Genomic DNA, 142,470 nt, shown 5'->3' with positions numbered 1-142,470 from the left:
TAAATTTCAATTTTTTCTTAGCTCGAGGGTCATGGTACGGCAAATACCTTCTAGTTTCATAGTCTTTTTGGTTTTTTTTATTTCATGCACTCTAAAGGTCTCTATCACTGCATCAGTGGGGGAAATTGTAAATAATTCGCTGAATTTTTAATTTTTCGGTCCAAAAATTCCATGTTGTATTTATTATATATTCTAAAATATATCCTAAAAACATTCAAACATTCCATGCAGTCATTTTCGTAAAAAAAATTCCCAAAAATCACCTTTCTTTCAGTCGGTCACACTAGTGGTCCCTCTTAATAATAATTGAATTCTATTTTATACGGAGATTCAGAAAAATTTAAAAATATTAAAATTTTCAAATACTTTCAAATTTTTTTTGACAGCTACATAATATTGAGATTTCGATTCATGGAGAGATTTAGATAAATTCTAAAATACTCAATTTTTTTTTAATACTTCCAAATAGTTTGCAATCACTAGAAAATTTTTGTAATTGCTTCAAATACTTTTTAATTTTGATTGAGAATTGAGAAAGATTAAACAACATTTTAATTTTTTTAAAATCTTTTCTAGTTACTTTTCTTAATCAGGGATGTGGTTAATGGTATTTTATTGCGAATTGACTATTTTCAGAAAAATGGCAAAATCATCCTGATATAGAAGCAATCAAATGGATTCAAGCGAATAATCAAGACGTCAAAAATAACCATGAAGAAATTGAATTCTCTTCTGAAGAAGATGCAAAATGCGGTGAAAAATCTCAATCGGAACAAAATGAAGATGATACGGATGACGATTCTGATGATGAGGACATGGAATTACCTACAGCAAAAAATAAATTCGATGTATTAGCTGCTTCTTAAATATTTCCTTATTTACAATTGAATATCTTAAATTCAGCTTCATCTATATTATGTTTTCTAAAATGCACTCTGCCAGAATTAGAGTAGAACTTTAATTCCTAATAGCTGAAATAAACGAGAGAATTGTGTTAATTTCTTTTGAAGATTTACAAGATTAATTGTACGAATTTATTTATTTCATTTCAATTCTCTAATAAAGCGGGCTTATCGACTCAGACTCAATGTCATTAAAATAATTGAGTATTCTTTATTTCAACTGAAACAAAAGAAGTAATTGTGTTCTCATAAACACTACTAGTTATTAAAACGATTGATCGTAGAAATTTACAAAAAAAATTATCTGAATAACGGTTAATTCTGGAAATCAGCCTCAATACTTTCTCTTTTCTTCAAGTTTAAAAATTTAGATTCACGGCAAGTGATTAGTTTGATTACAGCTGTGTCTCATCATTTTCGTACCCAAGTAACACTTACTTAAGGTAGTGCTCTTGTATAAGAGCTTTGTGCAAGGCCCATAGTTACTAGTGCATGATTTGCTCATGGTATTGTAGGCGAGAATATCGAAGATATTTCTCACATGGTGCAGCCAAAAGTTTCTGACGCATTTCTCATACTATTCTTTCCCTCACCAGTTTTAACTTGAGCAGATCTTGAGCAAGCCATGCGCAAGATAGATTCAACATGCTTCTGGCGCCGATTTTCCCCTGAAATTGAATAATAACTTCACCAAAATTATTGCGTAAGGCTAGCATAAGATTTACAATTCAAATCTGGACCAAGACCTATAGGTGAATGGTCACGCCAACAACTATTGAACTTGAGAGCAGGCTTGTGCAAATCTTGAAAAAAACTGCTGTATGAGTATAGTCGTCTAATCACTCCGCGGGAACAGTCGTTTTGTTAAGGGGGGGGGGGGGGGATAGGGTTTTAGAGGCGAAAAAAAGCACATTTTTGTAATTTTTTCCCGGCGAGATGAGTAATATAATTTCATTAAACTTAATCACATATTATTGTACAACTTTTAAAGAATATCAGAAAAAATTTTCAACGAAAAATATTGATTAATAAGCTGGTGACGTTGAATCTCCGGAGGCGCCTCGAAAAAAAGTCGTTTTGCGGTGAACATCATAACTCGTTACCGGATCATCGGAAAAAAAAAATTGATATGCATTTTAAAGTTGATGTTTTTCTCGAGGTAACCACGAAGAGTTTTTTTTTTTTTTTTTTCGATTTTTTGCAGCACTTGGAAGTGAAAAACGCGATTTTAGCTCAAAAAATCGCGGTTAATTTGTTATTAAAAAATAGAAAAAAATGAAAAACAAAAAAAAAACTCTTCGTAGTTACCTGTTGATTTATGTGAATAAGTTATGTTCAAATTTTCAAAAGGATCGGTTCAGTACATTTTGAGTTATGATGTTCACGGACTTTAAAAATAACGTTTTCGGGAAAATCCATTTAAAGTTTTTTATTCGTGAAAATTTGAAATTAACTATCAATAAAAGAATATGAATTTTTATACTTATATTGAGTCATCAGTTTACATCCTTTGAAAGACACATAGCCGGAGAAAGGGATTCGGAAGAACAAAGAAAATTGCAACTGATTTCCACTAGGGGTATGTAGGGGCAGGTCGGGCAGGTATAAAAATCAGGTATCACGGCCGGCCATTTGAAACGCTGTTACTCTGTTAGTTTTACTCGGATTGATTTAAAATTTGTACACAATATTCTCGACATATTGTTCATTCTGAAAAAAAATGAAAATAAAAATAAAAAAAAAAAAAAGGCCATTCGGCAGCCGAAATGGAAGGTAGATTTTCCAATTAATCTATCTAAAAAGTTACATACATACATATGTTGTGATACATGTTAGTGTATAGTCATAATATGAAATTAGGCTCGTTTTCTTAGAGTGAGGGTAAAAAAAGACAACGACTATTTTCGATAGAGCACTTCAGATAGTCGATTTGACAAAACATTACATAGATAATGTAGTAAACTAACCTTCACGTAAACAAAGTATAGAAAATTTAATTAGTATAAGATCATAATTGTAATCGCTATTACGATGACAAGACCAGTGATAATCATAGGGATTAGAGGTACATTTGATACATCATAATTAATAAAAGAAAAACTTCTAAAATATAAAATAGCTATGAAATTTACAGGTTATTTTGTTCACAATAAAATTCAACTGACAAAATTGTATTATAATGGGAAATGCATAAGTTATGTAGAGTAGGGTGGCCCAAAAAAACCGACTATTTTTTTTTTTTTGAGTCTCTTATGAAAATTTGTTGATTCAAGATGTTTTAAGAAGCCTCTCCCAAAAATCAGCTCGATAAAAAATTTTCAAAAGGTCGTTCACGAATTTTAAAAATATCAAAAATGATCGAAATTCGGATTTTTTTGTTCTAAATTTCTTCTTTCTCGTGGCAGCTATAGTTAATATTTATGAAATCATGACTACCCTGAAAATTTCAGCCCAAAATTAAAATATTTAAACGTCGCTCAAGAATTTTTAATGTTTCCGAGTACTGTCTCTTGAATGTTTTCGAGCGACCCTTGAATATTAATAATAAAGCTTCTCAATTTTTTCACCATCAATTTGTATCATAATGAATAAAAATACAACGCGAGAAATAGAAATAATAAGTTATTTACATACCTTTTTATTTTTCAATTCAATTTTTAGGTTTTTTTGCTTATTCAAAACGTACCCAATTTTATTGTTTAAGACTGTCCTGTATATTTTCGGTTATGCAAAAGTTATATTTAAGTGAAATGACAATAATTGAGTTATAAAAAAATACAAAAACTAATTCAAAGTATTAGTTACATATTATCAGTTAATATTCAAAATTCTTGAGCGCCGTTTAAATATTTGAATTTTGGGCTCAAATTTTCAGGGTAGTCTTGATTTCATAAATATAAACTATTGCTGCCACGAGAAAGAAAAAAATTTAGAAATAAAAATCCGAATTTCCATCTTTTTTGATATTTTCAAAATTCGTGAGCGACCTCTTGAAAATTTTTTATCGAGCTAATTTTTGGAGAGACTTCTTAAAACATCGTAAACCAACAAATTTCCATGCGAGATCAAAAAAAAAAAAAAAATAGTCGGTTTTTTTGGGCCACCCTAATGTAGAGTGAACACCATATTTGCAACATTTGTTGATTCCATTAGAATTTTCAAGGCCATCAAATTATTGGAAAAAATGGTCAAAACATAAAGTTTAAGGTCAAATATTAAAGCTTACTAAACAAGCTTTATGATACTTTTTACTGAAATTGTCTATCAGTTTTAGTTTTAATGTTACACGAACTTCAACAGTGATTAAAAACTGATTTTTTCGAAAAATCGTGAAAATTTCAAACAACCATTACTTCAAAACTAATTGACTGATTTAGCTCATCTTCGAATTTGATCAAGATAATCGCTCATAGAATAAGTGTGAAAAATTTCATTAGAATCCGATAAGAACTGTGGGTGCTATCGTAATGACAAGACCAGCGATAATCATAGAGATTAGAGGTACATTTGATACATAATAAATAATAAAAGAAATACTTTTAAAATACAAAATAGCAGTGAAATTTACAGGTTATTTTGTGCAAAATAAAATACAGCCGACGAAACTGGATTATAATGTGACAGGCATAACTTATGTGGAATGAAAACCATATTTTCAACATTTTTTGATTCCATTAAAATTTTCAAGGCTATCAAATTATTGGAAGAAATGATCAAAATGTAAAGTTTAAGGTCATAAATTAAAGCTTATTAGGCAAGCTTTAAAATACTTTTTACAGAAATTCTCTATGAATTATAGTTTTAAAGTTATATGGACTTTAAAAGTGATTAAAAACTGATTTTTTCGAAAAATCGTTAAAATTTCAATCAGCCATAACTTCTAAATTAATCGACCGATTCAGCCCATCTTCGAACTCAACCGTTGTAATTACACATAAAATAAGTGTGGATAATTTCATTAAGATCGGATAAGAATCGTAGACGCAATCGTGTCCTCAAAAGTCCGTTATATTACATAAATATATATATATATATATATATATATACATACATATATAAATTTTTTAACGAATGGTATTTTTGAACACTACTCAACTAATTATGATAGTTTATGACGAAATCCCTTGAAAAATCGACCATGAGGACAAATACAATAGTTAGATTTTTAAAAAAATCTACCTAAAAATTTTAAAACCCTACCCCCTTAAGGCTAGGTTGTATGTATCAAATTCTCGAATTTTAGAATTCTAATTACGTTTTAAATGTTTATGGGACTCGAATGATGGTTCTCTTCCGAGAAAGTTCGTCTTATACTTTTTGTCGAAAGCTAAATAAAATCGCTGTAATAATCAGTTAATGAATTAATAGAAATCTAAAATTCGAGAATTTGCAGGCAAGCTCAGTCTTAAGTTGAAGTCCCGCCTCTTTTACGCTCAGCGAAATGACCGGAACTACCCCTGTTGCATTCATGCATAAAATAAAAGTTGAAAAACAATTATTCTCGGAGATGGAAATAATTAATTAATGTTGCACACCTCAAGCGAGAAAGCACCGTGGGTGCTCTATTGTCGCTCGATTTTTTTAAAATACTAAGTTTTGAGGCCTCTGCGGAAATTCCATAAAACGCTGATGATTCTTCACTTGAAGCTTCAAATATTTATCAAGATAACTTAATTTTAACAATAATAATGCAAGTTTATTTAATTATAGGACAGGTGTCCTCTAATGATTATAAGACAAAAAATACAATAGGAAGTGTACAGTTATTTACATTGAGTTCAAACTAACAAATTATAGATTTTAAAATAAAAAGAAAAGACAAAATTTAAATGATGATAATAGATCTCTTAACGTAATTGCTCAGTAATTACAATGAAATGAACTATATTATTGGCATCAAGGAGCTTGAAAATAGCGGAAGGTTTTGGGGCTGACCCGCAGGGTCATCCGATAGACAGTTTTTTTTTTATAGTTATTTTTTGTAGTTTTAAGTATTAGAATAAAATTTTAGTTTGAAGAATAATGTTGATTATTAATTTTTTAAATAAGGTCCTTGAGTGTACCCATAGTCGCTCGCTAAAAGTTGTGGAGTACCATTATTCTATCAACACATGGCCCTATAGTCGCTCAAAGACAATATCAATTAAACTATGATGAGTTTATTGATTTGGACAAAAATGTATAAATTATACTCCTTTATTCATTCATGATATAGATTTTCGTGAATTTTTAAAATATATATATCAAGATATAGTTATCACAATTCTTAAAAAATTTGACGTAACCCAAATTGAACTAACGAATGAACGTCAAAGTAAAAAATACCCGGCTGAACGCGATTTTGAAAACAGCCACTTAATTTAAATTTATAATCTATTATAAAGTAATCTCATACACCATATTTTAATATATTTAGATTCACAAATAATTAATGATCAATAAGAATTTTTTTAGTTTGAACTTTGTTTCTTAAAATTATAAAAAACGCATTAAACAGTTAAAATGAGTGACACATGGTACTAAGCGGTATAGGAGCTTTAAACTTAATTTCTCAAAACGAAAAAAAATATTGGCAATATTTCTTAAAAAATCAATTTAAATTTATGCGGTAAATTATAGTGTACTCTGATTGGCTAATAAAGAATAAGCTGTGAGGTAATAGAATTATTTTGAAATTGAAAATGATTGGGAGACTTGTGAAAATGTTTCGCTACTTTTAATCATAGATGGGGCGACTCAGACAAAAATTTTCTGGCAGCCCTGGCGAATACTGTGAAATAGAGCTCATATACCCATAATAGCCACTTGAGCTTGAAATTGACAGTAATTTGATGTTGGAATTGCCTGAAATTTTCTGCCCGAATTTGCCGACAATTTGACAGCAAAAGTTCAAAATAAAAATTTGCGGTTAATTTTTCTTCAATTTAAAGGTGAACTTTTACGATAAAAAAAGTCAGTAATATTTTTTCTTACCATTTCAAAAGGCAAGCAAATTTATACATAAAAATGTCTACAAATTGACAGTTAAAAAAATACTTATTGTCATCCCAACAAGAGAATGCACCTCGGGCAGGGAAGGGCAAGTAAAATACTTGACGTATTATACATAGTTTCATACATGTATAATACTGGGTATAATACCTACTGAGTTTTCTACATGACGTATTTTACGTTTAGTGTTGTAGCGCCACCTGTTGACGTAAGACGAACTCGATAAACATAAATCCAGAGAGAAGACGCATTTTTGCAAAATTTAGCGTAAAAAATTTTTTCTTGTATAAATATAATCATCGTTTTTGAAATTTATTCAGCTACAATTTGCTTTTTTTTGTTTCTCTGTACGACAATTTGCTGCTGAGATATCAGCCTTCAAATGAAAAAGGATCCTTTTGTCTTTGACTATTGATATCTCAGCAAGTAATGGTCACACAGTAATTTAAAGGGCAGTTTAATAAACTTGAATAAATTCCCTACAAGCTCCATTTTTGATTTTTTCAAAAAAAAAATTTTTTTTCATCCTTGATATCCATTTGAAAAACCCATAAAAAATGGCCATTTTCTGGTTTTTTAGTCGACTCATCGCTACTCTGCAAATATTGATAAAAAAATAATGTTGCCAGGTGATTTTACAGCTTAATGTACCCCAAAAAACCCTGAAAATTTTCAGATTGATCCATTGAACCGTTTGTTCGGACCGATTGCTTAAAGTTTTACAAAACAATTAAAGGAACAAGTTTTGTTCCTTAATTTGTGTCATCATTACTAAAATGAAAAAATTAATTTTTTTTTGATTTTCTTTCATTTTTGCGTTAGTCATTTAGTGAATGTAAGGTAAAGAGGAAAAGCAAAAACCGTCGCTCAAAAAATATTTTGCGGGAAGATCTTTAAACTAGAGATTTCAAGCTTCAATTTGCTTTTTTAATTTTTTCGATACGATCATTTTTCACGAAAATACAGCCTTCCAAAAATCACTAAAAAATTTATAAAATTTTTTTGTTCCTTTAATTTTTTGGATAAGTGTATTAATTATTGTAAAATGAATACTTTCTTTAATTAAATAAAAGTATAAATAATTATTAATAAAATATTTACCGCTGACTCTGTAATCGAAGTTGTGCAGTATTTTTTAGCATATGATTACACTTTAAACATCGAGCAATATTTTTCTTATCCAATTTTTCAATTACAAAATCATTTTCCTCCAAGAATGATTGATACATTTTTTTTTTTAAATAAACTCATTTTGGGTAAAATTATATACTTCGACCCGTCACTTGTGAAGCAATTGAAAAACGGTTAAAATTCAAAAATTGTGGAGATTTTATTAATGACTGCTAGGGGGCACAAAAATCGACGTATAATACCGTAATTAAAGTATTTTACGTAGTTTACGTAAAATACGTAGGAAACTGCCCGTTACGCGTAACTACTCACCCCTGACCTCGGGTCTCGTCGGTTCTTACTCCCACTCTGGATATTTTATGTGTTAAATGTTCTCCCACTTTTCTGTGCGCATGCGCAGTTCATAAATGTTCGGTGGTGGGGGGAAATTTCCGGGGTGTATTCTCTTACTGGGACCACTTTAACAATTTTTCAAGTAAAATTAACAATAAATTGACATAAAATTTGCCTGAAAATTGACGACAACTTTTTTCTAGTCAACTTTTGAAGTGAATTTGCATTCTAATTCGGGTAGTAAACTTACGTCAAATTGTGTAGCAAGTTGTGTATAAATTGTTGTCAAAAACGGAAAAGTCCGAAGTTGACAGAAATTTTACGAAAAATTCAAGGAAACTTTTGTAAAGTAAACTTTTGCTAAAGGAAACTGTGCTATTAGGGTACCGTTTGAATTTGACAGAAAGTTTGCCGCAAAAATTGTTCTGTAACTTGGGCTGACAATTTAGTGTTCAATCCCGGTAAGATTTCAATTAAGTTGAATTTTCAAGTTGACGACAATTTGAAAGCAGTGGCTATCCGGGTGGCGGAATTTAGTCATTTGTGATATCACATGTTAATTTTTTATACACTTGTTATTTATGTCGGTTAGCCTGTCCAACGTCAAAATAATAATTGTATAGATAGTGTTTAGATCGGCGAATGAGTAACCTTAATTTAATGAGTAACTTCCAAACCTTTCATTTTAATCTAATCTAATAGTGTGTAGAAAATATAAAATTTGGTTTTTACTGCAAAATATTTTATAAAAATTTTATACTTCTATAATTAATAATAAAGCAATTACTCATCACAATGATTTTTCTGGAAATAAACAATCGAATTTTGGAAGAGACATTACAATCGAAAATTAAAAATTCGCTCTCAGGGTAAGTTTAATATATTTTTTTTTAACTTGCTCATATTATTATTCAAACTCGTATATTCATTTATGATGATTTTTTACTTACATATATAATTGATTTCATAACCCTGATTAAAAAAAGCGATTTAAAACGATTCGAAATAAAAAATTTTAAAAACTTTTTAATGCTTTTGAATACCTTGAATACTTTTGAATCCCTTTTCTTATGGGCATTGAACATTGCAAATCGTTTTAAATCAGTTTTTTTAATCAGGGAACTAAGCTAACAAGAAGTCACTTAAAAGTACAAACCTTTTGCAATAAATCAGGAGTAAAGAGAAATGAACAAATGAATATTGTCCCTGAGTTTCTATTATTCTTAAGTATATAAATTTTGTCTCAAGTGTTATTGTTTGTTTACAATAAAGTTTCATTTCCCGGAAAAAAAGTTTATAGATACATAAAAAGTTATGTAGATTTAATTTGTTCCATGTTTCATAGCAATAATAATCTAGATTAGGGTGTGTCATTATGCAGCATTGTTTTTTTTTTGCTTATCAGTAGCCACAATACTTATAGTGAAATATTTTTTAAGGGGGACCACTAGTGTGAAATTTTGAAAAAATCAATTTTCTTTTTTTGCATATTTGAATAGTCTATACCTTCAAAAATAACATACCAAAATTTAAAGTGCATATCTCAAATAGTTTTTTAACTTCCCGCTGAGAAAATCGATGATTTCCAAAAATTTCGGGAAGTTATTGTTATCACCCCGATTTTCGAAAATCAAGTTTTTATTAGATGTCGATGTTTTGAAGTCCTAGGAAGCTATTCTGGCTATTTTCAGAATGATGTCCGAGTGTCTGTATGTGTGTGTGGATGCATGTATGTAAACTCTTTATAACTTTTTAACTAATGAATCGATTTGAATGGTTCTTGTGGCAATCGAAAGAGCTTGTTGGCCATCAACTTTTCTGAAAATTTCAGATCATTTGATCAAGTAGACTCGAAAATATTAGCGAATTACGAAAAAAAAATTTTTTTTTTAGTTTTTTATTGATTTCTCAGAAATGAATTAAACGACCGACTCCGAAATCTAATCAGCTCCAGAACTTAATAAAAAGCGTCGATTGCCGCCTTACTCATCAAAATCGGTTAATTCATTCGCGAGATATTGTGGGAGAAAGAAATGCTAAAAAACGGTTTTTTGAAAACAATGGCATACAGAAGTATTTTCGAAGAGCTCAAAAATGTTTTCGAGCTCCTTAAGCTCGAAAACTAAGGGAAGTTTTGGGGCTGGCCCGCCGGGTCAACCGATAGACCGATTGTTTCTTTTTCGTATTTCTTCTATATCTTAGAGTCTAATCGATCGATCGATCTGAAATTTTCAGGAAAGTTGAATGCCAACAAGCTTTTTCGATTGCCGCAAGAACCGTTCTGATCGGTTGATTAGTTGGAAAGTTATAGCAAGTTTGCACACATACACACATACAGACACTCGGACATAATTCTGAAAATAGTCATAATAGCTTCCTAGGACCTTAAAACGTTGACATTTGATGAAAACTTGATTTTCATTGGAGTGAAACCAATAACTTCCCGAATTTTTGAAAATTAACAATTTTCTTAGCGGGAAGTGAAAAAAAAAAACAACTCGAAAATCCTTACTAACCTGTTTGTAGCTCTCATTACATATCATTTTTAAGTCAATCTTATCTGAATTCATGAATAATATTTTTTACAGCCATAAGCAGGAGTCAACAGATGTTACTATCGTTGATTTTGATGGAGTCATATTCCATGTTTCCAATCCAAATGGGGAGAAGACAAAACTTAAGGTAAGTTACAGAATTTAATTTGAACAAAAATGCCATCTGGCAGCCAGAATGAAAAGTAGATTTCCAAAAATGTATGCATTCAATCAAAAATTGATAATGTCAATAAATAATTAAGTCATTGAAACAATTTAGTTTAGAACAAAATTTAAAAAAATGTCTTTGTTTATAACTTCTAGAATTTCAAATAAACATCATAAAATTTGAAAAAATAGTTGTAGAAAATCGTTCAAGTAAGATAACACACCAGAATTGCCTTACGCTGCTAATAAAACAGTTTAGTAAAAAATTACATACAATCCTTCAACAAAGTTACAAAATTTAAGATATATTTTTGATAATATTACAACATTGTGTCATATGTTTATGATAAGAATGAGAATATTACCATTTTATACGCAGTCGTGATTTAAAAGCCAAGTTATGGATCCTACTTAAAAAAAAAAATGATTCAAAACCATTTAATTTTAATACTATATAAATATACATTCATCATTGAGTAAATCATTGTCTTTAATCAGGGAATATACAAACTATGTTTTCGTTATAAAACGTCAAAAATATACTAGAATTAAAATTTATTTATTTAGTTCTCATTTATTCAACGCTTTCCGCAATTGAAAAGTTTTTACAACTTACATTCGCGTTATCACAGTGCATATAATGACAAAAAAAGGAATAACAAAGAAATAGCAAATGATCTCGAGGAATGAACCACAAAAATAAACGTAAATAGTTATACAGTTTAATTATTATTAATTATCGGACTCAGTTTTTACTCTATTTTCCATCTCCACTTGAATTTACTTTTTGAATGAGTTAAGAGATCCACCAAAAAAATTTATCGATTTTGAGTATTCTTTGGCTAATTTAAAAATTCAATTCCTGGGACCGCTTAGATCTTTATTCGGGATGCTGAACTTGATATATGACAAAGTTTCTGGAGAATCAATCAAATTATTTACTGCCTTGAAAACGAAGGTTAAATCTGTTATTACCCGTCTTTTGGATAATTTCCTAATCCCCAAGCTGGCCTTTACATCCTCAGCATTCATCGCTACACCTTTTGACTTTCAATACTTGACTATACTCTTGATGAATAGATTCTGAACAGTCTCCAGTCTCTCAATGTGTACCGCATAATAAGGTGACCAGATAACCGTGCAATTTTCCAATATGGGTCTAAGTAGAGTCATGTACAGTTGTATCAAGGTTGATAACTGCATGAAATCTTTTCCCAGCCTCATTCTACAACCTAGTACACTTGTTGCTCTAGCTATCACATTATCCACTTGACTTATAGAATTCAATTTGTTGTCTACTAAGATACCTAGATCCTTCATCACTGCTAGTTCCTCCAGACGCGCATCACCCATAAAGTATGGAGTTTGAAATTTTATGCTTGCACCCCGTGAAAAGACCATAACACCGCATTTCTTGGCGTTCCGCACCAACCCTTTTTTTGCCCCACTTGGATAACTCGAAGATGTCATTCTGCAATATCCTCATATCTTGTTCGTTTTTGATGACTCTGATAATCTTCATATCGTCAGCAAATAACTCATGATTGGAGTCCAATACCTCTTTGATATCGTTAATGTCCAGGATAAAGAATTTTAGACCCAGGTGTGATCTCTGAGGCACTCCCAACTTTGCATCTTATGGTCTAGATTCAATATTCCCTGTTTTAACCTTAAGAGCACTTTATTGCACTATCTCTTGCTCCAGTGTCCTCCAGAATTCTTATTAGTTAATCTGGGTCTACAAGGTCAAACGCCTTGCTAAATTCTGTGCATATCGTGTGCATTTCATAACCCTTATTGATGACATCTAGAACTTGATTAATGTATGTGTAAAAGTTGATAACCGTTGATCTTCCACTTACAACGCCATGATGTCTGCTAGTGATTAAATTTTTTATAGTATAAGAAAACTCTGGAAGAATGAGCTTCTCCAATCCCTGGCAGTTTTGAATCACCCTGGAAACACGGTGGGTTTTTTCATTTTATCACCGTGATTCCACGGTGGTTACACGGTGTACCCACCGTGATTCCACGGTGGTTACACGGTGTACCCACCGTGATTCCACGTACACCGTGTAACCGTTGTGGAAACATCGTGTATACACGGTGATAAAATGAAAAAACCCACCGTGTAACCACCCTGGATCCACCGTGATAGCTTAGGTAAAGTTGACTAAATACACACCGGTCTATAATTCTCAACTTATGCACCATTTCCACACTTGTATATGGGTACTATGTAAGATACTTTCCAGCTTTCAGGAACCACTCCAGTCTTCAGCGACTGGTTAAATAAGAAAGTAACCGGTTCGGATAATCCTACTGCACACTCGCTTAGCACCAGATTCGGTATCTCATCTGGACCTGCTCCTTTGTTGATATCAACCCCAAGTAATCCATTCAACACATCGTCAAATTTTACTTCGAATCCACTTATATCTACCAGGTTTGCCTTGCTTGATTTAATTGGTACTCCATTTTTTTCTCTCCACCAACAGATGCAAATGGCGCATCATAAACACTTTCGAAGAAATCTGCAAACAGGTTACTAACCTCCTCTGTGCCCTCCGCAATATGAATCCCTCAGGTTATTATTGAGGGTATTCCAAGTACGTCGTTTTTCTTGCTTTTGACAAAATTCCAAAAACTCGCGGCATTTCGGTTGATATTTGACTCCACTTTTTTTATATATGATTCATAACAATTTTTGCTTAAAGCATTACAATCTTCTCTGAGTTTTTGAAATTATTGATAGTCTCTATTCCTGCCGAATGCTTTGAATTTATAATGCTCCAGTCTCTTTTGCTTGGCTTTCCTTTTTAATTTCTCTGAAACCCAGATCGGAAAGCTATAGTACCTCTTCACTCCAATGGGTACATGATGTTCAAAACCCTTCTCAATAACAGCATTAAAGTATTCGACCATTTCATCTATATTATCCTGTTGATAGATGGATATCCAGTTGATCCTAAGGAGATTATTCAAAGCTTCAACATTAGCTTTCTCAAAGCAGTAATACGTTTGTCTCTCTTCAGGTATGAGTGGTGCAGTCTTATTTACTGTACCCGATATATTTGCCCAACGCAAATCCAGCAGTCTTCCCTTAGCATTTAATACATTATTGTATAACACGCATCCTTGAAGAGAAAACTCCTCTAGTGTTAATGTTTTGATCCCAAGACAGTTTCTTTCTTTTGCTCCAAAATTAACCTCTTTGGTCATAACTGGAATGTTATAACTTACTACAATTATTATTTTATTATTACAATACCTAAGATTAATATTAGAAATTTCTTTTATATGCTTATCATAAATTTCCCACGGTGAGTTAGGGGGTATATACATACAGCCGATTATCAAAGTATTCTTACTACATTTTATCTTGTCGAAAACCTGCTCCAATTCTTCGCATGTTATTTGTATTGGTTCAGTTTTTATACTTCTTTTTGTTGCAATAAATACACCTCCTCCATACTTCTCATTACTGGTACGGGAATCTCTATCTTTCCTGAAAATGTTGAAAACTCTATCCACTACCAATCCATCACCAATAGATTTATTTAACCATGACTTACTGATGTATAAACTATCTGGTGTTGTACAAGATGAAGCAGTCAGGAAATCACTCAGCTTTGTTCTGAGCCCTCTCACAATCTGATAATACAATTCAATAGAATTTATTGAGTCCCTGTATTCGTCCACTCCTCCCAACAATTTTTGTTTTTACTTGTTATACCTGGGATTCTATTACCATACCTTATAGGTTGATAGTCATCAGGCTCCTAACTCATTTTATCTCTTAGACTGGCCAGCTGATTTCTCTGGTTTGGTTAGATCAGCTTTAAACCTTACGCCGCTCCTCTTCTTTGGTTTCACTTTTAGTATTTTCTTAGCCAACTTAGGTTTACCAATATCTATAATAAGGGGTCTTATCTTACCAACTGCTGGTTTGCCAATTGTAAATACTTTGTCTAACGTTTCTTAATCCTCCAACGCATCTCTTGCGATCTCAAACACTGCCATTTTGTCATCTTCTTGCCTGCTTTTTCCATCAGATTTTTTAGATTCTCAAACATTGAAGGCAATTACCCTGCAGCTACGTTTCTCTCTCTCGTTCATCTCTGATATAATGTCGTCTACCTTAGCTCGACCTCCAGATGCCAACTTCTCCACCTTATTTTCTAGCTCCAGGATCCTACTTTTCATTCTGGCATTTTCTTCAAGTACTTTTTTCATATCTGACTTGATGCGCTTCAGGCGCTTATCCATTTCTGATTTGAAAGACATAAGGTATTTTCTGAACATACTGTCCATATTCCTTGCTATGGAAGCCTCTAACCCGGGCTCAGAACTCTCTTCATTGTCTCGAAGAGTATAGCTAACCTCACTTTTGCACTCATTGCATTTCCATTTATACTTTTCCTTTCTAATTTTATTAACTATTACAGTAAACTGGTCCTTTCTGAACCCTGCACATTTACTATGATACCAATTTTCACAATAAGAACACTGAATACTTGATAAGTTTTCTTTTATTCGCAGTGAGCAAGTGTTGCGTGACACCTGCTTACCCGCCATAATTGCATTATGTTTGGCTTCTGACCGTCTCATTTTAGAATAAAGGGTTTTTTACGATCACTTTATTCTGTGCGAGTTTATTGCTCACGCTAAATCATTTCTACACTTTTTTAACCACACTAAGATGGATTTTAACCCAAATCATATAACAGTATAACGGCAGTTTATTAAGGAACAATAACGACCTAATATGCGGTCCACTTATGTTACTCCATTGAGTCAAAATGAAGTATTTACTTCAAAAAAATCGGTTCTGTCAATTGTCCCGTATAAAAGTTTATAAACACTATAAATCTCGATACACATGATTTATTAATGATTGTTTTTTATCGGCTTTCCATTTTTAATCTCAAAAACTTTTTTGAAACTGACTACTCTCTTAAAATGAACCAGTGAAATTTCACTGATTCTCCAGTGAAATCCACTGATTCACCAGTGAATCGAGCGATCACTGGTTCAACCAGTAAAATTCATTGATTCAACCAGTGGACTAAGATGATCGCTTGGCTCACTGGTTTAACCAGTGAAACTCACAGGTTTAACCAGTGAAATTCACTGGTTAAACCAGTGATACGCCGGTGTACTACATGAATATAAACAAAATAGGTTAGATTAATTTTATTTTATTATAAACGTTTATTTAAAAACAAAGTGAACTAAAAGAGTCTTAATAACAATTAAATTTCATTGAAAATTATTTAGTAATAAAATAAATAATTTTTACTAGGATTTATAGAAATTTAATTTGTTTCCATGTTCAATAGGCTTTTTATATTATTTAATTTTAAAATTGTCATTCATTTGTGAGGTTAGCTCCAAGCTATTGAAATTACTCCAAAGTTATTTATTTTTAAACTCTGTAAAAATTGTGTCATATAATTATTATTGTTATATAAAAGTTAGTTGAAATATTACATGAAGATAATCAATAAATATTACTTATTTATTGACACCCCGATGAAAAAAGATTTTGTCTAATCATATATGATCATGCATAATTGTCTATATATGATCAGATCCAAAAATTGGCCAGGTCTGATCATACATAACTTGATCTGATTTTATATGAATAGATATGTTCATATATGATCATGCATGAACGAATATAGTCATTTTTAGAATCTCATTTAGAATATCTGTAAATTATTAATTAAGTAAATTAATTAGGATTTATTGTCTTTATCAATTTAAATGCACTGTAAAAAATTCGCGGAGTGAATGCCGATTAAATCCGGAGTGAATAGGGAGTGAATGAATTTTTAATTATTCACTCCCCTCGGAGTGAAATTCACTCCACAGGGGAGTTTTCGCGGAGTAGATAATTTTTTATAATTATATAAAAATTTATATATAAATTTTAGGAACTTTTTTTTACAATGATAAATCATTGCAGATACAATAAAAAAAAAAATTTTTTTAAAAAAAAATTTTTTTCAAAATTTTTTTTTTTCAATTTTTTTCGATAATCGATCTTTTTGATCAAAGAAATTATGATTATCGGTAAAAAAAAAATTTTCAAATTGAAAAAATGAACAAAAACCGAGAAACTACCAATTATGGTGATTTATGACAAAATCGATAAATTTAAAGCTTTGGGGCACTAAGAAAGAAAAATCGCAGCGATTTGAAATTTTCAGGGTTTTTTCAGGACACTTTGAGGTTGAATAAAAGACGAAGATATCCTTTGTTCATCCGTTATATCTAAAGTTATAGCAAGATTTCCGAATATCCTTAAATTTGTGAATTTTGACCTGTTTTTTACTAAACAATATCGCTTTAAAAAAAATTTTTCTATCAAATGCCACTAATTTTGCCTTATAGAGAATGTTTTCCAGTTTTCAAAACCCTGCTTCCATTCTCTGTACGACCAATACATCCGGAGTTATTGATTATCAAAGCCAAAATGGACTTTTTTGCTTTGATCAATGATAACTCGGCGCCAAATCGTCGTAGAGACTTTTTCAGGGCGCCAAATTAAAGGGCATAAAATTTCCTAGAAAAGTCATACACGGAGAGAAATGAAGCTCAATATAAACGAAAAAATACTGTCTGATTTTCGATTTCTACTAGATCTGTTTAGAAAATCATAAATTATGATAATTTTTATGAAAAATTAGTAGAAAGTAATAGGTACGCAAAAAAAATTATAGAGTAGCATAATGATTTTTGAAGTCTTTGATTTTTAATAACCAACAAATATAAAATAAGTTATGCTATGAAAGTAATATCAAAATAAATCTTGAAATTTTATAAATTGAGAGTAAAGTTTTGATAAAAGTTTGCTATTAATTAAAATGTAAATAAAAATTATTATGTGTTATATATTATAGTTGTTAAATTATGGATTTGTAAATTTTTTATAATTTTGTATCAAAAATTATATTCAACATAAAAATAATTATTTTAAACAGTATTAAATTCGAAATAAATTCGTTACATTTTAAACTTCTGTGTAAAATTTTTTCTATGAAAAAATGGTTTTTTTGTTTTATATTATATAAATTTTATAATTCTTGATCACACAAGAATTAATAAGAACTAAAAATAACAATTGCCACAATAAAATAACAAAATTTACAGATTTTGTCATGATATTTATATTTACTTCAATTTTTGTTATTCTTTACTGGGTATAAATTCTCGAACATTGATTCAATTGAAAATTCTAAAGCTAGCATAATAAAAATTCTTAAAATTTTAAAACTTTTAGTTTTGTCAGTTGATAAGTTTCATTATATGATCAGTAGAAATTCTACTTAATCAGTAATGCAAAATTTCTCGTGCCAGCATAATAAAGTTTGTGAAATTTAAACTGATATTTACTCAGTTGAGGAACAACACTTATAGAAAATCATTAAAGTTTAAAAAATTAATAACAGTCTTTACACCCATTTAATAAAATTTCATTGAAATACAGCTATTTATAATTTTTTGACAATAATTTTTGTTTGTCTTTGAGTAATTTTTACAACGGTATTTAAACCAAATAATCTTTTGTTCTGAATGTTCGGATTTATTTGGTTATTTTTCTGATCAGTACTCCGCGGGAATTCATTCAAGAAACATCTATTTTATTTAGCAAGTGTCAATTATTCAGTTGAGTTTTATGGGGTTGTGTGATTGTGAAAATCTTTATTCTTATTGATTTTAATATTATTATGCTTATGAGATTTGTTTGCATAACTATTTTTACGTTTGATAATAAATTACACACTTACGAATAAGAATAAATTATATTTTTTTTGTTTTAATAAAATAAAAAACTATTTGATGTATCATTGTGTGTAATAAATGTAAACCGCATGGATTTTAATTTTATGGAAAATTAGATGTATTTTTATTTATTTTATATCATCCTTATAAATGTTCATTAAGTTAGATGAGTAGTTATAAAACTTTTTGTAAAATTTATAATATTAATATAATAATTTTAACGAGACTTTTCTCTGCTCTGTAAATTCAATATTGTACGAATCGTAAAATTAATTTTTGAAATATATTGTCAACTAACTACCAATACCAATGCTGCTAAAGAAATATAAAATTAATATAAAATAAAAAATACAGTGTTTTGTGTTTATATTCTCATATGTTTCTATCAATTTCATTTAATATTTATACTATACGTTTTTGTATATACATATAAGACTATTAAAGATAATTGATAGAAACATATGAGAATATCAACACAAAACACTGTATTTTTTATTTTATATTAATTTTATATTTTTTTAGCAGCATTGGTATTGGTAATTAGTTGACAATATATTACAAAAATTAATTTCACGATTCGTGCAGTATTGAATTTACAAAGTAAAGAAAAGTCTCGTTAAATTTATTGTTAGTATCATAAATTTGACAAAGAGTCTATATACATTTTTTAGATTCGTAATATAATTTTTATAAAAGTTAATTTAAAGAGTAAAAGAACAAAAATGAAATTATCATTTTTTTCAATAAATTTTTAAATAATTTTGATCGTATAAGTAAAACAATTAAAACAATTTTTATTATGCTAGTGGTACATTTTGTTATCATAAGACGGTGAATATTGCATCCTAGCGACACAATTTTTGTCGTGTCAGTTATTATAACTATAAAATACTTAATAATTTTTATTATGCTCAATACGAAATGTATTATGTTCAAGAAAGAAATTTTTGTCGGCCGAATCAAAATTTTATTATGCTTCAATACAATTAGTAACAACACGCATAACATAAAATATTGGAATATCATACGGTTTCAAGTTTAGTCCGCTAGCATAATAAAAATTTATGGATTTTCACATAAAATTTCTTGGAATTTTCACCTTCATTTTTCTCCGTGTACGGTCGGATTATTCAAAAAAATTTATTGACGCCCATAGAGGTATTGAAAGACCAGCAAACATTTTGAAAATTTTTTTTTCGTTGGTTTTCTTATGATTACTCCGGAACCGTACATGATGAAAAATTTTGAGGTCCAGATCTGAAAACTAGAAACTTGAGGCTACAATTTGCATTTTTTAATTTTCTTATACGACCATTTTTCACCGAGTTACAGCATGTTGAAAATCACCTAAAAATTTCGGATTGTTTTTCTTTCCCTTAATTTTTGTGACCAGTGTATATAAACTTATTCACGACTATACATGAATTTATATTAGCCATGTCCAATCAGATCTAATTATATATAGTCCTATATCTAATTATATATGGATTTTTATCAGTCATGTCTGATCAGATCTAATCATGTATAGACTTATATATGATTATATATGGGGTTATAACAGCCAGGTAGGATTATATCTAATTATATATAGACTCATATATGATCAGATCTGATCATATATAGACTTATGTATGATTATATATTAGGGTGGTCCGTTTGGAACGACTACTTTTTTTTTTCGCTCCCACTGAAAAATATTGTTGTAGACATTGAAAAAAAAATTCTCTGAAAGTTTTAGCTCTTAATTTTAATTTTAAGTACCTTACATTTGATTTTGAAATTTTCCCATTTAAAATACATGGGAAAGTTGGGATTTTTTTTTTAATTCTCTATAACTCAGCCGCATTTTAAGTTATTGGGTCGCCGTTTGCGGCATTTTTTAGGTAATTTGATACTCTTCAAAAGTCTCCTTAATAGTTTTACTCGGACTCTAATTGTTTTTTCTGTATTGGTAATGAAAATAATTTTTTTAATAATAATTTGGGTTTTTAGTTGATATTAACTAAATAACGAAATTTGCAGAAAAAGTGCAGATAACGATTTGTTAGGAAATTTTATTCGCTACAAAAAAGGTCCTCTTAGTTAAGTAGCTTAAGTTCTCCGTTCACGTGATATAGGGATTTTAGTAATTTTGTAAATAAAATATTTGTCAAAAATTTTTCCGAAGTTCATCAATTTGACCCCTTCTGATTTTAATGACTGGATTAAATTAATGAAAGGAAAATTATTTACTGATTTAAAATTGAAATGAAATAACATTTGGTGGAATTTTTTGACAAATATTTTATTTACAAAATTACTGAAATCTCTATATCACGTGAACGAAGAACTTGAGCCACTTAACTAAAAGCACTTTTTCTTCAAATTTCGTTATTTAGTTAATATCAACTAAAAACCCGAATTATTATTAAAAAAATTATTTTCAGAACCAATACAGAAAAAACAATTAGAGTCCGAGTAAAACTATTAAGGAGACTTTTGAAGAGTATCAAATTACCTAAAAAATGCCGCAAACGGCGACTCGATAACTTAAAATGCGGCTGAGTTATAGAGAATTAAAAAAAAAATCCCAACTTTCCTATGTATTTGAAATGGGAAAATTTCAAAATCAAATGTAAAGTACTTAGAATTAAATTTAAGAGCTAAAACTTTCAGAGAATTTTTTTTTCAATGTCTACAACAATATTTTTCAGTGGGAGCGAAAAAAAAAAAATAGTCGTTCCAAACGGACCACCCTATTATATATATGGAGTTATAACAGCCAGGTATGATCATATCTAATTATACATAGACTCATATATAATCAGATCTGATCAGATCTAATTATATATAGACTTATATATAATCAGATCTGATCATATATAGACTTATATATGGGCTTATAACAGCCAGGTATGATCAGATCTAATTATGTATGGGGTCATATATAATTATATATGACCTCATGTATAATCATGCATGATTATATATAACTTCATATATGATTATATATAATCATATATGATTAGACAAAATCTTTTTTCATCGGGACAATAAAACACTTAAATATAGTCATGTACAGAATGCTGCTGTACCCGCGCGCTTACATATTTTTAGTTCACTGGTTGAAACCAGTGAGCGCGGCGTTCACTGATTCAACAAGTGAAATTCACTGGTTCAACTAGTGAACTTTTAGTCACTGGTTAAACCAGTGAATTTCACTGGTTGAATCAGTGGAATTTCACTGGTTCACTTTAAGAGAGTACTTAAATTCTGTTCGTTTATTATCTTTACTATTGTTTTTATTTTTTCTCCGACTAACTACTAATAGCAGTACTAATATAACAGTAGGATTGAAGTAAATAGAATGACATTTAAGACAAAAAGATGGAAAATTTGAAAAAATTTCAATGAAAAAAAAATAGATTAAAATTATAAAATAATAATACAAATGTATTAGGGTGGTCGTTAAAAATTAAATTTTTTCAGGCGCCTCTTAAAAAGCTTCTTTTTAGTGAAAAAATACGTGGGGAATTAAGTTTTTTCGTTTTAAGTGAAAAGAACACGTGCCGACAGACGATCAAAATTCATTTTTCGACACAATCGCGGTTTTTTTTAAATATCTCATGAAATATGCAGATTAAAGGAAAAAACTATGGGACTAATTTTTTAGGAAATTAAATGCTTGACAAAAAAGGTCATATTCATTTTTTATATCGAATGTGTATTTATGAAGATATTTTCAAAAAACTTTTTTCGATCTTATCAATTAGGCATTTTAAAGATAACGAATGTTAAAAATAACGTTTTTTCTTAAATATAGACAACTTTGTAACTCGTAACATATCAATTATTAATGCTTGTTATAGTTTTTATATACTTAGAAAAATGTTATTTTCAAAATTTGTAATCCTTGAAACGCTCAATTCATCAGATCTAAAAAATGTTTTTTTAAAATTTAATTATGAATACACATTTTATAAAAAAACTGAACATGACCTTTTTTGTCAAAAATTGAATTTCCTACAAAATTTTTCCTATGGTTTTTTCCTCTAATCTGCATATTTCATGAGATATTTAAAAAAATCTGCGATTGTATCGAAAAATGAACTTTGATCGTCCTTCGGCACGTGTTCTTTTTATTTAAAACGAAAAAACTAAATTCTCCACGTATTTTTTCACTAAAACGAAGCTTTTTATGGAGCGCCTGAGAAAATTTAATTTTTAACGAATATGTAATATATTAGGGTGGCCTAAAAAAACCGACTACTCTTTTTTTTTGAGTCTCTTATGAAAATTTGTTGATTCAAGATGTTTAAAGAAGCCTATCCAAAAATCAGCTCGATAGAAAATTTTTAAAAGGTCACTCACGAATTTTGAAAATATCAAAAATGATCGAAATTCGGATTTTTTTGTTCTAAATTTCTTCTTTCTCGTGGCAGCTATAGTTTATATTTATGAAATCATGACTACGCTGAAAATTTCAGCCCAAAATTAAAATATTTAAACGTCGCTCAAGAATTTTTAATGTTTCCGAATACTGTCTCTTGGAGTTTTTCGAGCGACCCTTGGATATTAATAATCAAGCTTCTCAATTTTTTCACTATCAATTTGTATCATAATGAATAAAAATACAACCCGAGAAATAGAAATAATACGTTATTTACAAATTTTTTTATTTTTTAATTCAATTTTTAGGTTTTTTTGCTTATCCAAAACTTACCCAATTTTATTGTTTAAGACTGTCCTGTATATTTTCGGTTATGCAAAAGTTATATTTAAGTGAAATGACAATAATTGAGTTACAAAAAAATACAATAACTAATTCAAAGTATTAGTTACATATTACCAGTTACTATTCAAAATTCTTGAGCGCCGTTTAAATATTTAAATATTGGGCTGAAATTTTCAGCATAGTCAACATTATATAGATAAAAAATATTGCTGCCACGAGGAAGAAAAAATTTAGAAACAAAAAATCCGAATTCCAATCATTTTTGATGTATTCAAAATTCGTGAGCGACCTCTTGAAAATTTTTATTCGAGCTGATTTTTGGAGTGGCCTCTTAAAACGTCTTAAAACATCAAATTTTCATAAGAGACTTGAAAAAAAACAATAGTCGGTTTTTTTGGGCCACCCTAATGTATATATAAAAAATAAAATAAAAGTAATGATTGGAAATGAAATGAGCGATCAAAGTGTGCACTTTTGGATTTTCTATCATTTCTTAAATGAATTATTTTAACTGCGTGCTACGGTTGGTGACAATATCTTCAACTAGAGTCTCAAATCACTGAATTTGAATTAGTTTTCCGGTTCTAAGAGGATAGAGCTTATTTTGTGTTTGTTTTTTTCCGGTAGCGTTTAATATAATTAACAAGAGATTCGAATGATTAGATTGGAATATATTGGCATGAGGACGTATCAAGTACTAATATGATTATGTTTTACCATTATAACCGAATTTTGTGAAAATGATAGCATTTTCTTTGACATTCATCACCTGTTCTGTTATTCATTGCAATATATTTATTAATATTCAATGTTTGAATATACATAATTACTCCTATAGATAAGTATCCTACTCAAGTTTTATAAGCAATTACAAGAACATGGTGTGGATGATCTGCTCAAAAAAGAATATGGTTCTTACCTTGCTGACACAGAGACTGGTAAGTTACTTCAACTCCACTCCCTTGCGAATTCGGTTATACCGAAAAAATATCTAAAGCATACCTGGTATTTGACTATATGTTTTCAGTAAAATTCTAAAAGTATGCTCAAATTATACTCATCGATACAAATAATTTAGGTATGTTTTTGAACCATTTATTCTGAAGTTATACTGAAAAAATTCTCAGATATCGATAAAATTCAAGGTATTTGAGTATATTAGTTGAACAATTTATTTATGTATTTTTTTTCAATAAATAATAAAAAAAAAGTACTAATGGATTGTGGTTTCGAACTTGTGACCTATCATATGAGAGTCTCGTGAAGTACTCTTGACACTGTCACACAGGACCTATTGGTAGGGAGTCTAGTATATGGTGGGGACAACTGAATCGATCACAGCGCTTGCTGTGGGCACAATTTCGTTGAATCATGCTCTCGTTGAAAACAAACACGTGAAAATTAAGTTTAAAAATAATTCATAATAGTTATTGTGTCGTTTGCCTTTGTTCATCGTTTGAGGTTAAAACAATATTTTATAATTTATTGATTTAAATCCGGTTTGGATAATGATTTTTATCATTGCCTAAAAATTATTTTTTAACCCTTTGTTGCCCGCGCTATACGGCGATTCCCCGCATAACACTACTCAACCTAATAGAGTTGGCGTGAATACGAGTGAGACACTAGAGAAAGCGCGTGTAACGGAAGGTTAAAAAAACATGATAAGTTATAGTACTTTCTTAGTTACGATTCACAAGCAAATTATCATGAATTAAAATAAAATTATTTACTTCAATTTTGTTAAAAAACTCAATTTACTATTCTACTATTTTTTAAACTTTTATCATTGTAGTTGTCATGTATTATTTGTTTTGATTTTATCGGTTAACCTTATTCTATTCTAAAATAATAGTATTTATTATTTATCAAAATTTTGTAAACTTAATTTCTTTATCCGAATATATTTAATTTAATTTTCTCTATCAAAAATAGAATTGCACTTTTTTATTTATATCATTATAAATTTTTATATTTTGATTTCATAACGAATTTTTATTTTTTACACTGATTTTATACATCTTTTATAATTCTCGAGCATGATTTTTTGTAACCCTAGCGGTTTTGACGACACCGTAGAAACGTGGTGAAAACACGGAGATTCTATGGTGTTAACTCCCTTACAGTGTTTCCACAGTGTATCGACGGAGTTACGACGGTCTTTTGATGGTAGAAGGGTGGCGTTTCTTGTGCAGTGACGAGACAACGTTTCTCTCGTGTTTTCTTCGAGTTTGGTCGGTGCTCGCCCGGAGTTTTCACTGTGTTTTTTTGGACTTTCGTCAGTGTTTTGCCGGTGTTTTCTTGGAGTTTTGTCGGTGTTTCTCCGGAGTTTTGTTAGGGTTTTCGCGGAGTTTCGTCGGTGTATCATCGGAGTTTTAACGGCTTTGACACGGAGTTTTGTTGGAGTTTTTGCGGAGTTTTGAGGGTGTACTGTTGATATAATTTTGGAATTTTTTTGATAGATTCGCGGCTTTTCAACGGTATTAAGTATAAAGATAGTGTAGCGTATACAAGATTCAAGAATTTAATTATGAAAAACGTTGTTTCTATAAAACTATAAAACTTTTAAATTGTTAATGACATCTAAACAATGTAAAAAATTTGAAGTCCACGGTATAGTGTGAATGATTTGGTGTTAAAATTTTCAACACTGCCGGTGTAAAAGTCACATGACGCACAGTGTTAACTTTTAGACTGTGCGAATTAGAGCGTTCACACCACTGATGATATAAATATTCAAGTTTTTTATTTCAAAATGCCATCCCTCGCAGATTTGAATCACGGTGGAAACACGGTGTTTCCACGCACATATATTTACACATTTAATATATATTTTTATAGTTCAATTTCATTGTTTAAATTCGGTATATCACAAATAAGAAAACAATCATTTATTTGATGTTTTTAATTTACTTAAGTTAAATTTTATCTAAATAAATACAATTAACTTCATCTCTTAAGTGTGAGGTTTGGCACAGTGGGTAACAGATCAGACTTCAAATTCAAAGGTCTCGGGATCGAGCCTACGCGAGGAATAAGTATGCCACACAAGCTCCAAGTTACCACTACCAAAACGACGAAAAAACCCTCAACATACTCCGCAAAAACCATGAAAAACTAACATAGAAATTCCGAGTAAGTCCAAACACGACTCCGCGAAAACACCGATGAAACTCCAAAAGAACACCCACGAAACTCAGCGAGAACATCAAAAAAACTCCGTGTCGTAACTGTACACAAAAATACGGCGTGTCTACTATGAAAATGCCGTCAAAACTCCCTTGGTGCACCCAGTTTCAATCGAGTTTTTTCCGAATTTCTACGGTGGCGCCAAAAGCGCTAGAATCTGTGGAAACTCCGACTAAACTACAAGGAAACACCCAAAGAACTCCGATAAAACACTAAGAAAACTCCGCGATACACCGATGAAACTCCAAGAAAACACCAACAAAACTCCAAGAGAAAACTGGCAAAACTCTTCAAAAACACGGACAAAATTCCGTGTCGTAACTGCACACGAAACGCCACGTTTCTACCGCGAAAACACTGTCGAAACTCCCTCGAAACACCGAGTTTCTGTCGAGTTTTTTCCGAGTTCCCACGGTGGCACCAAAACCGCTAGGGAACCATCAGATGTCGTTTTCGTCGCGCTCCCTGCCAATACCTATTTTATATAGTAAAACAACGACTGCTGAAAGGAACCTGTATTATCTGGAAAGCGAATGGTGACTGTGAACACGATAACCAGTCATGTTTTCGACATGATGTGTAACATAGTTATGATTGCTATATTGGATCGTACTTAGTCGTATGTAAAAACGACCCATTCCTATCATAACGAGAACTAGTAATGAGATTAATTTTTACATATTTTACGATCATTCTTGTGTAGCACAGTAACCATTCCTATCTATTTTTTTCCGTGTAAATTTATTTACTTTAAACTTTAAAGAAACATTTTTCATTTCTCATAGGTAAATACTTATATAGAAAGATTGTCCTTATCCTCTCTGATTTCAGTATAATTTGAGTATAAATCGAGCTTGAAATAGATATTTATTCAGTATCATTTAAGTATAAAAAATTCAAAATATGTATACCCAAAACATAAGATGATTTGAGTATAATTTGGGTATGGATTGGGTATAATTCTTAAAACGTGCCGAAACGTTATTCAATTTCCGGTATAAACAAATTCGCTATAGGGTTGGAACATATGCTCTTTTTATTACGAAATTAATTTGGTTTTCAGGATACGATGTATCAGTGCAAATAGATTTAAAAAATTTACCTGAAAATTGGGAAATAGTTGTTAAAAAAATAGGATTGCTAAAAAGACATTGCTTTGCGAGTATCTTTGAAAAATATTTTGATTATCAAGCGCAGTACAATGACTTGGCAGATGGACATCTTCCAACAAGGGCTGTCATACATTACCGTGATCAGGAGACGATGTAAAATTTTAACCAGAATTCATTATTCTCTAAATAATCTAAAGGCATTTTCTATCAATTCGGTCGTTGTTAAATATACATTGTTTCGTTTAGATACATTGAAGCCAAAAGCGATCGAGTGACAGTAGTTTTTAGTACAATATTTAAAGACGAAGATGACATGGTAATTGGGAAAATGTTTTTACAAGAACTTAAAGAAGGCAGAAGGGCTAGTCATACAGCGCCTCAAGTACTTTTTAGTCATCGAGAACCACCTTTAGAACTTCAAGAATGTAACGCTGCTGTTGGTGACAGTATTGGCTATATAACATTTGGTACCTGATTACTCCTTATAAAAATACAAGTAAATATTTCTAATTGCATACCTCAAGCGCAAACATTGAGCTATTTCACTCCAGTTCAATCGTTTCTACACTTTTTTTAATACACTAACTGTAATTAGAAAATACGATTATTTATTATTTTATTTATTTTATTTATTTTATTTATTATATTTCAACACGTATATAGGCCTTGCCTGTCACATAGTATACATGTTTACTTAGCTCATTTTTTCCTATTACTCAGTTTTTGTGTGGCTGTGGGTCGACTTGTGCCTGCTGCACTGCATCATTACAGGATATCTTGCACTTCACCTTAAGTGAAAGGGTAGCGGCAAGAAAAGGCCACAGAAAAAACCCATGTCAGTATAGTCATTACGGGTGAAGCTCCAGTGATTATTAAAATTTCCATTTTACCAATCACTGGATCTTCACCACTTCAAAAATCTTCATTAATCTACCGTGTTTCGATGGTGACCGCCGAACTACCAGGGTAAAACATTTTTCTGTGGTTTTCGGAAAAAATTTATTTTTGTCAGTTCCTAGGTTTTAAAATTGGGCAGCCGATTGTTTAAGAGTCTTTGTCTGTTAATTGAGTTACAAATTATTAAGATTAGAAGCTAAAATCCTTTCAATTATAATTTAAAAATTTCAATAGATTATTTTATCTACAAAATGCGTGACTGAGGTGTGCACTTTTGGGTTTTACACTTTTTTAAATTTTATTATATTTATATTTTTTAAGTTCTATTCCCGCGACATACAAATGGAGAAGCCCGGGCTAATACAATTGATTTGATTCACATGTTCCGCAATTATTTGCATTATCACATAAAATGCAGTAAAGTTTATATTCATTCGAGAATGCGTACTAAAACTTCAGACTTTCTTAAAGTTTTAAATCGAGCACGGTCTCAATCAAAAAATACGGAGAAAAAAACAATCACGTAAGTATTTTATAATTATTTTATAAATAGTATGTTCAATAATATAACATATACACTATTACAGAGGTCGAACTTTCATCAGAAAAGAATAAATCTTTCAAGTATGAATTCAATGATTATGAAGAACAACTATTTCAAAATTAAGCAAATTATTCATTTTTTGCCAAAATTAACTTTTAGTACGTACAGTATCTTACTCAGAAATCATTAAGAAACGAATAAAATCTTGACGTTTTATAAGATGGAGTGCTGTAAAAATCTTAGTTGATATATCGCTAAATAAATAATTTGTAATTAAAATATTCTAATATTTTTTGTTGATTAATAAAGATAATACTGGAAACTATCATTTTAATTTAAAATACTACAGAAAGGGTTACATTTATTTTATTATAATTAACACAGTAAATTTCATTACTCGAATTCCATAAAAGAATGCCTTATAAAAAAGATATCTATAAAATAAAAATGTTTCAACATATTTTCTTCTTGAGTAACATTAATTGCCGATTTCTTCACTCGTAGTTATGCTACAGTTAAAGTTGTCATTAGTTAACGTAAGTTAACTGAAGATTTCTTTTTCTTCACTCTAGTTTAAGAAATAACCCCCGAATATTTTTATCTTAAAGATAAATATTGGGCTAACTTTATACCTGGCCGTTAACTTTTTTAACTTCCCGCTAAGAAAATTGAAAATTTTCAAAAATTCGGGAAGTTATTGGTTTCGGTCCGATTTGCAAAAACCGAATTTCTATCAGATTTTGACGTTTTGAGGTTCTAGGAAGCTATCCTGACTAATTTTACGATGATGTCCGAGTGTATGTATGTGTGTACGTACGTACGTATGTATGTAAATATTCATAACTCTCGAACGGATGAACCGATTTTGATCTTTGAGGTGTCATTCGACGCGGCTTGTTAATATCTTGAAGCCGTAAAAATTTGAACTTGATCGGTAGGGTGCGTTCAGAGATATTTCAAAAACAAATTTTTTTCGAAAATGTTTTATTTGGATAACTTTTAATTTTCTCGATGGATTGATTCCAAAATCTAATCAGCTCTAAAACTCTATAAGCCGCGTCGAATGCCACCTCAACCATCAAAATCGGTTAATTCGTTCGCGAAATATCGTGGGAGAAAGAAACGCTAAAAAATTGATGAGTAGATTGAACAGTAGAATTAAGAGCAACTCTGGCATCCATTGCTGCATCTCTGCGCCATTTACTTCTGCTAAATCACCAACTGCTCGGAGAATAGCCAGTACTACACCAGGATTTGGTTCTGGCTCTTTTAATTTCGGCACCAGGACTTTGAGAATCGGTTCCATGTACGGTCGTATCAGTCTTGGTGCGCTGATGACCAGATGATCTAGCATTCTGGCAGCCTGCTCTTTATTACGGCCCATTCCCGAGTGCTCCAACTCTGTAAGAAACTGAATAAGAGTTTTCCTAAGCGACGGCATGACATAGGCCGGGTTCATTGTGCTCAGCCGACCAATTGTCCTGATCGCTAGCTCACGAATTTCAAACATCTCGTCATTCATCGCGATAAATAAAGCTGAAAGACTCTCCGCTTGAGCTAAATGAATATCAAATGAATTATCAAGCGACGCGAGAACAGAAATCCTGACATCTGGGTCCGTATCAGTGATACCGACGACTAGAAGTTTTCCAAGTACCGACGACACTGTATTAGTGACTGTAGGTCCAGGTTGATTCAAAGCAAGTCTCAGAAGTCTTGAACAAGTTCTGACAGCTTCTAGTCTCACTTCCGGCTGCTCTGAAGTAAGAAAATGATCCGCACACCTGCGGACAAATTGCAGCAGCGGATTACCATCAAAGTTGAAAGTTCCAAGCGTACGCAGAGCTAAAACAGTCGAAAGAACGTCTGTCGGTTCATTGAGCGGCGTGACTATGGGACTGGTGGCTGTCCAAGGCGCTCCTGGATGCCGGAGTGGCTTGTGCATCAACGCTTAAGAGACGGAACGTTTTGTGCTAATTCACGCAATGACGTAGTGAGTATGGGGCTCAGTCCGGTGGCCAGCATTGAGTCCAAAAGGTATCTAATGTCCGCGCTGATTGCCGACTTGACAGCGTAGCCCAGTAACGTGATGCAGATAAATACTGCGGGTTCCAAAGGCGCGCTTCTTTTCTTACTAGGCGTTTCCTTCGCTGGCAAGCTGATTTTAATTACCTCCATTATTTTAGGTAAATAAGTTTTAATAGCATCTCCAATAGCGACTGCTATCAACCCAATAGTCATAAAAGCAGCGTGACGATCTTTCTCCCTTCCTCTCAATGTCATCAATAAATAATTCAAAGTTTCTCTTCGGTATTCTTTGTTGAATTTATCAGTATTAAAAGCGACAAGTCTGGGCAGAAGAGTCATCAATGCATGTTGAATATGAGGATTTTTCGAGTGCCGCTGATTCATAACGTCATTGTAAAAATCATCAAGCCGCTCTTGCATAAGTTGCCGACAAGCTGCTGACTCATGCAGCGGGTAAAGTGTATGCTGTGGATTAGAAGTATTTTCTCCAGACGGACAACCTGACCACTTTGACACAATAATTGTCTTTAGTCTAGGCATCAGTGCAAGAATGTCATTGTCACTCGGCTGACTCGAGCAGTTCAATCTTTCCATCAAAGCCTCGTAATCTCTCTCCCACTGGATATTACTGCAGCGTAATAATTCGTTGAGAACCAGCAGAGATCCATGAATGCGGTCATCGCGATTGTATCCTCTTTCTTTGCTGTAAACATCCTCGAAACCAGCGACTATTTCATCGTAACACTGCTTGTACCACTGGGACTTCAGCATTTGTTTTGTTGTTTCGCGTTGCGCTGTCACTACCAAAGCAGCACGCAGTGCCTCGACCATATTCACAATAATGGTTCGGGTTCGGGTTTTCCCGGGTTCGATTCCCAGTTCGGGCTATCTATATTTTTCTCAATTTATCTATAAATTGTCTTATTGAGAGGTTTGCATGTTTAGGTTTCCACTATATTTAAATGGTATTTCGGTATTTAAATACCGAACGGGAAAACAGTGGGAAGTTTTGGGGCTGGCCCGCAGAGTCAACTTATAGACCGATTTTTAACTTCCCGCTGAGAAAATCGACGATTTTCAAAAAATTCGGGAAGTTATTGGTTTCACCCCGATTTTCAAAAACCGGGTTTTTATCATATGTCGACATTTGAAGGTGCTAGGATGCTCTTCTGACATTTTCAGAGCGATGTCTGTATGTATGTATGTATGTATGTATGTATGTATGTATGTATGTATGTATGTATGTGTGTGTGTGTGTGTGTGTGTGTGTGTGTGTGTGTGTGTGTGTGTGTGTGTGTGTGTGTGTGTGTGTGTGTGTGTGTGTGTGTGTGCGTGTGTGTGTGTGTGGGTGTGTGTGTGTTAATAAAGATTATTGGACTTTTTTTGTAGACAATTTTATTCCCTAGAAGTTATTATGAATAAAGTTTTTTCGAATTCCGCATTGTTTTCTAGTTATTGCACGCCTCGGAAGCGAAGCGGAGAGGTTGTGTTTTATAACCGACCTGTCAAGGTCACACGATTTCCACTCATTAAAGTGCATATATTTTTTTTCTATTACTCTTACACATTATGAAAAGCACATCAATATAAAGCTGAAACACTAATAAATAATCCTGATATTTTTTTTAATTTGTCTAATATGTATTAATATAAAAAAAAGTTCATTAAAAAAAATTTATCGTGGACGTCCATTAGTCTGTGGTTCAAAAAAACGGCGTGGTACGGATATCTCGAGAACGACTTGACGAAACTACTTAATTTTTTTTTCAAAATTTTCAGAAATAAGCAAAGAAGGTTCCTTTCGAAAATCACTACTGTAGGCCTTCTCGTTTTTTTAAAAATAAATCATTACGGTTAAAACCGGCAATCTTACATGTAAACAAACACACACTGCCGCCATTTTTCATTAGGAATGTTCTCCTTATTTATTTTTTTTTTACTTTTATTACCGTATATTTACCATGGAAATTTCTATGGGAAAAGAGCGGGATATTCAATTTTATTCGAAATTTAACTTTTAAAAAAAAACATAACATGAGCGTTCGAGGCGTGCACTTTTGGATTTTCCAAATTTTTTTTTTATTTTAATGTTATGCTCTTAAAAAAAATAGTCTTCTGATCGATTTTAAGATATGATAAAGAAAAAAAAGAAAGAAAAAGATGTCTATATTTTGTCTATATTGTCTATAAATTGTAATAACCAATTCCATAACAAAAAATATTAATACAATCACGCGTACTTTGTGATTTTTCTAAGCATATTTTTAATTTTGATATTAAAAGAACGTATTAGTTAGAATACACCTCTTTGACTGCAGCATTTTTTTTTTTTTCCATTTTTAGACTTCGGTTAAGCTTTTTAATAAATTTATCAGAAAAAGAATTTATACGCCCTTTTAGCTTTTGTTCACAAAATTTTAAAATTCCTAAAGCTAAGAGGGCGCATAATTAAAGACATACGCCCTTTTAGCTTTGGGAAAACAACGTTTGATTTTTAAGCGTAGAAAATGTTTACTAATCAAGTGGTGATGAAATAAAAATTTATGCGCCCTTTTACTTTTTGGCACGCGATATCTCTCGAACGGATTATCTGATTGGGAAGTTCTTGGCAGCAATCGAAAGCTTTTATTGAGTTCTAGAGCTGATTGGATTTTTGGATTGATCGATTTGATAGTTTCCGAAATATTCACGAAAAACGAAAAAAAATCGATTTTTTTTCATTCTTTCGTCGACGATGTCTCTCAAACGAATTAGCAAATTAAGCGCGTTTTATTGACGTCTAGAGCTGACAAAATTTTGGGAATGATTGGTTTAGTCGTTTCGACTATATTTGCAAAAAACCGTTTTCTACTGTTTCTTTCGTCGACGATATCTTTTGAACGGATTATCTGATTGAGACGTTCTTGGTGGCAATCGAAAGCTTTTATAGAGTTTTACAGCTAATTAGATTTTGGAATTGATCGATCCAACAGTTTCCACAATATCCAAAAGAAATTTCTAAATCGGTTCATTCATCAAAAAGATATGAGAGGTTTACACACACACACACACACACACACACACACACACACACACACACACACACACACACACACACACACACACACACACACACACACACACACACACACACACATTGCTCTGAAAATTTCAGAATAGCATCCTAGCACCTTCAAATGCCGACATATAATGAAAACCCGGTTTTTGAAAATCGGGGTGAAACCAATAACTTCCCGAATTTTTTGAAAATCGTCGATTTTCTCAGCGGGAAGTTAAAAATTAGTATTCCGTTGATTCATATCTATTTTAATAATAATTGTGTATTAAAATCACAGTTACAAGGATATATTAGTTGTTATTAATTAATGTTTATTCTGATTATCATACAACATTTCGTTGGTTTCCCAACTTTTTCAAGTACTAAAAAACAACTTGACAGTTAATGTTTTATTGATTGAGGTAATTGATTTAAGTATATAAATTTATGCAGTTTGAACTAGTATTAATTTAATCTACAAATTAAATTTATATACTAGTATACACGGAAAGAAAATTCTAGCAAAATTTACGATGTTAACATTGTAATCGTGGACTAGACTTTTATTAGCGTCAATTTTATAATATCTTATTTCAAAATTTACTATGTGGGTTATATTTTTTACTATTTAACATCGTAATTTTAACAAAGACTTTTAGGATTAAAAATTACTTCAAAAATTACAATTTAACTTCGTAAAAAAAAGAAATAACAATTACAATTCAAAAACTATATTTATTCCTTTCTTTATCTTTCTATGTACTTTTGAGTAAAATAAATATTACAGTGCTGCCTCTGTTATAATACGATGTAAGCTATAAAAATTACGATGTTGTATCGTAATTTTTAAATATTAACAGCGTCCTCCGCAAGAGGCGCTCTCACGACTTATGAATGTTTATTCAAATCGTTTATTCAACTCATGCGCGCTATTCACGTTTTATCATGCCTAAAATGCGAATCCTAAATGGCCGTTTACCGACTGGTGAAAAATTATTTGTCAAAACGCAATAAAGATGTCTACTATCCCGGCCATTGTGACGTAATGAAAATAAACGTAACTATCTTTCAAGCTCTTACTGATTATGGGGTAATTACAATTCCCTGTTGTTACCCATTGAGTAGCCAAGGTTGTGATGCCGAATGTTTTTTTTTTCACCATGTCACTAAACAGCTATTGAGACTTCGCTTTTTAGGCGATTAATAAAACATGAATAGCGCATATGAGTTAAATAAAACTATGGGCGCAACATGTAGGGTAAGTCATAATCCGTCACCCGCGATGTGTTTAGCACTCGTCTCCGGTGCACAGTATGCACTCGCTTCGCTCGTGCCTGCGCACCTGCGACTCGTACTAAACGCATCGCGCTGACACATTATGAATCACTGACCCTACTAGTTACGCCAATAACTATTATATGGACCTTAAAAACCATCTATAGTGTACGCTCTTCGGTGGCCGAGTGGTCCAGGGCGTCGGACACTTCGCACTCGAAAAGACTTGGGTTCGAATCCAACGTCCGGATGATTATTGTTTTATTCTTTCATTTAAAATTTCTCTTCAAATTTTACGATATTCATTTCGTAATTTGAATTAAAGATTTATAATTATCTAAAGTATTATTTCTTAAATGAAATTTCCAACGCTGAATCGTAAAAATTATGATTTTGAAAGTCTAGTCCACCACTACAATAAGCAATAGGACAAATTACGATATTATTATCGTAAATTTAATTAGAATTTTTTTTCCGTGTAGTTGTAAAATAAAAAAATTTGTATAAGATGATAATTTTTAATTTAATATTCTTGTTTTTTAGAACTATAAAAAGTTGGGAAGCCAACGAAACGTTGTATGATGATCAGAATAAACATTAATTAATAACAACTAAATTAGTTGAACTAATATATCCTTGTAACTGTAATTTTAATTTATAAAACAAAAGATGTTAGTAATGCTTAGTTGATATTGCTACTTTCAAATAGGTGCGGGCCGTATTATATAGTACAAGAAACTATGAATGTTAGTTAAGATTACTATTTTTTCATACTCATCCCTTTCTAGTTACCACAACCGTGCACTTGTCTCTCAGTGTAGTACTATAAGTTTTCAATTATTTTTTGATAATTAATTAAGAAATAATTTCAACAGTGAATTTATGAAACTTTTAATTCGGACTATCCCACCTCAATTTCTTCACGTTAATGTTATGATGTGCAGTAGTCTATATTTTAAATCACTTTTATTGATTATTTCGGTAACTTTAACATAGAGCAGAAAATGAAAGTATAAGGTGTGTCATTTAAATGATGAATTGTCCACCACACCTTTTTTATAATTGAAATACTAATCTTTTTCATTTTTTCATCAGTTATATTCTAGCTGACGCAGAAGATAGACATTGATATTAGTTAAGAGAAAAAAACAGCATTCATTATGGAACTACCTGTAACTAAAGTTTCTCCGCCACTAGTTTCAATTATATCTTGTTCTCCAAAACGAAGATTATTAGATAATTCAACGGAAAATGAAAATAAATGGTTAGAACAAGAAATTTATTCCGGTCTCAAAGTTTGGCAATTAGTTGGTATCATTTTAACAATATTGATGACAATAATCATTGTTTTTTGTTGTTGTGTAAAATTTCGTGTCCCAAGAACCAAACAAAATATTGAAGCCGATTATGTTCGCAAAAGAATTACAAAAAATTTTAGAAAAGAATTAACAAAAATTAGCAATACTGATATTGACAAAATAGATCTAAAGAAAGGTAAGGTAAAATATTTTTTTTTCTTAGTGGATTAAAAAAAAAAAAAATACAACAATTTTTAACAGCATTGGCAAAAGTTCAAGCGGATATCGATACAGAAATCAACCAGATTCATAAGGAACAGACGGAGGATAATTGCAACAGTAAGAAAAAACTAGGAAATTTTCATGCTAGATTCCTTACATTTTCTGGATTTTACTGATTTCATATTGCTGCGGAATGGAAATATGGACATCATACTTATGCAGCTGTCACATGAGATTTGATTGACCTACGAAAAAAGAGCTATGAAATCACGCCTATCCCAAGTTATTTTCGTGGTTAATCGACCATCGTTGTATCGTGAAAAATTTGCACGTGCACACTATTTATCTATCATTCAATGACTGTTCAACCGTGAGTGTACGGTCTTTCATCGAAAAATAAATTCACCGCGAATTGACTTTAACAGTTATTCAAGGTTTTTGAAGTCGTTTGGACTTAACTTCAACCTTTAATAACTTTCGAAGGAGTGAATTTAGCAAAAATTGTTAAGAGACTTTTTTTGTAGAACATTTAATTTATTTTGAGAATATTTAATGGCTTTTTCTTTGGAAACTGATTTTTACATTAATTACAAAATTTCAAAGTTAAACAATCAAATTGTAAAATCATACTAATATCCAAGGCATGATTATAAGAAAACGGTTCATCGGACGAAAAATTTCAATCAGACCTTTTTTGTAGAGCATTCAATTTCCTACAGGAAATATTTCCAAGTCAATTTCATTTATCTTGATTGTTCAAGAGTTATGAGACAAAAACCCGCTTATTAAAAGAAAATAAGCAATTGCGATGATACACCTCTTAATATTAATGTTAAGGGTTCAAACTTGCACGATAATTTTTTTTTGGTCATCGTGATTAATATTTTCACAGTATCGTTAAAAAAAAAAAAATTTTTTTTTGGCCCAGTCTACACTACAACAAATTGTAGCCTTAAATTTAACAACAAATCAACAATTTTTTTTCTGCCGCTTGGGTACTGACAGAACTATGAGAAAAAATTAAAAAAAAAAAAAAATGTATTACATGACATGTTTTTGGATCTAGTTTTGATCGTTTTTGGGACTTTACGCTTTCAAAATGAATCAGTAAAAAGTACGGCAAATTAGTGAATATTCACTGCACAAATGGTCCCTATTATATCATAAATTCAATCAGTGATAGGGGAGAGGTGCTGCAATTGTAACAAAAAATCTTATTTTTTCTATTTCATTTGTTTTTTTTTTAAGATAGTAAACTTAAAAACTGTCAGAAAATTAGTTGATAGTATCTTTTATGTGACTGACTTAGTTAATTAGTAAAAAGTCAATGTTAACTTATTAAAAAATCAATTTATTTAACTAAAGTCAGGAACCAAGATGATGGCACGCATGTGTTGCAATTGTAACACAGTGCAAAGGCAATTGTAACACGGAACGAAATAGATATTTTCCATCAAATTGCTTTTATTATTCAGTCTTATGGACGTTCATCCATGAGACTTGATAGAAGATAAAAATTTTTATTTTTTAGTTTTGATAAGTTTAAGTATATACTAATTTTTCCTGAAAATTCGGAAGCTCGTTATAGATCATTTTAAAAAGTAATTAACGATTGAAAATTAAATTTTTAACATACAGTCTTATGGCAGATCAGATTATTTTTTTGTTTTAAATTTCATGCTTATATTATTTATGTAGATACCATAATAAATATTGTTTTAAAATATTCTTTGAAATATATAGTTAAGAGATTTGTTATAAAAAGATAGTGTTATCGAATGTTTTAATTAATTATTAATTTTTTAAACTGAGATACTGAAAATTATTTAGGTGAACTTTCGACCATATTGAAAACTGGCAACAGCCCACTGCACCGAAAGCTACACATACACATATACACATATTGAGAGTGTCAAAATATTACATAGGTTATAATCAGAGCTGTAAGAAACAAGTATACAATCTCCAAAAAATTATTTTAATATCGTTGAATGAAATATATAGTCAACTTAGATAGTTCCGTTACTGAAAAGTTGATAATGAGTTAATTCATAATCCAAAAGAATTCTTTAATTTGTCAACAAAATGACATTACTTAGACTTTACAGGGTATATGTGTGTTTGCCAGCTGAGAGAGGCGTTGTTGCCAAATTTATTTAGCTGTTAAAATTGAGTCAAATCAGTCATCAATTTAAATTTACTGATATCTGCAAATAAATACTTAAATATTTGATATACATTAATAAAATCGATAAATCATTGTAATATTTTTAATATATATTGAAAATTTTTTCAAGTGCTAAATAAATTTCATAAAAATTTAGTACTCATTTGACTCTAGCGTAGCGAATGAACATCCTTAATACATACTATTATACTTTATTAAATCTTAAAGTCAAGTATTTAAACTTTTAGTATCACATATATTTGGATCTTTAATATACCCCCATGGAAATAATATATATTTTAAATATAAAAAAAATATATGTATGAATATATTAAAAATATATTTAAAATAGATGAGAAATATATAAAAAATATGTATGTAAGATATATTTAGAATATATTAAACATACATTTTTGATTATATCACTTTTGGCCGTTTTTCTTACATTTAAAATACATTTAAAATATATGTGGAATGTATGCGTACATATATAAAAAATATATGAAAAATATATTCGAAATATATTTCTAAAAATACCTATAAAATACAAAAAAATACATTTTTAATATATTTTGGTTGTATGCGCTGACTTAAGTTCCAAAAGTAGGGCGTCATAGAGTACGAGCGGCGAATATCAGCTTCACGTTGCTTGTGGTTGTTCTAACAGCCTGAGAGCTCCATTATCTGCCAACCGAATAGTTCCACTAGGGCGAAAATCACTCTAGGTGTTAAAGTTGTCAAAGATGACCAGGACACACTGGGTTTTCTTTTGAAGGACTATCGGAGAGAGAAAAAAAATCATTATCAACCAACCAGGAAGTCCCTCTGAAGCACCAAGTGATCCAGGTGTTAGAGTGGTTCAAGGTGCCAGTACCCTCTGGATTTTCTTATGAAAAACTATCGAAGGGAGTGAAGAAAAACATTTTCAGCCAACCAGGAAGTCCCACTGGAGCACCAAGTGATCCAGGTGTTAGAGCGGTTCAAGGTGCCAGAACCCTCTGGATTTTCATCTGAAAGACTAGCAAAAGAAGTGAGAAACATCATTTTCAGCCAACCCGGCAATCCCACTGGATTTGGAGGGTTTAAAATGACCAGGACTCTCGGGATTTTTTTTGTACAAAAATGAATGGCGGAAAACTATTTATTTTCAGTAAAGAAGACTTTTCCACTGAAGCACCAAGCACTTGGTGCTTTAGTGGAAGTGTCAGGTTGGCTAAAACGATTTTTTTTCCATTGCCTTTGACATTTTATTAAATAAAATCCGAAAAATCCTGGTCATCTTAAAATAATTCAACTCCCGAGGCGCTTGGTGCTCCAGTAGGGGTGCCTGGTTGGCTGAAACTGATATTTTTCACTCCCTGTGTCATTTTCTTAACAGAAAATCCAGAGAGAGCCGTGTCAATTTGGGCCACTTCAACACCTGGAGTACTTGGCCCGCGCGAAAAATATAGATCTCGAGAAAATAGTATATACCCGGCTGATATATTTAGTATCGTCGTAAGCATGCTATTTTGCTGGGATGTAACCAAGATTATATGTTTTTGCCTATGAAGATCCTCCAGTAGAACTGTTGGGTTGGATGAGAATAATTTTTTTACTCCGTTTGATAGCTTTTTAAAAGAAAATCCAGATAATCCTGATTATATTGGACCACTCAAACACCAGGATCACTTCGTATTTCAGTGGGGCTTCCTGTGTGGCTAAAAATGATTTTTTCGTTCTCTCCGATAGTCTTTCATAAAAAAACCAGAGGGTTCTGGCAACTCGGACCTTTTAAACACCTGGATCGGTTGGTGCTTCAGTGGGGCTTCCTGGTTGGTTGAAAATGATTCCTTCACTTCCTTCGATAGTTTTTCATTAGAAAATCCAGAGGATTCTGGCGCCTTGGGCCACTTAAACACCTGGATCACTTGGTGCTCCAGTGGGACTTCCTGGTTGGCTGAAAATGTTTTTCTTCACTCCCTTCGATAGTTTTTCATAAGAAAATCCAGAGGGTACTGGCACCTTGAACCACCCTAACACTTGGATCACTTGGTGCTCCAGAGGGACTTCTTGGTTGGTTGATAATGATTTTTTTTCTCTCTCCGATAGTCCTTCAAAAGAAAACCCAGTGTGTCCTGGTCATCTTTGACAACTTTAACACCTGGAGTAATTTTCGCCCTAGTGGAACTATTCGGTTGGCAGATAATGGAGCTCTCAGGCTGTTAGGACAACCACTAGCAACGTGAAGCTGATATTCGCCGCTCGTACTCTATGACGCTCTACTTTTGGAACCTAAGTCAGCGCATACAACCAAAATATATTAAAAATGTATTTTTTTGTATTTTATAGGTATTTTTAGAAATATATTTCGAATATATTTTTCATATATTTTTTATATATGTACGCATACATTCCACATATATTTTGGATGTATTTTAAATGTAAGAAAAACGGCCAAAAGTGATATAATCAAAAATGTATGTTTAATATATTCTAAATATATCTTACATACATATTTTTTATATATTTCTCATCTATTTTAAATATATTTTTAATCTATTCATACATATATTTTTTTTATATTTAAAATATATATTATTTCCATGGGGGTATATTATCAAATATTTAAAAATATTGAAATAATCAAAAAATTAAACTATCCCAGAGTAGATTTGTGGTGCATCCAGTTAGCGCAGATCCCACACACGACTCTGGGTGTTACTGTTACATCCCAGCCTGTATGGTAGATGACGTAAGCCATGGAGACTAGAGTAGAAGCTTACTACTCTAGTCTCCATGACGTAAGCTTTTACTTCCTTAATTACTGACCTGAAATCTAACTAATTATATCGAATATCGATATTTGAACGTTAAGGATATGAGTAATAGTTGATAAAGTTATTTTTCTATATTTTATTAAATATAAATAAGCGCTGACGCCTCGAGTTAATCCTCGAGACGTGCAGCTGCACAAACATCCATTTTCTTCAAGATAGCTTTTGTTAATAGATAAGTGACTCATTTGTTAGTAACAAAAGTGGAGAGATCGTGAGAACTAAGATTTTCAATAAATATTAGAATGGATCATTCGAGAACATGCGTTATCTCGAATGACCCCTCCATATGAATCGATGCGCGGGTCTGATGCCTAAACGTATTGATAAGGGTTACTCTAGTTTTTCTCGATCAAGAGAAGTCAGTCTAAAATATATAATCATCGAGAGCAGTCAGGCTCAGAATAAATCATGTAACTTCGTTCTCACATTCTCGAAGCTATTGTTAAGAATAACTTAACAATATTATAATACCAGAATTGTACGTTTCACAAATTCTCCAACTATCTCTTTATTCATTGAATAAAACGGATCCAGATAATATATTTAATAACATATAAATATAACCAGTTTATTTCAACCACCAAATGGTAGCTGTTCAACCCATACTTAATTATTATTTATTATTATATGTAAGTTTTCATCACGTCCAATTTAAATCGACCGCTCAACTACGCCAGCGCCAAAACATCAACCAGGACGTAACATTACAATTGCTACTCATTCAAGTGTTACAATTGACGCTCACGCTGAATTGTTAATAAAAATCTAATTACAATAACAAAAATCAGTAAATTTATATAGAATTCGATTATACAATACTCTTGATATGTCTCTTAAAGTATTAATATAAGTCTCACATCATTACATTAGACAACAAATTTGTTATTATAAAAATTGCGAAGCGTACAAAAAAAAATTTTCACGCGTATTTTCAACAATTCTCAATATTTTGATATGGGAACAAAATTAATAACAAACTTTTATCTAATCAATAACTTACTAATTTGAATAAGTTAAAAAAAGAATAATAATAATTATTAGATTTTTTAATGGTTTTTTATTGAGTGTTACAATTGCCCCTTGTTACATTCGCAGCACCTCTCCCCTATACCCTAGTAGCAATGGAATTGGGCAAGATTCTTTGGCAAGATACTTGGAGAAGCACTTTGTAAAGAATTGTACAATTCTCGACCAAGACACTTGATCAAGAATCTTTATCCAGACTGGCTGCAGACTTGGGCCAGTCTGTGACCAGAATTTGACCAGATTCTTGACCCAGAGTTTTGACATAGACTTGCGCGAGAAACGCAAAAGACGACGAGCGCGCACCTATTTCCCTCCTTTCCACTTGAATGTAAAAAGTATAGTATTGCAGTGGTTCTCATTTATAGTTGAGTCAACAAGTTTAAAAATGTTATTTTTTTAAATTACGCATTGAGTTTGTAGTAATGCCTAGAAAAATTGATTTTCAGAATTTTCTAGCACTTAAAAAATTTCGGAAGTTTTTGAATAGATTAAGATGAATAATTAAAATTATAAAAAATGGGAATAGAATTCCGAAAGTTGTGACAAATAGAAAATTGCTTCTTCTTTAATAATCGTTTTTTAATTTTACGCTTCCTCTATTAATTTTTGAGTTATTGCTAATAATCAGAGTCTCTCGTTTTTTTTATTTGATTTTGACTTATAAAAATTGCTATTTTTATTTGTGAAAAAAAATGTCTTGTCAAATTTAACGACGAATTCGATAAGCTGTCGCTCGCATTTTTAAAAAAACTAGATTCATTTTCTACAGAGAACTCATTTCTCGACTACAGTATTATTATAAATGAAACTAATGTAGAATGAGAACCTCTATATAGGATAGTCCCAAAGTTTAGCAATAGACAGCTCCAGATTTCTGGTCAAATTCTTGACAAATTCTGACTACAGTCTGGCTCAAGTCTTGACCAATAATCTTGGTCAAGAATCTGGACCAATTCTTGTACAATTCTCGATCGAAACCCTTTTTAAAGTATCTTGATCCAGGCTGGTACAAGGCTTTGACAAAATTGCTACTAGGGTATACTTAAGACTGATTCGATAGATGCATACTTAGCGCACGATTTTACAGAAGAAATCGGTTTTTCGGTTGATAATTAAAACTACAATACTTTAACAAGAATTTTTTATTTAAGCATTATAATTATTTTTACATAATTGTAATAAGTTATAAATAATAATACTAATTTACTTTTTTTTACTTATTATGTTAACTAGTCATTTTTAAGAATGATCATAGTTAATATTGTTTGTACTTGAAGAAATTTACAAATTTAGATCACAGATCATAAACTTTACTTCAGGCGTAAAACTTTCTAATAAAATAATAATTTGATCATTATATTTAGTTATTTTGAACTTATTATTCGATACTTTGGTGTCTATTATTTTTCTTTTTAAACTCTTATCGAACTTTAAATATTTCAAATGCTGTAGATTTTTTAATTTAAAAATTATTAGTTTACCTGAAAATAAAACAAATATAAATAACTTTACAAATAATGTAACTATTATATAAAATAATAACATGACAATATAAGTAAAAAATAAAGAAGATAAAACTAAAAAAAAAAAGCAAACAACTGACTTGGAAAGTATTATTGTATATATAAAACTATTGTGGGTCTACTATTTCTCATACTTTAAATTAAGTATAGGCTAGTAAAAATTAATAATCAAATTATGTTATTATAATATTTTTCCGCCTATGTATTAATAAATAATTACCTTCTGTTGTAGCAACGAAAAGATGATTAAAATATAATGACATGCAAGTAATTTCAGAACCGCCCGGCATAATTCTTTCTGGTATTTCGTAGTGTTTTAGTGTTGTAATATGTTTATTACGTTTGTCGAAACTTGATACTTGAACGATGAATTTTCTTGCTGTAAAATGTAAATATAATTACAAAGTATATATTTATAAGAGTCGGTCTCTCGCGCGTTAGGATCGAATCCTCCGAAGGGTAGTGGCAAAAATCCAATTCTGAGAGAGAATAGCGAGCATGTAGATATGATATTAATATGATGATGGGCTGTATGAAAATAATTATCCCTTTACCTCACTAGGATTGTAAATAATAAAAAAAAAAAAAATAAATGTCTTGAATTTATTATTGTTGAAATAATTAAAAGCGCTAGGCAATAGAGCAGCTAAAACCATGAATTCATAATAGTGGTTACTATTGTGACGCTCCCGTCCAGTTTCTAATTTAAGAAAATTATAATTAATTTTTTTTCGGTAATATATAATAAAACTTTGGTCACTTAGATGAAGAAAAATTCTTCAGCAGAGTAACTAAAGCAGATAAACGATTTCCGCGAACACCGTCGTGGTCCGTAGTCTAAACTCATGACGAAGCATGAGACCCGGCCCTCGACGCCGTTCGCTAAGGTAACCTGAGATACGACGTTGGACGATTTATAATTTTGTAATTTTTTTTACTGGATCTGCGGATGCAGAGCAGTCTCGGGACCTCTGTCCGGTGACCGACTGACTTTAAAGATTCAAACAGTGCCATCACAGGAGGTCTATCGACTTTCCAATGATGTCCACCTGGGCAATATTTAATTCTTAATCAATTAACTAATAAATTAAACGAATTAACATTCACCCAAAGTGTTACACTATAGTTATATCGTGATGATGATTTTATCGAATTGGGTTTGCTGACTATAGAAGTATGATTGTCATAACAATTTTCTTCTGGACATGCTGAATGAGAAATAGTACGATTTATAACTGGATAGTCACCATTACTATACTTTTCTGTTACTATTTAGTAAGATCATATCAGTTAACGAAACTGTAGTCGATAGTAGAAGTCTGATTTAACTATTTTTTTATAGTTCAGAAAAACTTTTTTAACTATGTCGAGTTTTCATCAGATGTCGACGTTTTGAGGTCCTAGGAAGCTATTCTGACTATTTTCAGAATGATGTGTGTGTGTGTGTGTGTGTGTGTGTGTGTGTGTGTGTGTGTGTGTGTGACCGGTCTATAACTTGTTAACTAACGAATCGATTTGGATGGTTCAGGTGGCAATCGAAAAAGCTTGTTGGCCCTCAACTTTCCTGGAAATTTCAGATCATTTGATCGAGCAGACTCGAAAATATTGGCGAATGACGAAAAAAAAACAATTTATTTTTTTAGTTTTTTAGTGATTTCTCAGAAATGACTTGAACGATCGACTTCAAAATCTAATCAGCTCTAGAACTTTATAAGCCGCGTCGAATTCTACCTCAACCATCTCAATCGGTTAATTTGTTCGAGAGATATCGTTGGCGAAAGAAATGATAAAAAACGGTTTTTTTTCGATTATCTTTGAAGTGACTCATTCGATCAATTTCAAAATTTAATCAGCTCTAGAATTCAAGAGAACACGCCGATTTCCACCTCAAACGTCAAAATCGGTTGATTAGTTCAAAAGATATCGGCGCTGAAAAGTTAGAAAAATAACATTTATGTTATTTTTTCCAGATAAATCAAAATATAATGTGCTAAAATGTGTCTAAAATCATACCAACTCTTTCTCTTTATAGTCTCTTCCGATCATCAGATAATGTCATATAACTTGTTCCTTAGTTTTAAACATATTGTCAGCAAAAAATTGAAAAACCCAGTCTTTAATGTTTTTCTCGGATATTCCATATATTATTGCTCTGACCTAAGTCAAAACTCATTCAAATATTGATTTTGATCACTGACATTGATTTCTGCCTCAACACATTTATTTTAGAGAACATAATCGATAATAAAAATTTAAAAGCCGCTTCTTCATTAATGATTTTTGATTCTTCACTTTTCAAACTCTAGCATAAAACGTAACTTGTTAGAGCTTGAAAAGCTCATAAAAAAATGATTCCATGTAATAGTATTTTCGAGCTCGAAGAGCTCGAAAATATGTTCACAGTGATGTTTTCAAGCTCCTTGAAAACAGCGGGAAGTTTTGGGGCTGGCCCGCAGGGTCAACCGACGCCCAGATTCTTTAAAAAGTTATGCCTGTTTAAAAAACAATCGGTCTATCGGTTGACCCTGCGGGCCAGCCCCAAAACTTCTTACATTTTTCGCGCTCCTGAAGCTCGAAAAATCCTCGTGAATACATTTTCGAGTTCTTCGAGCTCGAAAATACTTTTGTATGCCGTTCTTTTCGAAAAAAAAAACGTTTTTTACCATTTTTTCTCTGGCGATATCTCGTAAACGAATTTACCAATTGAGACGGTTGAGGTAGCAATCGACGCGTTTTTTCTAAATCTAAAGCTGATCAAATTTTGAATTTGAATTATTGAGTCGTTTTTGAGAAATTTCAAAAAAACTAAAAAAACACAATTTTTTTTTATTCTTTCGTTAACGGTTTCTCTTGAACAAATGAACTGATTTTGATGGTTGAGGTGGCATTCGACGTGGCTTATAAAGTTTTCAAGTCAATCTCTTAGGTCTACGGGTAGCGGGTTAAACTTTCAACTGCGAGGTCTATGGTTCAAATCCTGCGCACGCCCGATTTTTTTTTTTTTATATAGATAGGTAGATAGATAGAAATTTTGTTTACTTGGCCATGTAGTCTAAGCTCCTTGCGGCCATCCTTTATACCTTCAATTACAATTTTTGTATAGTATAACATTCGAGTTTCATACATCATTGCGATTATTAAGCAATTTACATTTATAAATAATCAATTCTAATCTAAAATTAGAACAATTTCAATATCACTGTTATTAATTATTATTATTATTTTGTATTATTTTGTATACTGATAAAGTGTTTGTAGCAAGCATCTCTAAACTCGCAAAAAGATAGTAAATTAGTACAAGTAGGTGGCCGTAAATTCCAAACCCGTATAGCGGATATTATAAATGATTTTTCATATTTAATTAGACGGCTTGGAAGCAATTTTAAATAATCCTGTCTTATATCACCTCTTCGTAGCCTTGGCTTCAAAAAAACTTATATAGAAATACTTATATATAATTATATATAGTTATACATAATTATATATAATTATATAGGGCCATTTTTTATTTATAATTTTTTTACTCGGATGGGTATGAACAGACATGAACATACCTGCCCTGATTAAAAAAAGCGATTTAAAACGCTTCGAAATAAAAAATTTCAAATACTTTTTAATGCCCCTTGCGGTCCTGCAACCACCGTGGAACCACCGTGGTTTCGTGACATTTCACCACAGTTGATCCACAGTGGATCCACAGTTTTTTTACCATAATTGGTTAAAAAATTTTTAAAAACAAATGCGTTATTTATAAGATAGTAGAAAATTTTTTTCCGGAAATATAATTAATAATCAAAATAATGATTTTTAAGATAAAAATCATTTCTTAAAAAAATTTTTTTGTTCCTTAAAATCGCATTTGTTAGTTAACAATTTTTTTTTGCAAGTCAATATGAATATTAAGGAACCGTTTTTTTTTTTAAATCATAATTTTCATTGCCCTTTATAAATGTAAAGAGTAATTTTTTTATTTCAATTTTTTATTTGTTTTTTAAATAAACAATTTGTTATAAACAAATGGAATTTCGCCCTATATTTTTTTTTAAATACTATAAAAATATACAAAAACGGTCATGTGACGTTTTTTTAGAAAAAAAAATTTTTTATATTTTTTTTATAATTTATAAAATTCTCATGCTTCGAACTTGCAGTTTTCTTCCGTGTTTCTCATTCTAATAATTATTATAACTTATAAACTTTCGAAGATACGACCATGACCGTTCGAGTCTTTATTGTTTATCATAAAACAAAAAATAAATTAAGCTATAATTTTAAACTCTTGATCAATTATTAATTTCGTTTTAAGTAAATGTTTATAAAAAAATTTTGAGAAAATTTTTTTTTTGCTTCTAAATTGGAACTTCGTTGAAACTATGAAAGATAAGATTAAAGTACTCAAAGTCAATTTTGTTCTCCATTAAGCAATAAACAATTTCAGATTTGTTTCAATGCTTCAGCTCAATTTTTCTCTGAACAATGAGAGAAATCATTCGGAAAAAAGAGATATTCTTGTGTTTGAAGAGTTAGTATCTTAATAACTAAAAGTTATATTGACATTAAATTTATTTGTATGTTGTTGAAAAAATAATCATATAAAAGTCAATAAATAATTGAGCTGAAACATTAAAAAAATTTTTCTGAAAATCTTTTTATAAACATTCACTTAAAACTAAATAAATAAATGATCAAGAGTTTAAAATGATAGCTTTATTTATTGTTTCATGATAAACAATAAAGACTTGAAGGGTCATGGTCGTATCTTCGATAGTTTATAAGTTATAATAATTATTAGAATGAGAAACACGGAAGAAAACTGCAAGTTCGAAACATGAGAACTTTATAAATTATAGAAAAAATATAAAAAAAATTTTTTCTATAGTATTTAAAAAAAATATAATTTTTTTAAATTTAAAAATCATAAATAATCAACAGTTAAAAAAAAATAACATGAATATTTTTTTTACATTTTAATAAATATAAAAAACTCCAAATAACACTTTTCACAGCTGCACAAATTTTCTACAGGAAGTTTTAATACACGAAAAAAATTCCTCTGCGGCAATTAAATTGGTTTTGTTAAATTCTATTAAACTAAAATTGATTTGGGGCAACTAAATTTTATTACGTTAACATGATCTATTTTCTCAATTTTTAATAAATGATTTAATAGACTCTATTTGGTTGACATTAATAATTCTCTCTCTAAGATAATAAAATCATTTGGTTAAGTTAAGAAAATATTTATTTAATAGACAAATAAATTATTTTACAGTGCCAACAACCCCAAATATTAAAGCAATATATTATTATATCAACTCTAATAAATATTACTTAGACACAAAAAAATATATCTATTTAGAATAAATATATATATATATATATATATATATATATATATATATATATATATATATATATATATATATATATATATATATATATATATATATATATATATATATATATATATTAGGGTGGCGCAAAAAAACCGACTATTTTTTTTTTTCCATCTCGCATGAAAATTTGTTGGTATACGATGTTTTAAGAAGCCTCTCCACAAATCAGCTCGATAAAAAATTTTTAAGAGGTCGCTCACGAATTTTGAAAATATCAAAAATGATCAAAATTCGGATTTTTATTTAAAAATTTTTTTTTTTCTCGTGGCAGCAATAGTTTATATCTATGAAATCATGACTATGCTGAAAATTTCAGCCCGAAATTTAAATATTTAAACGGCGCTCAAGAATTTTGAATGTTTCCGAGCGCAGTCTCTTGGACGTTTTTGAGCGACCCTTAAATATTAATAATAAAGCTTCTCGATTTTTTCACCATCAATTTGCATGACAATGAATGAAAATATAACCCGAGAAATAAAAATAATAAGTTATTTACATACTTTTTTATTTTTTAATCCAATTTGTAGGTTTTTCCGCTTATTCAAAACTTACCAAATTTTATTGTTTAAGACTGTCCTGTATATTTTTGGTTATGCCAAAGTTATATTTAAGTAGAATGACAATAATTGAGTTATAAAAACTAATTCAAACTATTAGTTACATATTATCAGCTAATATTCGAAATTCTTGAGCGCCGTTTAAATATTTAAATTTTGGGCTGAAATTTTCAGCATAGTCATGATTTTACAAATCTAAACTATTGCTGCCACGAGAAAAAAAAAATTTTTTAAATAAAAATCCGAATTTCGATCATTTTTGATATTTTCAAAATTCGTGAGCGACCTCTTAAAAATTTTTAATTGAGCTGATTTGTGGAGAGGCTTCTTAAAACATCGTAAACCAACAAATTTTCATGCGAGATGGAAAAAAAAAAAATAGTCGGTTTTTTTGCGCCACCCTAATATATATATATTTGTTCGAGATTAATGAATATATATTTAATCCTAATGATTATTGATTTAAAAAGTTATGATGCTAGGCAGCAGCAGCGGAAGTAGTTCAGTGCTCACCACTAGATCGCGCCCACCTTTTGTAGTGTCCCTGGTAAGATACTTATTTCAGAAGTTATAAATTCTGATCTTGAAGCAATCATGGAATGCGTTACTCGCTGAATGTTAGCAGAGAGATGATAATCCATTTTTGATAGTAATACAGGGGTATCTTGTATTACACTATGACATTAATGTTTTCTTGAACTATTTTTGTCAAAGTACAAAAAATAAATTTTGAGGTGAGACCAAAATATACATACGCGCTTTCGCGCTAAGGCATGTGAAAATCGGTCTTCGGTCACTTACTATCAACCCAGCAAAGATGAATCTAGTTTATAGTAAATTTAATTTTTTAAGACTTATAGCTTTACATCGTAATTCAATTGTAGTTTCACTCTCGAATTTTTCATTTTTTTTATTTGATAGTTGGTAAAATCTATTTTTAGTTAGTGCTTATGTATTAAACGGTATAACTATACCATAAAAGTACGTTGAAAACGTACTGCAAACACGACAAAAAAAACCATAAAACCACTATGAATCCACGGTGGATTTATAGTGGATTTATAGTGGTTTCACCTTGGATCCACGGTGGTTTCACCGTGGAACCACGGTGGATAAATGTCACAAAACCACGGTGGATCCACGATGGATTCACGGTGAAACCACGGTGGATCCACAGTGGATCCACGGTAGATTTATTGTGGTTTCAAGACCGCGAGGGCGCTTTTGAATACCTTGAATACTTTTGAATCCCTCTTCGTATGGGCATTTAACATTGCAAATCGTTTTAAATCGCTTTTTTTAATCAGGGTGATCAGACCTGAACATGCCTGGCCAGGTCTGGTCAGACCCGGTCATTTTTCATATCTGATTGTATACCCTATATATATAATATATGAATTATAGAAGTTATATACATACCATTTTCGATGGCATATGCTATTACGACATTTATACACGGAATGATAAGTTTATAATACTCCAGAATTTCCTTCCTCACTTCCGCAATTGCAGTATACTTATCATTATAAGCACTAAAAGTTACTGGTAAAGGTTTTGACTGTGGAAGCTTAACTATTGTTGTTAGCAAAAAGTTTTTTAGCTTGCGCGATTGATGAATTATCATTATCTGCAAAACAAAAAAAAATAATAGTTATTAAATTTACAGAACAGTGTTATAATTTATTTTTTAATTAAAATAATATACTGGTAAAGAAAAATTGAAATAATCTAAGAAAATTTTTTACAACCATTCTAATAATTATAAAATCATACTCAGTTATTTTTCTATGATATTAACAAATATATGGATTGAAATGTATTATCATTTCAATGTTACTGAATCAACAGAACGGAAGTGTTCATTTTCTAAAATTTTCTAGAATTTCTTTTTCAAATTATTGAATCTTAGGGAAATTTCTTGACTAATAGACACAAAACGTAATGAACACATCCTGAAAGCCGATTTCAAGGGAAAATATTTACATCATAATTGTGATGACTATACTTACTTTTCTCCCTTCTGCATAAAAATCAATAAGTTCATAGGAATCATCTTCAGTATAATAAATTTTTAATATTTCTGTTGTAGTTATTTCATTTTCAACGTAATCTAATCTGATGACGTTCATTGTTTCACCCACAGTATTTATAAGGTAAAAATATTCATCAGTTCCCCGTCTTATTGTAAAAAATAAAATAATAAAAATTAAAAATTTAATACATAATACAATATATCTCATAAGTATATTGTTTAATAAATTAATAACTATAAACTTGCATATTTATCACCGTAAGGATAATAATAGTTTCCGAAATTCTGCAGTACGAAAAATAAGTGGAGTTTGAATTTTAATTTTTCTGTTAACGTCCCAAAAGAAAATTCGATTGCGAAAATATACAACATTGATTACTGTTCCATTACCTAAAAAATTTGATTAAATTAAATTCCGATTGATTTTTAAAAAAACAAAACAAAACTATATATTTATGAGCAATTAAGTAGTAAATAAATTTTATAAATTCACCAGTTATCCAAAGTTTCATCTCAATTGAAAAATAGAATCTATTGAATCTTTCAATTTCACGAGAATTAAATTGAATACCATCAACGTAATAATTGAAATGAAACTCATGCGTCTTGTCTATCCGTTCATTGATATCAAAGAAACAAATTCCTCCTATATTCCTTGTTCCCACAGCAAAATGACCAGCTGAAATAATTTATTTGAAAATCTTTTAATGAAGATATACAGCAAATAACACTTAGCAAGAATTGTCATACACGGAAAAAAAATTCTAATTAAATTTACGATAATAATATCGTAATTTGTCCTATTGATTATTGTAGTGGTGGACTAGACTTTCAAAATCATAATTTTTACGATGTAGCGTTGGAAATTTCACTTAAGAAATAATACTTTAGACAAATAATACGAAGTTTTAAGCTCTTTAATATAAATTACGATGTGAATATCGTAAAATTTGAAGAGAAATTTTAAATAAAAGAATAAAATAATAATCGTTCGGACGTTGGATTCGAACCCAAGACCTTTCGAGTGCGAAGTGTCCGACGCCTTGGACCACTCGGCCACCGAAGAGCCAGTCTCTGTCCGTTCGCGGTATGAGAAGCATCGATTGTGTAGCCACTGTGACTATCACATTTTTTTCTTTATTATTATTCAAGTACGATTATTATAACCGTCCTCAGCACTATTCACAGTTTAATTTTAGGCTGTGAATTAGTGTCCTGAGTGATCCAGTGGATTATATTTTTTCTATAACACCGAAAATTATGAATAAACCTAGTAATTAAGCCGGGCAAAGCATATCAAGGGCTGCCAGCCCGCCTATTATCCACCATGGATCGTAAAAGGAAGCTGGACACCCAGAGCCCTAGCACCAGTGGTAGTGAAATTGACGTTACAACTATTAGCTATTACCTGTATGAAAGCCAAGGCGATTGAGTATTTCACACACACGCCAAGGCATTTAAAAATCAAGCCACTTGTGTTGAAAGGAATAAGCGGAGGATTTGACGAAAATGACGTGGCTGCAGCACTCAACAGCCTTAACCTCAACCAGGTAAAAATAATTAAAGTCTCAAAATTAATATTCAACAAAGAAACACCGACGAAATATCATTTTACAGTCACGCTTGCTCATGACAGTCTGGCAGCGCCACTGACAAGGACAAGAAAGCTTCTTAATCAATTCATTAGATGGGAGCGACTCAAAAAACCTACCATTTTCTAATGCAAGAAGTGTCTTAAAATTGGACATGCATTACAAATTGTAATTTTAAACCCAAATGCAGTAAATGTTCTCAAGAACATGAAACCAAAGATTGCCCACTCAACGTGGCAAATGATGTAACTAAATTCAGCTGCGCTAATTGCGGTGAACTTGGACATTCAGCAGCCTATAGAGGCTGTCCAATGATGAAAATGACCACTAAGATAGTCAAACATATGAAACATCAAAAGGCCAGCAATAAAAGAAATACCATCAATGCCATAAATAATTACGTAGTGCCAGGACAGTCATACGCTCTTGTAGCTAACCCAACTCAAACACATAACACTCAACCGGGCCATACTGGACCAGGACAACCCTCCAACCACACCGACAGAAGTAATTTTGCAACCCTCAATAATTCTAATAACAATAGCAATAACCCTATCACCTCCAACCTGGAGGAACTACTATCGAATTTCAAAAACGAAATAATTAAAGAAATACAAGACCTGAATATTAAAATACTAAATAATTCAATCAGAATTGACCATATTATGGGACACCTCAATATTAAATAGTTATGGATCCACACGACAACAGTAGAATTAAAATCACAGCAATTAACGTCAACTCAATTGGCACGCTTAAACGCAGATATGATCTCCAAAAATACATTGATCAAAATAACCCAGACATATGCCTCATGTCTGAAACTAAACTCAATCCCAAACACAAGCTGCAGCTAACAAATCATCATCTGATCAGAACGGATAGGCCAAACTCAACTCGGGGCGGTGGGACGGCAATCGCTGTCAACAAAAAATTTGCATACACCTCGATCCAATTTCCGAATTCACAGAGTAATAAAGTCATTGAATTCACAGCCATAAAAATCAAAACTAACTCGCAAAACACCTTAATTATTATCAGCCTATACGCCACTCAAAGTGCAAACAAAACGTTCATCAAGGAACTCGACAAACTGGCTGAAGACTTTAATCTAAAAAATAGTAAAGTGTTCTATGTAATTGCAGGCGATTACAATGCTAGAAATACAACCTGGAATGACTCAATCACTAATGACAGAGGAAGACATCTAGAGTAATGGATAAACAGCAAAAGCGTTGATTATAAAGCAGTCTTGTTGTCGCCTAACAAACCTATCTATCCAAAGGCGGGGTCGTATCTAGATCACTGTATCATTGATATGAGACTCAATGTAGTAGATCTCAAAAATGGTAAACTAAAAACTTTACCATATGACAGCGATCATGATGCGATAACATTCACGATTAGCGGTGCTGATATCGATGCTAGGCTGACGGACATGCATAATAATACTACATCCTACTTCAACTTTAAAAAAACAAATTGGAGAAAATTCAATAAATTCATCCACCAATCATACCCGAATGGAGCCGATATACCACATAACAGAAATCTGAGCATAACGGAAATTGATCAAGCTATAACACATTTAGAAAACTTAATTACAGATCCCATTAATAATACTGTTCCTAAAAATTTGAAAAATGACATAGGATACTACCATAAATATGATAATAATACTATAAAAAAACTACACGCATATAAATCATTTTTAATCACCAGGTTATTAAACAACATGGTTATAAGTGCACAAGGTAAAAACAGAATCAAGCTGCTGCTGAAACGAATCAATAAAAACCTGTATAATCAAAAACATCAACTACAAAAACCCGCTAGAATTTTTCCCTAAAATCAACAAATTCCTAAGACCCAGAAAGTCCATCAACATCAACACTCTCAAAGTGCAATCAGACAATACTCCATTCAGCATGACGATCCACCATCAATACCCACACTTAATGAACAATAACGCTGTCATAGCTTCGGACCCTGAAGATAAACTATTCATTATTGGGAAATATCTAGAAAGTATTAACTCGCCAAGATACACAAATCTTGGTACAAACATTAAAAAAAGAGTTGATGAAAAAGTTTTACAATTAATTAATCTAAAGAATCAGATGAGATCGAAACAGGACACATTCACAACCTTCTCGGACTGCAACCCAGCTTACTATCCAAACCAACAGGATATGGAGGTTAAATTTCTCTATAGTTACCCCGAAGTGATGGCGATACTGAAAAAGCTAAAGAACAAAACCTCAGCTGGCCTGGACCTAGTACCGACAATTGTGCTTAAAAATCTTCCGGAATATATAATCAAAGATTATACAATAATCTTTAATAACTCTATCAATAATGCGTATTTCCCAGTAAGATGGAAAACAGCCAAAGTATTACCAATCCTGAAAAAGGACAAAGATCCAGAACTACCCCAAAGTTACCGCCCGATCAGCCTCACAATGAGTATAAGCAAAGTGTTCGAAAGATTCATCAAAAAACAGATCGATATTATAATCGCAAAAAATAACATTATACCGAATAACCAGTTCAGTTTTAAAAGTAAACACTCCACCTCACACGCACTCAACAAATTCATATCTGATATCATCAAGCACTTACATAATGAACTTATTGTTAGAGCAGTATTCCTGGATCAAGAGAAGGCATTCGATTCGGTTTGGATCTATGGCCTCACATATAAACTGTACTACATGAACTTCCCTATCGGATTAATATTATTTCTGCTTGACATGCTGATCGGCAAAAAATTCCACACTTGGAACGGTACTACTATCTCTAAAGAGATATTTTTAATCGAAGAGGGCATGCAGCAAGGAACAGTACTGTCACCAGTACTGTTTAATTTGTATGACAGTGACACCAATGAAGTAGCAGAGCTACTTACCGAAGATATGGAATCTGGGTCGTTCGCAGACGATAGAGTCATCTACGGCGCTGACCAGCGTGTCGACTTACGGGTAGCCAAGCTTCAGCACAGAGTTAAAAAGATTAACCAGCATTACACGAACTGGAATCTTAAAATTAACGCACTAAAAAGTGAGCTGGTTTTCTTTAGGAGACCAGTCAAACAAGTCAAAGTCTCACAGTACAATAAACTTAAAACAGCAAGAATTACAGTCACTGACCACACCGGCAATACGAACATCATTCCAACCAGTAAGACAGCTAAATATCTTGGAGTCACCCTGGACCACCTACTACACATGACAACGCATCATAAAATCCAATTAGAAAAAGCCAGAAATGCAGTAAAAATGAACGCCAGAATTTTCTATAATAGGAATCTGGATGAAAAAGCCAAAATAATTTGCTACCAGTTACTGGTCAGGCCGTTGATCACATATGCGGCACCTGTTCTTTGGAACATGGGTCCATCCGTAATGGAGAAATTCCGCCGACTAGAAAGATCTGTATTAAGAGCATGTAGTAGACTCTACCGTAAAGCTGAAACTGACTACAGAGAAAGAATCAGCAATGCTGTGCTTTACCACAAGGCAAACATTACCAGACTTGACTGCTTTTTATTAAACTGTGTCGTAATTACTACGCGAATTATCAAAATATCAACAATCCATTAATGGATAAAGTACGCATTACTGATGATGACGACTGCATTAGCAAATGCCAGTCTGGATATATTACGCCTGAGATGTTCATCTTCTGTAATACAGCAGGTGTCATTCAGGATGATAACAACTTACCAACGATTTATCATAAAAAACGTCACTGCAAAAACAGGAAAATCAACTTGTCACCAGAAGATGGCACTCGTCTATTGTATTCTATCGCTCTGCCCAGTATCGATACTACTGACAAGTATAGACTTGATAAAGATTATTGGTGGCTCCAGAACGATGCCAGGCAACTTGACGAAATCAGAAGAAGAACGAGATGGAATGAGTGAACCACATATCACACCAAGACAAGTCACACAGTGACTACTCTGTGCATATGTATCATTGTAAATAGTGTAAATATAATCCCTGCCCCTCCACCAGCCCTAACTCCCAGTCCTTCCTCTCCTCCCCTCCCATAAAATTAATCAGATGTTTTTTTTTCAGTGCTCTATATTTTTGACATCTTATTACCAAAAGTGTTGATTTGCTGTAACCTTTAGCAATTTATTCAAGATTTGTTATTTAAAACTCCAATATATTTATAATAATGTTAGTATGGTATGGTGGCGAGATCTATCTACGGTAGCTAACCACCAAATACATTTAAATATTGATTAAGTCTTTTCTTGTAATTTTTATACTTTGATATATTATGTAATGTTTTGAGATAAATAAAAACTAATTTTTCAAACAAAACAAAAAAAGCCACCGGAGCCTACACATTAGATAGTTTTTAAGGTCCATATAAACGATTTGAATAAACATTCAAAAGTCATGAGAGCGCCTCTTGCGGAGGACGCAGTTAATATTTAAAAATTATGATACAACATCGTAATTTTTATAGCTTACATCGTATTATAACAGAGGCAGCACTGTAATATTTATTTTACTCAAAAGTACATAGAAAGATAAATATAGGAATAAATATAGTTTTTGAATTGTAATTTTTATTTCTTTTTTTTTACGATGTTAAATTATAATTTTTGAAGTAATTTTTAATCCTAAAAGTCTTTGTTAAAATTACGATGTTAAATAGTAAAAAATATAACCCACATAGTAAATTTTGAAATAAGATATTTTAAAATTGACGCTAATAAAAGTCTAGTCCACGATTACGATGTTAACATCGTAAATTTTGCTAGAATTTTCTTTCCGTGTATACGCAATCTAGAAACGACTAAAAAATATGGAAATTTTTACTTTCAGCATAAATAAAAAATCCAAAAATTATTTGATATTTTGACTAATACTGTAAGTAAAAAAATCAACATATTTTCTAATCATTAATAGTTTGCTTAGTCATATATTAATTTTTGTTAAAATGTTTCGTTTTGTGATACAAAATTTATTAGGGGTGTGCGAATTCTCGAAACTTCGAATTATTCGAGGCGAATCGAATAACAATTCGATTCGAGATTCGCCTCGAAGATTCGAATAGTTCGAAAGATTCGAACTTTTTTAAATCTCACGTTCATCGAATTTATGATCATATGGACTATTTTCAGGTACAAATATAATAATATAATAGTTTTTCAATTTAATAAAGCCATAAATATTAAATTTTTCAGATGCAATAATATTATTTACCGAAGATTCGGAAAAATTTCGAACTATTCGATACTCGACTCGAATCTAACTATTCGATTCGAACAAGATTCGCACACCCCTAAAATTTATGACTAAATTACAGAACGTTAAGTGTTTAAAATTATGATTTAATTAAAGAAACATATCCCTGTTTAGGATATCTTACAGAATCCAATAGATTCTCATAGAGATTTTATAAGAATGAATTAGTTCTATGAGAAGTGCTATAGTTAAGTATTAGGGCCTTATACATACAGCTATAAGAATCTATCGGATTTTTGAAGCAGGTATAGAATAAAACTTTATCTCGCCTAATAAGTCATAAGAAAATGTCGAATTTTCAAAACTTATTCGAGGAGGAAAATTTTCTGGAGTAACATCAAAAGCTTCAAAACGAAAATGGCCGGCATTAATCACTTTATGCCATTTTTTGTACAATAGAAAAATTAATTTAAACTCTTTTTCCTTTAAATGGTTGTACTTATCACTTTTCAATGAGGGATATTGTAGTTTAATTAATTGATTTTTCCATGGTTTTATCCCGTTCATTGTACATCTGCCTCTCCACTTTGCCATATCAGCAATGACAGCTTTGCAATTACTATCTACGTGACGTAGCGTCTGATATTCCTTTCCTCCAAGATATGAAAATATTTTTCTTTTCAGTTCAGTCGGCAACTGATTAAAGCTCATTGTTAATTTTATTTTGTATGTGCTATTATCGAGAATCAGAAACAAAAGAATTATAAATTTAATCTGTTAGTAAGTCACTCAGATCAATGACTTGATCAAACGACAATTTTTCAATTAATGAATGTGAGACATTTTCATTTCTTTTTTATAGAAGAATATCAAAATGAGTCATAAAAGTCGAAAAATATTTCCTGGTCATTGTTCAATTTATCACCGATGCAAGTCGACGTATTTCTAATTCATCCTCGTAATTTCTATGCATGATGTACAGAAAAAACATGATTGTGTTAGAAATCTATAGAAATAGAATTTTTCAGAAAATTCTAATTCAAATTTTGCCTCGATTCACTGCCTATAGTTTTTTTTTTTTTTTTTTTTGTTATTAATTCTGTATTTGTATAATTTTCCGTAATTATTCAGAAGATGCGAGAATTTTCGCAATACTTTAGAAAAAAATATACAATGTTTTGGAGCACTCTAAAAATAATTTTCTAAAACAAAATTCAAATGAAATATAGTAAAATTATTTAGAGAAATATGATTATTACAACTATTTCTAAAAGAGATAACTTATTCATAAAAACTTTTTTCCTAATTCATTGAGACAAGTCGACGGCTAACTGATATAACTAAAACCAGTCAAAACAAAAGGCCATTCGGCAGCCGAAATGGAAGTAGATTTCTCATTGTTTAATTTTTTTCACTGTTCAAATAAAAGTTGATGATGAAATAAATTTTTTTTTTACATTTTCTTAAAAATTTTCGAGATGCTAAAACAAAAAAAATAATAAAGATCTGGGCGTCGGTTAACCCTGCGGGCCAGCCCCAAAACTTCCCGCTGTTTTCGAGCTCAAGGAGCTTGAAAACATCACTGTGAATATATTTTCGAGCTCGAAAATACTATTACATGGAATTATTTTTTTATGATCTTTTCAAGCTCTAACAAGTTACGTTTTATGCTAGAGTTTGATAAATTAAGAATCGAAAATTGTTAATGAAGAAGCGGTTTTTAAATTTTTATTCTCGATTATGTTCAATGAAATAAATGCATCGAGGCAGAAATCAATGTCAGTGATCAAAATCAAGATTTAAACGAGTTTTGACTTAGGTCAGAGCAATAATATATGAAATATCCGAGAAAAACATTAAAAACTGGATTTTCTCAATTTTTTGCTAATGATATGTTTTAAACTAACAAACAAGTTAGATGACATTAAATGATAATCGAAAGAGACTATAAACAGAACGAGTTGGTATGATTTCAAAAACATTTAGTACATCATATTTTGATTTATCCGGAAAACATAACATTTTATGTTATTTTTTTAACTTTTCAGCGCCGATATCTTTTGAACTAATGAACCGATTGTGACGTTCGAGGTGGCATTCGGCGTGTTTTATTGAGTTCTAGAGCTGATTAGATTTTTAAATTGATCGGATGAGTCACTTCAAAGATAATTGAAAAAAACCGTTTTTTATCATTTCTTTCGCCAACGATATCTCTCGAACGAATTAACCGATTGAGATGGTTGAGGTGGCATTCGACGCGGCTTATGAAGTTCTAGAGCTGATTAGATTTTGAAGTCGATCGTTCGAGTCGTTTCTGAGAAATCACTAAAAAACTAAAAAATAAATTTTTTTTTTTCGTAATTCGCCAATTTTTTCGAGTCTGCTTGATCAAATGATCTGAAATTTTCAGGAAAGTTGAGGGCCAACAAGCTCTTTCGATTGCCACCTCAACCATCCAAATCGATTCATTAGTTAAAAAGTTACAAAGAGTTTACACACACACACACACACACACACACACACACACACACACACACACACACACACACACACACACACACACACACATCATTCTGAAAATAGTCAGAATAGCTTCCTAGGACCTCAAAACGTCGACATCTGATGAAAACTCGACTTTCGAAAATCGGGGTGAAAACAATAACTTCCCAATTTTTCGAAAATCGTCGATTTTCTTAGCGGGAAGTTAAAAAAAGGCCATTCGGCAGCCGAAATGGAAGTAGATTTCTCATTATTAGTATAATGCCAAGAATTGAAGCTAACTAAATGAGCTCCAGAAGAATTTTTGATGATAATGCACTATATGTTTTGATTTGACGTTATTTAAAGATACCTATGGATATATTAAAACTATCGGACCAATGGTTTTTCGGATCCTATTCGTAGAATTATGATAGATTATGGTTTTATTCCTCGAAAATTCTACCATAAGGACAAAGGCAATAATTTGCTTTCAATAAAATCCACTAATAAAATAATCTAAGATTAAAATTTGATTGTGATATATCAAAGTGTCATACTAGAAATTAGTACTAATATTTAAAATAAAAAGCCTATTAGAATACCAAACGACGAGTTGATATAGAGAATATTATCATCATAACTAATGTTAATCTTGTTATTGATATATCATATCTTTTATACACTAGCGATAAAACAAAATTGTATATACCCACTGAATTAAGATGTTTGGATTTTATAAGTGTCACACTGCAATAATATTAATTTAAGTAGCTCCATGAATTTACTGAGAAGTAGGAGAACTAATGCAATAGCAAAATTTCATTAAATGAATGGTAAAATAAGTAATTTCATTGGTCTAGGCATATATATAGGCATGAAAATTAAAGCTTATTTAAAGAGCTTTCAGATGAATTTTATAGAAAAACGATAAGTTATCACATTCAGAAGATATTGAAGAAAGAATAAGTAAAAATATGAATGTTGGAAATTTTGAAAATTTTGAAATGCTATTACTTCCAAACTAATCAATCAATTGAGCTAATTTTCAAACTTGAACAAGGTAGTCACCCACAAAATACTTAATGTTCAAAACCATTTATCTATTAGAAAAAATGGTTAAATCGATGAGCTGTATAGTCAAAATTGTAGGCAATCGAACGAGCTTTCACATAGAACAAACAAAAATGAGCTATCTCTTTCCGTTGGAAAGTTACATCCAGTTAAATGAGTAAACAAATTTTTTTCGGAAATTTTACAAAATTTCAATCAACCATAACTTCTAAACTTATTGGCCGAATTGGCTCATCTTCGTACTTATCCAAGGTAATCGTCCAAAGAATAAGTATACTGAGTTTCATTATGATCGGTGTAGAATTGCGGACGCTATCGTTGAAGAACGGCGCGTTATATTGTATATATTAGACTGGGCCAAAAAAAATTGACTATTTTTTTTTTTCATAGCTATATCGAAAAGATTATTCAGAATGACAAAAAAAAAATTTCATGAAAGTTTGAGCCCTTAATATTAATTTAAAGAGGTCTATCATCGCTATTTTTAATTTTAATTCATAATTTGATGTTTTACGTCAGAACTGCTAAAACATTGGAGTAAAAAAAATTCATTACCACTTATTCTGATGTAAAATTAAATTCCCTACAAAAAAGGTCTGATTAAAAATTTTTGTCAGACAAGCCGTTTCCGATTAATTAAGCTTAATAAATTCATATATTTTTTCGATTTAACATTTTTACTTTTGAATTTTGTAACTGACGAATCAAGAAATATCTAAAAAAGATCATGACAGATTCTTAAAGGAAATTTAATGCTCGACAAAAAAGGCCTCTTAACATTTTTTGCTAAATTCACTCCTTCGAAAGTTATTCAAGGTTGAATTTGAGTCAAAACGATGTCAATAACGTAAATAACTTTCAAAGGAGTGAATTTAGCAAAATATGTTAAGAGGCCTTTTTTGTAGAGCCTTAAATTTCCTTCGAAAATCTGTCATGTTCTTTATTAGATATTTATTGATTCATCAGTTACAAAATTCAAAAGTAAAAATGTTAAATCGAAAAAATATATCAATTTATTAAGCTTAATTAATCGGAACCGGCTTGTCTGACGAAAATTTTCAATCAGACCTTTTTTGTAGGGAATTTAATTTTACATAAGAATAAGTAAAAATGATTTTTTTTACTCCAATGTTTTAGCAGTTCTGACGTAAAACATCAAATTATGAATTAAAATTAAAAATAGCGATGATCGACCTCTTAAAATTAATATTAAGGGCTCAAACTTTCATGAAATTTTTTTTTTGTCATTCTGAGTAATATTTTCGATATAGCTATGAAAAAAAAAAATAGTCAATTTTTTTGGCCCAGTCTAGTATATATATATATATATATATAAATACATTTATAAACTTTTGAACCAAATGTATTTCCTGACTCAGCTCGTCGAGCTGAGTTTAGAGGTAGCAAAATTTTTCGAAAATTCCATCATGAGGACAAATACAATAGTTCGATTTTTATGAAATCTACTAATTACCATCCAGGATTGCTATGCTTGTGTAGCCATATAGAAAATGTCGAGCCTGTCAATTAATTGATTTGCACAGTTTCTCTCTCAATTCGTTAATTCGGCCACTTACTTTCATCCGAATCCAGCATGGCTTGAATATCGCTTCTGAGATTTCTATGGACTCGAGACTGGGATATCGAAAAGGCTCAATCGACAGAATAGGTATTTTTCTACTGTTATTCGAACTTACGAATTTATTGTCAAATTGTTTATTTAATTTACGAAGTGAATCAATTAAAGTAGCTTGAGACGAAGAGTTTGATTTTAGTGCCATTTTTTAAATAAACTAGGCATATATTTCTGTTCGGGCGAGAACTAAAAATAATTGGTTTATAAATTTATTGGTATTTATTAATAAATTGTATTGTTGCTTGATTATAATGAATGTGGAGTGAACTCAGATTTGAGGCTTTTCGAAGTGGACTGTATGCGCGATTCTGGTGTTGATGAATACTGAGCGTGATGGTAGGCACAGCGACAGATCTGATGATGCAGAGCGATGGCTTGTAGTCTCGTACAAGCTCCTTTGAATCTCGTACAAGCTCTTTTGAATCTCATGCGTTCTCGTTCAAGCTCGTACTAACTCGTTCAAGTATCGTAGTTTCTCGTTCGCAGTGATTAAGCAGCAGCTGTTGGGAATAATATGTCGTTAATGGCTTGCTCGGATGTTAGAAAGATAGCTGCAGATCAGCTTAGGAGTCAGAAGATGATGCTGGAGTTCTTGCAAGCTACGCATGGGCGTTGCAAGATACTCGAACAGAGCGCTGTTAGATTATAGCTTAAGTAGGCAGGTGCACGGTCACAAGAATATCTCGAGCTTCGTTACTCATCTAGCCGATCCATCACAATCACTGACGGGTCACCAAGGCGGTGTCCCGGTCGCAGAGAACCTGGGACCGTTCTGGGTAAGGCCTTGGTGAAAGCTGGGGGTAGATCAGTCATTGTGATGCAATCGGTAAGAACAGGAAGATGATGCTGTCTGCTAGGGCATCTGACAGTTCACAAGGAGGTGCCCCGGCCGCAGGCGAGCCGGGACCAGACACTGGAAGAACTTATGACGGACTGAGAGAGGTCAGATGCGGACTAGCCAGACGAGAATCCAGTAGGTGCCTCTCGAAACTCTCATCTAGCCGACCCACCACAACGACTGACGGGTCACCAAGGTGGTGTCCCGGTCGCGGAGAACCGGGGACCAGTCTGGGGTGAGGCCTTGGCGAAGACTGGGGGCAGGTCAGTCATTATGGTGCGCTCGGTAAGGAGAGAATACCCGAAAGGATTCTCCAGAGTAGATGTGGTCCGCTATAACTACTGACGAGCCACAAGGTGGTGCACCGGTCGCGGGTGAACCGGGACCAGACTCAGGGAGACCTTGTGACGAACTGGCAAAAGGTCAGTCATTATAGCGCGACCCAGTCAGAGCGTCAGAGTATTGATAACATGCAATAGAAAATAGCAAATGAATCTGTGTACATACCAAAAGTAACCCAGGTTGTAATTTACTTAGACCTGAATTTGGTGGTGGAGTACTGGTAGTCTGCGGCTGGATATCACGGTCACACTAGTGCGGGGTGGGCCGATGCAGATGAAAGATGACCACGAGCTGCTGAGTACTCTGGACGCTGCGTACTTGTTTTTTGATGGTAATAATTGCTCGCTAAACTAGGATTAATTATAACTGAACGGTTATTACTTTCACTGTGTATAAGAAAGGAATTGAGTGAACTGACATCTGTAAATTGTTGCGAAGCTGGTCAGGAAAATTGACAAGCTCGGAAACACGCGATGTGCTCGGTGCGAGAGGTCAGAGAATGACTGACTGGTAACAACGGCAACGAGTTGATGCAGACTGCCAGTATGCTAAAAAAAAGGTTCAAAAAACTGGTTTGGAAGTTTCTCGAGTTTTCCATTTTCCTAAGAGCGTGAGAAAGTTCTGTAAAATTATTTATAATAAAAAGTTATGTATAAAAAAAGGGAACGAAATCTGGCGACCAAATGTTCGCGTAGAAGAGCTGCGTATGCGGGTGAAAGGCTCGCGCTGTGTACGGAAAGGATCAACTTTTATGGCCCCGAACCCGGGACGGTCATAAAAGTAGGTACACGGGCGATGTTGCGAGTAGCGCAGAGCTGAAATTTTAGTTTAAAGAGAAAGAATTATAATTTTGAATACTTTATTTTATTTCTGAAAATGCACAGTTGTTAGTTTCTTGTAACAATTATTTAATTAATTTTTTGATGTATCAATTTTCAACAATTTCACATTTTAAGAAAAGAAGAAAATGTTGAAATTTACTCAGATTTTTATCACTTCCCGGGAAAAAATGATCAGACCTAACCATGCCTGTTCATGTATGATCAGGCCTGAAATTAGACCTGATCATGCCTGTTCATGTATGATTAGGCCTGAAATTAGACATGATCAGGCCTGATCATACCTGTCCATGCCTGTTCATGTCTGAAGCGTTGAATACACTCAGGCCTGATCATGCCTGTTCATACCTGTCCATGCCTGGTCATGTCTGTTCATGCCTGTTCATGTCTGAAGCGTTAAATACGCTCAGGCCTGATCATACCTGTCCATGCCTGGTCATATATGTTCATGTCTGTTCATGTCTGCTCATAGATCTAAAATTTTGTTGACCAAGAATCTATCACGTATAAGATTTTTATTACTTGAAGTTCATACGAAACTTACTTTTCAACTAAATCTCTTAGGTCAGTGGGTAGCGAGTTACACTTTCGAGCGCAAGGTCCACGGTTCAAATCCTGCACACGCCCGAATTTTTTATTTTTTTTATTTTTATAGCAATAATTATATACATGTATAATTGAATATAGTTATACATAATTATATATAATTATATAGGGCCATTTTTTATATATAATTTTTTTACCCGGATAGGCATGAACAGACATGAACATACCTGATCAGACCTGAACATACCTGATCAGGCACGATCATTTTTCATGTCTGATCAGGCCTGAAGACTCATGCCTGTTCATGTCTGATTAGGTCTGATCATTTTTTCCCGGGTTTGTACTGTTTCACTAGTAATGTGGCGCTAAGATACAATTCTATCAAATACTACGTAAAGGTCGGTTTAGAAAAATTACGACTGATCGTTAAAAATATTAAATTTATCTATCAAGAGTGTGACGTCTGAACAGCTCAGATGTTGAACATGAAGGGAAGTTAACAAAATTTTTTATCAGTTGCTTGCATCTTAACTTAACACTAAAGTTGGGCGTAAGAAAGTTGGAAAGCGGGAACGTGAAGCTGGGATTGGTGGATGAGGAGCCGTCGGGTCAGGTCGGTCCCAGGCGGGATAGTTGGGCTGTATTAAGTTGACTGAGGCAAATCAATTTCTTTTACTTTTTTATAAACATATCGTTTGTTCGTCGAATGTTTTCGATTTTCCGCGAAAAAATTTTGTTTGTTCATTGTTCGACTTTTTGTAAAAAAATTATGAACAATATGTCTCAACATAGCAGAGGCTATAGTTGTTTTCCACTGTTTATTTTTTCGAATCTTGCCGGATAGTTGTGCGTAGAAGAAATGGCAAAAGAGAAAAATTAAAGATACTAGCAGCAGCACTAGCGTAACAGTAGGATTGGAAAAAAGAACGACATCTAATTCAAAAAGGCGGGATATATGAAAATCAAATTAATAATTCAAAAGTTGAAGTAAAATTCATAATTAAAAAAAAGTAAATTAGTATTAAAAAATAAAAGTAATGATTAAAAATAAAATCAGCGATTGAGGTGTGTACTTTTAAATTTTCCAATATTTTTTTTATTTACTTTTTGCTGTAACAGGAGCCATTGAGGTGTGCAAGTTCGGATTCGTCAACTTTTTTTTTAGCTTCGAAAATTACTTAGAGCACTCGAAAGAAAATCGAGTTTTCCCTGATTTAAAAACAGTATTTGACAGGATTAAAAAAATTTATATCCTTATGAATGCTATCGAATCCTGAAAATATGATTCAGAAGGATTTAACATGATTCAAATTTTTTAATTCTGTTAAATACTATTTAATCTTGAAAACATGATTTAACAGGATTTGAAATGATTGAAACTGTTGAATACTGTCAAATGCTTGTAAATCCTAAAAATATGATTTAACAGGATTTGAAATGATTTAAACAGTGAAATACTGTCAATTGCTTGTAAATCCTGAAAATATGATTAATTAGGATTTGAGAGGATTGAAAATTTTAAAAACTACCAAATACTTCTAAATCCTAAAAATATGATTCATAATGATTTAAGATGATTGAAAATTTCGAACACTTTCAAATACTTCTAAATCCTAAAAATATGATTCATAATAATATAAGGCGACTCAAAATTATGAATACTATTCAGTAATTTTTCATTCTAGAAATAAGATGTAAAAAGATTTAAAATAATTGGAAATTCGAAACACTCTATATAGTATATATACCCGGGAAAAAAAAATTGTATATACACGGAAAGAAATTTTTCGCGGATACCACTATGTTGTATGGTCGATTCTACCATACTGTATGGTAGCAAAGATTTTTTCATTCGTTTAAAAATTGTGAGTATAGATGATTTGACCATCACGGGAATGGTAACATTCACGATAGTCATGGCGGATGAGCCTATGTCAGTATGAGCGTCAAGCCCACACTGCTTGGCGGTATCCACAATGCTTCTGGTAGATAACGCTATTCAATATTGTCAAATTACTTATGCTAATATTGTAGTATTACCAAAGTTTATTTGATTCAAAAAATAGGTTATACTCTCATGAAAAAAATTTATAAAAAAAATATATGTTAAAATATTACAAAAATATATTTTTCATATAAAAAATACAATTATGGAAATTTAAAAAATATATATAAAAATTATATTTTTACTGTAACCAACAACTTAGAAAAAAAAAATATATAAAAAATGTATTTTTTATATATATTTATAACTATATTTGGTATGTATTTTTAATATGAATTTTCTTTTATATGAAGAATAAATATTTTTTATATTTTAACATGCACTTTTTTTTATAGTAAATTTAACGTTTCAGGTATGAGGGATCATTTTTTTTTTAAATTAAAAAAATTAATTAAGAATCAAAGTATAAATTTTTTAAAATTTATATATTTTATTTCATTTGATTAGTTTTTATAGTCATTATATCATTAACAATAGTATAGATTATACAAAAAAAATTATAGCTAACTATAAGTATTTATATTAATTATATCCAGCGTTTAGGTATATAACTCTTTCCATTTCCGCCCATTACACATCTTACAAAACTACAAACCTTTAAATCAGAATAAAATAAACAAAACCATTTTTTGTGATCAAGAGTAACTTCATATGCTTGATAGTGTTCATCAAAAAAATACTCCTCAATACAAGTGACGACTAAAATTAATTTTTTAATAGATTCCAAAAATATATAATGATTATAATAGAATAATGGACCATTTTCAGAGGGCATCATTAATACTGTACTTTTCATCAATTCTTGGCCCATATGTTTAACAAATGAGGTACTTGACACGTTTGTTATTCCAGTAGGAAGGTACTACAAATGACAACAACAGATATGAAACAAGTTGAAAACAAAAAATAGTTAACGATGAATATAAAAAATATCAAAATATGAAAATCTCGTAAATTATTCGTGAATATAAAAAAAGAAAAAAAAACACGAAACAGTATAAAGAAGAAATTATTAATACAATTATAAACTTACAGTTTTCAAATGACTGTTCGGTCATGACTGGACTAAATTTCGAAAAAAAAATAAAGCCAGAAGTTTAGGTTATTTTTTTCTTACATATAAATAAAAAAAAAACAATTTAATAAATTTTTAATATTATCTAATTTAATAAATTATACTTACAGAATGGTTTTAAAAAAACACAACTAACAATTCACATATATTTCAAATAAGAATTATTTCCTAATATAACCTGTGATCACTTGTTAACATAAATATATTTTTATCTATTTATCGACGAAGTATTGCAGCTACATCTATGCGGTATTGGTAGTAATCCGATAGTGTATTGACTACCGCACAAAGATCTATTGCGGAATGCCCTAGTGGCATTGCCGTTTCTTCAATGTAGTATGGGCCTCAAGCCCATACTTATCTGGTCAATTCTGCTATACAGACATGTAAGCTACACAAAATTTTCTGTACTATACAGTATGGTGAATAACGCCATACTTATGGTACTTGCTGCAATACTGTAATAAGAGTATGGTGATAAGTACCATACATTTCTTTTCGTGTAAACAGTGTAATTACAATAATAAGATGAATAAAAAAGTTTCATCGGATGAATCTATGGACGAGGATGAGGTGATAAAAGATTGTGATGCAGAGGCGAAGTTAATTATTGAAAGTTTATGTATTTATTTATATATTTTTTATTGGCAAAAAAAAAACTTGTTCATAGGCCTAAATTTATTTCTTTCGAAAAAAAATAATTATTTTTTATTTTTTATAAGTATAATTATGTCTTTTTTTTTGTTTTGTTTTTGATGCCCCCGCCGACCAGACGCACTCGCTTCGCTCGTGCTTTCAAATGTCGCGGGGCAGGCATCAAAAACGGAACAAAAAAAATAGAGACAGAAAAAAATTAAAGTTTTATGTATGTCCGAAAGAGGCGCGTTAATAGGGAGCAAATAAAAAAAACATGGCCGACCTGTCAACTGAAGGCAGAAGGTGGTTGTATTGTTTATAGTATTCAAAAATGTAATTAATAAACGTACTTTCGACCATAAAGAAAAATCGTATACACCACACAGGGCAGGAATTTCAACTTTCTTCCCTTGTAGTGTAATATACTATTTTTTGCCTTCGTATCCACCAATGATGTGAAATGTAATTTTTCTTTATGTATATTACATATAAAAAATTTGAATTTAATGAAATTTGATCAACTTTCAGAAATTTTTTTTTCCAACTTTTTTAAAAGATACCCCATTTTGCCCGCCAAAAATAAAAATTTCATCTTAAGTAAAGTTTTGTACATAGCAATAACTAATTAAATGAAAATTATTGTATATCAAATAATTTGATTTGTTAGAAAATTTCAACTCTTGATATTAATCGTATACTCGGTAAACCGTTATGCCCTGGTCTTCTCTGTATACATATATATACATACATGTAAAGTTGATAATTTTAATATTAAATAAAAATTTAACCCAGGCTGAGGCATTGGCCAATGGTCAGCTGCTAAGGCTCGGCCTGACAAAAATTAAACTGTTGGACCCAGCCTCGGCCGATGCTTGGGCCAATGGTCTGCGGCCAAGGCTCGATTTAACAAAAATTAAACTATCGGGCCTGGCCCTGGCCGAGGCTCAAGCCAATGGTCACTACCCAAGGCTCGGCTTAATTTAATGAAACCATTGGACCAAGCCCTGGCCGAGGTTTGGGCCAATGGTCAGCTGCCGAAGCTTGGCAAGTGACAACAGGGCCAAGGCTCGGCCTATCGTCAGCCTTGGCGATTCCTACCTGGGGTGTTATTTTTACTTAAAACGAAAAAACCAAATTTCCCAGGTATTTTTTCACTATAAAGAAGCTTTTTATAGGGCGCCAGAGAATAAAATTTAATTTTTAACGACCACCCTAATAATTATATATTTCTACATACAATTAAACATAAAATTTTTTTAAAAATTAGATATAATCATAAATAATTATACAAATTTATATAAAATTATATAGAGTTTCATATAATTATATCTAATTACATAGAATTTTTTTTCCTGTGCTCAAATACTTTTTTATTTCATAAAATCACGATTAAAAATACTTATTAGAGATGAAAACTTTTTAACTTCCCGCTGAGAAAATTAAAAATTTTCAAAAAATGAAGGTTATTGTTTTTATGTCGTTTTTGAAAAATAGAGTTTTCATCAGATCTCGATGTTTTGAGGTCCTAGGAAGCTTCCCTGATTAAAAAAGCGATTTAAAACGATTGGCAATGTTAAATGCCCATAAGAAGAGGGATTCAAAAGTATTCAAGCTATTCAAAAGCATTAAAAAGTATTTAAAATTTTTTATTTCGAATCGTTTTAAATCGCTTTTTTTAATCAGGGTTCCCTGACTATTCCCACGATGGTGTCTGTCTGTCTGTCTTTCTGTGTGTGTGTGTGTGTGTGTGTGTGTGTGTGTGTGTGTGTGTGTGTGTGTGTGTGTGTGTGTGTGTGTTTGTTTGTAAGTTGTCGTTATCGAAAGAAAGCCGAAAGTTTTTTTTTGGAATTACTCCGAAATTCCTAGCTCGATCAATTCAAACTTGAAAATTCTTAGTGCGGCTTAAAAAACTGCGTAGACATTATTTCACGATTTACAGGAATGGAACAGAATTAAAAAATTTCAAGTATAATCGAATCTTTTTATATCCTATGAGAATCATTAAATTGAGACGATATTTTAGAATTTAATAGTATATTCAACAAAGTAAAAAATTTGAATTATAGTTTAATTCGTCGATGTCCCCAAAAAATGATAGGATTTAGAAATTATTTTAAGATTACAAAATATTCTACAGAATTCAGAAATTAGAATACGATTTAAATCATATTATGTATATCCGAAGAAGATAATTAAATAAGACATTGTTTCAGGATTGAAAAGTATTCAATACAAATAGAATTTCAAATACTGCTTCAATTTTTTTATATATTAAATAGATAAGAAAATAAAAAAATTATTTCAGGATTAACAAGTACTTAATAGCATATCAGAAATTTTAAATACAGGTTAATTCATTTTATATCTTAGAATGATAATGAAAGAAGAACATTAGTTCATGATTAAAAGTATTCGATAGCATCAAAAATTTTAAATACTGGTTGAATCCTTTTATATCCTAAAAAGATAACGAAATAAAAACATTATTTCAGGATTAAAAAGTATTCGATACCATTAGAAATTTTAAATGCTAGTTGAATCCTCTTATATCTTAAAAAGATAAAGAAATAAAAACATTATTTCGGGATTAAAAAGTATCCAATAGAATTAGAAATTTTAAATGCTAGTTAAATTCTTTCAAATCCTTCTACTCCTTTCGATTATTTTAGTATTAAAAAGTATTTAATATGATTAATCGTGAATTTTGATGCAGGATTTACAGTATTTAGCAGGATTTGAAAGTATTAAATTTTTAATCCTTTTTAATCCTGTCAAATACATTTTTTTAATCAGGGTTTTGTTGAGTTTCAAATAGTTTGATTAATTAATAGTTAAAACTAATTTATGCAAATGGTATACGGCCATGGGAATTAAAATATCAATTCTAATCATATTTATTTTTATTTGATTGATTAAACGAAACAAAAATTCCAGCTGAATCAAATTATTCAAAACTTTCGACTCACTCCTATCGGAGTTAATTGAAATTACAGATTCATTTTAATAGGACCCAATCAGAAATTTTCTATTCATTTCATTAAAACTTAATCGGGAATTTCTGATTGAATACTATTTAACTGAATCGAATTCTTCAACCAAGGAATTTACTGCAGATGCTATTCGACTAATTTTCACGAAAAAAAAAAAAATTCGATTTTTCATGTCTACTTTAACAATATCAATAAAATATCTATGTGCAAATTAAAATCATTTTTTTTGTATTTCTTTTATCCTATTTACGAGTTGATTCTTCCATACTTCTTCTGACACTGTGTTTGCCCATTCTGGAATCGCTGTTTCGGGTAAAGTAAAATTTGCCATCACTGATTTCACTTCATTAATTTTTACAGCATCGAGATGAATATTGGATTTATTATTCGATTCTGAATTCCAAAGGTGAAGAGTTTCTGAAGAAGGTTGAGATATTGGTTCGGACATAGATAATAAAATATTAGCAGAATCAATTATTGACGGAATCGAATCATTGTCCTAATAAAATAAAAATCCAATTTATAAATTTTATTTGATTATCATAAATTAAATTTATTTTAATTATATAATTCCAAACCTCATTTTCATTATCATAATGATCAATAATCATATCGCTATCTGTTGGCACTTGAGAAAGTGGTAAATAACCTGCTGTTTCGATTTCTTCATCATCACTATCTGATTCATGGTTTCCTGTTACTGTATCAATCGATAAATTCTCAGTTACAAAATCTTGATTCATTGGTTGTGGTGTTGGTTCAGGAGACATGTTAAATTTATCTTTTGAATCTCTTTTTCTTTCACAAAATTTTTTTATCTCTTGTATGATAACTCAGTGACTAACAAAAAATCTGAATTTTACCAATTATTCTTACATGCTAAAACTTCAACTTATTTACGAATTATCTATGAAAATATTGCTCAACTTCTTTTCCTTCCTCCCATTGAAAATATTTCGATGTAAGCCCAATGATTTCCGTCAATCACACCAGATGGACAATCTGTGAAAATAAAAAAATTAGATGTGATTAAAAAAATTTACTCATGTTTAATGACCCTTTCATTTAGTTTTGACTGAAGTCAATGTTCACGAGTATGTTAATACTAAACCAGTATTTCAATGTATAATAAATATTAGGGCTGTACATTAGATTGTGTCAGAAAAAAAAATCTGTCTATCGGTTGACCCTGCGGGCCAGCCCCAAAGCTCGAGGAGCTCGAAAACATTGTTGTGGATACATTTTCGAGCTACTGGAGCTCGAAAATACTTTTGAGTGCCATTGTTTTCGAAAAAAACCGATTTAAGCATTTCTTTCTCCCACGATATCTCAGGAACGAATTGACCGATTTCGATGGTTGAGGCGGCAATCGGCGTATTTCATTGAGTTATAGAGCTGATAAAATTTTGAAATTGATTGGTTCAGTTGTTTCGAAGATATTCGCAAAAAACCGCTGTTTACCATTTCTTTCGCCCGCTTAAAAAAATTTTTTTTTCGTAATTCGCCAATATTTTCGAGTCTACTTGATCAAATGATCTGAAATTTTCAGAAAAGTTGATGGCCAACAAGCTCTTTCGATTGCCGCCTTAACCATCCAAATCGGTTCATTAGTTAAAAAGTTATAGACCGGTCACACACATACATACACACACACACACATACATACATACATACATACAGACACTCGGACATCATTCTGAAAATAGTCAGAATAGCTTCCGAGGACCTCAAAACGTCGACATCTGATAAAATTTCGATTTTCCCAAATCGGGGTGAAAACAATAACTTTCCAATTTTTCGAAAATCGTCGATTTTCTTAGCGGGAAGTTAAAAATCTGTCCATCGGTTGACCCTACGGACCAGCCCCCAAACTTCCCACTGTTTTCGAGCTCCTTGAGCTCGAAAACTTTGTCGTTAATACATTTTCGAGCTCTTCGAGCTCGAAAATACGTTTGTATGCCATTGTTTTCGAATAAAACCGTTTGTTAGCATTTCTTTCTCGCACAATATCTCGCGAACGAATTGACCGATTTTAACGTTCAATGCGGCAATCGACGCGTTTTATTGAGTTCTAGAGCTGATTAAATTTTGGAATTGATCGGATGAGTCGCTTCGGATATAATCGAAGAAAACCGTTTTTCTCCATTTCTTTCTCGATCGATTTCTCTCGAACAAATAAACCGATTGAGATGGTTTAGCCGGCAGTCGACGCGTTTTATTGAGTTCTCGTGCTGATTAGATTTTGGAATTGATCGATCGAGCCATTTCTGAAAAATTTGAAAAAAACTGAAAAAAAATTTTTTTTTTTTGTTTTTCTTCCATATCTTAGAGTCTATTTGATCGATCGATTTAAAATTTTCAGAAAAGTTGACGGCTAACAAACTCTTTCGATTGCCACCTCAAAAATTTTAATCGGTCAGTTCATTAAAAAGATATTAAGATTTTACATCCATACATACACACACACACACACACACACACACACACACACACACACACACACACACACACATACATACAGACACTCGGACATCCTTCTGAAAATAGTCAGAATAGCTTCCTAGAACCTCAAAACGTCGACATCTGATGAAATTTCGATTTTCGCAAATCGGGGTGAAAACAATAACTTCCCAATTTTTCGAAAATCGTCGATTTTCTTAGCGGAAAGTTAAAAAACTCGTAAAGCATGTAAAAATATTTTTTTGTTTAAGCATAAAAATATGTTGACTTGAGGAAAAAAAAATTTTGATTCAAGATAATTATTTCCTTGGTGCAAGAAAATTTTAATTTTCTGAATCGTTAAAAAAAATTTCTTGTATCAAGATTAATTTTCTCGGTTCAAGTAAGCTGTATTACACGGAGAGAAAAATATCGCCAGAATGACTATCCAATGTATCCTCAAATGACGTATCGTCAGAATAACGATTCGTATACCGAATTTAGGAATACTCTCATATTAATTTAATAATCTATAGTATCGTTAAAGTAAAGATACGTTTTTGGGTTAGGTTAAGTATTCGTTTATTTAATTTAACAATACGACGAATAGCCTTTGTAACGATATGTAGTTTCGTTGATATAGGTATCTGTATCGCCAGCGTGAGGATCCGTATAGCTAAATTGGCTATACGTATCGTCGTTCTCGGTTGCCAGATGCCTAAATACAGAGTTTGCGCAGTAGTCATGTCAGCGATTCATAAAATGTCTAAAATAAGGATACGGATCGTCATTTTGACGATCTACTGTGAGGATACTCTGTATAGCTGAATTGGCTATACGGCGTATCGTTAAGTAAGATGACTATACAGCATATAGCCAGAATAGCGATACGTATACTTAATCTGGCGATATTTTTCTCTCCGTGTACTTTGTGAGAAATAAGTTGGAGGAAGTGAAATTATTTACTTAAAAGTCTCTATCACATTTTAAGTAGGTCTGATAGTTTCGCCGAAAAAGTCAAATAATACTAAAATTTACTATGAATCCACTTTTGACCTCGAATAACTTTCGAAAAATTAAATTTATCGAATAATTATAAGAGACCTTTTTTGTAGAGCGTTCAACTTTTAACACAAGTATTTATTGATTTTTCCGATACAATAAATCCCTGGTGAGTGATAAAATTCTAAACTGTAAAAAAAATTTTTCCTATGTTATTTAAATCGGAAATCGAAAAATGCGATGGGCTATCTCTAAAACTTGAATTCAAGAGCCGATCTACTGATAGAATTTTTATTTTAACATATTACATCAAATTACAAGTAATTTATATCCAATAACTTTTTTTCCGACGTCTTTATGTTTTCATTGTAGTGCGACACTTTTATACTTGAACTAGATGAACTCTATAATACTCAATGTCACTGATTATTTAAGGGGGGGGGGGGGGGGTAGGGTTTATAAATTATTTTAAAAAATTTTTTTTTTAATTTTTTTTCTGAATGAAAAATATGTCAAGAATATTGTGTACAAATTTTAAATCAATCCGAGTAAAACTAACGGAGTTACAGCGTTTCAAATGCAATTTTCTTTGTTCTTCCGAATCCCTTTCTCCGGCTGTGTGTCTTTCAAAGGATGTAAACTGATGACTCAATATAACTATGAAAATTCATATTCTTTGAGTGACAGTTTATTTCAAATTTTCACGAATAAAAAACTTAAAATGAATGTTCCCGAAAACGTTATTTTTAAAGTCCGTGAACATCATAACTCAAAATGTACTGGACCGATCCCTTTGAAAATTTGAACATTACTTCTTCACATAAATCAACAGGTAACTACGAAGAGTTTTTTTTTTGTTTTTCATTTTTTTCTATTTTTCAATAACAAATTAACCGCGATTTTTTTTAGCTAAAATCGCGTTTTTCACTTCCAAGTGCTGCAAAAAATCGAAAAAAAAAAAAAAAAACTCTTCGTGGTTACCTCGAGAAATACATCAACTTTAAACTGCATATCAATTTTTTTTTTTCCGATGATCCGGTAACGAGTTATGATGTTCACCGCAAAACGACTTTTTTTCGAGGCGCCTCCGGAGATTCAACGTCACCAGCTTATTAATCAATATTTTTCGTTGAAAATTTTTTCTGATATTCTTTAAAAGTTGTACAATAATATGTGATTAAGTTTAATGAAATTATATTATTCATCTCGCCGGGAAAAAATCACAAAAATATGCTTTTTTTTGCCTTTAAAACCCTACCCCCCCCCCCCCCCTTAAGATAACTGCTTTGTAACAAACTCCGTTTTGCCGATCCAAGCCCGATATATTTTCTACATTCGACTTTTGATCTCAAACTCGATACTCCGTGATAACTTTCCCGGGAAAAAATGTTTTTATAAAATAATATAAAATTTTGTAAGATTTTATAAGATTTGACAGCAAAATTTTATAGAATTTCATATCCTACCAAAAACAGATTCTCTGTATAAAATCGCGCCAAGTACACGTTTAAAATTTTTTACAATTAAGACAAGATTCTTTTTACAAAAAAATAAATCAAATCGAAAAAATACCAAGTACCTAATATAATTCGAAATCATGGAAAACATTTTCATAGAATTGAACAAAAAATTGAAAAAAAAAAATTTCAATGTACTTGGTGTGCGTTACTAAATTTATTCAAGCAAAATTTTTAGAATTGATTTCGCATATAAATTATTTTCCAATAAAATTGAATGATATTCTTTTTTTCCAGTTTATAGGCACACCAAGTACATTGAAATTTTTTTTTTTCAATTTTTTGTTCAATTCTATGAAAATGTTTTCCATGATTTCGAATTATATTAGGTACTTGGTATTTTTTCGATTTGATTCATTTTTTTGTAAAAAGAATCTTGTCTTAATTGTAAAAAATTTTAAACGTGTACTTGGCGCGATTTTATACAGAGAATCTGTTTTTGGTAGGATTTGTCTTTTTTTTGTCGTATTGATTGAGAATGATTTTAATCTACACTATTAGAAATCGAGTTATAATTTAAGACACGTGAGCCTATATTGTTTATAGTATTATTTTGTAGAAACAATAAAATTGTTTGTTAACAACTATAGTAATTTTGTACTGCTAAATATCATAATCTGATTAATCAATTTTTATAAAACAAGGAGCTGCAGTTGTTTAACGACAGTTCCCTTTAAAGTTAACGTCAAATATATACGTCAACGTCGGACTTTTTCCCTAATAGCACAGTTTGCTTGAGCAAAAGCTTACTGTACAAAAGTTTCGTTGAATTTTTCGTCAAATTTCCGTCACTTTCGGACTTTTCCGTTTTTGACGACAATTTATACACAACTTGCTATACAATTTGAGGTAAATTTACTACCCGAATTAGAATGCAAATTCACTTCAAAAGGTGACTAGAAAAAAATTTTTCGTCAATTTTCAGGCAAATTTTTGCATCAATTTATTGTTAATTTGACTTAAAAAATTGTAAAGTAATTTTTTACCGTAAAATTGTAGACAATTTTATGTATAAATTTGCTTACCGTCTGAAGTGGTATGAATGAACATTACCGACTTTTTTGTGTAGTCAAAATTTACCTCTAAATTGAGGAAAAATTAACCGCAAATTTTTCTTTCCAACTTTTGCTGTCAAATCGTCGGCAAATTCGGACAAAAAATTTCAGGCAATTTCAATGTCAAATTACAGTCAATTTCAAGCTAAAGTGGCTATTAGGGTTACTGTCAGGCAATGACGTTAAGTTGATTAAAAGTTTCATTTTAACCCTGAAAGCCACCTGAACCGCAAGTTAATTTCAAGCTACTGCCGTATTCTGAAGCCAACTTAAAAAAGAAAGCATTATCCAGCCAAGCTTGCCAGAAACTTTTTCGTTAAGGTAGCCGAAAATGTTTCACTGCAGAACTTACTGAGTAAGGTGTGGCTATCAGGGTAATTGTTGTCAAAAATGGAAAAGCCTCAAGTTGACGGATATTTCACAAAAAATTCAAGGAAGTGGTTACGTCCTCAGTGGCCTCAAGTGCCTCCATCTGTCAATCAATTAGTTAACTTGAAAAACATAAATAGCTTGTATACAAGCTGTCGTCAGTAACGAAAATGCCTGAAATTGACAGATATTTGACGAAAAATTCAAGAAAACTTTTATTCTAGTTTTGCTGTCAAATTGTCGGCAAATTCGGACAGCAAACTTTAGTAATTTTAATTGTCAAATTTCCTGAAATTCGCTGCCCAAATTTGTCGACAATTTGACAGCAAAAGTTGAAAATATAAATTTGCGGTTAATTTTTCTTCAATTTAAAGGTACCCTGATAGCCAAGTTGGCCGCAACTTGTCGACGACCTACTGCCGCAACCTGTCGCCAGATTGGCCGCAAAAGTTAGCATTTCCATAAGTTGTCGGCAACTTTCCGAGGAACTTGTCGACAACTCTCAGCTTGTGTAACTGTTGCCGACAACTTGTCTACAAGTTGCTCAGAAACTTGGTGACAGGTTGCGGCAGTAGATTGTCGCCAAGTTTTTGAGTAACTTGTAGCCAACATGTAGTCAACAGTTACACGAGCTGAAAGTTGTCAACAACTTGTCGTCAAGTTGGTTGCAACTCAGGTACACCAACTTTCTGATTAGAAACTCTGGCTATCAGGGATAACTTTTTACGAAAAAAAAAGTCGTTAATGTTCATTCTTACCATTTGAGAAGGTGAGCAAATTTATTCATGAAATTGTCTACAATTTCATGGTAAAAAAATACTTATCAATTTTTCCAGTCAAATTAACAATAAATTGACAAAATTTGCCTGAAAATTGACAACTTTTTTCTAGTTAACTTTTGAAGTGAATTTGCATTTTAGTTCGGGTAGTAAATTTACATCAAATTCAATAGCAAGTTGCTCACAAATTGACGTAAAAAATGGAAAAGTCTAAAGTTGACGAAAATTTGACGAAAAATTCAAGGAAACTTTTGTAAAGTAAACTGTTGCTAAAGCAAACTGTGCAATAGCACACTTTTTATAGGGTATATTTCTATACTAAATCTTACTGACCCTAATAGCACACCCTAATAGCCACTTTAGCTTGAAATTGAAGTACCTCGACATTGAAATTGCCTGAAATTTGCTGCCCAAATTTGCAGACAATTTGACAGCAAAAGTTGGAAAAACAAATTTGCAGTTAATTTTTGCTCAATTTAGAGGTAAATTTTTATTAGAAAAAAAAAGTCGGTAATGTTCATTCTTACTATTTCAGAAGGTAAGCAAATTTATACATAAAAATGTCTACAATTTGGGGGTGAAAAAATACTTTATAAGTCAAATTAACAATAAATTGATGTAAAACTGCCTGCAAAATTTTGTTTAGTCAGCTTTTGAAGTAAATTTGCATTCTAATTCGGGTAGTAAATTTACGTCAAATTGTACTGCAAGTTGTATAGACATTTTATGTATAATTTGCTTATCATCTGAAATGCAAAGAACGAACGTTACCAACAATTATTTTCTATAAAAAATTACCTCTAAATCGAGCAAAAATTAACCGCAAATTTTTCTTTTCAACTTTTACTGTTAAATTATTGGCAAATTCGGGCAGGTAATTTTAATGATGTCAAGTTACAGTCAATTTCAAGCTAAAGTAGCGATTAGGATTTGGAAAAAAATTTAAGGAAACTTTTGTAAGTAAACTTTTGCTAAGGCAAATTGTGCTATTACCCTGATAGCCACCCTAACCGTAAGTTAACTACAAGCTATTGCCGTATTCTATAGGTAACTTAAAGGAAAGTGTTGGAGAGCAAGTAGGTTATCTTCAAATTGACAGTAAATAGTCTGTTAAGTTGAATTCACTTTGACTACAAGTATTACTGTCAGACATTGACGCTAAGTTAATTGAAAGTTTCATTTCAAGTTGACGACAAGTTTTTCTGTCAAATTACATCGAAGCCACTGCCGTATTTTGAAGCCAACTCAATGGAAAGTATTATATCCAGCTAAGGTTTGCCAGAAACTTTCTCGTTGAGTTAGCCGAAAGTGTTGCTCTGTAGACCTTACTGAGTAATGTGTGGCTATCAGGGTAGGGTTGATGCAAACTTGATGTAAACTTACCGTTAATTTCAAGTTAAACTTTCAATAAGCTTAACCCTAATAGCCACTTTAGCAGTTCGGCAAAAATGTGCCACGGCTTGTCTAGGGGAAATATGTACGTTTCCCTAGACAAGCCGTGGCACATTTTCACCGAGCCACTTTAGCTTGAAATTGCCTGAAATTTGCTGCCTGAATTCATCGACAATTTAACAGTAAAAAGTTGGAAAGAAAAATTTGCGGTTAATTTTTGCTAAATTTAGAGGTAATTTTTTACTAGAAAAAAAAAGTCGCTAATGTTCGTTCTTATCATTTCAGAAGGAAAGCAAATTTATACATGAATATGTCTACAATTTGAGGGAAAAAAAAATCTTAACAATTTTTGAGTCAAATTAACAATAAATTGATGTAAAACTTTGCCTCAAAATTGACGAAAAATTTTTTCTAGTCAGCTTTGGAAGTGAATTTGCATTCTAATTCGGGTAGTAAATTTACGTCATATTGTACAGCAAGTTGTATAGACATTTTATGTATAATTTGCTTATCATCTGAAATGCAAAGAACGAACGTTACCAACAATTATTTTCTATAAAAAATTACCTCTAAATCGAGCAAAAATTAACCGCAAATTTTTCTTTTCAACTTTTACTGTTAAATTATTGGCAAATTCGGGCAGGTAATTTCAATGATGTCAAGTTACAGTCAATTTCAAGCTAAAGTGGCTATTAGAGGAGTTAATTTGCAGTGGAGGTGACTATCCGGGTAAATTTCATATCAAACTATAGTAAAAAATATAGACTGGAGCTCCACTGGTGGCGAAAAAATTAATTATTGCTATAGAAAAACATATATCATTTACTGAATCATGGCATTTCTTATAAGTTTTTATTCTCTGGCAGTGCCCTTTTCGCATGAAAAAAATTGTAAAATTATTAAAAATGGGGGTGCTATAGTATATGCTGGCCTAATTTCATTATTTAAATTAGTTCTCATTACTAAAATGGGTAAAGTTTCATAATTTTATGACGAACAATCAATCATCTTTCGACTGAAAAAGGAATTTTCTAAAAATATTGTTTTTTAAAAAAGTTTTTAAAAATTGGAGCTAAATACCGTTCGGTCTACGGTATAGAGACACGGCAGGCTCGCGCCATGACACTTCACACATATACATGTGTGTTTAAACGTGTACTTGGCGCGAGACACTACCGTGTCTCCTGATAATTTAATAAAGTAAGATCTGAGTAAAGAACGTAATAATTAAATGTAATTTCATAAAATTGCATAACATTTTATAAAATTGTATAAAATTTTGTAAAGTAAGACTTAAAAAGGAACTAATAATTAGATAAAATTTTATATAATTGTATGGAATTTTATTAAGTTTTATATGTACCTGAAGATCAGAACGTTTATTGCGCAACGAAAATGAAAAAAATTCATGTAATTTAACTGCTTAAGGGGTTAGGCAGGAAAAAGTAAACTTGTCGCACTCAAATTCACTTGTCACATGCAGATTATCATATAACCCACAAAAATGTCGCGGCAACAGTTGAATCAGCAAAAAGCTACTTGGCGAAAAAAACAGCGAGCACAAAAATAGTACTCATATCGCATTAATAATAAAAAAAAAATATGTTCAATTTGTGCGGTGTTGCCGATTACCCACACGAGCAAATGAGCGCACTCACTTCGTTCGTGCGCTCAACTTTGCTCTCGTGAGCAATCGACAACTTATCGCACTAGTTGTACAATATACTATAACCTGATTGTGTTTGAAAAACAAGTTATATCTGAAATAATGTGCGAACTATTACATTATTATAAATTAATACTATGAAATATGGCTGATAAGAATTCATGTGTAATCATGTTACGAACCCGGCATCCTTCATCCCTTACGCATGTATATATATGTGGGTACACATATATATATATGGATAAAAATAAATATACACAATTAGGATAATATATATATGGGTCATTCCACCAAATAAAATTATTTTTACGGGGCGACCCTCGTCGATTTAGTTCAAATTTTGTGGAGTCGTTCTATATATTAAAAAAAAAATTCTCTGAAAATTTGAGCCTTTTATATGCAGCTGTTTCAAAGTTATGATTTTTTGGAATTTTTAAAAATTTTTGTTTTCAACTTTTTCATTAATTTTTTTGAAGGAAAAATTTTTTTTTTAAAAATTGAGCACATAGCAGTTTTTCGTAGGAAAAATTCTCAGCTTTCCAATAAGAATATCCATTTTTTATTTTATGTTACAGATGACCTTTTAAAATTCGATTAAAGACGAAAAAACGATGTTTATGACTGTGCGGCGCTTGATACATCTAATTTGATATTTTTTTCTGAAAGCTGAGACTTTTTCCCACAAAATATGTGATTTTCACGATGTGCATATTTTTTGTTTGAACAAAATTAAATAAAATATAAACTCTCTATGATTAAAAAAGTTAATTCTTATTTGTTTTGAGGATGTTGATACATTTTTAACACATATATATCTTAAGCTATCAACAATAGGTGAGATAGGGTGCACTGCTTGTGTTTTTTTCACCGTTTTTGACTCCAAGTATCGTACGTCTAAAACATTTATTTTCTATAAAAAATCGTCATTCCCTGATCAAACGAAACGATTTGTAATGTTAAATGCCCATTAAAAGGGTGATTCAAAAGTATTAAAACTATTCAAAAGCATTAAAAAGTATTTAAAATTTTTTTTCCAATCGTTTTAAGTCGTTTCTTTTAATAAGGGTTGGTTATAACAGTGAAATCAACGCTGGTAGAATTTTGAATATCCGGATGTATAAATTTTGTGGTGTGAGGATATGGTTTCAGGTATGTATCTGCAGTAAAGCTCTAAAAACAAAAATTATAAAACTATTTTTCATGATACCAGCATCAATGGTTCAAGTCTAGGAATCTGTAATTTGAACTTTGATTCTTGAGTTTTGTTCTATAGTGATTTCAAACTATTGATGTCATCTGCGTTAATGACAGTTCTGACTTTGTAATCAAGTTTTATAAAAATTTGTGTACATAATAAATAGTATTTATGATTTCTGTTTAGTTATAAATTGCAAATCATAAGTTAGGCGTACACTAATGGTTGATCACACCATTGGTCTTAATATAACTTGATTCTAACTGGCTGCTGACACTGATAATAATTTTCAATGCAGGTAATCATGAACAAAATAGTGTGTAACACTAGATGAAACACGACTTCAGATTGCAGTTACTGTCAGCTTTTGCCTACGGCTCGGGCAGCCTACTTTACTATCGTCTGACATCGTTTTGCTTCATCTCTTGCCGCACAATGAACTATTACAGTTTGTTAAAACTATAAAATCAATGACTTGCATTTAAATAATTATTGATTTTGTTCAAACAAAAAATATGCACATCGTGAAAATTACATATTTTGTGGGAAAAAATCTCAGCTTTCAGAAAAAAATATCAAATTAGATGTATCAAGCGCCGCACAGTCATAAAAATCGTTTTTTCGTCTTTAATCGAATTTTAAAAGGTCATCTGTAACATAAAATAAAAAATGGATATTCTTATTGGAAAGCTGAGAATTTTTCCTACGAAAAACTGCTATGTGCTCAATTTTTAAAAAAAAAATTTTTCCTTCAAAAAAATTAATGAAAAAGTTGAAAACAAAAATTTTTTAAAATTCCAAAAAATCATAACTTTGAAACAGCTGCATATAAAAGGCTCAAATTTTCAGAGAATTTTTTTTTTAATATATAGAACGACTCCACAAAGTTTGACCCGAATCGACGAGGGTCACCCCGTAAAAATAATTTTATTTGGTGGAATGACCCATATGTTAAAATCGGATAAATATAAACCGAATGAGCATTTAAATAAGGGGAAAATAATTTATATATTTTAAATGGAATGAAATATATACTTTAAACTAAATAATGTTTAAATATATATATTCCAAATTAAATTAAATGTATACAAATTATTGACCAATATACGATTTATACATTTAAACGTTAAATAATTAAAGTTATAGCAAATAAATAAATATTCATCAGAATAAATAAGTACACCATCATGTACGAAAGAGAGCATACGAATAGATAGAGAAATTACATATGAGTGGGCGCGAATACCGTGCTGTAACCTGAGTACCGGGCGGAGCAAAACAATAGAGCGAAGCCCAGATTTACTTAATGAAAACGCCCGCAGCAAGAGTAAACGACCAACTTACTCCTGCTGCTATCCTAATACCAAAAATCAAGAAAAGATCGTTCAGAGGGCTGTAATACCCCCAAATTTAATAGTAAATTTATCGAAACATTAAATTTAATAATAATTTCAGTTTTACAAATTTTGAACTATGCATTTTGGAAAATATCTATAATTTTATTATTTATTAATGCAATAAATTAAACTGCCGATGGCAGTACTTTTTATTTTATTTAAACAAATAAAAATTGCTGATATGGTATATCAGATTTATTTAAATAAATAAAGATTCAGAGAAAACCTGGATCATCGATCAAATTTTTGATGAACAAACAATAACTATGGGAGAGTGTTTCTGCGTCTTTTCTCATAGCCCCTACCATGGTAGAGTATCTAAAATTACAAAGAAAATAAAAGTTACTGCATCTGCTAATGACAGAGAGTCAGAAAAAATTCATCAGTCCACGATGTAAATCGGTTACCGTCGGGTGTAATCCCGTTCTCGTCGGGTGTGACCCCGTTTTGAAGTTTTTTTACAAAGTATTATTTTCGGGTGTGATCCCGCTTTGCGTCCAATCAAGGATTATCATTTATTCAATTTCAAGGAGATTTCAAATTTGATCATTCATTCCATTTTCAAGGATATTTCAAATTAATCATTCATCAATTTTCAAGGATATTTCAAATTTGATCATTCATTCCATTTTCAAGGATATTTCAAAATTTATCATTCATTCAACCTCAAGGACATTTCGATTTTCACCACTACAAGTTTCAGTTCAAGAATATCAATAAATTAAAATTCATCTTGAAATTTATGGGCAATTAAAATAACAAACTAAAAATATTTCCGTAGAAATCTAATAAAATTCTGTGATTTAAAACATAATTGTGAAATTTGCGTTTGAACGTATGTTCTCTTTCATCCAAGTTCCGACGGATAACAAATGGGAATTTCTAATCGAATGATGAGTATTTCCAAATAATGTTTTTTTTGTTACTGTGAGACATTAAACAATATATATATATTTTATTTAAATAGAAATATTATTTAAACATTCTATTTGAATCACTTTATTCAATGAAAGTGATTTTCAAATAGTTTTCTTTCAAGTTTAATCATAAAATATACTTAAATAATTTATTTTTATCACTTTATGTAATGAAAGTGATTTTCAAATAAATTTTATTATGAATTTTGTTAAATTTAAATAATTAGTTTTAATTTGTGAACTTTAACTACATTACAAAAGTGTTATTTTACGAATTTGATTTTAATTTGTGAACTATGAAACTATAATAATTCGAATATTGATTTCAATATTAATTTAATTTGTGTTTTTCAACAATAATTTGAATATTAATTTAAATAAATTTTCAATTGTGAATATTAGTACTTCACGAAATATAATGAATTCAAATAACAATTTCTAACACTAATGTTTTCGATAATAATTTAAATATTTACTCAAACAACAATTTAATTTGTGAATTCTAAGACAATAATAATTGAAATAATAATCTAAATAATAATTTAATCTGTCAAACACTAATGTTTTCAATAATAGTTTAAATATTTACTTAAACAACAATTTAAACTGTCGAAATATTAACACAAATACGAATTTAAATAAGAATTTTGAATTTAAAATAAAATAGTAATCCAAATAATATTAATTTGTTAATTTAGAATATTTATATATAATTCGTGAACAAGTTATATTAAATAACTGAAATATAAATTTAAATAGCAATTTCTTATGGATTTAAAGAATTTTAAATTTGTTAATTTTCATTTGGTGTTTAATAATTAAATGTGTGATTGAATAAACTTTAAAACCACGAAATAAAATCTATTATTATAAAATTTCACATCCATGTTTCCCCGTGAATCCCCCGAAACAAGTTATTCCAAGAAATCTATAGATTTCTAAAAATCAACATATAAACACAATAAATTACATAAAATTTTCACGGGGACATAACAATCATAAATGCAGCCACGAATTTTTCATATCTACAAGTGGCCAATAGACGAGCAGAGCAGACTACAATCCATCGATATCAAAAGTTGGGCAGCATCGCGGTGGAACATTAATTGGACGGGTGACCCATCCCGGAAAATAATGATTTTATAACATTCTACAAAATTTTATAAAACTTTATACTGAAAATTGCCTGGTAAGATGTTATAAAATTTTACAAAACTTTATAAATTTTTATAAATTTTTATAAAATTTTATAAAATTTTATAAAATGTTAGTACTAAAATTTTGTAAAATTTTATAAAAACATTTTTTCAAAAATCTAGTAATACGTAACTCAAATAAATTTTCCATCGTAAATTTATTTCTCAAAGCAATACATTTGTTTGTTTATCAGATAAATTTTACGTCTCAATCGGAAAGGTCGAAGAACACAATCTGTCAATATATAACAGTCAGCAATTCGCGGATCGATCACATACAAGCTTGCAGAACTTCAGAAAACTACAATCGGGAACAAATAATAATTGCTTATATATTTTTAATGATAACTTTTGTATTGTTGAATTTATGAATACAAAAGTAAAATATTTTTTAAAGAAAATTTTTTAATTTCTGAATTAATTACAGTACTTTTTTTGTCGCACCTTAACAGTTTCTCTGCAAAATTTTAATTGAATAAGTATTTTATTTTTCAGCTTCAAGATATAACATAAAAAAATGTCGAAAATAATTTTATTGTTATCAATTTTTGTATTGGTTGTTATCTACTCTGGTGTATATGCAGAATGTCCCGGCGGTTGGGTAAGTAATTATCATTACACAGTGAAAAAAAAAAAAAAAAAAAAACATTTACAAATAGACATGAATAATTTGGAAAAACTTCAAACTCTAATCAATAAGTTTAAACTTATAGAATTCCGAGTTTTGACATGTTAACCCTTAAATTCAACATGTTGTAAAATTACGATTTTAATGCTGTTAAAAGACCGTATTCTTTCTGTTTTATTACCGTAAATATTCTGAATTTATTTCGTAAATTTTTAGTAATAATGCGTCAAAAAAACTGGCCAAAATAACTTAAGTAATACCATATTTATGCAGTATTTATACGGTATAATTCCAGCATTATTTCGGTATTTCCAAAATCGCGAGGGTAATAAGTTACAGTCGATATTTTATCTTGCGCAAGACTGAAATTTGAATATTTCATATTTTTTACTTTAAAGTCGTATAAATTTAAAAATTTTTAATTTAACGATTCGCATCAGCTAACGACTTTTTCCTATAAATTTTAACTTCCTATAACTACCTGGCTTGAAGGCTTATAAAAAAATCTGGGCGTCGGTTGGCCCTGCGGGCCAGCCCCAAAACTTCCCGCTGTTCTCGAGCTCAAGGAACTTGAAAACATCACTGTGAATATATTTTCGAGCTCTTCGAGCTCGAAAATGCTGTTACATGCAATCATTTTATTATGAACCTTTTAAGCTCTAACAAGTTACGTTTTATGCTAGAGTTTGAAATGTTAAGAATCGAAAATCATTAATGAAGAATCGGGTTTTAAATTTTTATTATCGATTATGTTCTCTGAAATGAATGTATTGAGGCAGAAATCTATGTCAGTGATCAAAATCGTGATTTGAATAAGTTTTGACTTAGGTCAGAGCAACAATATATGGAATATCCGAGAAAAACATTAAAAACTGGGTTTTTCAATTTTTTACTGACAATATGTTTAAAACTAAGGAACAGGTTATATGACATTATCTGATAATCGGAAGAGACTATAAAAAAAAGAGTTGGTATGATTTCAGACACATTTTAGCACATTATATTTTGGTTTATCTGGAAAAAATAACATGATATGTTATTTTTTTAACTTTTCAGCGCCGATATCTTTTGAACTAATCAACCGATTTTGACGTTTGAGGTGGCAATCGGCGCGTTTTCTTGAACTCTACAGCCGATTAAATTTTGAAATTGATCGGATGAGTCACTTCAAAGATAATCGAAAAAAAACGTTTTTTACCATTTCTTTCGCCATCGATATCTCTTGAACAAATTGACCGATTGAGATAGTTAAGGTGGCATTCGACGCGGCTTGCAAAGTTCTAGAGCTGATTAGATTTCGAAATCAATCGTTCCTGTCGTTTCTTAGAAATTACTAAAAAACTAAAAAAAAAAATTTTTTTTTTTCATTAATTCGCCAATATCTTCGAGTCTACTTAATCAAATGATCTGAAATTTTCAGGAAAGTTGCGGGCCAACAAGCTCTTTCGATTGCCACCTCAACCATTCAAATCGATTCATCAGTTAAAAAGTTACAAAGAGTTTACACACACACACACACACACACACACACACACATACATACATACACTCGGACATCATTCTGAAAATAGTCAGAATAGCTTCCTAGGACCTCAAAACGTCGACATCTGATGAAAACTCGACTTACGAAAATCGGGGTGAAAACAATAACTTCCCAATTTTTCGAAAATCGTCGATTTTCTTAGCGGGAAGTTAAAAAATTTTATAGTTTTTACTTCTCGATCCACTACAACAATTTCTATTGAAAAATGAAAAATCAATAAAACATAATTTTTCTTTAGTGCCATCCATCACAAGGATATGGCTGTTGTGAAGGAAATGTATGCAGTAATTATTACTTTCAAGGTACATGCATTAGTGAGGATATTGCGAAATTCATAGCAGTTGCACCCGGAAAATAATTATAACAATGCAATGAAGATTTATAAATGTATTTTATAATAGTTATTGGCGTAACTAGTAAGGTAAGTGATTTATAATGTGTCAGCGCGATGCGTTTAGCACGAGTCGCAGGTGCGCAGGCACGAGCGAAGCGAGTGCATACTGCGCACCGGAGACGAGTGCTAAACACATCGCGGGTGACGGATTATGACTTACCCTACATGTTGCGCCCATAGTTTTATTCAACTCATATGCGCTATTCACGTTTTATTAATCGCCTAAAAAGCGAAGTCTCAATAGCTGTTTAGTGACATGGTGAAAAAAAACATTCGACATCACAACCTTGGCTACTCAATGGGTAACAACAGGGAATTGTAATTACCCCATATTCAGTAAGAGCTTGAAAGATAGTTACGTTTATTTTCATTACGTCACAATGGCCGGTATAGTAGACATCTTTATTGCGTTTTGACAAATAATTTTTCACCAGTCGGTAAAAGGCCATATAGGGTTCGCATTTTAGGCATGATAAAACGTGAATAGCGCGCATGAGTTGAATAAACTAATAAAAATATCTTATTTTTGAAGAAAATTTTAAAGGATTTGTTTTCATTCGTGAGAGATGTTTTTGATGTATTTTAGATAACTATTTTGAATGTTAGGCCATAAAAATCTTAACTTTTAGAAATTTGTAATATATAATTTTTAAAATCTCTAGATATGAACATTTCACTTATCATTATAATGAGCTTCGATTGCTCACTCTAAGGTCTAGGCGGGAGTTTTTCTTATCTTGTATTGTTTACAAAGCGTTATATTTAAATCAAAAGTCCCTAATAAGGAAAGACTTGTATATTTTAGAGCCCCGTCTGCGTAGAGGTGATGTCCGTCAGGATTACCTTGTTTTACCGGGATGTCATAGTGCTAAGTATGATAAGTCATTTATTATATCTGCAATAAGAATTTGGAATCAATTACCTGATTATTGTACTACAAAGCCTACCTTTGCGGAATTTCGTACCTCGTGTTATGAATATTTCCTAAGTTTAAATTAATGGTAAATGGTATGATTACTGTTAGAATTTATATTTATGTGATGATTGAGTGTGATATTGTTATATTAATCTAATTAATGATGTATTTATTTTTACTTTTATGTATACTATACTATTGTTATATTATATTGTACTAAGGGATGGCCGCAAGAAGCTTCGACTACATGGCCAATTAAATAAAAAATAATAATAATAATAGTAATTTTTCTTCTCGGGTTAATGACATATGTCGAAAAATGTTGAAAATAATTTTATTGATATCAATTTTCGTATTGGCTGTTATCTATCCTGGTGTATAGGCAGCATGTCCTGGCGGTTGGGTAAGTAATTATCATAACACAGTGAAAAAAAAAAAAATTTCAAATAAGATAAAAGCACCAATTATTGACAGGAGTCCAATTATTGACACCCTATTTCATTTCAAGACCTATTTAATTACCTTCTCTAATATTTTTAATTGTTTTCTAGTATATAGCCGTAATACCGGCTTTTTATACTTTTTGCCTTTATATCGCAACTGCTTTACTTCTCTTTCTGCCTTCATTGTGCGGCTGTGGCCCGACTTGTGCTTATACTGTACTGCATCATTACGGTGATGCCCTACAACCTCCCTTGTGCAATGGAGGTGTAGTGGCGTAGGGAAACCACAGAGACAACCTAGCCAGTACAGTTTCGGTTTGGGTGAAGCTCCAGTGATCGATAAAATTCCCATTTTACCGATCACTGGATCTTCATCCCGCGCCTAACGGTCAGAGACCTTCGTTCGAACCCAACGCGTGGCTAAACGGTCACCCAGCCAAGTAGTGGCCATGCTCAATGCTACTTAACTTCGGTGATCGCCCGAGCCACGCGCGAGCCGAACGGTTGCCTCAGCCGCCCATTACCTTCTCTAATAATAATAATCTTATACATTTTTAAAGAATTTCTATGATTCAAAAATTGAAAAAAAATTTATGATAATGGAAAATATTAAATATTTGTTGATAAAAAAAAAATAAAGTTTATTCGTGTCTATTAAAACAGTCTGTGAGCGTCAATTTTCTTAACTATAACGGTGAGAAAAGCAGTCTTTTAAAACGATGATTTTTAATTATTTTCTTTATTTAATCACATCAACTTTTTTTTTAAAAGGAAATAAAATATGAAAAATTAACATTATCATATATCTACAGTAAATTTGATGATTTTTAATTTTAAAATAGTGATGTCAATAATTAGTACGGAATATTGAAGTTGTATCTCATATTGACAGGTCAGTAGGCAGCGCCGTGACATCTCTTTTTATTTTTAAACAAAAGTCTGTTACTAACCTTAACGACAATTCCGGCAATCTACGCTGTCATATATTTACTATTGAATTGTTATAAGAAAATCTGGGCATCGTTTGGCCCGACGGGCCAGCCCCAAAACTTTCCGCTGTTTTCGAGCTCAAAAAGATCGAAAATATTAGTGTGAATATAATTCCGAGCTCTTCGAGCTGGGAAAAGCCCGTAAAATTAAGTCTCCTGAGAGGTTATCCAGAGGAAGACCATTCCCCGGACAACATAAGGAACATCGCCTACCTCGAGGCTGACCAGGACCAAGGTAAGTGAATTTTACTCTCTCTTGGAGATTTGGTGTCCCCGTACCGAGGCCTTCTGCGCAGGTACGGCAGGTGAACATCATCGAGTAGGTGAGGACGAGACGGAGACCATTCGCTTACCCTCCGGAAGGGGAAACTCGTATAGGGCCTAGGGTAATCGACCAGACACCCCCCAGGCACCCGGGGTACTCTAGAACCGCAAAATTAGCCCGTGAGGATTTTTGTGTGTGTACGTGTGGACGACGGGAAAGTCGCTGAGTGACCGCGCAACCGTGTATATTTTTTTTATTTATTGTAAAGGTAGTCAAATAGCTCTAAGCCAATCCCCATGTAAATAATTGTTAAATAAAGTTTTGTTTGTTACTTTGTTTAAATCCGTGTTTCGGAAACCCCTTTTCAACCCTGGACTCCGGCGAGTTAAATTTAAGCAAAGGGGTAGTTGTTTTCCTTATTTCTTTATTTAAAACTAAGCTAATTTTACCCGTTACACGGTTAACTTAATAGACTTGGATAATTAGCCAAAAGTTTGACCGATTAACTCAAAGTAGCTTAACTACTTAGTTAAGGATTAAAACCGTTAAGGCTGGGCCGCACCTAACGAAATCTCGAATTTAAGAATTCTAATTATTTATTAAATAATTATCATGACAGTAATTTTCTTAGCTTCCGACTAAAAGCAGAAGACGAACTTCCTCGGAAGATTTTCATCATCCGAGTCCCATAAATATTCAAAAAGTAATTAGAATTGTTAAATTCGAGATTTTGTTAGGTACGGCCGAGCATTAAATGGTTGATTTAATTTTTTATTAATTTTCCATTTAATGTTAGGAGACAAGTCGGAATAATCAAATTGTATAAAATTTTAAGCTAAAGAAGCAATTGTAATATAAATGCATAAAACAATTTTTAAATAAAATAGTTACAATTCATAAGATTGTTGAATTAAAAGTACACGTAAAAAAATGAGTAGTTAAATTTACTACAAATGGAGTTCGATCTACTACACTGACTAGTAATATATAGGATAACTACAAGTTTAGTAACAGTTACTAGTATACTGTGGTACACAACTTGTAGTATCATTTACTACAGTAAGTAGTAATAAGAATTTGCATTAAATAACCACTGTGGTTCTTTTTACTCCACAACATAGTTGAATATATTTTATTCCTAATGTATTAATTAAATATCTGTTAGTTAACGATCATTAGTTTTTAGGATATTGAAAAAAATAAAAAAATTTATCTTACATTCTTCGGACTTGCAGTTTATCAAATTGAAATGATATAAAAATGAATTTATTAATGAATAACTTAATATAATAAGGACTCAAATTTTAAAAGCCTACTTTTTATCAATACCTGATGTGGACAATTTTAAAAATATATTTATAATCTATGAATTCTCGTATAAGCATAAACTTAGAATAATTACGTATTAATTTTTATTAATCGAAAATATAAAAAGCATAGTTTTAAAAGTTATAATTCCAATTAATAACAAATACTCAATAAGCAATGATTTTAAAAATTGCATTAAAATCATTGAGTTTATTTATAACAAAAGTGTCACTCATTTTTAATTATATATATTATTATTTTTAAGTATATATATCATTATTGCACGCCTCGATTTTTAATTATATATATATTTATTTTTAATTATATATGAGTCATTCCATGTCAAATCGACAAATTTTTTACCCGACCCCCTTTGATTTTGCTCAAAGTTTCCTATCTTTTTCTACCCCCTAAAATAGCTTTTTAGGAATTATTTCAGATTTTTTTGCCCAACCCAAAGAATGTTGCGATTTTTTGAAAAAAAAACCGCTCTTTTTTTTTTAAATCGCTAGAACTTTTTCAAAAATTGACCGATTGGGACCACACCAAATTGAAATTTATTTTTTAATGTAGTTTTAAATAAAAATACGAAAAAAATTTCAGAAGTCCGGATCTATGAAATATTTGGGTTTTTTTTCGAAATAACCGTCATTTCCGCGAAGTCCGACCCCTTTTATTTTTTTTTTTTACTCAAAAAAAACTTCAACTAATTCTGCAAGAACCTGCGGTAGTTTCAAGATGTGCCGACGATTGCTTCTAATTTTTTTTTTTTAATTAAAAAAAAAGTTTTTTGAATTTGGTTTATTTTATATGACTTTATTATGAAATTTTATTGGCTTTCTCGTGAAACTTCAGAAGTTGAAAAATAAAATTGTATTGAAAAATTTTAAGTGGTTATTGTCCAAAAAAAAAGAGCGGTTTTTTTCAAAAAATCGTAACATTCTTTGGGTTGGGTAAAAAAATCTGAAATAATTCCTAAAAATGTATTTTAGGGGGTAGAAAAAGATATCAAAAACTTTGAGCAAAATCGAAGGGGAGCGGGTAAAAAATTGGTCGATTTGACATGGAATGACCCATATATTATTATTTATAATATTACTTATAATATAAAATACACTGACACAAGTCGCAGTATACCCACAGAGTGGAGTAAAAAAGTTGTAGGTGGCGCTGTTATTTTCTTTTTTTGATCATTTTACCACACATTGGAGTAGATTGCACAAGTGATCTGGTATGGTATACTCCAAACATAGTTACAGATACCAATTCATATAAAATTGTGTGGTTCCCAAAACTACAAAATAAGTATTTTATACTACATTGAGTAGTTGTGGAGCCTACAAAGTTTTACCACATTACAGTAGTAAGCAGAACTCCTATACACTGAGAGAAAAAAGTGCACATTTTCAAGTAAAAATACTTGATTCAAGTATTTTAGATACTTAAATAGTACCGAGTAAATAATTTCTTAATTCTAGTAAAAATACCTCTGAAATCTATTAATACTAAAAACTTAGGTTTAATAAAAAAATACTATGTTAAATAATAGAAAACTAAAATTTAATATTTAAAATACTTGAAATAAATGATGAAAAAAATTTAATTTAGTAATTAAGATACTCCAATTAAATAATAAAAAGTCACATCTAGTAGTTAAAATACTCAAGTTCAATAATTAAAAATTAAAGATTAGTATTTAAAATACTCGTGATCAATATTGAAATATTTTAATAAAGCATTTAAAATACTTTAATTTAATAATTAAAAGTTTCTATTTACTACTTAAAACACTAAAGTATAATAATTGAAAATTTTCATTCAGTATTTGAACGATTTAAGGTCAGTAATTTAAAATTTATATTTAGTAATTAAAATACTCAAGTTTAATAATTAAATCTTCTTATTTAGTATATGAAATGATCAATTCAATAATTAAATATTTATATTTAGTAGTTAAATTTAATCCGTATGGATGCTTCTTCGGATTCCCCTGCGCTGTTATAGTTATGACTGAAAAGCATTCCAAAAATCTACTCACAAGTATTTACCTCAAGGGTACTTGTACTCTTCTACTAGGATATTATCCTGTTGCGAGTAATTGACAGGGTGACCTTTTCACTCCTTTGAACGGAACTTATTACTTCTATTCTAACTGTCCAACTAGGAAAATGTTGCAGCGCTCTTCTGCGCCTAGCGGTTACTCCTGGTACTAATTTTTTCTTTCGCACTCTGCGTTTGCACACTTTGTTATTTTCACTCGCCTTATTTTTTCTCTATCTCTTTATTCATTTAAATTTATTTATTTTTATTTATTTTTTTTTTACACGCATTATATTTTTTTGCGTTTATTTTTTTTTCTTTTAATAATTTTTTTTTTTATATATGAAAATATTGTGACTCGTCACACCATGATAAAAAATTCCTTAAGTTGAGAAAAAAATATTCTCGAACTGGAAAAAAAATCACTTGGGCTGAGAAATTTTATTACTTAGTTTAAAATTTTTTTTTTGTTTTAGTTCGAGAACTTTTTTTGTTGACTTAATACAAAAAATGTCTTTAGCCAAAAATAAAGATTCTTGACTTGAGAACAAAATATTCTCAAACTGAAAAAAAAAATCACTTAAGATGAGAAATTTTTTACTAAGTTTAAAATTTTTTTGTTTTAGTTCAAGAACTTTTTTATTTGACTCAATACGAAAAATGTCTTTAGCCAAGAATAAAGTTTCTTGACTTGAGAAAAAATATTCTCGAACTTGGAAAAAAATTGCTTGGTCAAAGAAAGATTTTTCTTGGCTTACGTAATTGCTTTTTTAAATATAGAAATATGTCAACTTAATTCAAGAAATAATTGCTTGTTACAAGTAACTCATGTATCTAGTAATATATTACTAGATCGAAGCAATAGTCGCTAAAAATAAGAAATATTATACTTCAATTTAGGAAAAATTTCTTGTTTTAAGTATTCACAGAAATAAGTAAAAAAAATACTTGAAAAAAATTTTTTTTTCTCTCAGTGTATAGTAGAGAAATATCACGCACACTGTGGCTTATGTTACTACATTTGTCAATGCGGCGACCACAAAGTGTAGTACAATTTTTACTAGTTTGGTGTGGTAAATTCAACTCCAGCATTTTTTTACGTGTATAGCTGTTTTTATAATTTTGACTTAGTAAATCACTAATAATGATAAAATATTGGCTTGTGGGTATTCGATTTACTCAGTATCAGATGAACGTACATATTTTTGAATGATTTAACAACTTTAAGTGAATGATACTTCAGGTTTTATCAGAAAAAGTGAATTACTCATATTTATTAAATAATTCAGCTATTTAGTAATTAATTTTGTAATAAATGAAAATTTACTAATAGCCATAGTAAGTGTTAGTATAAATAACAATATTTAGGTGACAATTGTCACCGATCCGGTATGGTCAAATGGTTATGATTCCTGGCTTTCACCCAGGCGATCCGGGTTCGATTCCCGGGGAGTGAGGCGCTGACCGCGATGCGATACACATGTAAAACATAACCGCAAAATATAGCACTCGCATAAAAACGCCGAAATTAATACAAAATAATTCCAAATAAATTAAAAAGTGACTTTAATAAGATTAATAAATATTTTTTATAAAATAGTAAATAATCAAAAGTAAAAATAAAGACTCATAGCAGCAAGGAAAACAACGGGAAGGCCAACATGGCCGGTACCGCCAAGCGAAAAAGTGATGGCCAACATACAGGCCCCATAAATAAAATGACACGAGCAAACATAAATAAAACTACAACGATAACAACAGAAGCATTAGAAAAAAGCTTTAAAAGAATGATTAAAGAATGTGGTGGAACACCAGTGAAAATAAATAGTACGAGAGGCAACATAACACCTAACCTATCAAGCAGCAGAGCAAGACCAAATAAAACTATAAATGAAAACACCACAGCTTCGACAAGCACAAGTGACAACGATGGATGGAAGGCACCAAAATACACCAAAAAAATCCACAAAAAGACAGATGACGATGAGAGCAGCATCATCAACAAGAACTCGTACCAACCATTTGCAGAACAGCAAGATGCAAATCAAATGGACCTAGAAACACCAGATGATCCCACAAAGGACAACCCAGAGAACAGCAACAACGACGGAAACACAGATACGGTAACAAATAAAACAATAAAACCTCCACCAATACACGTGACCAACTCCACCATCAAAGAGGTAGTAGAACTACTTACGAGAAACAACATGAAGAATGGTGAGTTTAAACTTAGGCAAATAAATAACTCAGAAAACGCAACAATAACAATTTACGCAAATAATTTAAATATTTATAATAAAATATTAGAAACATTAGAACTAGAAAAAAATAACTATTACACCTACACACCAAAAAATAAAAAACCAAAATCCATAATACTCAAAGGAGTCAATGGAGGATACACTGCAGAAATGGTGAAAGCAGAATTAGAAGCAAGAAATCTAGAAAATGTAAAAATTGAAAAAGTCACAGAAATTAATTTCAATAAAAATAAAAACATCGAAAAAAAAATAACACACTTTTTAGTACAAGTATCAAGCGATAGCACAATCACAGAGATGACTAGAATAAATTTACTACTACACCAGGTAGTTAGATGGGAGCACTTGAGAAGGGAAAAAATATTCCAATGTAAGAGATACCAAAGACTGGGACATGCTAGCTCAAACTGCAAATTACCGTTCAGGTGTGTAAAATGCGGGGAAAGCCATGAGCCAAACGCATGCAAGATAAAACCAGAAGACGAAAAAGACAAATTAAAATGCGCAAATTGTGGACAAACAGGACACCCAGCGAATTATAGAGGCTGTATATATTACAAGCATGCCATAAGTATGATAAATAAAAACAATACAACAAATAGACAAAACCAGCAAGCAAAAATACAAAAAATAAGTAGTTATATCAACCCAAATCAATCATTCGCATCATTATTAAACAGACAGAGCAACCCAAACATAACGACACAATACAGAACTTCACAAGAACCACTGGAACCGATACAATATCAAACCCATACACAAAGAAATGAGGCAACGACAACTAACGGACACACACCACCATCATGGGTAAATGACTTGAAAAATGAATTTAAAAAATTGGCCAACAGATTATATGCACTGGAAGCAAGTATAGCACAAAACGCAAGTAGAATTGACCAGTTATTTGAAATAATTGAATCTCAAATTAACTACGAATAATGGATAATACAACACACTCAGGAGATATACAGACGAATTCCAACAACATGGAATACATAATAAACGATTTAAAAATTGCAGCCATAAATACAAATATTCGGGGCGAAACCGTTTTTGAAATAAAAAGTAATTGTCGTGCTAGCACAGAGAGGCTAGCCAAATATTACAATAATTAGGATTGGTATGCCATTGAAGATTTAAAAAAAATATTAAAACACCAATCAAAGAATATATGAATGCATTAGCATTCATATATATTAAATAACTAACAGCAAATAAATATAAGAGGCATTAAACATGGAATGGAGAAAAAATTCCATTTTTTCCAAATTTGGAAAAAAATGGAATTGGGTATAAAATTTAACATCAATTAAACGGTCTAAAGTAGAATATACTTGCATCAACTTTACTGATGAGCCCAGCAAGTATATTCGGGGCGAAACCGTTTTTGAAATAAAAAGTAATTGTCGTGCTAGCACAGAGAGGCTAGCCAAATATTACAATAATTAGGATTGGTATGCCATTGAAGATTTAAAAAAAATATTAAAACACCAATCAAAGAATATATGAATGCATTAGCATTCATATATATTAAATAACTAACAGCAAATAAACATAAATACAAACTCAATTATCACATACCAACGAAGACTGGACCTAGAACAATTTATCAAAGACAACGAACTAGACATAACACTAGTCTCAGAAACCAAACTCAACAACAGACACAAGCTCAGAATGGACGGCTACGACATCATAAGAACAGACAGGCCAAACTCAACAAAAGGTGGTGGAACGGCTATAATTATAAAAAAAGAAATAGCATAGAACAAAATAACATATCCAAGTTCAGAAAGAAACAAAATTATTGAATACGCCATAATTAAAATTAATATCAACCGAAATCAAAAACTTATCATATCCAGCATATACGCCACAAATAAATCTGAATCAAAGCAAGAATTCTTAAAAGAGCTCGACATATTATTTTCAAAGTTAAACCTACAAGATGAAAACACGTACTATATATTGGCAGAAGATTTCAACGCCAGACATACTGACTTTGGGGACAGGAAGAATAACGTAAGAGGCCGATTCTTAACCAAATGGGAAAAAGAACACACACTCCAATATAAAACCAAAATATATACACCAAAGGAACCAACATACACACCAGCGCAGACGATACTAGACATAGCTATAATAGACAGCAGACTCCAAATAAACAACTTAATCGACGGAAAACTAGAAACACTATTGTACGACAGCGACCACAATGCAATATACATGGAAATTCAACAACAACTAACACTCACAACGGACACGAGGCCACCGAAGCTACTCTATAAAAAAACAAAATGGAAAGTATTCACCAAATACTTAAATGATGAATACCAACTGGAAGTCCCAGACAATAGAAACTTAACAAACACAGAAATAGAAGAATACCTAGAAAAAATCAGCCAACACATACTGAATGCAATAGGCAACAAAGTACCAAAATTGGAAAAACAAGACAACCCAAATCACTATGTAGCAAATAGGATAAAAAAGCTGCACAAATTTAAATCAACACTGGTGACCAGACTACACGCTCAGAAAAAAGCTAACCACCCGTACTCCGTAGCATCTATAAACTACCTCAAACAGTTGCTGGCAGACACCAAAAACAAAATACAAGACGAAATAAAAAAAAACATAGAAAATCACTGGACAAAAATAGCAAAAAAAATAGACTACAGAAACCCAGAGAAATTTTTCCCAATCATAAACAAAGTGTTCAGACCTAGAGGGTGGCAAGACATGCCCAACATCCACATAAAAACAACAGACGCAAACATAATACGCAGAAGTCAATGCAATACAGCACACGCAATAGAGCTGGATAATGAATACATAATAGAAGATACAAAAGACAAACTTAACGTCATAGGTGCATACTTCGAATCCATCAACTCCCCAAGATACTTAAACACAAACACAAGACTGAAAGAAATAGTAGACCAAACAGTAAACGAATTTATCACCAAATACAACGAAGACCGTCAAGATAATAAAACAACCATCACATTCTCAGCAACGAATAAAGCATATATACCTATCACAGAACTAGATACACCAAAATACTTCTGCTCAATAGCGGAAATACACTTGATACTCAAGAAACTTCCAAATAAAACGTCAACAGGATTGGATAACATACCAGCCATAGTATTAAAACACTTAACTCCAAGAATAATCAAAGACTACACAATAATTTTCAATAACGCGCTAAATAATCAATACTTCCCGGAATCATGGAAAACTGCAAAAACTCTACCGATACATAAAAAAGGAAAGCCACAGAACCAACCAGCAAGCTACAGACCAATAAGCCTAACACCCAACATTAGCAAAGTATACGAAGCAGTTATCAGAAATTCAATACAAGCGTACTGTAAAAACGAGAAAATAATACCCGACAATCAGTTTGGCTTTCGACGTCAGCACTCCACCGTACATGCGATCCATAAACTCCTGTCAGACGTTAATTCACACCTTCTTAAGAAAGAAATAATAGGAGCAACACTAATAGACTTGGAAAAAGCATTCGATTCAGTATGGATATTCGGTCTGGTATTCATACTGATTCGAAGAAAATTCCCAACGATGCTGATAGGAATGATATGGAATATGATAACCAATAGAAAATACATCATCTGGGATGGAGTAAAGGTATCAACGACAACATTTTTAATACAGGAAGGACTACAACAGGGACTAGTAAACTCACCAGACCTATTTAACATATACACCGCCAGCATCTTAAACCTTTTCAATCTTAATACAGGAAATAACACCTACTCAATGGCCTACGCTGATGATACCATCTTTTACGTGGCGGGAAAAACACCACAGGAAATACAACAAAAACTAGAAGAAATAGTAAATATGGTAAACAAATATTACACTACATGGAACTTAAGAATAAATCCGGCTAAATGTGAAACCATAATATTCAGACAACCATACAAATACATCGCTCCAAAAATAAGAAAACAAATAGACGAATTTAAAATAGTAACATTCAATCCAGACACACAAGAACCAGCAACAATACCAACAAGAAAAACAGTAAAATATCTAGGAATGCAACTAGACCATCTAGCACGCTGCACAGGCCACATAGACATCCAAATATCAAAAGCAAGAAACGCATATAAAGCACTGACCAGATTATTTTGCAATAGAAACATTAACCCCAGAGCTAGAACAATTTGTTATCTACTATTAATAAGACCACTTTTAACATACGCAGCCCCAGTATGGTGGAACTTGGGAGCTGCACACATGGAAAAACTCAGACAATTTGAAAGAGCATGTTTAAGAGCAACACTGGGAATATACAGAAAACCACAAACCGAATACAAAGAAAGAATAAGCAACCAAACTCTATACAATACAGCAGACATACCATGAATAGACAATTTTATACTAAAACTAACCAGAGATTATTATAGCCAACTCCAGAACATAGAAAACGACGTAATACAAAGAATTAAATACACAAATGACAATCTCAACACAGCAGCAAAAGCGGGTTACCTTCAGCCACAATCATTCACGCAACTTGACAGACTGGGCATCATTCAAAACGAATTGAATATACCCACTATTTATCACCGCAGTAGACACAAAGCCAATAAAAGCATCGCAATAGACAATTACATAAACAACAACAACAACCTAAAATACTCGATGGCAATCCCAAATAGAGACTTGAACGACTTTTATCGTCTAGACCCCAAATACTGGTGGCTGGACAATACTGCAACTCACATGACAGCTGGAAGTCAGAAGAAAAAGAAAAGAACAAGAGCAAAGACAGCAACAAGTTGGTCGCAATCGACACAGAGAATAGAATTGTAAATAATGTATATATGTACATATGTAAATAATTATTAGTTTTAAGGTAGCCATAAGGAAAAATAAGATTGAAACAGTGGTTTTTTTTTATAAAATAAATTTTTCCACATAGTAATAAAGTTAACCAGACTCAGTTTAGACAGCAATTTTTTTTACGCCGTCTATTAAGCCACAGAACAAAAACAAAACAGTAAATCAAAATTACAGAGATGGAGGAGATCCGAGACGCTGCCAACAACAGCCAGTTAATCTCAAAAACTAATACAATAATATATAGAAATTAAGGTTTTATGTTATTTCGTTTATTTAAACCTATTATGTATGACTTGACAAATTAAATAAATAAACTTTAAAATAAAAAAAAAAAAAAAAAAAAGGTTCGATTCCCGGTACCGGAAATTTTTTTTTTTTTTTTACTATTGATTATTTTTACAATCGCTAATTAAATATATTTATTCTGTACTTCATGATAGTTACAATAAATTATCGAAATGAATGATGGAGGTTCATATCCTACTGATTTATTTGACCACCTCAATATACACAGTAAATCACAACCAAGTCAATTATCGAGAATGAATTCGTATTAATTAGCTTTTACCTGAAGAAGGTATTTAATTTTAAAATATTAAATGATTCACCTAGTTATTTTAGCTTTCAGAGTTTACTTAATCCGTTGCGGTGACATGGGGTCCAGTGGATTCAAGCCAAACTTTGGGGCTTTTCTACGTTTAGAACGTCTTTTTAAAATTACACAAATGCAAAAAATTAAAGGAGCAGCAAAATTTTATAAATTTTTTAGTGATTTTTGGAAGGCTGTAACTTGGTAAAAAATGATCGTATCGAGATTTAAAAAAAAGCATTTTACAGCTTGAAATCTCTAGTTTTGGTGCATTTCTTTCAAAATTTTTTAAAACCTCCGGTTATTGCGCAAACATGAGAAATACCGCGAGACAAAAAATTTCTAAATTTTTTTTTTTTTCCGAAGAGCCCACGGACCGCGAAAAAATTCTTTCAACTAAACGAATGCATAGTTCGTTTAGCAAATTTATTCAGCTTCAATTTGGTTTTTTTTTTTACCTCGTAAGACGATTTGTCGCAGAGATATCAGCCTTCAAACAGAAAATGATCCTTTTGGCTTTGATCATCGATATTTCAGGTACCAATGATCGCACAGAAAGTTTAAGGGTGGCGGTGAAAACTTGAATAAATTTCCTACAAGACCCTGTCGTCATTTTTTGAAAAAAAAAAAATTTTTTTTCATTTTTAACATCCATTAGAAGTAAGTACAAAAAAATGACTTTTTTTGGTTTTTCAGTAAATCTACCGCTACTCTGCAAATATCGATAAAAAAAAATTATGTTGCCAGGGACTTTTTTAGCTTAATGTACCCCCAAGACCCCTGTAAATTTTTAAATTGATCTATTGAACCGTTTTTTGGGAATCATCGATCAAAGTTTAGCTAAACAATTAAAGGAGCAAGTTTTGTTCCTTTAATTGTGTAATCATAATCAAAATGAACAAATTTTTTTTTTTCGACTTTTCTCAAATTTTTGCGTTGGTGACTCAGCAAATGCAAGGAAATGACAAAAAAAATAAAAAATTTCCAAAGAATGTCAAAAAAAAAATGTAGAACACAAAAAAAAAGTTTCAATTTTTTTTTACATTTTTGGAAATTTTTTATTTTTTTTGTCGATTGTTCCTTGAACCTAATACAACAAGTTTTTGCATGTCTTATGACCGATTTCGTCACTCGTAGTTATCCTACGCTTAAGGGAGAGGGGAGGGGTCTAAAGGCGAGAAAAAGGCCTATTGTCATGATTTGTTCTTTATGAATAATGTTGGTTTATTAATTTCATATACACATTACAGTATGACATCTAAAGAGCTCCTTGAGCTCGAAAACAGCGGGAGGTTTTGGGGATGGCTCGCAGGGCCAACCGATGCCCAGATTTTTTGTACCTGCTTCTAATGGATGTTAAAAATAAAAAAGAATTTTTTTCTAAAAAATGATGAAGGGGTCTTGTAGGGAATTTGTTCAAGTTTTCAACGCCGCCCTTAAATTTACCGTGCGATTATTGGTAGCGGAGATATCGATGATCAAAGCCAAAAGGATCCTTATTCGTTTGTAGGCTGATATCTTTGCGACAAACTGTCCTACAAGGTTAAAAAAAACCGAATTAAAGCTGAATAAATATGGTAAACGACCTATGCATTAGTTTAGCTGAAAAAATTTTTCCACGGCTCGTAGACTCGTAGAAAGAAAAAAAAAAAAATTTGGAAATTTTTTGTCTCACGGTATTTCTCATGTTTGCGCAATAGCCGTAGCTCTAGAAAAATTTTGATGGAAATGCACCGTAAATGGAGATTTCAAGCCATAAAATGCTTTTTTTTAATCTCGAATTTTTCACAGTCACAGCCTTGCAAAAATCATTCAAAAATTTCTAAACATTTTCTGTTCCTTTAATTTTTTGCGTTATTAGTGTATTAGTACATCAATTATTTGTTGCATGTGCCCCACGTCTTCCGTTTTAGATCTTACAAGTATTTTCATAGTTATTAAAAACTCATAATCATAAACTTTCAGGACTATTGGTAAGAAGTTTGGAATCTGTATGTGGTTTTAAAGCTTCATGAGCCTCAGAGATATAATTTTATAGTTTTGAGTCTAAAATCACCTGGCAACATCAACCTTTCCATCAATATTTGCAAAGTAGCAATTGATTGACTAAAAAACCATAAAATATCCATTTTTTGTAGGTTTTTCAAATTGATTTTAAGGATGAAAAAAAATTTTATTTTCAAAATCGAAAATGGAGCTTGTGGAAGATTTATTCAAGTTTCTCAAACTGTCCTTTAAACTACTGTGCGACCATTGGTTGCTTAGATATCGATAATCAAAGACGAAAGGATCCTTTTTTATTTGAAGGCTGATATCTCAACAGCAAATTGTCGTACAGAGAAATGAAAAAAAGAAAATTGTAGCTGAATAAATTTCCTAAACGAGCCATGAATTGATTTTTCTGAAAAGAATTTTCCTGGCCCCGTAATCCCAAAAAACAAAAACAAAAAATTTAGAAAAATTTTGTCTCGAGCTATTTTTTATAATTCCGAAAAAACCGTAGCTCAAAAAATTACTTTGCTGGTAAATTTTTAAACTAGAGATTTCATACTTCAATTTGCTTTTTTTATTTTTTCGATACGATCATTTTTCACGAAAATACAGTCTTCCAAAAATCACTAAAAAATTTATAAAATTTCTTTGTTCCTTTAATTTTTTGGATAAGTATATATGTGAATACATTAAATTACTTAAAAATTATTTTATCGGCGTGGGATGCTCTGGATTGTTTTAAAAATTTGAAATATGTTATAAAAATTGAAAAATACATTTCAAAGTCGTAAATTACACGAAAATATCGGAACAACCCGGATCGAAAAATATTTCAGAACGATCGGAATTAATTTGAAGTGATGTTCGACATTCGAATATTTTAGAGCTCATCAGATCATTTTCGAAATTTCAGATCAGTCCAAAAAATTTAACACATAAATAAACGCACCACCAAAAAATAACCCAGCAAAACAGGTGGTCGCAGGTAGTATATATATATATGTATTTTTGTATGTATGTATATATATATATATATATATATTTTTTTTTATAACTAAGAAATTACTCGTTTAAATGACAGAAATATGAACACGAGTAATTTTTTTAGCTTAAAACAAATCAGTTCTTCCAAGTTATATAATTTTTTGTTTTAGAAATGTAAGATGTCGGCTAATTTCAAAAATTAGAATTGAAAATTCAATTAATAAAAAAATACTCATGTACATTTGGAAAAATTATACTCCATTAGCTTTTTGTTTTTGCAGTGATATATAGCCTAGAAATAAATAATTTATCACAATTTAAATTTTGAATTATAACATAACTATTTTCTTATCAAACAAAAATAATAGGTATATGAATTTCAGAAAAATAAACACAACTATGTTTTTCAATTCAAAAATCATCCTAAAAATATATGATCCTAAAGTTAGCAGACAATTAAAACTTTTCGGTTTTTTTTTTAACAAATCAATTAAAAAACTAAAAATATGCACGTGTGGAAAATAAAAAAAGTGACAAATGCAATTTTGAAAATATTTAATTTTTTAATTTATCGTTCTTAAAAAAATCCAAAAATTATTAGACGTGGGCGATAAAAATTAATGACACTGAAGTTAGCAGACGTCTAATAATTTTTTGATTTATTTTTAGACGATAAACCATAAAAAAAAATATTTGAAAAAATTACATCTGTAGTTTTTAAATTTTCTACATGTGCATATTTTTATTGTATTTTTTTGCAATTGATTTGTTGAAAAACAAAAATTCATTAATTTTGAATTGCCTGCTAACTTCTGGATCATGAAAATTACTGACTTCTGAGAAGATGTGAATGTAACTGACAAGTGTCAATTTTTTAAATTTTGAAATAAATATATAAAATGCAAGTAGAATAAAAAGTGAGAAATGTGTATTTAGATAAATGCAAGATTAGTACACGCATCTTTTAAAATTTCATTATTTTAATTTATTTATTTATTTGCTTAAAATTTATAAATTGTCTCGTCTGCTACATTGACACTCATACTTTTGGGTTTATGTTTTGTTTTTGAAGTTTCAGAGCCGAATGTTAATACTAAATTTAAAATTAATAAATAATGTCAATAATTAATATAACCATTAATCTTTATTATAAAAATAATCAATTTAATTACTTCATTACTTACAGTTAATGATTAACTTTTTTCAATGTTTACAAGCTTCGAAGTTAACTCTTAACAAACAGACTAACTAACAATTTTCCTGTTCTCACCAGTGTAAACATTGCAGTGTATCGTTGGGTTAGCGAGAATTTGCGTTTCGGATATTTTCGTTTTTTACCCCCACCATCTAAATTTAATATCTAAGACATTGCGCCTTGATGGTGGGGATAAAAACCCGAAGCGCAGTCTCGCTAATTTAACTATAAAACGGTTGCATCCAGTTTCTTTACCTTATGACCACTTTAGCTTGAAATTGACAGTAATTTGACAGTCAAAATTACCGAAATTTTCTGCCCGAATTTTCTGACAATTTGACAGCAAAAGTTAGAGAGAATAATTTGCGGTTCATTTTTCCTCAAATCAGAGGTAACTTTTTTTACTAGAAAAAAACTCTAACAAAAGTTTCCTTGAATTTTTCGTTTAATGTCCGATAACTTCGGGCTTTTCCGTTCTTGACGAAAATTCGTATTCAATTTCTGAAGTGAATTTTCATTCTATTTCAGGTTGTAAATTTACGTCAAGTTGTCTACAAATTGTCGTCATAAGCGGAAATACCCGAAGATGACGGAAAATTCAAGGAAACTCTTGCAAAGGAAACTTTCGCTAAGCAAACTGTGCTATTACTCTGATGCCCTAATAGCACAGTTTGCTTAAGCAAAAGTTTACTGTACAAAAGTTTCGTTGAATTTTTCTTCAAATTTCCGTCAACTTTGGACTTTTCCATTTTTTACGACAAGTTGTATGCAATTTATTATTGAATTTGAAGTAAATTTACTGCTAGAATTAGAATGCAAATTCACTTCAAAAGTTGAATAGACAAAAGTTGTCATTAATTTTCAGGTAAATTTTATGTCAATTTATCGTTAATTTGACTTAAAAAATTATTAAGTATATTTTTACGCTCAAATTGTAGACAATTTTATGTATAAATTTGCTTACCTTCTGAAATGGTAAGAAAGAACATTACCGACCGTTTTTTCTCGTACAAGTTTACCTTAAAATTGAAGAAAAATTAACCGCACATTTTTAGTTTCAACTTTTACTGTGAAATTATCTGCAAATTCGGGCAGCAGATTTCAGGTAATTTCAACATCAAATTACCGTCAATTTCAATGCAAAGTGGCTATTAGGGTGGCTACACTTTGCTCAGCAATTTGATGCAAATCAACTGCCGCCATCTGAATGTAATTTGACAGAAACACTTGCCGTCAATTTCAAGTGAAACTTTGAATTAACTTAACGTCTTTGTCTGTAGTCGAACTTTGACTTTGAACAGTAATTGCTTGTTCTCTAACTTTTTCCTTTAAATTGGTTTCAGAATAATGAGTGTGAATGTAGCAGACATCAGACAAATTTAAAAATATAAATAAATAGAGTAAACAATTAATAAAATTAAATTAAAAAAAAAATGCGCATTTAAAAAATTTTGAAACTAATAAGTTTATTTTTTAAATTATTTATCCTATTTATTTGTAGTTTTAAATTTATCTGATGTCTGCTACATTCACACTCATTTCAGAATACGGCAGTAACTTGAAGTTAACTTGTGGTTAAGGTTCTTATTCACAGCTGGCAATAGTTTGTTTGTCGTCAAATCGAAGGAAATATTGGCTGAGCAAAAACTTTTGCAAAGCAAACCTGGCATCTGGGCCGAGCGATTATGATTGGGTGGAGGGAGTAACGTGGACACCCATGGGCAGGGTTGCCAGATTGGGCGTATTACCGGAATTTGGGTGAATTTCAGACGTGCCTTGCGCTAAAATTTTTATTAGGTGATTTTCCACAATTTGGGATATTTTGAAATTCGTCCGTATGATTACTAATCATCTAAGAATGAAAAAAAATATTTTCTGAATTTCTTACTCTGTTCTCGGCTTATTCCCTCGTCTTCATAATTTACTGTAATTCCCAATAGCCAAATTTGGTCACCAGAAAGTTGGTATCTGTATTGCGATCAACTTGTGGACAACTTGACTAATATATAATATTCGTCATTTGTTATTTATCAATATGTTTTCAAAAATAAACTATTTAAAAATAAAAAGGACTATTCATTTAAAATTATTAACATTGACCGGTTTTTATTGTTAGTGTGCGCTTTTTCTGTAAGGTCACGCTACTTTCTGTTGAACACTTCTGGCAACCCTGCCGATGGGCAGGACACCTTTACCAGCTGGCAGCTGGCAGATGTGTCCCGCGCGGTCGCAGTGTACTTCTTGTTGTTTGCATTGTATATTTCTGTAATCAATAAGTCGTTCGACATGGATGCAAATTTTTCTATTAAAATCAAATTTTAAATATTTCGCGGCTTGCATTAATATTAACGCATTCTTTAAATTGTGGAAACAATATATAACTACAAGACTGATTCTTTGTATCACTGAGCATTGAGCACAATCGTGAGCCACCTGGTATTAATATATTTATTTTTAACATCAATAGTTATTTCTTTGAATCTGGATCGTCACTAAATATTTAAAAAAAATCATTTATTTGTGTTGTTAAACGAAATATCTTACCAATGTTACTCATTTCTTTCACGGAAAAAAAAATTCTGATATATTACAATGACATTTGAGAGGTTAAAGAAAAAAAAAACAGTATTATTGATTTTTGATGAAAAAAGGCAGGACAGCAGATTTTAGGATTCAAAATATAAACGATGTTCAAGACAGAATTGGTTTCAGTATCAATTACTGTGTTGTTGCAAGTGACCATTAAAAAGTGCTCAAAGGTAGTGGGTAATGATCAATTTCCGAGTTAAGACAAAAGCACCCCATGTAGATTCGGCCCTGAACCGGCGGCGGAGTAATTTACGTTGTGCTGTATAACCTCAGCTGTTTCCCGCCAAAGATCGCCATTGCAAAACGCGTTCGGGCGTTGTGTGCACTGTAGAGTGACTGTCTTGCGGACGAATCTCAGTTGTATACTGATTTATACCAGTGTTCGAATAAGGAATATTATTCTAATAACAAAGTTTCGTGTAAATACGTGATTTGATATCGTGATGCCCGAAAAACTCACGAATACAAAGAAAGTGATCATAAGAAAATGAAATAGTAATATATATGTATGTGTGTATGTGTATGTGTATGTATATGTGTGTGCATGCATATATAATATTCGAATAAAAAAAAAGATAAAAAATAAACTATTCGAATTTAAAAGTTTGAATTTTTTTTGTAACCAATTAATTTAAATTTAAAGTGTTTCGCGATAGCTCAGGTTAAAAAGTTGTACTCATCAACTCATAAACGGTGATATAATATACAACAGTGTGTGAGCAGGATAAGTGGCGCGGAACAACAAGATATGTCAGTGTTTGCTAGTAGTGACGAACGGATTCTCATTGAAGAAATCGTTGAAGCCACAGCCGGAGAACAGGAATCCGAAGCCGAGTTTTGTAGGTGAGTAACAACGGCAATGAGGGAACACGAGCACTTTCCGGCAATAAAAATATCCTCGTAAAAACTTACTAAGAAATAAAAATAATTATCGTGTGAGTTTTCATGAAATGAATTTCATAGGTGTGACCCGATGCATGTGCCAGTAATTACTCATCGAGGAATTTTTATTTGCGAACTGGAAACTCGAGCATTATTTTGGTCACAATTGTTGACTCCAGTCCTCTCACTTCAATTGTTTCCGTATAATGTTGCTCTCAATTTGACCTTTTCGATCTTCCATAATTACTGTGGTCTTTTTGCTTTCAGTTTCAAACGTAATTTCAAAATAAATATTTGCCGAAAGAAGTTTGTCTTTTGTTTTATTTTTCAATAAATAATTAAGATATTCTTTCAAAGAAATACTGTTTTTTTTTATTTACTCAATTTTTCGTCTTAAGGCACAGGCCAAATGTCAAAGTGTAATCATTCAGATGATCTTACAAAAGTAGTATAAAAATTTGAAGTGATCAAACAACAATAATACAATTTAAATCAGACATACAGACAAAAAAAAAGATAGAATATGAGCGATGTAAAGTTCAATGATACGCCGTTACAAATTTCGTTAATTAAAATCTAGATTTAGTAAATAATACCGGCCCACAAAAAAAAAGTGGTCTGTACTTTTGACCGGACCTACCTATTTTTATGTATTTTGACACGCTGAATCCGAATGTGAAGTCAGTTTTGCCTGTACACCCTCAAAATTTTGAGTAAATTGCAAAAATCCGTAAAAATCGCCAAAAATTAGCAGTTTTGGTAAGAAAAAAATTTATGGAACTATAGACCAAGTATGATTTTTATGTATTTTGGTCCGCTGAATCCAAATGATTATAATCATACATCTTATTCTTAAAAATCTCAATACAGCCTGATCGAATTTGATACTTGATACTACAAATGATTGCTTATATAGCATAGTAGAAAAATATGGCATATTAGAATTTATATTATTTTTATCAATAGCTAGCCCTGGTTGAAATTTTTCTGACTTTTCTCCGAAAAACTCTGAAAAAGTCTTTAGAACTTTAGAACTGAGTTTTTCAGAGAAAATTCCAAAAAATTTCCACCAGGAAAAGACTAGTCTTTTAAAACGTCTTGTATCTATATCAATATCAATCATCAATGACTAATTGGTTGAATATTTAGAGACAAATTGAATAATTTTTCCAAATGTTTAATCAGTTTTTTCCTATGACGATATAATAAATGAGTATGAATATAAAAAAAAACCCTTCAATACACGGAGAAATTATTCTCGTTTGAAATGCTATGGTGTCATAGTAAAGCCGGGCCATGTTGGCGGCCTGCAAAAATTGAAATAAACATATTACAAAATTGATTATGGTCATAGTAAAATAGACAACAATTATATCACAAATCACTGTAATCTTTGTAAATTTTACTGTGGTCATAGTAATTGCGCATGTGTTCATTACAATTTTCGTCAGGTGGCCAACGTGGTCCGGCTTTACTATGACATCATAGCATTTTAAACAAGAATAATTTCTCCGTAAAGTATTTAGTGCAATGAATGACATAATTGAGGAGTGAACAGAAGTTATAACCGGCACAATGGTCAGTTATGATAATTTTACGGATTAGGTTAGACTGCGAAAACAGACTTTTTGATGACATAAATATCTGCGTCTTAATCGACGGATTTTTAAGTCTTTTTTCATATGATAGTGTTTTACATAAGATAAACTTAAAGAGCAAGTATCCTGTCGCTTTCAATAGATACCGTTTCACTGGAAAACTTTTTTCTCTCGAAACGGTTGACTTTTAAGCCGTTAAGAAGAGTTGTTAAGAAGAGTTGTTACTTTTTCCTCATTTGCACATAAGTAAACGAGCAGTACTATCCTTGCTGGCCTTGCACATTAAATGAAAACTTTGTTTACACTGAAAGAAAAAATGTATGTTTTCAAGAAAAATGCTTGATTTAAGTATTGCAATTACTTAAATAGTGCCAAGCAATTATTTCCTTCAATGAAGTAAAGCTATTACTCTATTCAAGTATTTTATTTAATTGCTTAATACTGACACATGGTGGCAACATTTCTGGAAAATCAGAAACTTTTGGACCGCCCTTCTCATGGACACTTAACATTGTAACTAGTTTCGAATTGTTTCTTTTAATCAAGGTCAAATTAGTTTTGTAACTTCATAAACATTTTTTTTATAAATAAATAATTTTACCCTACCTAAGATTTGAACCTAGACCGATCACGTGAGACTTATATAAATAGAGACTTAAATAAGTAATTTTACGACACAAAAATCTGTTGCAAATTCTGGACGATATATTTTTAAAAACGATGATCAAAATTTAGTTGTTGAAAAAAAATTCAGACCTCACCTTCGAGCCAAATCTTCAAATTATTTGAATCATTTACTTTATATTTGATTTGAAATTAAAGCATGGTCCAATAATGACGGCAATATCTATGTCAAAGTTTAGTGATTGCACCATATTGTAAAATGTGTTGCACTACTTCTCGAGTCTCATAATAATCATAACTTTATATAAACTACGAAAACTATCCAATTGTACATCAATAGAATATTTTTCTGCCTGTAACCTCGGAATACTCAAGTATTGTTGAAAATATTATTAAAGCTCAATAATACTATTTGTTATATTTCCATGTTGTAGCGTTGAACTGACAATTATTTTTATTCAACTTCCCTCAGAAAATAATAATATTTTTAAACATTTTCTATTGGAAAGCTACACGCCAAAATGCCTAAAAAAGTAATTATCAATAATATACTGATGTACAATATAAAGATGATTATAGTGAAATTCGTATATAATTTACACTAACGCAAAATTGCTATAATCAAAACTATTTCCTTCAAATGTATCTTTGTAAATTTTCTATAATAAAATAAAAAATAGATATATAGAATGTATTCATTGGTATCGACTTAGAAAAAAAGCTTGAGGGCCCTTTCTTTTAGTGTGTAATATCATTTTTCTCGTTGAAGTTTATGGGGAAAGTATCATCTTTAGGCAGGGTTAAACAGCCTTAGAGTCAACTACTTAGTTCTTTTTATTATTATTGGATCACAAATTGAAGATTTTTATAGTAAAACGCTGACGCAAGTAAATAGTGAATAAATTATAAGAAACGAGTCAATCGTTTCTTAATTATAATTATAAAAACGAGTAGACGGTTTGAATTCATTTAGCTCGTGAACGTTCTAATATTTTCAAAATCGAAGTAAATTTCAATGTCTGAGGCACCTAGATCAGTCCTTAGACTTGACTCCACTCTACCTTTTGCGATTCATACCTCATCCCTTGGCTGACAATGATCAATCGGCAGTTGATGAATATCCCATGACTAGGACATAATACACACACATGAGTGAAGATGACCAAATATGTAAAGTATAGTTGCCAGTCCAAAAATAAAGATTAAATAATTTGCCTCATCTCATTTCATGTCCACCTGGTCAAAACTATTCTGAACATACTCGTCAACGATGTCGTAAAAAGTATCCGATAGCCCAAGATATCAGAGTTGGTGCAGTGGTCAATATTATTAAAAAGTGAAAGAGTTAATCGCAGATAATTCTCTAGGCTACGTCTTTTAGATAAAACCATCTTTTCTATTCCCGTGATTTCGATTTAGAACAATTTCCCTAGTCACTTAAAGATTATGCTTGAATGCACCTACAAATATTATTTTCCTGAAGATTAGAACGTTTTTCGCGCAACGAACAAGAAAATTGGAAAATAAAAAATCTACTGGATGACTAGATTTCTGAAGTATCTCGCATGTAGATGCTGGTATGTCAGCCAAAAATCTTAGGCCACCCCTAACCTTCGGAACTACTCCTTAAGCAGTCGAATTATATACATTTTTTTCGATTTTCACACGGAAAAAATAGATAGGAATGGTTACTGTGCTACGCAAGAATGATCGTAAAGCATGTAGAAACTAATCTTAACTAGTTCTTGTTATAATACACTAATGCAAAAAATTAAAGGAGCAGCAAAATTTTATAAATTTTTTAGTGATATTTGGAAGGCTGTAACTTGGTGAAAAATGATCGTATCGAGATTTAAAAAAAAGCATTTTACAGCTTAAAGTCTCTAGTTTTGGTGCATTTTTTTCAAAATTTTTTAAAAGCTCCGGTTATTGCGCAAACATGAGAAATACAGCGAGACAAAAAATTTCTAAATTTTTTTTTTTTTTCCGAAGAGCCTACGGACCGCGAAAAAATTCTTTCAACTAAACGAATGCATAGTTCGTTTAGCAAATTTATTCAGCTTCAATTTGGTTTTTTTTTTTACCTCGTAGGACGATTTGTCGCAGAGATATCAGCCTTCAAACAGAAAATGATCCTTTTGGCTTTGATCATCGATATTTCAGGTACCAATGATCGCACAGAAAGTTGAAGGGCGGCGGTGAAAACTTGAATGAATTCCCTACAAGACCCTGTCATCATTTTTTGGAAAAAAAATTTTTTTTTATTTTTAACATCCATTAGAAGTAAGTACTAAAAAATGACTTTTTTGGTTTTTTAGTAAATCAACTGCTACTCTGCAAATATCGATAAAAAAAATAATGTTGCCAGGGACTTTTTTAGCTTAATGTACCCCCAAAACCCTTGTAAATTTTTAAATTGATCTATCGAACCGTTTTTTGGGAATCATCGATCAAAGTTGAGCTAAATAATTAAAGGAGCAAGTTTTGTTCCTTTAATTGTGTAATCATAATCAAAATGAAAAAAATTTTTTTTTTAGACTTTTCTCAAATTTTTGCGTTGGTGACTCAGCAAGTGCAAGGAAATGACAAAAAAAAAAAAAAAAATTTCCAAAAAATGTCAAAAAAAAATTTAGAACACGAAAAAAAGTTTCAATTTTTTTTTTTTTGATTTTTTTTGAAATTTTCTTGAAATTTTTTATTTTTTTTGTCATTTCCTTGCACTTGCTGAGTCACCAACGCAAAAATTTGAGATAAGTCGAAAAAAAAAAATTTTTTCATTTTGATTATGATTACACAATTAAAGGAACAAAACTTGCTCCTTTAATTGTTTAGCTAAACTTTGATCGATGATTCCCAAAAAACGGTTCAATAGATCAATTTAAAAATTTACAGGGGTCTTGGGGGTACATTAAGCTAAAAAAGTCCCTGGCAACATAATTTTTTTTTATCGATATTTGCAGAGTAGCGGTAGATTTACTGAAAAACCAAAAAAAGTCATTTTTTTGTACTTACTTCTAATGGATGTTGAAAATGAAAAAAAATTTTTTTTTTTCAAAAAATGACGACAGGGTCTTGTAGGAAATTTATTCAAGTTTTCACCGCCACCCTTAAACTTTCTGTGCGATCATTGGTACCTGAAATATCGATGATCAAAGCCAAAAGGATCATTTTCTGTTTGAAGGCTGATATCTCTGCGACAAATCCTCCTACGAGGTTAAAAAAAAAAACAAATTGAAGCTGAATAAATTTGCTAAACGAACTATGCATTCGTTTAGTTGAAAGAATTTTTTCGCGGTCCGTGGGCTCTTCGGAAAAAAAAAAAAATTTAGAAATTTTTTGTCTCGCGGTATTTCTCATGTTTGCGCAATAACCGGAGGTTTTAAAAAATTTTGAAAGAAATGCACCAAAACTAGAGATTTCAAGCTGTAAAATGCTTTTTTTTAAATCTCGATACGATCATTTTTTACCAAGTTACAGCCTTCCAAAAATCACTAAAAAATTTATAAAATTTTTCTGCTCCTTTAATTTTTTGCATTAGTGTAAAAGTGAGTCGTTTTTACATATGATCGAGTACACGGAAACAAATAAATAGAACTGGCTACCATGTCAGATAGTAGTCAGTGCCATCTGTAGAAAAAAAAAAATTGAAATAGCAGTGGGTCCTATCTACGTAGTACTGGCTACTCTCTACATTGTTCTCAGCGCCATGTCGGATGTTGCTCACTACTATCCTACATATTACACTCTTACATATTGCCCAGTTCTATGTACATAGCAGCCAGTGGTATGTCAGATAGCAAAGGTTACTTTTTAAACATATTGCCCACTGCTATCATTAATTTAGTTATGATAATAATTTTATTTGTTCGTTGTCAATAATAAATACTAGCGCCATCCCTAAAAAAATTTATTGAAGTCCTTACGGAATAAAAATCTCAGATAGTACTCATTGCTATCTTACATAGAACTCTCTACTATGATACACAGAACTGTACATAGAAGAATTTACATAGAGCTGGGCAATATGTAATAGTGTAATATGTAGGATAGTAGTGAGCAACATCCGACATGGCGCTCAGAACAATGTAGAGAGTAACCAGTACTACGTAGATAGGACCCACTGCTATTTCAATTTTTTTTTTTCTACAGATGGCACTGACTACTATCTGACATGGTAGCCAGTTCTATTTATTTGTTTCCGTGTACGATTCAACATAGTAACCATTGCTATGTTACACGTTGTGTCGAAAACACGACTGGTTATCGTGTTTACAGTCACCGTTCGCTTACCAGATAATACAGGTTCCTTTTAGCAGTAGATTCTTCTTCAAAAAATTCTTCTTCAAAACTTCAAGTTTCGATGTTGGTATCATGAAAAACGATACCGGCCTTTTGCCTTCACGGTGTTTAATGATCGCTAGATAAATTACTACAATCGGTTCGTTAGTTAGAATAATATCGTCATCAAAAATTAAAAAAAAAACACTGATTCTGACATTTTGTTCTGTATGTCTTGTATAATAATTCGTTTGTTTCCACAATTTTTGAGCGGATGAACTAATTTAGGATTTTTGAGGTGGCATTCGAAGCGACTTGTCAATTTTTCGATGCTTTGTAAATTGACGATTTTCAAAGAATTCGGGAAGTTATTGTTTTCGCACCGATTTTCGATAATCGAGTTTGCATCAGATGTCTTAGGAAGCTATTCTGACATATATTTAAAATATAGATGTACAAATACATAGGGTGATCGGGGACTAGTCCCTACTCGGGTATTAAGTCTGTTACCTTAATTAATATTGCAAAGTCGTTGTAAGTCACGTTGCGTGTGAATATATTGTAACGAATATGAAACTGATCTTTAAAATATTTGAATAGCTAGAAAACAAATGCCTTCTTCTCTTGTTTTATAGATGCGCGACAAAAGTCAGTCAGTCTTATATTGACAACTAAACAGCAAACAGTGTATTTCAATAAACTATATCGCTCTCTTGCTTTCTTTTACTGCTGTTAAATTGTGGTGTTGTTATTTCTAATATAAGTGTGTTATCATTGTAGTGTATAAGTGATATTAATTTAAGATACCAATCACTACAATTTGGTGTCAGAAGTGCGCGTAACCTTCGTGTGTTGATAATGATAACTTATTTGGTTTTTCAATTCGAGTAAATACTTGAATCATAATTTCAATAATCTTTAATGAGTCAAATTAATTGATTCATAATGCAGTAATGAGTGATTGTACTCGAGTATAAATAATGTATTGAACTGGACCACGTGAGCGTAAATCATTTGACCGGCGTGTATTAAGACACAATTTAATAATCACTGATCTTACTTGAGTATTAGTAACGAATTAAGTATTGCATTAGCTTTGTATAGTTATATTGAGTTAAAAGAGTAATTAGTATCGAGGATCATTAATTAACAGAGTGGCTGAGTATAATGTGATAAGAACGCGCAGCTCTGAATTCAGTGAGACCCTAAGATATATCGATATACATTAATATGAGAGTTGAGAAAACCGCGTGGTTGTCAACCTCTGGTTGACAAGTATGTTATTTAACTGAGATAAATTATAGATACATGATTAATAAAAGTAATTTATTCTTTAGTAATTAAATTATTTAATTTAATCACAAGTAGTAATTAACTAAGTAAATTGAGTATAGATGATTGAGTATTGCGCTTGGATAAATTTATAAGAAACATAGATCCGTAGCCAACTCGTGTGCACTTATTGAGAGTAGAATGAATTTTCGTCTTCAGGCTTGAAAAATCTTTTTTTCTCCCCTCCGGGCGAAACGTCAACTTTTCTCCCGCTATGCGAAACGAAGTTTTCGCTTTCCACCTCCGTCGAGGAGAAAAATAGTATTTACACCTTGGGCAGTAAATAAGAAAGCCTCAGATCACATGTTTGTTGACCTCGGCTTCGCCTCGGCCAACAATTACATGAGATCTGAGACATTTCTTACTTTACTGCCCGAGGTGTAAAATATACTATTTTTTATCCCACCATTTTTTTCTGATACAGTCTTTCAAAAAATAGTAAGAAATTTATAAAATCGTTTTATTTTCTTAACTTCTTGGATTAGTGTAGACACATGCATAAACTTTTGAGCTAATGGTATTTTTCGACATTTGTTGAAAAAAGAAGAAATATACCCAATACGTGCATTGAGCGTGTTTTCAATTTGTTGGTTTAAATTGATAAAAAAAAAAAAAGCTTGAATAATTTTTTTTTTTTTTTCAGTATCGACACTACAGAAGAAAATTCACTCGCAACAGTGACTTTAGTTGATGTATCAAACTATGATCAAGATCCGTCTGAGCGTGTAAAAATTTCAGACTCATTACTCCCTGAAGAAAACTTCGAACACATTTTGAGTAGTACTCAAGTACCTAGCCAAATTAGTTTGCACAATATTGAAAACAAAAATAAGGTTATAACTCGTAGTCACATGGAACAAGAGAAAAGAATGCGGCGAGAAATCGCCAATAGTAATGAACGAAGACGCATGCAAAGTATTAATGCTGGTTTTCAATCACTCAGAACATTGCTGCCTCATCATGAAGGTGAAAAATTATCTAAAGTAAGTAAAATCTGTATAAATAAAGTTTATTAATACAAATTTTTTCAATTTTAATCTGGATATTGAATAATTTTACCTGACATTTTCATATTTTAGCTCAGTAAAAGAAGCGGAATTTACGCTTTGTCCTTGGGCCACACATAAGGCTCTGTATGACATTTTAGGTCGATTGATTATTAACTTTTTTTGTTACAAACAATTTAATTATTTAAATCGCTCTACCAAGCAAACCAATTGAATTATTTTTAAAACATTTACTCACACATGTTTGTTAATTGATTTGAAATAAATCTTGTTTCTATATTTTTAATTTCCCGCTATGAAACGGATTATTTTCGAAAAATTCGGCACGGTTTTTATTAAAAATTTCAGTTATTTGATTTTTTTTAACTTTTCAATGGCAATTTGGCAAAGTTTAAAAACATACGAAAGAGTTGTGCAATTATAAAAAATTCTGGTAATATTTACCTAAGTTGAGAGGTTTTTGTTTCTTTTCATTCACACCAACTTTCTGGAGGGGACCAAGAAATCTATTGAGACAAATCGCTTTTATCTTCGCGATTTTAACCAGCAGCAACCGAAGTTCGCGGGTTGAACCCTGGCTCAGACTGGCCTCTAACACATTTTTATTTTACCTGGACAACGCAGATGAGTTCTCGCAAGAAAAAAACCCGCATTCCATCAAACAGACATTCAATGGAATTTAAATCACCTTACGCATACTTATCTTATAATACATTCAAATACAATAAATAATACACTACAATAGTACGTAGTAATGTCCCTACAATAACTAGGTTGCTCCTTGGCGGCAACGATTCTAATCTGATCATTTGAGCGCAGGGGCACAGTATATTTTATTTAATCGATTTCTTAATTATGAATGAATCGACTTAATTTTAAGAAAGTATTATAAAATAAGAGTATATTAGAATATAGTAGCAAGTAGTCGCTGATACTAAATTTATAAGGACTAGGTAACACGTCAGTGCAGTAGGGATCCAAGATCGAAGTGTCTGCTCGACACCGCAGGGTTTTTTGTCTAAAATCTGACTCGTTCCCCACTTCCTTTACGATCATGCGTCTATGGGACCTTATGTCAGGTGACCATAGCACATCACACACTGTTCTTTACGTTGGTAACGAGACGGGCGAAAATATATCGCAAAACTGAGGGCTATTCAGACAAGCACATTGTCTCAATATATGCACAATTTTAAACTTGGAAACTAGTTCACCCTGCTTTTTATTCTTATTCTCAACTTGAAAAATTTCTTTCTTGGCTAAAGCTTGTTAAGTTATTAAGTCAACAAAAAATGTCTTAAGCCAAAACAAAAAAGTTTTTGTACTGAGAAATAGTATATTAATGAATTGTGTAGAAAGTGCTTTTGACAACGAGTGTGATTGGTTCATGAGCCGTTGGACGAGTGTTGCCAACACACGACTGTTGAAAGCTCTTCTCACTCAATACGTTATAATATTTTTTGCATTGAATGGTAAGAAAGAATATCTTTTTTGTGACAGACACTTGAAATCTACGACATTTAGCGCCTATAGCCGGCAGCTAAAAATATTAGATAAGATACAGCTGGTAAAAAAGATACCTAATCGTTCTAATAGTGACGTCATCATCGGATCAAAAAATATTTTTTGGTTACATGTGCGATAGCAAACGACCAAAAAATATCGAAGTAACTTAACGAGCCATCTTGTGACAAAATTTATCATCATTTTAATTCGTCCACTTACCGACTTCTCTCTAATTTTCAACAAATACTCAAAACAATCTTACCAAATAAATAAACGCGGATTTATAACCTGCCATTTATAGGCACTAAATGTAGTAAATTTCAAATATCTGTCACAAAAACTAATGTATTTATCTAGTACACTCACGTCTTAAACACAATCGCACTCGATAGATAAACTACTATTGTAACCGGTGGCCAAGTCGCTGGACTAGCTCTTGTCCTGGCTTAAGGTTACTTATAATTAATTTGAATTTTAATTTATTTTGTGAGGTGGGAGGGGGCTCGCATCGTCCCCCTGAAATTTGCACTTATCAATTATAAAAGGAAAAGAGCCTGGTGGTTTATTCAGTAAAGATTTGATTTTACATTATTTTCAAAGAAAACATTTTATTTAATCAATTTTTCCCCAATTCGTTACATATAAGAAGTCCCCAATTTCATTTTATTGAATTAATATAGATCAAATTTAGTATTTTAATATGTTAATATTTTAATTTTCGCGGGAGAAGACCAAGTATAATTTTAATTTAGGGAAAACGAAATCCCACTTACGGTGTACCTTACTATGTGTTCCATCCCTGTAGTTGAAGGTGGAGAATACCCCTTAGCAAACGTGGCAGCAACTACGTAGGCCTAATCTTCGGTGGTAGCCCGATGAAAAAAGATTTTGTCTAATCATATATGATTATATATGTTCATATATATGATCATATATGATTATATATAATCATATATGAAGTTATATATAATCATATATGAAGTTATATATAATCATGCATGATTATATATGGGGTCATATATAATTATATATAATTATGTATGACCCCATACATAATTAGATCTGATCATACCTGGCTGTTATAAGCCCATATATAATCATACATAAGTCTATATATGATCAGATCTATTTATATATAAGTCTATATATAGTTAGATCTGATCATACTTGGCTGTTATGACCCCATATATAATCATGTACAAGTCTATATATGATCAGGTCTGATTATATATGAGTCTATATATAATTAGATATAATCATACCTAGCTGTTATAACTCCATATATGATCATATATAAGCCTATACATGATTAGATCTGATCAGACATGATTGATACAAACCCATATATAATTAGATATAGGCCTATATATAATTAGATCTGATCAGACGTGACTGATATAAACCTATATGTAGTTATATATGTCTATGTATGATTAAATTTGATCAGATTTCATTGATATGAAACCTATAAATATTTAAATATACCCGATGAAAAAAGATTTTGTCTAATTATAGATGATGATGCATAATTGTCTATATATGATCAGATCCAAAAATTGGCCAGGTCTGATCATACATAACTTGATCTGTTTATACATGATCATATATGATTATATATAATCATGCATGAACGAATATAGTCATTTTTAGAATCTCATTTAGAATATCTGTAAATTATTAATTAAGTGTTTTAATTAGGATTTATTGTCTTCATCAATATCACTGTCGGTTAAAATTAAATAAAAAAAAAAAAAAAAAAAAATTATTAACCATCGACAATTATTTTACTACGAGGTCACCCATCCAATTAATGTCCCACGCCGATGCTGCTTAACTTTGGTTATCGATGGTTTGTAGTCTGATCCTCTAGTCTGTTATACACTTATAATTAAGAAACGTTTATGGCATTACTTAACTCAAATAATCAAATTGATACTTTATACTTTTAAATTGCTGCCGAAACCTTTGAACATTTTTTAAGTATTGGGGATTTAAGTTTGATGGATAGTTGACAGAATGAAAATTTAATAACATATGTTATTAAATTATTATTAATTATGTTCAATCAAACTTAAATCCTCAATACTTAAAAAATGTTCAAAGGTTTCGGCAGCAATTTAAAAGTATAAAGTATCAATTTGATTATTTGAGTTAAGTAATGCCATAAACATTTCTTAATTGTAAGTGTATAACAGACTAGAGGATCAGACTACAAACCATCGATAACCAAAGTTAAGCAGCATCGGCGTGGGACATTAATTGGGTGGGTGACCTCGTAGTAAAATAATTGTCGATGGTTAATAATTTTTTTTTTTTTTATTTTTTTATTTAATTTTAACCGACAGTGATATTGATGAAGACAATAAATCCTAATTAAACTACTTAATTAATAATTTACAGATATTCTAAATGAGATTCTAAAAATGACTATATTCGTTCATGCATGATTATATATAATCATATATGATCATGTATAAACAGATCAAGTTATGTATGATCAGACCTGGCCAATTTTTGGATCTGATCATATATAGACAATTATGCATCATCATCTATAATTAGACAAAATCTTTTTTCATCGGGAGAAATACCCCAGGAAATGACCAGCAGACCCAGCAATAACTTATGTGAATTACTACTACTGACAACTACACGACTCACTTATTTAATTTTCAACTCTTAAATTTTTGGCTGCGTATGAAAATTTCACTCATTGTAAATTAATAAAATTATATATAAATCGAAAAACAAAGCAAACGTTCTTTAAATATTATTTTAAATTCGTCACTAACGATACTGGACGACCCAAATCAAGTCAAATATACAATAAATTAAATAATACTCGTCACTGGGAATTGATGACTAGATTTGACTTATCATTAGGACGGTTCAAGTAAATTGTAAAGTATTTTTAGTAAAACCAAAATGTACTGGCTAGGTTTTCTCTGTGGTTTTCTTACTCCACTGCGCCTCCATTGCAAGAGAAGTAGCAGGGCATCACCGTAATGATGCAGTACAGTATAAGCACGAGTTGGACCACAGCCGCACAAATAAATTGGTAGAGTTTAAGTAGAAAGAAAAGTTTGCGCGCCTACTTTCGGGAAAAAATTGAAAGTTTGAGTAAGGATCGGTAAGCAAAAGGGACTTAGTTTGTAAAATAGGCAAAACAAACAATAAGAGAGGCGAGAAAAAGTATGTAATAAGGGAGAGTTTGAATGTAGAGTCTTGTAAAACACAATAGTGATACAAGTAAAATTAAATTAATTAGATAATCATAATTTTTTGTAGAGCGTTCAATTCCCAACATAATAATATTTTTTTGGTACGCTTATCTGCTGACTACTCGTGAAATTCCAAAATTTAAAAAATAATTTACCCATATAATTTAAAGTGTACCTGAAGATCGAAACGTTTTTCGCGGAACGAAAATAAGAAAAAAGACATGAAAAGTAAAAAATCTAATGGATCTAAATTTCGGAAATGTTTCGCACGTCACCCGAAAATGACAGGCCGCCCCCAACTACCCCTAAATTCGCCTGTAGACAGAAATTTCATGAATTATTTTCATTTTCGTTGCGTGAAAAACGTTCCGATCTTCAGGTACATAATTTAAATGAAAAATAGAACATAGCAATCAGATACTTTTGAATATTAATATTAAGAGCTTATATTTCAACAGGACTTATGTCTAGATATACTCTCGAATTTTCAGTGTTTTTAAAAAATTTATACCCATATAACAATTTCCATTATAAGTTGCTGGTCAAGACACTATTCACAAGAATCTTTTAATAGATACTACACGAGCTTATCCAAGATGTCGTACACAAGTCAATCTTGTAGCAATCTTGCGCAAGCCTGGTCTCAAGTCCACTAGTGGACTATGTCTTTATAAGACTATGTATCTGGCTACAGACCGTGGTTCAAACATTTATATTACAAGTCTTGCGCAAGACGTGTTAAAAAACTTTGTGTGATGGTATACTTCAAAAATTGTACAAGAGTCTTGAACATATCTTGCTCAAGATGTATTCATACAGTTAACTTGGGAATATCTTGCACCAGAAGCTATCTGCAGATACTTGAGTATATCTTGCGCCAGATCTGCTCAAGGCGTGTCATATTACACTGTCTATCTCACTCCTGTCGCTCTCATTTTATCCCCTCCTTTTTTACACGTTACCAGAGCTCAGTGGTACTCGATTGAAGTTACAACTTGACGAGAAAACTTGGTCAATAGGGAATATTTTAGGTATGTATATTATTGGATTTTTGCTTGATATAAACAGATGGATCCCCGATTATAGACTATTAACGTTTAAGTTTATACACTAACTTTTCCATAATTTATAGACAGTTTGAAAGTACCCAGTTAGTGAGGGTTGTTAAGCAAACGCTGGTTTTTCATTTCGCAGTTCAATAACGGTCGTAAAATGAAGGTAAATTAAATTTCAGGTTGCTGAACACATTTCTCTTTAGTTTTCCGACAAATATAGGTCAATGTCAAACTTATCAACTTTTTATTACAATATGAGTGTGACATCCTGTACAAATTAACAGAAAGTTAGCCGTAAACTTGCTCGTCATCTTGCGCTGTCGATTTGCCGTTCATTGCTGGTTGTAGATTTCGGTGATTTACAAGTTAATAACAACTTTTGGCTGATATGACTGTACTTTCCGTAAGGACAAATAATTTTTTTTAGGGATGGCGCTAGTATTTATTATTGACAACGAACAAATAAAATTATTATGATAACTAAATTAATTATGACTTATTCAACTACGTTTACGTATTTAAATATATAATTATTAATTATATATGATATTTTGTTTTATTTGTTTATATTTATTTATATTACGTATTTAAAAATATAATTACATCATATGAGTTCGTTAATTGCTGAACACTTAATTTTAAATTTTATTTTATAAAATAAGTTTTTTACATTCATGATAATAAATTTATAATAATAATTATTATTATTATAATTAATTTATTTCCATAAATGAAAAAAACTTAATTTATAAAATAAAATTCAAAATTCAAGTGTTCATTAATTGTAATTAATAATTGTAATTGTATAATAATTGTTGTTATAATAAATTGATTATCATGAATGAAAAAAACTTATTTTATAAAATAAAATTTAAAATTTAAGTGTTCAGCAATTAACGAACTCATATGATGTAATTATATTTTTAAATATGTAATGTAAATAAATATAAACAAATAAAAAAAAATATCATATATAATTAATAATTATATATTTAAATACGTAAACGTAGTTGAATAAGTCATAATTAATTTAGTTATGATAATAATTTTATTTATTCGTTGTCAATAATAAATACTAGCGCCATCCCTAAAAAAAATTATTGAAGTCCTTACGGAAAAAAAATCTCAGATAGTACTCATTGCTATCTTACTTAGAACTCTCTACTATGATACACAGTAACCAGCAATATGTAAAAATAGACGCAGGCGCTATCTGCAGATAGCAGTGGGTAATATGTTTAAAAAGTAACCTTTGCTACCTGACATACGATTGGCTGCTATGTACATAGAACTGGGCAATTGGCAGGGAGTCTAGTATATGGTGGGGACAACTGAATCGATCGCAGCGCTCGATGTGGGCACAATTTCGTTGAATCATGCTCTTGTGGAAAATAAACATGTGAATATTAAGTTTAAAAATAGTTTATAATAATTATTGTGTCATTAATGTTTGCCTCTGCTCATCGTTTAAAGTTAAAACGATATTTTATAATTTACTAATTCAAATCCGGTTTGGATAATGATTTTTATGATTGCCTAAAAACAATTTTTTAAAGAAACATTATAAGTTAATACTTTTTTAGTTACGATTCATAAGCAAATTATCATGAATTACAATAAAATTATTTACTAGAATTTTGTTAAAAAACGCAAATTACTATTCTACTATTTTTTAAACTTTTATTATTGTAGTTGTCATGTATTATTTGTTTGGATTTTATCGGTTAACCTTATTCTATTCTAAAATAATAGTATTTATTATTTATTAAAATTTTTTATCCTTAGTTTCTTTATCGAAATATATTCAATTTAATTTTCTCTATCAAAAATACAAGTGCACTTTTTTATTTATATCATTATAAATTTTTGTATTTTGATTTTATAACAAATTTTCATTTTTTACACTGGTTTTATGTATCTATCATAATTCTCGAGCATGATTTTTGTAACCATCAGATGTCGTTTTCGTCGCGCTCCCTGCCAATATGTAAGAGTGTAATATGTAGGATAGTAGTGAGCAACATCCGACATGGCGCTGAGAACAATGTAGAGAGTAGCCAGTACTACGTAGATAGGACCCACTGCTATTTCAATTTTTTTTTTTCTACAGATGGCACTGACTACTATCTGACATGGTAGCCAGTTCTATTTATTTGTTTCCGTGTACATTTCATATGTTTTAATAAAGTATAGTAGGATTTTTTGAGCATGAAAAATTTGAAATTATGCGCTCCGGCAGGTGAGATTAGTGGGTGGTGGTATGTTTCGATAGAAACTATTAAAATTTTCTGTTCCCTTCATAAAAATAGTAAAATAGATACTGCACCAGTAATCTTATGGTGTAGTTGGAGCCATCAATCGATTCTTCTCTACACTTTCCTATTTTACTCATACTCGTATTTTTTTTAATTTAGCCTCTCACGCTATTTTCCTCTACCACATTATACTGCGTAGCCATAGCAATATTGATCCAGTAACTTAATTCAATGACCACCAAGCGCCAATTCAGTTTTTGTCAGGAATCTAGGGTCAATAGAAAAGTTCAGAAACTTCGACTAGAACATGATTATTCCGACGTAATCAGGATACTGATTTGTTTTACGAATGTTCGAAATGATCAATTTTAATCGGTCATAATTCACAATATAGCCGCTCGTTATTGCGAATCAAACTTTCAAATATCAAAGATTTATTGTTTATAAGTTTCTATAATTGTTTTAGTTAAAAGTAAAAAAATTTTTTCGATTAATTTATTGGCGCGTAAATAATGTACTTTTTAAAAATCTGTCTAGATGAACATTAAGATTTGAAGCATTTAAAATTTAGAATTATTTTCACAACTTCTCGAATGAACTTGTTTTCATTAAAATTATATCAAATTGCATTAACTCTGGTGTTTTTTAAATATGTAAAAGATTTTTAAAAAATTATAATTTATATAAATATTATAAACAATAAAATAGTTTGATAAAATCATTTCACTCACTAAGAAAAATAAATTGCAGTTGCAAATAAATGATACTTGATTCAAGTAAAAATGTTTACGGTGTAGCGGTCATAGAAAACTGTATTGAATCAAATGAATGATCTTACCTGACTAACAACAATAATAAAAAAATCGTTTAATTCAAATGTACAATTTATTGATATATATGTTATATCACATATATTCGAATTCGGCAACTTTACTATGTAATTATTACAGTCTTAGAATGGAAAAATTGCAGATGAAGGCTTACAGAATTTGTAATGTAAAAGTATGTACAGTTCTACATATTTTATTTAAATAAATTTACAGAGAAACTTCTATAAATTTTCTAAAACCGATTTTTTCGTTAAGTAACCTATGTCTTGAGTTATTTTAACCATGAGTTGTCAGCTTCAATAATTTGAAACAATTTCTAAAATGATGTGGCTCAAGATCGGCTTATTGCTTGAAATACGTTAATCATCATATTTTTGAACTAATCTATGGCGAAGTTGAGAGTGAAAAGACTAATACTGAAGAGAAACTAAGCTACAAAAATATAGTTGCAGTTGAATTTCATTAACTCGGACTATAGTCTACGGAGGAGCGGAAATTTCCTGGAAATTCCGACTTATCGAATGCTCCCTCTCCCTTAAAGAATAGACTACACGCATGTGCTTTCCATCACATGAATGATGCGTATATAAATATCCACAGACACATACAAATGTATAGCATTAGATGGGAGACAGCGTAGCTCGTAGTGGGGGTCAAAATTGAGGGAAAACTCCGATTCAATGGAATTAGACTGTATATTTATTATGCTCTTGTTGAAACTTCAACTAAAAATTTTTCTATCCGATTTTAAGGGAAACCTGTACGCATTTTTATAGTTTCAAATTTGTCAACTATTTTTTGGCTTTTTTGCACCATGGTTTATGAATATCAAGTTTATACAGCTTACAAAATAAACTGTATTTAGAAATATTTAATACAGAAGCTTACTAGTAGAAGCACAATCGTCAGTTTGCGTCAGCCTCTTGCGCGTACCCTCGCGGTTTTGGAAATACCGAAATGATACCGGAATTATACGGTATAAATACTGCATAAATATGGTATTATTCAAGTTATTTTGGTCAATACAATAACTGTCATGAAAAAAAAAAAAAAAAAAAAAACCCGCCAACTCGTGGGCTCGATCCCGAGTCCTAATGATTTAAAGCCTGATCTGTTAACCATTATGCCAAATCGCTTATTCGAAAGTTGATACTAATTGTATTTATATCTATACAAACAAACTTAAGAAAATTGAAAACCTCAATTTTCCCGGATTCTTATTTTCACTTACATTCTTTTGTTTCAATAAAAAATGTGTGAACTAATAGAATAAAATATAAAATTTTACACTTTGCACATTTTCGATGATTTCAACCGCAGAAGCAAATATCAAATAAAACCAAATTTTTTACAATTTTTCATTATATCAGGATAAATCTGGCAAAATCGCAGGATATCGAGGGTATAATTACCAAAAAAATACGATTTTATTATTATAAAATTATCGCATTATTGCGGTATTTATATAGCATTTTTTCGGTAAAAGTTCGGCATTTTTATAGTTTTTTTACGGCATTTTTTTGGTAAAAGTTCGGCATTTGTACAGTAATTTTACTATAATAATCTGATAACTCTACAGTATAAGTACAGCAAAAAAACTGGCCAATATAACCATATTATTACCAAATTATTACGGTAAATTTACGGCATGTGTATAAATGCCGAAAATTTACGGCATTTTTACGGCATTCGCAAAACCGCGAGGGTAGTGTGTGCTAGGTTCGAATCCTCCGTAGGGCATTTGCGATTACCCGATTTTTAGCGCACGGAAAAAAAAAGAGATACTAGAATTGTACCAACTGATACAAATTTTGTATCAGTACTGGCTCCAAATAATATGATATTAAATAAGTATCACTTTTTGGTAGAAACTCCTTCTCTAATGTGTTTTAAAAGATGTTTAACATACTATATATTATATAGGTTAGTACTCATCAATAGGACCAATAGAATATACACACTTATAAGTCTATAACCTACAAATTTTATTTGATTTTGTTGTTACATTATAGAAAAATTAAAACGCCCTTTACTTGGTTGTTCATCAAATAAAAAAAAAACTATTTTTCTAATATTTATTTTTAAGAGGATTTGCCATCTATTCTCTTTCTCACACACATGTGAACAAACGAACCGGTCCTTGTTGCTCTTACATTAGCAAATGGAAATTTCAAATGAGCCGCTCTCAGATATAAACTGAAATTTCCGAACCAGAAGCATTTCATTCTGTACACAATAACTTTACGCATCGAGTGAAATATTTTATTTGATGATTTGGGTCTTTATCTATGAAAACGGTTCATTTAAAAATCACCTATTTCACTCTCTTAAATAAAATAAAAAATGAAAGTAATCAATCTGAAAATAAAAAATTTTGTACGTACTAGTTGTACAACAACCATCACTGCTTACATTCTACGGTTGCTTTGGGCATGCGCGAAAACTGACAGAAAATTTCTATCACTGTGGTTTAAGATTTTTATCATACTATTTTGAGATCAACGATGATATTATTTTATCATCATGATTTCTTTCCGCTCAAGGAAATGCGCGTGTATAGTCGTCCTGATGAGAGCTTAGGATTTTTTTCCCACCAGTTCTTTCCCCTACCACCATGATATTAGAATGAGCGCATGCGCCATTTAAATATGCGCATGTGCAAAGCCACCAAAACCAACATTTAAAGGATGGAGGAAGAAACTGTGGTGGGGAAAAAAAATCCCAAGCTTTCGTCGGGATGACTATAAGTATAATTCAACAGATATTAAAACGTTGATGCTCTATGAAAATAATCATTCTTATACTTCATGCTGATTGAACAGAAAAAAACAATTACGATCGGGACATGTAATGAAATAACTAAAAAATGAGCAGTTACAATCGCCGAGGATTAATATCATTTATACTACCATCTGATTTATGCCAAGCTGCTAAATATGCATCAAATGATTGATATCTGATGAAATCAAAGAGGTTATATTTAGTCTGATTTGCAATTATCAACCGATCACTTGCACCATATTGCTAAACAGCAATTACAACTTTACGTTACAGATATAATAGTTTGCAGATGTCAAACACTTATTGAATAAAGTACATTGTGTTGCATATAGCCTGTCATTAGCCGCGAAGCGCAATGATTTCAGAGAAACTTTAAGTTCCAACAACTTTAAATTCCGTATCACAAAACACCTCAATTCGAAATTATAGTTGATAAACATTGACATTTTTTAGGCAAAATTGCTTATAAAACCGTAATTATGCACGGAAAAAAAGAACTGTTGCTGCAACAGGACATGACCCTGTAGCAGCTACAGGACTTAGTTCTGTTGCAGCTACAGGACTGGCCCTGTAGCTGCAACAGGAAAGTCCTGTAGTATTCACAAGATCAGTCCTGTTGCAGCCACAGGAATAGTCCTGTTACAGCTAAGTCACTGCAACAGGAAATTCCTGTTGCTGCAACAGGAATAACCTGTTGCTGCAACAGGAATAACCTGTGGTTGCAACAGGACTGATCTTGTAGCTGTAACAGGAACATCCTGTTGCAGCCACAGGAACGTCCGTGTTGCAGCAACATTTATTTTTTTTCCGTGTGGTCACTACTTTTTTGTTAGTTTAACTATAGATGTAGTCAAGCGAACTGCTATTTTTTAGTTACTGGCATACATTATGGTAGTTCTTCTTATAATATATACTGACGTAGACTCACCCGCCATGACTATTGTGAATCTTACCCCCATGTAGCGGTTTTTTTCAAGACTTGCACAAGCCTGTTCTCAAATTCGATATACGGAGAATAAAATGTAGTCAATTTACTAAAAAATCTGAGAATAATTAGTAAATTTAGATAGTAATCTTGAAACGCTTATGATTTATATGAAAAATTCATAAACATATAAGTATTAGGGTGTGTCATTTGAAGGCTATATTTTTTTTTTTACTGCCATACCCGAAAATCTGGTAGTTCATAGAAAATAAAAAATTATGCCGCTGGGTGAAAGGGTTTAAGTCCACTAGCGGCTTAGCTCATCAAATAATTCGATTTCCCATTTAAATAACACGGGAAATTTTTTTTTTTAACTTTGAGTATTTTTAACTCGTGAACACATTAATAGATCGAATTGACTAATTCACACTTTTGTAGGAAATTGAACGCTCTACAAAAAAGGTTTCTTATCATTTTTCGATCAATCCATCTGTTCTAAAGTTATTGGAGCTGAAAGTCAAGTTATAGTAAATTTCGAGATCTTTTTACTTTTTCGGCAAAACTATCAGACTTATCATAAAATGTTGTAGGGTCTTTTTTATTGAAAGTTTTATTCTCTACAAATTATTATCAGTAAAGTTTTTTCAAATTCCACATTGATTTCTAGTTATTTTCATTTCAATGTCGAGCTCTTGAAATCGATCAGAACACTACTTTTTTAAGAGCTTAAAATTAAAATGAAAATAACTAGAAAACAATGCGAAATTTGAAAAAACTTTACTGATAATAATTTGTAGGAAATAAAATTGTCTACAAAAAAAACACTATGATATTTTGTGATAAGTCTGATAGTTTTGCCGGAAAAGTGGAAAGATATCGAAATTTACTATAACTTGACTTCGAGCTCCAATAACTTCAGAACAGATGGATTGATCGAAAAATGAAAAGAGACCTTTTTTGTAGAGCGTTCAATTTCCTACAAAAATATGTATTAGTTAATTCAATCTATTAATTTGTTCACGAGTTAAAAATACTCAAAGTTAAAAAAAAAAATTTCCCGTGTTATTTAAATGGGAAATCGAATTTTTTGATGAGCTAAGCCGCTATTGGACTTAAACCCTTTAACCCAGCGGCATAATTTTTTATTTTCTATATACTACCAGATTTTCTGGTATAACAGTAAAAAAAAAAATATAGCCTTGAAATGACACACCCTAATAAGTATATTTTAAAAGTCGTATAATTATTTCTCGAACACTGATGTTGGAGAACCTACTATACTGTTTGGTACATTCTATATGTCAGTTATGAATTTTTAATAGCATAATTAGTAGTAACTGCAAATCATTCGGTAATTTCTCATATACTGATTTTAGAGTACTTATTATATCGTATAGTAAAATTTATAAGTCAAATATGAAGTATTGAAAATCCGATTATTAACCCTTTCCCGAAAGTGTGAATCGAAAGGAATCGGTGTGAGCTCTACGGGGGTAGCGCCAATCAAAGTTCGTTGTTAAGGCTGTGTGAGTAACGGTTTAATCGTATGAGTAACAGTTTAATCGTAGTAGTGCATGCATGCGCCGCCTTTTACTATTTTTTCTGCCCCTTCTCTTCTCTCGCTTTAAGATAAAGACGTACGATTCAAATTGAGAGTAGGGACTCAAGGTCAACCGGGAAAGGGTTAATAGTTACATTAAACCTTGCGCATGACTTGTTCAAGATCTGCTCAAGTTAAAACTGGTGGGGGAAAGAATAGTATTGAGAGTATCGCGCGTCTTGAGCAGATCTCAAGCAAGCCAAGCGCAAGTATCTGCTGCAAGTTTCTTGGGCAAGAAATGCATCAGAAATTTTTGGCTATGTCATGTTAGAAATATCTTCAATATTTTTGCTTACAATACCATGAGCAAATCATGCACAATTTTTAAGAGTTCCTTGCCACACAATCTTGCGCAAGGTACATACGTAGAAGGAGACACTAGCAACGATGGGCCTTGCAGAAGGCTCTTATACAGGAGCACTTGCTTAAGTACGTGTTACTTGGGCCGTTTCCGTAATGTTCAAGTCACCTATACATACAATTTTTAAACAAATAAAACAAATCCTTGCTACCATACAGCATAGTGGTATCTGCGAAAAATTTCTTTCCATGTACTCACACTTGGATTGTCATATCTTTCCCTTCAAGAACAACAAATATGTAAAATCAGATCCAATCGTTTTTTCTTAGACATACATTTTAGATTAACATCAAGAGTTTAATGAAAAAAAGACTGTATTAAATAAACAAAAAATTTTAATTTCAGGCAGCCATTCTTCAACAAACTGCTGAGTATATATATCAATTAGAGCAAGAAAAAACTCAGCTTCTTTCTCAAAATTGTCAGCTCAAAAGACTTGTAAATCAACATGAAGGAGGTGACGTACCAGTAAAAAAACGTAAAATTGAAACTCAAGGTAAATCGCCCTCTTTGAATTTTCTATAAATCCGCCTATTTAAATTTTATATTAACGATATAAAAATATATATTTCAGGGGTGGTAGTAAATTTGCCTATACATGTAAGTGAAAGTGGAGACGAAGGATTGGGCAGTATGTCTCCAGAACCATTATCAGTAATTACTGTTTCTACGGATGGCCACTCAATAGTTAGTAACAATAACAATGCTGGTATAGGCAGTGAAGTTGTAGATTTAAAGCGACAATTAGAACGAGAACGCCATCAACGTTTGAATTTAGAGAAGCAATTACGAGCAATACAAACTCAACTTTATCCCGAAAGATTTCGAGACAATCAGCTCATAGCTTATCAGCCACATGAAGTAAAATTCAACAAATATAATTTCTTTTTTTTTTCGATTATTGAACTTAAACGAATAAAGATGTAAACTTTTTAGGTCATAGAGCACACAGACAACGTTATGGCCCAAGAAACAGAAGATGCAGTAGCAACACTGCAAGTTGTTTCAGTGATGTCTATTCCAGCAGTTGGATCAACTCAAACAGTCGAAACATCAAATCCTGAACCAAGTACCCCACCTTTATCGCCACAGCCAGTCGAAGTAATTGCAGAAGAAATAATGAAAGAAGAAGAGATTTGTCCTGAATCTCCAAAATTAATTGCATTTGCTACCAACAATCAAATATTTCAAGCAACCGTTGAAGAGCAAAGTACTCCAGAATCTTTTTCTCCACCAAACGTTACTTACAAAAATGAGTTTCATAATAATTCGACGCAATTTATCACAGCGAGTCCTACAAGGCCTTTTTCACCACCTGTAGAGCTTCAGCGGCTGCCTAGTGTCTTAGAAGCAGCGATGAAGGCTGAACCCAAAGTTGAAGTAGAAAGGTAAATCTAAAAGTATTTTGCGAAAAGTTATCTAATAATAAATATCAATTGTTAGCCGCAATTTTTATTAAAAGATTATTTAAAAAGAAAAAAAAATTTCCTAGTCTTTTGAAATTTTATGAGTTCTACTGTACTTTTTTAGTATCGAATAAATGAATGATAATGATTTTTTCGATATTTTAAATTTAAAAAAAATAATTTTTTTGTTAGAAAACCTGAGAAATGCGGTGATGTGCCGCTAATGCGGGTAAACTCGGGTGTTGAATTTGTTCGGATTTTCTGCGCAGTGTTGCCAGTTACCACATTTTTATTTAATACAAAATTTTTATTTTATTAAAAAATTTAGTCGTATCAGCTTGTGTGAATTTAATTTTTTTAAATCATAGTTATGATACTTGGCAACACCGCAATATTAAATACATGATGGCGGAACGCCGCGGCGCGACGAACGAAGGGTAGTGAGACTGCGCGACGGACGGAGAGTTAAGGGAAGCAAGTATTTCTTCATTTTAGTTGATACGTTCTCAAATTTATCACAATTAAAAACTTCAAAAGAAAAATTTTTTGATTAAAAAGAAAAAACGAATGGAAGGACATAATTAAAAATAAGAAAAAAAATTATTGAATCAAGAAAAAAATTTGTTTTTATAACAATATATTAATTTTTTCAATAGCTACTCCTATAAACTATTAAATATTTAAATTCTATCATTTAGTTGTATAAATTAATAATTAAGATGACAAACATGATTGATAACTAAGAGTTTATTAAAAACATAATTTCTAAAAAGCCACCGTGGCTTAGCGTCATAAGTCTTGCGTGATCGGTCTAGGTTCGAATGTTAGGTACACGGAAAGAACAAGATGATACTGACTACCATCTCAGATTATACTCAGTTACATCTGAGGTAAAAAAAAATTTAAGATAGTACCCAGTATAATCTAGATTATACTGAGTTGCATCTAGATTATACTCAGTTTCAGTCCAGATGTTACTCAGTAACATCTCAGATTATACAGCGCTAGATTATACTGGTTTTCATCCTAGATCGTAACCACATACATTTGGATTTCACTCCGTACCAGCTCAAATTATACTCAGCACTATCTGAGATTTAACCCAGTTACAACTCAGACATTTTTTTGTAGCGCATGCGCGTTTAGTATACTAGATACGCTTACGCTAGAAAAAAAATGGCTGAGTTGTAACGAAGTTAAATCTCAGATAGTACTGAGTATAATCTGAGCTGGTACGGAGTGTAATCCAGATGTATGTGGTTACGATCTAGGATGAAAACCAGTATAATCTAGCGCTGTATAATCTGAGATGTTACTGAGTAACATCTGGACTGAAACTGAGTATAATCTAGATGCAACTCAGTATAATCTAGATTATACTGGGTACTATCTTAAATTTTTTTTTACCTCAGATGTAACTGAGTATAATCTGAGATGGTAGTCAGTATCATCTTGTTCTTTCCATGTACGGTAAATTTGTTTGTTTATTACAAAAATGTTTGTAAAGGTACAAAATTGATCTGAAAAACATTAGACAAAAAAATGCATGTCTAATAATATTTTTTTGAAAAACTCTAATTTTTAACTTCCCTTTCAACAAATGAATACGCTGAGTCAACCATAGTAACTGAGATCCTTTCAATAAAATATCTAAACAATATCAACAAATATGTAAGGTTATCAATTAACACTGCGATGTGCACGCTAACAAGTTTCACGAAGAAATAATAAGAATGGCCACGTGGTTATACTATAGACTGTTTCTCACGTAGTATAGTCGTCCCAACGATAGCTTGGGATTTTTTTACCACCAGTTTCTTCCCCCACCACCATAATATTAGAATGAGCGCATGCGCCATTAAATTTGCGCATGTACCAAAGCCACAAAAACCAACATTTAGAAGGTGGAGGAAGAAACTGTGGTGGGAAAAAAATCTCCAGCTTTCGTCGAGACGACTATATTAATGCGCCCTCATGTAGGTGAACGATGAATTAAAAACCTAAAAAGAACGTTAATGCTGATAAAATAAATTGAATTTTTCTTTATTAACTTTGTGTTTTAACATGATTTCACCAATTCTAAAAAGGCTTAATTTTTTGAAAAATAGATAATGAAAATTTTTCTTACTCGTAATTTTTGAAAAGATAAAGAGGTCAAACGTTAATTGTATTATAAGACTCAAAAAGATACGCGAGTGCAAGTACACCGTGGTAGCGATGGATAGAGCCGAGCTGTGAGAACCACTTGAGCTCGGGCAGCTAGTGTGAGTCGAACAAAAAAGTCGCGCGAAAAAAAGATTAAAAATAATAGTTATTTGGAAAATATGATATTTGCAAGTTTAAAACATTAAAATTTGATTTTTTCTGAATATTCTCTGATTTTTTATAAGGTATCTAATATAATTCAAAATCATGAAAATCATTTTTATAAAATTAAAAAAAAAATTGAATAAAAAAATTTCGATGTACTTGGTGTGCGCGACTAAATTAAAAGAATCTATTTTTCTTGTACAAGTTTTGAACGTGTATTTGGCGCGATTTTATGCAGAGAATCTGTTTTCGGTATGATTTTTTTAACTTCCCGCTATGAAAATTGAAAATTTTCCAAAATTCAGGAAGTTATTGTTTTCACCTCGATTTTCGAAAATCGAGTTTTAATCAGATGTTAACGTTTTGAGGCCCTAGGAAGCTATTCTGACCATTCTCAGAATAATTTCCGAGTGTCTGTATGAATATGTGTATGCGTGTGTGTGAATGCTCGATAACTTTTTAACTATTAAACTGATTGAGATGGTTCGTGCGGCAATCGAAAGAGTTTGTCGGCCGTCAACTTTCCTGAAAATTTCAGATCGATCGATTAAATACACTCTAAGACATAGAAGAAATCCGAAGAAAAAATTAATCCTTTTTTTAGTTTTTTCTAAATTTTTTAGAAATGGCTTGATCGATCGATTCCAAAATCTAGTCGGCTCTAGAACTTAACACAACGCGTCGAGTTCCGCCTCAACCATCTCATTCGGTTAATGCGTTCCAGAGATATCGTTAAAGACAGAAATGGTGAAAAACGATTTTTTCCAAGTATCTTTGAAACGACTGAACCGATCGATTTCAAATTTCAATCAGCTCTAGAACTCAACAAAACGCGACGGTTGAGACATTAAACATAAAGATTGATTTATTAGCTTAAAAGATATCGGCGTCGAAAAGTTTATAAAGCAACATTTTATGTAATTTGTCCCAAGTAAATCATAATATAATGTACAAACATGTATTTAAAATCAGACCAACTCTTCGTCTTTGTGGTATCTTTCAACCACCATGTAATATAATGTAACTCGTTCTTTAGTTCAAATCATATTATCAACAAAAAAATTGCAAGCATACGGTTTTTAATATTTTTTTCGGATATTTTATATATTATCGCTCTGATCTGAGTCAAAACTCATTGAAATCTTTATTTTGATCACTGACATTAATTTCTGCCTCAATACATTTATTTATAGAGCTTGAAAAGCTCATAAAAATACAATTGCATGTAAAAGAATTTTCGAGCATAATGAGCTCAACAATGTATTCACACTAATGTTTTCGAACTCTTTGACCTCAAAAACAGCTGAAGTTTTGGGGCTGGCCCTCAGAGCCAACCATCGCCCAGATTTTTTCTCAGTATTAAGCAAGTAAATTAAATACTTGAATAAAGTAATTATTTTACTTGATTAAAGAAATTATTGCGTGGCACTATTTAAGTAACTAAAATACTTAAACTAAGCATTTTTTCTCGAAAATATGAAATTTTTCTCAGTATATAATAAATATTATTTTTTCTAGACTTCCATCACCAGCGAGTTCTTTGGAAGATGGTACATCGCAAGCAAGACTATATCTCGCTAATACGTCTCGACAAAACTTAGAAACGATTGTTGAGGCGATACGGCATCTTGAAGGAGATCATCTATTTAGCGATGAGCCAGCCCAAGATATTCCACTAGCATTAACGAATAAGACTACCACGGGTGCTTCAACGAATACGTCAACTAAACAACGACTACTTCACGCTGAAGTCAATAATTTTCTGCAGTTTCACTCACAGCAGCAACCAACTCAGCAACGACCTGGTGTTATTGTTGTTAAACAGTCGTGATCATCTATTTTTTATTCCGTTATTGATAATTTAATACAATATGAACAAGCATAAATTTTTCAATCACTGTTACAACTCGTATTCATCAATACCTTTTAGTAGATATTTTGTCCTCACAAAAAAAAAAATATTTCATAAAAAATCTAAGGAATATTTATTTAACTTCTGCGAATTATTACTATTATTATTATTATTATTATGATTATTATTATTATTATTATTATTATTATTATTATTATTATTATTATTATTATTATTATTATTATTATTATTATTATTATTAATTACTTAGATAATAGAGATAATGTGTAGAGTACTAACAAGCCTGTTACAAAAACAAAGCTTTTTTCTTATAATTCATTTTATATTTTTTATATGTCTGTATATATCGTTATTTCATTTGAATAAAATGCGTCACTCCCGTGAAAAATGAAAAATTATTTTTCATGATTATCTTTATAAAAGTTTCATTGGATAAAAGTAATAAATATTATATTGTTGAACGATATACATATATTTCAGTGAATGTTAGAATGCACAATTACTCATGTAATAATTTTTTTTTTTAAATCACATAGTCTTAAAATCTATATATATTAGACTGGGCCAAAAAAATTGACTATTTTTTTTTTTCATAGCTATATCGAAAATATTATTCAGAATGACAAAAAAAAATTTCATAAAAGTTTGAGCCCTTAATATTAATTTTAAGAGGTCTATCATCGCTATTTTTAATTTTAATTCATAATTTGATGTTTTACGTCAAAACTGCTAAAACAT

General features: G+C 31.3%; 6 protein-coding genes across 9 annotated transcripts in view; 4 read left to right on the top strand and 2 right to left on the bottom strand.

Moving 5' to 3' along the window:
* Positions 1-1,102, top strand: part of LOC130668891 (guanine nucleotide-binding protein-like 1) — a 14,700-nt gene extending 13,598 nt beyond the window's left edge. Inside the window, exon 5 of the mRNA XM_057471404.1 lies at positions 637-1,102. Within this exon, the coding sequence (XP_057327387.1) occupies positions 637-866 (230 nt within the window). The 3' untranslated portion in view covers positions 867-1,102. The remainder of the gene's footprint in view (positions 1-636) is intronic.
* A 7,815-nt stretch (positions 1,103-8,917) lies between these two features.
* On the top strand, positions 8,918-29,660 carry LOC130677606 (probable actin-related protein 2/3 complex subunit 2). Its single transcript, XM_057484452.1, has 7 exons — positions 8,918-9,226; positions 10,946-11,039; positions 24,403-24,502; positions 27,817-28,018; positions 28,112-28,332; positions 29,084-29,285; positions 29,350-29,660. Exons 1-7 carry the CDS (start codon positions 9,153-9,155, stop codon positions 29,375-29,377), a joined length of 921 nt encoding a protein of 306 aa, XP_057340435.1. The 5' UTR covers positions 8,918-9,152; the 3' UTR covers positions 29,378-29,660.
* A 6,902-nt stretch (positions 29,661-36,562) lies between these two features.
* LOC130677622 (transmembrane inner ear expressed protein) lies at positions 36,563-38,916 on the top strand. Its single transcript, XM_057484466.1, has 2 exons — positions 36,563-37,140; positions 37,206-38,916. The coding sequence occupies exons 1-2, from the start codon at positions 36,807-36,809 to the stop codon at positions 37,340-37,342; spliced, it is 471 nt and encodes a 156-aa protein (XP_057340449.1). The 5' UTR covers positions 36,563-36,806; the 3' UTR covers positions 37,343-38,916.
* A 5,528-nt stretch (positions 38,917-44,444) lies between these two features.
* LOC130677588 (uncharacterized) lies at positions 44,445-60,322 on the bottom strand. Of its 4 annotated transcripts, none has more exons than XM_057484420.1 (7): positions 59,818-60,322; positions 53,180-53,365; positions 52,944-53,076; positions 52,664-52,832; positions 52,074-52,281; positions 44,922-45,080; positions 44,445-44,659 (listed from the first exon to the last, which is right to left on the bottom strand). In XM_057484420.1, the coding sequence occupies exons 1-7, from the start codon at positions 60,197-60,199 to the stop codon at positions 44,460-44,462; spliced, it is 1,437 nt and encodes a 478-aa protein (XP_057340403.1). In that variant the 5' UTR covers positions 60,200-60,322; the 3' UTR covers positions 44,445-44,459. The 4 variants fall into 4 exon arrangements, 3 of the variants coding, with proteins under 3 accessions (XP_057340403.1, XP_057340411.1, XP_057340423.1); XM_057484428.1 differs by having other exon boundaries at positions 59,995-60,322; XR_008991635.1 differs by lacking the exon at positions 44,445-44,659 and adding an exon at positions 47,741-48,123 and having other exon boundaries at positions 44,957-45,080.
* Positions 60,323-73,560: 13,238 nt separating this feature from the next.
* LOC130677615 (uncharacterized) lies at positions 73,561-109,444 on the bottom strand. Its single transcript, XM_057484465.1, has 3 exons — positions 109,289-109,444; positions 74,526-74,949; positions 73,561-74,446 (listed from the first exon to the last, which is right to left on the bottom strand). Exons 2-3 carry the CDS (start codon positions 74,715-74,717, stop codon positions 74,165-74,167), a joined length of 474 nt encoding a protein of 157 aa, XP_057340448.1. The 5' UTR covers positions 74,718-74,949; positions 109,289-109,444; the 3' UTR covers positions 73,561-74,164.
* A 2,061-nt stretch (positions 109,445-111,505) lies between these two features.
* Positions 111,506-142,172, top strand: LOC130677582 (uncharacterized). Its single transcript, XM_057484404.1, has 6 exons — positions 111,506-112,731; positions 121,246-121,585; positions 136,489-136,639; positions 136,718-137,004; positions 137,080-137,531; positions 141,378-142,172. Exons 1-6 carry the CDS (start codon positions 112,637-112,639, stop codon positions 141,688-141,690), a joined length of 1,638 nt encoding a protein of 545 aa, XP_057340387.1. The 5' UTR covers positions 111,506-112,636; the 3' UTR covers positions 141,691-142,172.
* Positions 142,173-142,470: the final 298 nt, after the last annotated feature.

Source organism: Microplitis mediator, chromosome 1 (genome assembly GCF_029852145.1).
Source record: "Microplitis mediator isolate UGA2020A chromosome 1, iyMicMedi2.1, whole genome shotgun sequence".
Taxonomy (NCBI): domain Eukaryota; kingdom Metazoa; phylum Arthropoda; class Insecta; order Hymenoptera; family Braconidae; genus Microplitis; species Microplitis mediator.
Note: the sequence above shows the minus strand (reverse complement) of the source record. Positions and strands in the feature narration are given on the sequence as shown.

Bases quoted from the DNA above. Each gene is read 5' to 3' on its own strand.
- LOC130677588 (XM_057484420.1), bottom strand. From the start codon at position 60,199: ATGAGCTTTAATCAGTTGCCGACTGAACTGAAAAGAAAAATATTTTCA. The intron at 53,077-53,179 runs GTGAATTTATAA...CAAATTTTTTAG, and splicing joins GATGAAACTTTGGATAACTG to GTAATGGAACAGTAATCAAT. The intron at 52,282-52,663 runs GTAAGTATAGTC...TTTGTTTTGCAG, and splicing joins TTTATGCAGAAGGGAGAAAA to ATAATGATAATTCATCAATC.
- LOC130677615 (XM_057484465.1), bottom strand. From the start codon at position 74,717: ATGTCTCCTGAACCAACACCACAACCAATGAATCAAGATTTTGTAACT. The intron at 74,447-74,525 runs GTTTGGAATTAT...TTATTTTATTAG, and splicing joins ATTATGATAATGAAAATGAG to GACAATGATTCGATTCCGTC.
- LOC130677622 (XM_057484466.1), top strand. From the start codon at position 36,807: ATGGAACTACCTGTAACTAAAGTTTCTCCGCCACTAGTTTCAATTATA. The intron at 37,141-37,205 runs GTAAGGTAAAAT...AATTTTTAACAG, and splicing joins CAAAATAGATCTAAAGAAAG to CATTGGCAAAAGTTCAAGCG.
- LOC130677582 (XM_057484404.1), top strand. From the start codon at position 112,637: ATGTCAGTGTTTGCTAGTAGTGACGAACGGATTCTCATTGAAGAAATC. The intron at 137,005-137,079 runs GTAAAATTCAAC...TAAACTTTTTAG, and splicing joins TAGCTTATCAGCCACATGAA to GTCATAGAGCACACAGACAA. The intron at 137,532-141,377 runs GTAAATCTAAAA...TATTTTTTCTAG, and splicing joins CCCAAAGTTGAAGTAGAAAG to ACTTCCATCACCAGCGAGTT.
- LOC130677606 (XM_057484452.1), top strand. From the start codon at position 9,153: ATGATTTTTCTGGAAATAAACAATCGAATTTTGGAAGAGACATTACAA. The intron at 24,503-27,816 runs GTAAGTTACTTC...TTTGGTTTTCAG, and splicing joins CCTTGCTGACACAGAGACTG to GATACGATGTATCAGTGCAA. The intron at 28,019-28,111 runs GTAAAATTTTAA...TGTTTCGTTTAG, and splicing joins TACCGTGATCAGGAGACGAT to ATACATTGAAGCCAAAAGCG.